At 49.9% G+C, this 114,126-nt stretch overlaps 2 protein-coding genes and 3 long non-coding RNA genes across 15 annotated transcripts; 4 read left to right on the top strand and 1 right to left on the bottom strand.

The window, feature by feature from the left end:
- Positions 1 to 15,550: 15,550 nt before the first annotated feature.
- TMEM37 (transmembrane protein 37) lies at positions 15,551 to 21,933 on the top strand. Of its 2 annotated transcripts, none has more exons than XM_014840046.3 (2): positions 15,551 to 15,974; positions 21,080 to 21,933. In XM_014840046.3, the coding sequence occupies exons 1-2, from the start codon at positions 15,954 to 15,956 to the stop codon at positions 21,650 to 21,652; spliced, it is 594 nt and encodes a 197-aa protein (XP_014695532.1). In that variant the 5' UTR covers positions 15,551 to 15,953; the 3' UTR covers positions 21,653 to 21,933. The 2 variants fall into 2 exon arrangements, with proteins under 2 accessions (XP_014695532.1, XP_070363622.1); XM_070507521.1 differs by lacking the exon at positions 15,551 to 15,974 and adding an exon at positions 16,257 to 16,843.
- A 623-nt stretch (positions 21,934 to 22,556) lies between these two features.
- LOC139045096 (uncharacterized) lies at positions 22,557 to 28,011 on the top strand. The gene is made up of 2 exons (XR_011502768.1): positions 22,557 to 23,761; positions 25,130 to 28,011. It is a non-coding gene; the product is annotated as an uncharacterized lncRNA (long non-coding RNA).
- SCTR (secretin receptor) lies at positions 23,968 to 99,865 on the bottom strand. 10 transcript variants are annotated; one of them, XM_070507517.1, is made up of 13 exons: positions 99,522 to 99,851; positions 84,348 to 84,468; positions 66,026 to 66,136; positions 58,378 to 58,481; positions 52,095 to 52,192; positions 50,421 to 50,553; positions 48,016 to 48,136; positions 37,619 to 37,679; positions 36,301 to 36,370; positions 32,185 to 32,276; positions 30,560 to 30,686; positions 25,525 to 25,566; positions 23,968 to 24,442 (listed from the first exon to the last, which is right to left on the bottom strand). In XM_070507517.1, the coding sequence occupies exons 1-13, from the start codon at positions 99,786 to 99,788 to the stop codon at positions 24,272 to 24,274; spliced, it is 1,518 nt and encodes a 505-aa protein (XP_070363618.1). In that variant the 5' UTR covers positions 99,789 to 99,851; the 3' UTR covers positions 23,968 to 24,271. The 10 variants fall into 10 exon arrangements, with proteins under 10 accessions (XP_070363618.1, XP_070363619.1, XP_044625031.2 ...); XM_070507518.1 differs by having other exon boundaries at positions 66,026 to 66,133; XM_044769096.2 differs by having other exon boundaries at positions 48,016 to 48,169; positions 99,522 to 99,850.
- Positions 61,428 to 64,549, top strand: LOC139045097 (uncharacterized). The gene is made up of 3 exons (XR_011502769.1): positions 61,428 to 61,565; positions 64,156 to 64,247; positions 64,411 to 64,549. It is a non-coding gene; the product is annotated as an uncharacterized lncRNA (long non-coding RNA).
- On the top strand, positions 75,103 to 99,101 carry LOC139045095 (uncharacterized). The gene is made up of 3 exons (XR_011502767.1): positions 75,103 to 75,264; positions 78,205 to 78,335; positions 98,896 to 99,101. It is a non-coding gene; the product is annotated as an uncharacterized lncRNA (long non-coding RNA).
- Positions 99,866 to 114,126: the final 14,261 nt, after the last annotated feature.

Genomic DNA, 114,126 nt, shown 5'->3' with positions numbered 1-114,126 from the left:
ATGGGGAGCTCTGCCCGTAGGGACCTGTGGCTGACCCAGAGAGCAGCCAAGTCAAGAACCATTCCCTGTCCCATGCTCGCTAGCAGTTGCCCAGGCCCTGGGAAAGAAACACAATTGGCCAAAGCCATGATGGGACTCCCATCCCAGCGTCCCTTGAGCTGGAAGAGGCCTTGTGTTCTCCTGGGGTTTATGGGAGCGATTTCACCTTCTCGGATCTTTATAACCCCTCTTTATGCTGCTATGAGTTTCTCTGGTGCCTTCTGCTTTGCCTCACATGTGGACACAGGGTGGCTCCTCCCTTCTCCAAACTCACACTGGGCTTGAGTGGCCAACAACCCTCCTGATCTGAAGGCATTGATAGTGTAGGAAAGGGCAATCTTAACCTTGATGTTAGGGAAAATGCCATGACTTCTGCATCACTCACTGGAACACTCACTCTTGACACCTTCAGCTCCCACATACGTAATCTGACTTGGCAGAGGCTGCCATGCTGTGAGGACGTCCAAGCTCACTTACATGGCCAGACCCCACAAGAGGCCCTGAGACAACATGAAACAAATGGCTGGCTACTACCCACTGTCGGTTCCCTGTTCATCCAGCCATCTTACTACAACCACATGAGCGTCCCCCAGCCAGAAACACCCAAATTCCTCACCAAGGAACAAAACACAATGAATGGTAAACCTCGCAGCTCCTTGCATTGGGCTAGGAGCTCCCCTGCTGGCCAGAGGGACACAGGTTTTGCAGACTTAAACAATTTTGGGGAGCCTCTTTAAAGCAGAAAATGTAAAATTACTCATCCAATATTAGGTTTGAAAGTTAATAGCTATCTAGAAGAGACCCATGCAAGAAAGAGCCTTGAAGCATAAGTTCATGAGCTTCCTTGCAAATACATCTCTGCTGCCAACCATGCACCATCTCGGCTCTGAGCCAGCCATCTTTCAACTGTAGCATTCTAGTCCCTCAAAGGCGGAATGTGAGCAGGAGCGGGGATGGTCAGGGAGTGACTCTTGACAAAGAGAGCTAGGTCACCACCATACAAGCAGCAGCCAGGATGAAGGGTCAGATCTTGGCCTGGAAGGTGACACATGGCCACAGGAATGTGGCAGACTCTGGTTCCTGTGCCACAAGGGCAGACAGGACCAGAAGCCAGGCTGACTTTGATTGATGGACAGGGTGTTCCTTCTATCCCCTGATGAGAGATGGGCATGACCCACAGTGCTAAGATTGGGCTGGTCCTCATGTGGGCCTGGCTTTGAAGATGAGAGGCCTTTGAGGGCCAGAAGGTCAGCTGGCCATTGCAGGTCTCCTTCGCCGCTTCTCTAATCTCTTGCCTTTTCTTTCTTTCTTTTTTTTTTTTTTGAGGAAGATTAGCCCTGAGCTAACATCCGCTGCCAATCCTGCTCTTTTTGCTGTGGAAGACTGGCCCTGAGCTAACATCCATGCCCATCTTTCTCTACTTTATATGTGGGACGCCTGCCACAGCATGGCCTTCTCAGTGGTGCCATGTCCACACCCGGGATCCAAACCGACGAACCCCGGGGCTGCCGAAGCGGAATGTGCGCACGTCACTGCTGTGCCACCAGGCCAGCCCCCTCTCTTGCCCTTTCTTGATGTTTCTCTGATTCTTTTCCTTAATTGCCCCTCTCATATTAGGCAAGGAACGGACACGCTTTCTGTCTGTGCAACAATTGTTTAGAGTTTGGAGCACAAGCCTGTAACCTGGGCTTAAATAGATTTAGGCTCCCCTGGAAGAATACATCAGACCAGCACACGTGTCTCAATCCGACTAGAGGGTACACTGCTATTTTGGGTTCTGCACCCAATTCCGATGTGTGGAAGGGGGTTTTAACACATCCAAAGCTATTCTCCAACACCAGCTGTATTCTACAATTCGACTCAATTCTGGCACCATCTACTGTTAGAGAGAAAACCACAAGCCCAAAATGACGTCACTTGTGCTAAAGCCCATGACACCAAACCTAGATTTCATGCTTAACCTAATTTCAATTCCGACCTTTCCCAGAGGTTTCATCTTAATCAACCAGCCTGGAATTTTTTGGTCGGCATCCGTGAGGTGATCTGTCACGTGGCCCTCTCTGTCTCCTGAGGAAGAAGAGGCCATCAGAATGAGAAAACCCTCGCTGGTTCCTTTCCCCCCCGGAAGAAGATGTGTTGGCCTAAAATAATCCTTTTCTTTTCTTCTGCTAATAGCTTCCTCGCCCCACTCTTCTTCCCATAAAAACCTTCCATTCTGCACAACTCCTCAGAGCATCTCTCTCGTTGCTACAAGGGATGCTGCCCAATAATAAAGCCAATTCGATCTTCAAAGTTACTCGGTCGAATTTTGTTTTTTAATGCTACCCAGAGATAGACAATTTGTTTGGAAGGATTATCAAAAAAAAAAGAAAAAAAAAAGAAAGAAAGGAAAAAGTGATCTTTTCTCTAAAGGGAATTTTGTCCCCTCCCTAGCATGCAGAGATGGCACAGGTCTAAAATTTGCACTCCTCCTTGGTCTTGCTGCATTTGGACCCCCCACGTCTGGGGCAGAGCATACAAACCACTGCCCTTTGTTCCTCCACCAAGGGACACATGAGACATCCTGCCTCTGTAGGTCCCAGCGTCACTGTCACCACAGTCAGCAGCCGTGAGAAGGTGGCAAGGGGAGAGGTGTGCTCCTGCCATAGGGCCTCCAGCCACATCACTGCGTAAACCAACGTCCTTCTGATTTGAAAACAGAGGACCAGAACCACTGGGTACAATTGAAACAACTGTCCCAGCTCAGGACAGAGCGAGAGAGCTTAGCATTCGGGGTGGGGAGTGGACAAAAGGACATACAGTTACCACGGTCAGTTGGTACAGCCCCATCCACAGGGAAGCTTGAAGGCAGTAAACTCTCTAGGGAACCCCCAGCTTCCTCCTTTGGGGCCTTTCTCTCCACTTAAGTTTCAACTCCCACAGCGAACCCTGCGCTCAGGAAAGGAACTGGTCAGCCGGCTGGGACTGGATCTAGGAACTCACGTGATGTTCTGCTGTCCCGCCTGCGGGTCCCCCTGTGCACTGGCCTTGTTCCTTCCAGCTGTGGACTGGCTTCCTTAAGTGGGAGGAGGGCCAAGACCACAGACAGCCCTTGCCCCACCAGGGGAGACCCCAGAGGAAGAGGGACTTCCACAGTGTACATATAAAATGTCCCAGGCCTGTTCTGTTTGGGTTATGTGCCCACCCCTCAGGCCATCACTGCCATAGCCAGGGAGCATGGGACTCTGAGATTGTGGCTCCATTGGGATCAAGTGACATGGGCAGTGGGAGAGAGCCAGTCTCCCCCCAGAGAAGTGGGCAGTGTTAGCAGAAGGTGTGTGCTCCTGGGAGGTCGCGGGTGCCAGGCGGGGAGTGGAACGTTGATCCTTTGACTGCAATCTCCGGCAGAGGCCAGCAGAGGGAGGTGGTGTGATATGCTGGCATTTGGGGGTCCTCCTCGCACAGACAAAACTTGGGAAGCCAACTTTATTCCTAGCTGGGCCAGTTCTGTTGGTGGTGACCCGGGGTGAGTGGCAAGGGAGGGAAGAGTGACAGAACTCTTCCTGCCCCCAGCACCGCCCAGCCCAGCCAGCCAGACTGCGCAGGTGGGGAGCAGGCGGGCTGAGAGCCATGGACCCACCGTTCTCTGGCCCCTTCCAGCCTCACTGACATTGTCCCCGGAGAGACACACTTCCTGGTTCTCTGCTCCCCATGGGCATTCTGGAAAGTGTCTAGAAAATATCTGCAGTAAATTTTTGAGGCTCTTTAAATGAACACAGGCCTTCTCAGAGCACCCAGGATTTGAACAGTGAGCCCAGGGTGTGGATGTCATGCCGAGGTTCAGAGTACTGACCCTGCAGAGAGGCTGGGATTCAAACCCCTGAACTACCATGACTGTGTGTGCTTAGTTCGGTTGCTTAACCTCTCTGTACTTCTCTTTCCTCCCTCTAGAATGTAAATAATAGTAGTACCTCCCTAAAAAGGTTGATATGAGGAATAAATGAAAGGATACATTCTAGCATGCTTGTCACAGATCTGGTACAGAATAAGCACTCGAAAAATAGTACTATATTCTTATGCCCCCTAACACAAACCCACACATTAATACCCTATTTATCTGTCTGCACATGAATCAGCCCTCCGAATATGTGTGGGTGGCCCCTTCAGGCACCAACACGCCTTCAGTAATGGACAGGAACCTAAGTACCAGGCTCCCTGCCTTCTTAAGCAAGTGTGAACTAACTTTTCCTATGACTTGAGGTCCTGGGGGGCATCATTCAGAGCAACAAGTTAATTCAGTAGTGACTTCAGGGACTCGACTGCTAAGGAACTCTTGGAGGGCTTATTTCTTGGTTCTTCCCTGTGTTCGAGACGAGTGAAGTTGCCAAGTCAATGACATGTGGATGAATGAGGATCCCTCTGCCTCTGGTGATGTCCGTGTGAACACAGGCCGTACAGATCCACAAGCACACACGCAGGGGCAGCCCTGGGCTACACCGTCCCCTCTCTGCAGAGCCATCTGCACCCTCTGCTTCTGAGCCCACCTTGCTCTATGAGCAGTTGTAAGCAAACAAAACTCCAAGGTCAAAACATCTGCTGTGAACCCAGAAGAGCGGAAGAGCGTGGGGCGGGAAACCAAGGAGGGCAGAAAGCCTTTAGGACAGAGGTTTTCAACCTCAAGTGCACATTAAAACCACTGGGGGGCTTTAAAAACACCCGCCCACACCCTGCCCCACAGAGAGACTGATGGACTGCTCTGGGGTGGGGCCTGGCCTTGGGCGTGTTTGTTTTTTCAAAGATTTTATTTTTTCCTTTTTCTCGCCAAAGCCCCCCGGTTCATAGTTGTATATTCTTAGTTGTGGCATGTGGGACGCTGCCTCAGCGTGGTTTGATGAGCAGTGCCATGTCTGTGCCCAGGATTCGAACCAACGAAACACTGGGCCGCCTGCAGCGGAGCGCATGAACTTAACCACTCGGCCACGGGGCTGGTCCCTTGGGTGTTTTTTTAAAACCTCCCCAGGTGATTCTAGTGTGTGGTTAGGGTTGGCAGTCCTGGGTTAGGATCTGGCCTCAGCCTGTAGTTTCCTGTGGTCTCACTCTACTTGTCTACACTGCCCGATCGTCTATGAAAGGCAGGTCTGTTTGTAAACCGGGACCTTCATGTTAAAAGTTGACTTCCGTGAGGGAAGTAAATCAGTCATTTACAACTTAATGTTAATGAGCTCCTCACACCCAGCTGAGTTCCAGGTCAACGAATAAAGAGAAGTTAGAGAATGTTGGGGAGGGTATGCCCCAGCCACAACTCTAGAAGCTAAGGCAGTGTAGTCAACTGGTCAGCTCCAACCATTAAGTCCAAAGGTCCATCCATTGAACAGCCAAGATTGGGGACCACTGTCTAGGAGGAGAAAGTCACCAGAAAGCAGACTGGTCAAGAAAGGAGATGGGGGGCCGGCCAGGCGGCATAGTGGTTAAGTTGGCGTGCTCTGTTCTGGGCTTCGTGGGTTTGGATCCTGGGCACGGACCTACACACCGCTCATCAGACGAAGCTGTGGCGGCATCCCATATACAAAATAGAGGAAGGTTGGCACAGAGGTTAACTCAGGGACACTCTTCCTCAAGCAAATAGAGAAAGATTGGCAATAGATGTTAGCTCAGGGCCAATCTTCCTCACAAAAAATAAGTAAATAAATAAAAATAAAAAAACAAAAAGAAAGGAGATGGGAAGATATTGTTGGGGAGGAAGGACTGGTCCTCTACTTTCTTAGGTTAAGTATTTGGGGGCCTGCAAATTAAACTGACAAAAGACTGATTAGCAAGAGAAAAGACAGATTTTGATCATGAACATATGGGAGTTCACAAAAAAATGTGACTCAAGAAAGTGATTGGAATTTGGGGCTTATATACCATCTTAATAGAGGAAGGGGAGGGGGAGGGGACAGCTGTGGAAAAACAAATGACTTTTTGGAAAGATAAAGGGCCCTTAGGAGAACAGCTGGGAGAGATGATAGTCTTATGACAGCGTCTGTTCAGGTTTGACTTCTAGTCTCTGGTGATAAGTTCCCTGGTTGCTCCTGGGGAGGAGATTTATGACAGCTGACTTTGAAGAGTAGTAGAATATGCCAGCCCAAAACATGCCCCTTTGGCATAAGCATTATTTTGAGCTGAAGGCAACTGAGAAGAAGCAGATACAAGAGAAGCTCTCTGCCCTCACTCTGTAGGCCTAAGAGCAGGACACAAATCTGTAAAGGCGTGCCCCCTCCCCTCTCTATCAGGAAGCACAAAACTTAATCACAGCAGACACCCCTAGACCCTTAGGCCCCAGAGGAACCCACATCACAAACCTCACTCACTAGCCCATTCCTTCCAATGGTTTCCCCTGAAGGCTCATCTTCCCACAACTTGCCACCCTAGAAAGTCAGTCTTGTTACTTTGTCATGTCACTTTTCTGAAAATGTATTGTTCCTTTATTAAGACGCTGTATAAAGCCAAGTCTAACCAGGCCTCTTGAGTTACTCTTCTCCGAGAGCTCCTGTGCGTAAGTGCAATGCACACACTAACAAACTTCTCTCCGTTTTTCTCTTGTCAATCTGTCTTTGTCAGTCTTATTTACAGGGCCCCAGCCAATGAACCAAAGATGGATAGAGGAGAAACAGCTTCTCCTCCCCTACCAGTTCTTTTGGGAGGCTCTGTTTTTAAGCAGATAAAGGAGTTCAAGAGAAAAAAAATCTGTTCTCAAATGCCTTCGGCTCGAAATAATTTTTATGTCCCAGTGGCGTGTTTTGGATCCCTTTAATATGAAACCCTTCACTGACTGAGCCCTGAGCCTGTGCTCAGGGAGAATGATGGAAACTTTCTTCTTCCCCCCACATGCCACAGAATCTTCCAGGTTGGCAGCCATGGGGCCGTCATACAGCTGTGATGGGCCAAGCCTGTTGGCCTTGCCACTATGTATAACGACTTCTAGAAGAGGCACACCCAAGTCAAAGCAAGAAACTCCCAAAAGAAAGTTTGAAAAAAATAAATGAAAAAGAAAGCTTGGAACATACTACATCCATGATTAGGAAAGACTTTATACCTACAAATAAATATGCAGATACGTAATATACACCTATATCATACTTTACACTCAGAGTTTGGAAGCTGGAGTTTGGGGGCCCTCTGCATGGTAGGTGTGCTTGGCCCTGCCAGCCCCATGCAGCACACCAGCAGGTCTTCAGACTGAGAAAGATCGAGAACGACAGCTTCTTTGATAATCAGAGTCCATAGTTTAGGCCAGTGGTTCCCAGTTTACGGGAGGCAGAACCGAAGGGGCATTTTGCAGGGAGTCTAGGAATCCACGTGCAAACGTGTGTTTTTCTCAGTCTAGAAACTATCATGTGGGATTTGGAAAATTTTTTGAAGTTATAAAAATGTCCTATTTTGTATCCACCAAAATAGCAAATGTTAGCAAGGAGGATAAAATGAAATGTTGGCAAGGATGTGGGGAGAGGGGAACTCCACTGCCCCTGCTGGTGCTGGTGTACACCGAGGGGCCGTAGGCACATGTAACAAATTCAAGTGTATACATATGCCCCATGGCCCAGCATCTGGGCACAGTATGTGCATTTGCTGTGTTGTTTGAGAACATTCAATTCTGTCAGACAAAAGGAAAGGACGAAACTCAGAAAGTATGTTAAATACAGACACATAAGATATATCAGACAGATCAAGAGAACATACTGTGAGGGGGCCAGCCTGGTGGCTGTGTGGTTAAGTTCACGTGCTCTGCTTTAGTGGCCTGGGGTTCACAGGTTCAGATCCCGGGCATGGACCTACACACTACTCATCAAGTGATGCCATGGTGGCATCCCACATACAAAATAGAGGAAGATTAGGAACAGATGTTAGCTCAGGGCCAATCTTACTCACCACAAAAAAGAGAACATAAGGGCCGCTCAGTGGCGCAGTGGTTAAGTGTGCACGCTCTGCTTCAGCAGCCCAGGGTTCACCAGTTTGAATCCCGGGTGCGGACATGGCACTGCTTGGCAAGCCATGCTGTGGCAGGCATCCCACATATACAGTGGAGGACAATGGGCACGGATGTTAGCTCAGGGCCAGGCTTCCTCAGCAAAAAGAAGAGGATTGGCAGTAGTTAGCTCAGGGCTAATCTTTCTCAAAAAAAAAAAAAAAAACCATACTGTGTGATGATAGATAGAAAGGGACAGAAGGACCAGAAGATGCTAACTATTCCCAATCCATTAAATTTTCATGAGGCACAAACTATAAAACACTAGGTATACACAAGGCATACAAGACACCTAATCTTCACGATCTTAATGCGGCTATCCATTGATGACACCCATTCTGCCCCAGAGGTCCTCTGCCAGATCAAGCCCAGGGCTGTCTATCAGACTAATTGGTGAGTTACAGCTGTGGCCACGCCTACAAGTCCTTCACTCCAATAGAGCAAGGGTGCGTGTTTGCCCTGGGGCAACTTCTCTCTGCTGGACCCCTTGCTCCAACCTCAGCTGCAGCACTTATAACTCCCTTCAATAGAAAAGGCTAATATCAGAGAGAGAGGCAAGGCAGGTGAGGGCCACACGCCCAGGATTCAGTGGTACACACCTCGCAGCCCTCTTGCACTCCAGCCTAGGTGTGAATCTGCTCCATCTCGCCCTGTCTTCCCACCATGTACTTTAAATTGATTTAATAATCCAGGGATTTCAGGCATCTTCATCTGGTCTTTGAGCCTTCCTGTTTTGTGCCCAGTAGATCCATCCGCTTGCTGGTGGACTTGGGGCTTCGGGAGCATACAGGTAACTCCCCGCACGACAGAACATGGGTCAAGTGATCCATCAGGGTGGTTGGTGGTGGGAACTCTGAAGTGACCTATTGTTCACCACTAAGACGAACAAATATAATGCAGAGGATGAACAGGAGAGCAATCTGCAGTGAGAAGCATTGAACCAGACCTTTCAAACATTTCTTACTGGGACCCACAGTAAGAAATACTGTTCACATTGTAACCTGTGTCTGTTTGTCTGCCTATTTTTGAAAAAAAATTCACGAAACCATATTTACCCTAATTACATTTGAGGCACTCCAATATTTTCTATTGTATTCTAGTCATTTCTTCTAAGTGCTGCTTATGCCCCTACCCAACTTGTTTTGCCAGCCACTAGTGGGATCTAACCTATTATTTATAAAACACTGAATTAGATCTATATGTACATCAACAGGGGTGGTCTAAAATCATGCTGTTGGCTGAGAAAAGCAGGAAACAGAACAAGGTTTACAGCACAATGCTGCTTAGGAGAGCAAAAACCACACACGCACACACAGATACACACAGTTAAGGTTATATATCAAACACATTAGAGGGGGTGCCACTCGGGGAATGAAAAAAGGAAAATAAACTCCAGCAGGATCTTGAAAGCAAGGATCATGCCCATGTGCCACGATCTGAGCAGAATGCTTGACTGGGCTCCCAACCAGGGTCTGACGGAAGACAAAGACAGGTTGGCATGGGTCTCTTACTGGAAAAGTTTGAGAATCACGTAAATATCCAGAAAATACACGGGAGCTGGAGAATGCTGCATGTAAAATTCTTGACATGTATTAATAAAGTCAGTTGATAAGGGTCAGAGACAAAATATCCAGGGCAAAGTTGGAAGAGGAGGAAGGGTTTCCCCTCCCCTCATCGACAAGGTGATACCAGGTGAGAAGGAGGCTGCTGGCTTGGAAGCGCCCAAAGAGGAGAGGCTGGTCAGTGCTCCCCCGTGTGCCTCAGGGGAGGGGGCTCTCTGCCCCTGCCTCTCCACCAGCCCTTTCTTGCCCACAGTCTCTGCTGCCCAGGAGGCCTTGTTTTATACCATGTGACCCTGTCCCCGGCCCTTGGTCACAGCTTTTCTGGACCCAGAGAAACCAGCACTCTGGAGTCTGCTTCGCTTCAAACTGAGCAGCCAGTCTGACTGTCCTGGACTAAGGAGATGCTCTCCCAGGAACCTGAACGGGAAGGGAGAGATCACTGCCACAGGGGTGAGGGCTGCAGCAGAAAGGTCGCGAGTCTGGGCAGAAGAGACCAGAGTGGGTCTGGAGCAGGCCAGTGTTGTGGGGAACAAAGACGGGGGCCAGTGGGGGAAGGAGTGGTGGTAGAGTGGAAAGCTGCAGACCCTGACATCTGGCTGTTTCCTTTATGGGCACGTACAGGGCTGGGCTGACAAATTGAAATCCTCCCCAGGCTAGGCAGGTGGCACAGAGCAGGGCACCAGCCAGGGTAAGGGCAGTGGGCCCGCAGAGCACAATCCGTCTAAAGTGGCCATGGTTCCCATGTAGAAAAAGCACCCTCAGGCTTCCAAATTGTCTCATTTTCAAGAAAAGCCAGAAATCCAGAATTTCATCTAAAACCTCCCAATTTTCAAACTGACAACATTTTTTGCTTTTAATTAAAAGCACTTTGTGGACAAAACAAAATGTGTCTACAGACCGAAGATGGTAAGCGGCCAGCACGCAGCAGTCCCCACCCCGCCCCACCCGGAGACCATCCTCCCGCCAGTGAATTCCCTAGAGATCCCAGGCTCCTTTATGGCTCCTCCAAATCCTTTGACCCCGCCTGCTTTCGCTGTAAACATCAAATCTAATAAACTGGGTGACGCGGTATTTCCTGGGCTTCCCCAGAGCTTAGGCAAAGCCTCGTCTAAACCATTTAACTTCTCTTGTCATCCTTCTGTGCTCACCAGCCAATTCCTGGGGCCTAATTCTGCTTCCTGGGCCCTTTGATCCCGGCAGGGTGCCCTGATTAGGAAAGAACACAACCCATTTCTGGAAGGGACGGGTTGGGAGTCTGCTCTATACAACTGCCCAGGAGTTTTGGTTATGGGGGGCCTGTCCCCAAGAGACTGCGTGTCTCAGAGTGTGCTGACAAGTCCAGTGTCCAAGCCTGCAAAGTCGGTGCAAGAAATCTTGCAGGTACAGGGTCCACCTGGAAATCTGTAGGTCCTGGTGCCCTGGGGGGCTCCCATCTCAAAGAAGGACTTGACTTGAGAAAGTGGAGGCCCTACAGAAAGGCCACCCTCAGAAGTCCCATCTACATCCCTCCCCATCACCTTCAAAGACCACAAGGGGGCAGGTCGTTTTGATATAGAGAGCCACTCAGGAAGTTCTTCCTTCATTCATTCATCGCTTCAACCCAGCCAGTTCCCCTCCACTTCTCCCCCACTCCCCCCCCCCCCCCCCCCCCCGTGAGAAACTGGCGCCTTCGGGCTCGCTGAAGCTGGCGCCTGCCCTTTCTTCAGAGGCAGGGTAAACATCACACCTGAGGCCCGCCCAGAGGGAAGGCACCAAGGAGGCAAGCCACAGGACAGGGCGGGGGAGCCCCTTGGCCCCCAGCCACACTAGAATGCAGTAAACAAGGTCTGTGTTGCAATCCAGTGCCTGCGAGGAGGTTGGAATGCAGTGCTGGAGCTCAAGGCAGAGAAGGCAGAGGGCAGGAGGGGGCCTGGTGGGGAGGGCAATGGGACTTGCCTGGAACCAGGACACCAGGGGAGAGGGCTGGGAGGAGAGGAAGACCTGGTGGTGAAGGCAGGGCAGAGGAGAGAAGTAGGGGGAGGTAGAGGCAACAGGGCTGGAGCCACGCTCTCTCCAAGACCACAAGGCAGGCAAGAGTTGGCAGGTCAGAAGTGCAGGCACAGGGCAGGCAGGGTTAGTCATCAGCTTTGAAACTGCCCAGGGAGCCTCAAGTGGCAGCTCCTGGCAGACTCCCCGTTCTTCCCTCTCCCTGTTCTTGCCCTTTAGACCAGGAGTCCTTGCCCCCTACCCCCAACTCCTCAAAGGAGAAATCTCCGGGGCAGGGCTCTCTCTCTTCAGATCAAAGCTTCCTAAAGGCAGAGATGGAGCTGGCACCTCACGCACGCGGCCTCATGTGACACCAAGAGGGATGTGTTTCCCCATGTGACAGAAAACTGAGGCTCACAGAGGGGAAGAAATTGGTCCAGAATGCAGCTGAAGCCTGGGCACGAGTTTAAAAACTGTATTGACCAGTCCCTACTCTTGGCAGAGGAGGCAGAGGGCAGGAGGGGGCCTGGTGGGGAGGGCAACGGGACTGGCCTGGAACCTACTCTTGGGACTGGGCATGAGCAACAAAAGAGACACCGTCCCAGCTCTCAGGGAGTGTACGGTATTTTAGAGAGGGAAACAGAAAACCCTGGAAACTGACAGGTAGGGAAGTTCAGCTCATGATCAAGAAAATATATGGGGCCGGCCCCGTGCTGTAGTGGTTGGGTCCGGCACGTTCTGCTTCAGCAGCCCAGGTTTGGCCTGGGTTTGTGGGTCCGTTTCCCAGATTTGGACCTATACCACTTGTCAAGCCATGCTGTGACAACAACCCACATATAAAATAGAGGCAGATTGGCACAGATGTTAGTTCAGGGCTAATCTTCCTCAAGCAAAAAAAAAAGAGGAAGATTGGTAATGGATGTTAGCTCAGAGCAAATCTTCCTTACCAAAAGGAAAATACAAAGGTAATAGGGGCAGGTGTGTGTTGGGGGGTGCTCCTGTGTCTGGGGGAGTTAAGGGAGGGCCCTGCAGAGGTGGTAGCCTGCTCAGCAGACACCCAGGGGAAGGCCTGCCACACAGAGAGAATAGGGAGCGAAGAAGCTCTGAGATGGCACGGAGCTTCCTGCCCAGGCCCCAGTGGGGAAGTGGAGCTGGAGCCGAGGACGGAGGGATGGGCAGAGGCCAGATAACTCCAGCCTCACGAGCTGTGGGAAAGGGGATGGGAAGCTGCACGAGGGCAGAGGTGACAAAAGCGGAGGCAGGGGTGCCAGGCAGGACGCTGTTCCACAGGCATCCGCTTTAGAGATGATGGGGCCAGGAGTGGGGGAGAGGAGACGGGGGGGACCATGGGGGGGAACAGAGACAGAGGACGTGGGCCTGACTGGGGAGGCCAGTGAGCGAGCGGAAGTGAAGCAGATGCAGATTTTGACCCTAAAACCCAAGTCCTTTCCTACTGACAGAGACTTTGTCTTTTTCTTCTTTGTCCTCATTGGCCAGGACCGTGGTGGGTACACAGGAGATATTCAGTCAGCTCCTTCATGTAGTCAGGGACTATTTATCATGTGCCTGGCTCCCCCGGGACATACCAGCGAACACAGCAAAGTCCTTGTCCTCTTGGAACTTACACTACAGAGGGAGAGGGGACAAGGGTGTGTGTGGTGACAAGGGAGGAAGGGAAAAGAGAATGGGGTGTGTTGTTTTAGGTGTGGTGGTCATAGTAGACGTCTCAGATAAGGTGACATCTGAGCCCAGACCTCAGAGGAGTGAGATGGTGAGTCTTAGACGTGACTAAGTACATTTCAGACAGAGGAAGCAGCAAGCACAAAGGCCCAGAGGTGGGAGAGCGCTTGCTGACTGACTAGTTGATCTGGTACTTATTGATTCTGCAATCAGTACCTGTGTCCCCGCCCTGGAACTCTCTAAGCACAATGCCTGGTCAGATAAAAGTGGTTGGAGGGGTGGAGTGGGGGCCATTGCTCTTTCCCCACTCGGCCAGGCCTAGAAGTAGGGATGGGGGAGGGGCGGGGGTTGACTCTGTCACACTGTCTGGAGAAAAGGCAGAGAAAGTCAAGGAGTAGGGTGGGTTTTGTCCTGTCCCAGAGGTCGCCACTCATCCCCATGCTGTGTCTGGTTTGAACTCCTGGGGGTCCCACCCCCGCCTCTGTCCCAGCCATGGCCCCCACGGCGCTGGGACCCTGCCGCTCCAGTCATCTGGCGAGTCATTTGCCTCGCTCCGTATCTCACCAGGGGTTGGGGGTACCCTAGGGAGTGCTATGGTGCTGCCACACCCCACTCTGCCCCAAGCCCTGGGCAGTGAGGAGGTACCTGGGAGACTTGGGATCCTAGGATGCAGAGGGCCAGCCGTGGTGACCAGCTCAGAGACTTGATGCCTGGTCCTCAGCACAAACTCCACCCAGACTCCCTGTTACGTCCCGGGCCTCTTATGACCATAAAATGATCGGAACCGGACAAGGCATGCTTCCTCCTGATTACTCCTAAGTCATTTCTGCTTCTCTGGCTATCTTGCTGACAAGACATGTTGCTCTAAATTCCACTGATTCAAGTCTTTCAATTCTTACTGAGAAAGCATAACAGGCATCGTCTTCCCAAACACGCCTGACCACACATGAATCTCCAAAGGCATCAGGAGGCACACAGTGGGCAAGGATTTCCCAGCCTCACGGTTCCGATTTGAATTCCAGGCACTCCTCTCCTGCTTACCGAAATGCTGCAGGCCCCAGGAACCCAGGTCCCTCCCACAGAGCATTCTAGGGCTCTGTACAGGGACCCCCAACACAGCCAGGTCTTCCTGCCCTGTGTGAGCCCCTCCTCCAGAGCCCAGGGCTGTGGAGGGAGGAGAACCTGGCTTCTGGGACCCTCGAGTGCGGAGAATGCAGGTGCAGGCCATGGAGGCAAGGCCCCGGCAGAGAGGGGCTGACCTGCCCCGGCCTGGCCAGCTGCCCTTTGTCTTGGCTCAGCGGTTCTCAAAGCAGGGCCCCAGACCAGCAGCAGCAACACCTGGTTGGAAATGCACGTGGTGGGGTCTCACCCTTGACCTACTCAGCCAGAAATGCTAAAGTGGGCCCAGCAATCTGTGTTTTAACAAGCTCTCCAGGTGATTCCGAGGCAGAATGGTGGCAAGAAATCAGACCCAGACTGGGAAGTCCAGTCCTGGCTCTCCGTTGGACTCCAGATGTGGGAGGCTGGGGGTAAGGCCCTCCCTAGCTGAGCCCAGGACTGGGATAAAGCACTTCACAAGGTCTCTCTGGCAGTGATGGAATCAGATGAACATCTAATAGATGCTGGGACAGCTGTGACTGTCCCCTTTCCTCACATGGCTCTCGGGGGAAAGAGGTAAGCGCGGTCGTTTTAAACGTCCTTGGGTTAAGTCAAGGGGAGCTGCCCGCCTGCCTGAAGGAGCCAAAAACTTAGTGTAGTTCCGGAGAAAGGTCTCCCTTTACCTCAAGCAGGAACGCCCCCTCCCTACCCAGCACACACTTCCCTGTAACTGGGGAGGGACGGGGTCCTAGTTGGAATTTGCTGCCCTGGGAACCCCCCCTCCCACTCCCACCCCTTTTTGTGGTGGGGACTCTGCCTGCCTCCTCCAAGAACTCAGGCCTCATCAAAGTCGAGGAAGAACAGTGACTTTTGTTTTGTCCTATTTGCCTATTTGAGGGTCCCTGAGGAGCCCAGGAGGGAAGCAGGTTTGCACATCCCCCTGGGGTGGAGACACAAGCAGGATTGCCCCCGAAAATTCCACTCCGTTCACATTTACCGCGGGCCTCGCAAGACCCCGACCTTTCACAAATATTATCTCATTTAGTAACGGTGGCTCAGAGACATTAAACAAGCAGCCCAAGGTCACACAGAGGGTGGTGAGGCCGCCGAGCCCGGGCGCGTGCCTCCTCCCTCTAGACCCTACGCCGCCTGCAGACGCTCGGAGGACTAGGCAAGCTGGGGCTGGAACCTCCCCCGCGGGCCCGTCTGCCCGCGCCGTCCCGGCCCTCGGGGAATCTGCGCCCCAGGCGAAGTCCTCTGAAGTTTGGGAGCGAGGGCGTGACCCCGGGCCCCGAAGCCAGACCGCTCAGCGCTCCCCTCGTGGCAGATCCTCCTCTCTCGGACCTTGGGGATCGCGCCCCCTTCGGACCGGCTCCTCCTGTCCCCTCCCCGGGGGCTCCTCCAGGCCGCCCCGGTTGACTCAGCGTAAACCTAGCCGCCGAGGGCGGCGGGGCCGGACGCGCCCGGCCGGCGTTAATTGCTCCGTCGTGAACGCCCCCCGCCCCCGTGCCCGCCCCCAGCCGCCCCGCTCCGCCCCCGGGGACAGGTCCGGGTCCCGGGCGGGCGGCTGCAGCCGAGCGGCGGAGGCGGCGAGGCGGGAGCGCGCGGCCGGGCCCCAGCGCAGCATGACTGCCATCGCCGTGCAGGTACCCCAAGCGCCGGGGGGCGCGGAGCGGGCCGGGGTCTGCCCCCCGGGGGGCAGCAGGGGCGGTGCACCGAAAACCTGTGCCCGCCGCGGCCCGGGGTTAGGAGTTCCCCGCCGGGCCCGCCCCCTGTGGCAAGCCTCCAGGTTCAGAGGAGGGTGGGCGGGAAGCAACAGGGGGGCGCCCGCCCCCCAACGCTGCTCCAGCGGCGCCGTCTCCTTTCGGCCTCTGCTCGCGGCCCTGCAACCGCCCAAGGCTCCTAAACTTCTTGGGGGCGATGTTGCTTCTTCTCTTTGGGGTCACCAGTGTCCATCGGCTAGGTTCCCCAGAAGGGGCCCTCCTTTTTAAAAACGAGGCGCATCTAGGGTGGAGGATGGACTGAGTCCACTTGGAGAGTGAGGCTTGCCTTATGTAACATGAAGACGCATCTCTGGGGAAGCCAGAACTTTCTTGGGCGGGGGCTAGAAAGACCATCTCTTCTCCCCAAAACTGTGTTTGGGGGCTCGGGTGGGGGATGGCCTCACTGGGGCGCGCGGACACCTCAGAGAAAAGACTGTCGTGAGGGCAGGGGCCCGCATCCCCGAAGATGGGTTTTCTCCCTAGAGTGGTGGAAGATGTTTGTGTTGGCCGAGGACCTGCCGGTTCCTACCCGCTCCACGCGGTCGTGCTGCCCTGCAAGGGAAGTCGGGCGGAGGCGGGACCGCTACCCTCCGGGCGAGCTTCCCTTACGCGGAAGCATCGCAGGGCTCGCCTCCTCCAGTCTCCGACTGCGCTGGCCGAAGGGTCAGAGGCGCGTTGACTTCGCACGCGAGGGCTCAGATCCCCACTACACTGACTCCCGTCGATACTGCTCCGCCCATTTTGTAGATGAGGTAACTGAGGCTTGGAGGTGAGGTCACCTGTCCAGCATAGCGACATAGCGTGGCGACAGAATCGGCCCGCTTAGCGACAGAATCGAGATTCAAAATCAGGTCTTGTTGGCTCCAAATCCCACTCGCCCTTTCTGCCTTTCCCTAACGGGAGAAACCCAAACCCACGAGAGAAACCCGAACCCACAGGCCACCCCCAAACCCCTTTTAGCCGGGACACAGCTGCTTTGGGGCGGGGGAGGGAGGAACGGGATGCAGCTAGTTCCTCCTCTTTGTTCTGGGGCATAATCTTGAGTCAGGACCAGGCAGCCTCCTGGGACAGGCCCTGGGAAGAAGGGACAGGCAGTGAGGTGGGTGGGACCAGGCGTGGTCTCACCCCTCCAGGAGCTGACGGTCCAGTTGGGGAGAGAGACTTGTAAACAAGGATTTAGAGGAGGTATGAGAAGCGGGGGGCTAAACTAAGAGGTGCAAAAACTGCGGGAGGGATTAACTGGGGAGGGGGCCCTGCATGCTGCGCTCCGAGGGGAGGGGCAAGGGGACTTCAGCAAGGTGTGGGGGCCGAGTCTAGCGGAGGAGGGAGGCGGCGGTGGGAGGCGGCGTGGGGGAGATTCAGTGAAGCCCTGTGAGGTGGGCGCTGTGCCTGCTTAACGATACACCCTCCCCTTTGGGAGCACTTAACCACGTGCCGGGGCCTCTGTTAAGCACTTGGAGTGATAACTCATTTCAGCCCCACAGGAGGTAGGCACTGTTCTGTTTGTAGTTGAGGAAATGGAAAGAGAGGGAGAGGATAAATAACTTGCCAGAGGTCAAGCACAGCTAAAAGCAGGCTGGCTGGCTGGCTCCTGTGTTTGCATGACCCATGTGCCCAGGTCACATTCAGGGTTACAGGCTGTCACATTCAGGGTTATAGATGAAAAAAGGGGGAACACTTGCGTTTTTTTAGCAAGGAAAGTCAAGACTCAGAGATGAAATTGACTTGCCCAAGGTTACACAGCTGGGGACCGGAAAATCAGAGGCAGACTAGACTGCCCCCTCTCCTCTTGTCCATCAACCCTCCACTAACCATGGAGCTGCCTGGCAGCCCTCCAAGGAGATTTCAGGCCCGGGATCACTGAAAGCTAGCTGATGTCGATGCAGGCTGGTTAGGAAAGAAGACTCAAATATGCATTATTATTGTTACTAATATTATTAATAGCTCCCGGGAATTGGGAGCTGCTCATGTGCCAAGCACGTTTATATACGGATCTCATTTAATCCTTGGGAGTTTTCTTGGTGTCAGAGAGTTTAAATGAAGCCCTGGTTTGCGGTGGGAGAGGGAACAAAGAACCCACATCGGCTGTCTTCACTTTCTGCTCCTAGTGTGATGTCTCCGGGCCTGGAGATTAAAGTCCAGTTGTGCCCAGCAGCACGGGTGGGGCCGAGGGAGGGACAGGACGTGCCTGTTCTCCAGACAGCATGATGTCTAGGGTCAAAAGGGTTCTGGGGATTGTGCTCTTGTGACTTGCTCTCTGCACCTGGGGCTTTCCCATCCTAGGACCTCGTCCATCTCTAAGGGCTTTGTGACCTCGCCAGGTGCCTCCATGGCTACTGCTTTCCTGCAGGGACCACCACCTCCATTTTGTAGATCAAAGAGCAAGGGCCAAAGAGGTTCAGGAACCACGCAAAGGCAGACACCTTGACTGGTTTGTAGACACAGCTTTCAAAGTTCCGTTGGTTTGTTCTTAGCTGTCAAGCCTTTTTTCCCCTAACAATCCAGTACAGTCTCATGGATTCCCAGTGTCTCCCCCAGGGAACAGGGACCTGTCGTGGTTGCAGTGAGGAAGGGCCCTGGAGGTGGTTTCCTTACCCCCCAGCTTCAGCACCTGGAGCCACTCTAGGAAGCACCGGGTCACAGTTGGAGAACTGCAGCCCAGACTCCTCTGCAGCACCCCAGGCTGCCTTCCTCTCGGGCTCTGCGTTGGGGACCCTGACCCCTTGGGCATCCCTCTACTCTCTAATCCTTTTCCTCACCAGTAATATTGAGCCCTCACACGAAGGCCTTGCCCTTGGAAGGCCCCGGTCAGTATTTATTGGCCGAATGCATCCCACCCCTGCACGCTGTCCCATTGCTTCGTCAGCTGTAACAGGCTTTGTTTAGCTGAGTCATCTTGGGCAAGTCACCTGACTTCTGCATAACATAGATCCCCTCTTTACATCCCCTGCCCCAAGCTTCCTGCTCTGCCAACCTCTCAGGCTTAGGAGTAAAATAGAACCCTGCTTAGCAGAAGTGCTGAAAGCTAACTGGGTCCTTATTTGTGTTCCCGGGGCTGAAATTAGCAGTGGCTCCTGCTCAGGTGGGCAGGTTAGCTGACAGCCTGATGTTTCTGCTGGGGCTCTGACCGCAGGAGTGTCCCGGGAGCGGGACTTTGCGTCCCTCACTGAGAGATGTGGCCAGACTTGCTCCTGGAAGCTTCCATTTGCATAGGGTACAAGGTGCACCCCATAGTCCCTGTTCGGTTTCCCAGCAGTGACCATCACGCATGAGCTGTCTGTTTTGCTTACCTCCCAAACTGGGATGTGACCTGGGCTGCTCCCATATGCACTGGTAAAGGGGGTGATTTATTTTTATTTTTTTCTTCTGCCTGAAGCCCCCCAGCGTATAGTTGTGTATTCTAGTTGTAGGTCCTTCTGGCTCTGCTATGTGGGATGCCGCCTCAGCGTGGCTTGATGAGCAGTGCTAGGTCCGTGCCCAGGATCCGAACTTGCAAAACCCTGGACCTCTGAAGCAGAGCTTCTGAACTTAATCACTTGGCCACGGGGCCCCATGGGTAATTTAATTTATGATCGAGCAGGAGACTCGGTTTACAGGGAGCTTCAGATAGAAGTGACAGGGGCTGCAAACTTGACCATTTATTTATCCCTCGGCCCTTGAGCACCCACTGAATGCCCCCGTCAACACTCCCGGGTCCTGGGGACACAGCAGCCTCCAAACAGGAGGCCCTGCCCTCCAGGAGAGCAGAGCCTCAGGTGAGAGAGACAAACGGACTGGGCGCCTGACAGAGAATGACAGGAGGGGACCTTGTTTGGGTTGGGTGGGGAGGAAAGACCTCTCTGAGGAGGTGACATTTCAGCTGAGACATGAAGAATGGAGAAAAGGAGGCAGCCTGGAAGGCGAAGGGGGCTGGAGAAGAGCCCTTTGGGTGGCAGGGCCACTAGATGTGAGGGAAGAAAGCTCTTGGCTTGTCCCAGGCATGGAAAGAGGGCTGCTGTGCCTGGGTGAGGTGGCCAGGGAGAGTGCCCCGGGGGTGGGGGTGGGGGTGGGGGTTGGGTTGGAGAGGAAGGGCAGGGCAGGGCATGTGGGCCACGGTGAGGAGTTTTACTCTTTGAAGTATTTCTTTTGCTTTCTGCATCATCAGCAGTTGGGAAGGGCACCTGGGTGGTGTCCCCAGGCTATGAGATAAGGGACACCTCCCTGGACACCTGGCCCAGCTTGCTGGAAGAGAAGGGGGCGGCGCCCTCTTCCACTGCTGAGACCAGCTGTGGCGGGAGACCTCAGTGTCTTCCTCGAGACTGGAGGCTGCTAGAACAGTTTGGTTGGCAAGCTCTGGGTGAGGCAGAGGCTGAGCAAGCCTGGAGGGCAAGGTGCAAACACACTTCCAGTACTGAGGGAAACGAGGCAATAACACGGAGTGCTGTACCAAATGTGAAAGTGGAGAACCCGGTGGGTGGGGACTGGGTTAAAGCTGGCCGGGTGGGGGGGTGGGGGGGAGGGAGAGAGAGGGCAACACACCTTGTATTGATATGCTCAAGTCGGTGCCTTTCACCACCCTCGCTGCCTTCCCTGCTTGTTCTGTTGGCTCAAGGTCACACCAGCCAGGCCAGACAGGTTTTCTGAATTCAGAAGAGACTAGGATTTGCCAGTCAATAGAGTTTGGAGTTTTTACTCATGATAAAGATCATTAAAGAAGGAAAGGTCAGGAAACTGGACAGTCAATGCTTATCGGTCTTGAGAGGAGGATGGGAACGGGTGGAATGGGGGAAGAGTTCCCCAAAGAAGCTGGGTCGGTGCTGGTGCTGAAAGGTAAGGAGGAGCTGGGGGGGGAAGCCATGAGGAAGGGCCGGCATGCAAGGCTTCCCGGGAGACCAGCCCAGAACACGTGGCTGTGGGATGCTGGAAGGCATGGTCAGGGCCTTCCCTGATGAAATTGGAGGGGTGTGGTGGGTTTCCCTGTGACACGCGGCCTCTGTGGTGTCTTCCAGGCCCAGAGGCTGCTGGCCCAAAGGAGGCCCCGCGGGTCCTTCTTTGAATCCTGCATCCGGACCCTCATCATCGTGTGTGCCGCCCTGGCCGTGGTCCTCTCCTCCGTGTCCATCTGTGATGGCCACTGGCTCCTGGCTGAGGACCGGCTCTTCGGGCTGTGGCACTTCTGCACCACCTCCAACCAGACTAGGCCGCGTTGCCTCAGAGACCTGAGTCAGGCCCACGTGCCCGGGCTGGCCGTGGGCATGGTCCTGGCCCGCAGTGTGGGCACCTTGGCTGTGGTGACCGCCATTTTTGGCCTAGAGTTCCTCATGGTGTCCCAGGTGTGTGAGGACCTCCGCTCACGGCGCAAGTGGGCCTTGGGCTCCTTCCTCCTTCTCGTCTCTTTCATCCTCTCCTCCGGGGGGCTCCTGAGTTTCATGATCCTCCTTCGGAACCAGGTCACACTGATCGGCTTCACCCTGATGTTCTGGTGCGAGTTCACTGCCTCCTTCCTCTTCTTCCTGAATGCCATCAGTGGCCTTCACATCAACAGCATCACTCATCCCTGGGGCCAGCCGAGGAAATTTTAGGCCCCCCTCCAAGGACACTGGGTTCTACAAGAAAGTGTGGTCAAGATGGGACTTTTCCAATATGTGACCTCTGGTGGGGCCGGGGTGGGACAGTGACCTTGAAACTGCTGCCTCTTAGCCAATAACCTTTGGATGGTTGGCCAGAAATGGCCCAGAGGCCTTTGCAGCTGGTCTGCAGGGCCAGAAGCCAAGAGGTGCCTCAGTGCCACTAGCTGCACAGGCTTAGCCAAGTTATTAGGATGTTGATTTTAGAAGAAGAAGAAACACATTTTTAAACTCTCTTCTTGAATCCTTCTTCCCGGGACGGAAATAGGTTTGGAAGCAGCTCAGGTGACTGTGCCTGGGCTGGCTGCGCAGCCAAGTGCCATTCACACCTGTTCCGTTGACGCTGCGCTGGGATGTGGGCTGGAGGGTCCCTGGGGCCTTCGGGATTGCTAAGAGTGGGTCACTCTTCCAGCTAAGAGTGTCCAGTCGGGGCCTGAGTCTTCCTCGCACCAGCTCCAAGGGCCTTTGTGCACATTTCCCTGCTCTAGCTTTGGTCATGCCAGAGAGGCAGAGTTCAGGATTCCCTCAGAATTTCTTGCACACAGTAGGATTTCAAACTATTCGACTTGATTTGACCTCTGCCCTTTGGGGGACCCCATAACCCCTGGATAACCCCAGCTTCCAGTAACTGCTGTCCCCTCTGGGGACTCTGCCTGTGGAAATCCTGCCTTAACTCTTCAAGAAGAGTTCTTGAGCAAGCCCTTCCAGGAGGACGTCTGATACACTGTCCTCCCTGAGGGGAGCGTGTGTGTCCATCTTTGGTAAGAGTCAGATGGCCTCAGGTACCATTTTTGATCCTGGGATACGTTTCAAAGAGCACGTATCTGAACCTGCTGGACTCCAGGGGGTAAAGGGGACCGGCCAGACCTTGGGTAATGATTAACAACCATCCTGGGGACGACTGCAGGTGAAGGGGACCAGGAACCAGTGGAGATTTCCAACCTTGCTGGCAGATCTGCATTTTTGTGCATCAAATTGCCCCCTTTCCAGTCCCTTTTCTGCCCAGAAAGTGGGGGTTTTGCCCTCAGGCTGTTTCATCCTCCACTGGCCCCTTCCCCCTCCGCCCCTGATGAATTCTGGCCTTCCCAGCTCATTCTGGCTGCTCCTGATTGCATGGGGTTTTGGTCTCTGCCCTGCCCTTGTCACTGCAGGTCCCCTTCCTGGACTCGGCTGGGCACCTATACCTACCTCTTGTGAGTTTTAAGAAACTTTTATTCTAAGATGCATGCAGTCCGTGGAGATCACTCAAAAAAGTTGAGGTGGACCAATCCGTTCTTTGGAGAGCAGAGCTCATCACACATACAGGCTGGGTTCTCAGCCCTGGAAGATGGCTCCCCGGCCTTTTCCCTGCAGGAGCAAGGGGTGCAAAGGGGTGACTGCCTTGTCTCTGCAGGGGGTTGGTGCAGAGGTGGGCAGCCAGGGCCCAGAGAGGGACAGCACTTGTCCAGGGTCACCCAGAGCCAGACTGGAGCTGGGCCCACCCACCGGCAGGATGCCCTTTCCTCTACGTGGGGGAGGAGTTGTCTCCACTTCTGTCCAGAATGCTTTCCCCTGAGCACTAGTAGGCTTCGTTTTGTGAAAGGGCTCAAACATGTAGTCCCATCATCTGGCAGGGAGGAGCACTGATATTCAAGGGGACTGAGATCCAGAGAGTAAAGGGTGAGACTAAAATCCCCAGTGGGGCGGGGAGACAGACCCCTATCCTTCCGTGTCCCCTGTCCTTCCCTGCCTGGAGTGGGGAAAACAGACACAGCCTTGGAGCATGGGGGTTTGAAACCAAAGGGCCTGGACTGAACTTCTGCCACTTCCTTGCTGAGTAGCTTGAGCAAGTCACAGGAAGGACCTTGGTGAACCTGTTTCTTCTGTCAAATGGGATCCTGCCCCATGGCCTGCTGTCCCTGCACCTGGGGCTGTGGATAACTACCTGTGAAAGAGCTGTGAGAACAGAGGGCTGCCTCCTTCCCCATTAGGGTTACCAACAGGGAGCTGCAGGTCCTCACTGTGACTTGATCAGATTAATTCAGCTGTTGTCTTGAAGACTCTAGCGTGAGAGGTGCTGGACAGGTGAGTTGCCGTGAGGGGTGGGGAGATCCTAGGGCCAAGGGCCTCGATTTCTCATGTTTCCTGGGCTTCTAAGCTTGTCTCTGAAAACTGGAGGGGGGCGGTGATTAGGGAAGCCCCCTCCTCCAGGAGGGGTAGGGGAGCGAGCCAGAGCATCCTCCCTCGCATCATTTCTCAAGGGCAAGAAGACTGACAAATTCAGACCAAATCTCATCCCAGCTACCATTTATTTCCCTGCCCCCTTTTGGGACCCCTGAACTGCTCTTCCCAGAAGAACACGGTAGACCCAGATCCCAGGCCCTCTTCCTGCCCCAGGGAGGCCCAAGTTCCTTCAGTTCTGAGGAATCATCACTACCACCCCCCCACCCCCACCCCAGGCCTGGAGGAAGGGTGTTATTAGTCACAGGAGTAAGCATATGCTGTCTGCTGGGAAGACAGACTGTCCTGCCAGTGTCCAGCCCTCTCGGGACCCATCTTGGCCTCTGGGTCCATGGGTGGCCCTGCTCCAGCCTCTCAGATGACGCTCGCCCTCCAGGTGCTTCGATTTGGCTCCGGGGCGCTGGTCTTGGTGCCATGGGTGAGGCCACTGGTGCCGTTGCTGAAGGAGGAGTTGAGGGCCATGGGGCGCAGTGTGAATTCACGGAGGTGCCACTGCTGCCACTTCTTCTGAACCTCCAGCTGCACCTGCCCCCAGAGACAAGCCATCAGCCAGGGAGGGAAGAATGACCCTGTGCCCTAAGGCCCACTCCCTGGGGACCTCCACATGGGCCCTGCCACCAGCCCAGCAGTCATGCCTTCCCTCTCCTGCAGGCACCCAGACAGACGAATTCCAGCCCGATGTCCTGTAGGTATGGGGGACCCCTCTCCCCTGGGCACTCTGACCCGCGATCTCAGTATATCTGTCCCAGAAAAGGGGCTTGTGGTTGTCTCACAAACTCCAGAACTCCGACGTCCAGACTGTCGTCTGGGACAACAGGACACATCCCCATGAAGCCACCCTAGCTCAGAACTTGACTTGGGGCCAGGGAGTTGCTCTTTGGAATTTTCCTTCCTGATCCCCAGCTGTAGAAGCAAAACCTTTGAGCCTAGGCTTGATGCTTGATTTTTTGAAAACATCAGAGGTTATTCCCATTCAAGTGTGGTGAACCAGATAAATGGTCAACAGTCACAGCAAGGCTGGACTTGTGTGCAATACCGTATCCCAGTAGTGTTGATTGTGCAGATTGCGTGTGCCAGGAGCCTTGCTCCTAACCCAGATGCTCTGGGCCAGGGCAGAGACCCCAAGGTAAGTGTGCAGCCCCCCAGGGAGTCAACACTCATTTGGAGGTCTCAGGATTGATTGACAGGTCATCTGAATCTCCCATTTTACAGATGGGAAGACTGAGGCCCAGAGAAGGGCGGTGACCAAGATCACACATCAAGCAAGCAGCCAGAACATCCAGGAGCTGCTCCATTTCCTGAACTTGCCTAAGGATAAGAATCACCCAGAGTGCTTGTTAAAAAAAATTCTCAGGCTCCAATCCAGACCTACAGAATCCATTTTGGCTGAATTAGAAACTGGGGGTAGGGCCCAGCAAATGTTTCAACACGGCCTCCGGGTGATTCCGTTGCTCCCATGAAGTGAGCTCAGACTCCCAGAGGACAAGCCCAGGCGTCCCCTCACACCACACCCCCCTCCCCATCACCCTTTCCAGGTAGCTCCTTCTGAACTGGAATCCAGTGGCCTGGGAGCTCCTCCAGAAATCCGGGCAACCCAGGACACTCACCTCCCCGTTGAGAAAGCAGTAGAGGACGGCCACCACCAGGCCCTGTGGAGCGAGCAGGGCGTTAGTGCAGTGCTCCGGCCACCAGTCCTTGAATCACCAGCCCCAGGCTTGCTTCCCCTCAGGAACGTCCCCAGAGCCTTCCCACACCTCTCTCACTCCAGGAGCGACTGGGTCTGCCTCTTCTGGGCCCCTCAAGTGTCCCTGGCTGTGTTGGCATCATCCAGCACAGGCAGCTCCTCTGGGGCAAGGATGGAGTCCCTTTCGTCTGTTGTCCCCAGTGTCTAGCGTGGGCCTCCCTGGCACATGTGTGGTGTCAGGAACATTGAAGTAGGCGCTGCTCACGTGGGCCCACAGGGACGCGGCAATCACCTAAATTAGTAAGGTGGGCCACTCAGGAGAAGCCGGGAGTGGCAGCACCTGAAGCACGCCCACCCCACCCCACTGGGAGGGTTTGGGAACGGCCCATGTGAAATCCTGGATCCTGTGTGGGCTCATTTTTCAAGATAAGCTGGAAATCTGGAGATGGTTAAACATGGACAACTATTCAAATTGAAAAACAGATATGTAGTCAGAAGAAACCCTGTGCGCAGGTCCTGGCCAGCCAGCGGTGCAGTGTGACCTCCCAGCTTAATGGACCCATGAGCGCATCTCCTCAGTCAGGGGCCTCAGGGCTGCCTACGCTTCATGTTCCCTGGTATGGTGGGGGTCTGCCTATCAGGACCCTCCCTCCCTGGTATCTGGAGCTTCTGTGTTCCTGATGGTGGCCCCCCCTCCTCCCGGGTCCCGGCATGGAGCTCTGCCAGGGTAGGAACTCCAGTCTGGTATGTGGCATCTGAGTGTAAGCGGCCTGCATGGAACCAGGAGCTGTGAACAGGGTCTGCAGTGTATGTGCCCTGCTCACCCCCTCAGGGACCCACCTCGGGCAGCCTGCCCTTCCTCTCTGCCCTCAGGCTTTCCTGGAGCACCCTCCCCCTCAGAGGCCTGGGTGCCACAGCTCGGAGGTTGGGTGGCCCAACCCCTCCATAGTCCCATCCAGGCCCTCCCTTAGCCACTTACTACATTGGAAAGGACCCCAAAGAGTGAAGGATCAGCTTGTCTATGGTGCTTCAAACGTACGACTGCTCAGGGGTATTGGCATTTTAACAGGACTTAGTGACAAAACTGGAAGGATTTGCTTTAGAATTTCCAGCATCAATGACTGCTGTCTAGAATGGGGGCAATGGGGGGGGGGGGCGCGGAGCAGAATACTTAAGGCAGCGATTTCCAAATTTGCTGCACATTAGAATCACCTGGGAGCTTCTGCCCAGGTTGCACTTTGTACCCCAAATCTGAATGTCAGGGTGGGAGCATCAGCAGCTTTGAAAGATCCCCACATGTGGAAGACTTTGAAATGAAACAGAGCTGGATTTGGAGCACAGCTTGGCCTGCGTAACTGTGGGATTCTGAGTTCCAGGTGCTTCACTTAATCCTTGGCAAAGCCCTGGGAGATAGGTGGGAGGATCCCCCCCCCCCCCCCCCGTACAGGGGAGGGAACAGAGTCACAGGGGTTTGGGTGGGCCTGAAGCTGTGTGTGTTTGGCTGAGAGCTGGCGGTCAGGCTGCTGGCCGAGGCTGCTGCCCAGCTCCTTGGGCCCAGGGTCGCCTAGGCCTCTCCTGTCTGGGCCTCAAGGATCCAGGGACACATTTTCACTGTTCAGGTGAGGATAGGAGTGCTGGGGAGGAAAGTTAAGATGCGCCCCAGGTATATATGGGGCAGGCCTCACACAGCCAGCAAGTTTAAGAAGTTCCACAGTTTTTATACAATCATTACAAATGAAGTCTTTGAGGGGCCGGCCCGGTGGTGCAGCGTTTAAGTTCACACGTTCTGCTTCGGCCGCCCCAGGTTCGCCGGTTCGGATCCTGGGTGTGGACCTACGCACTGCTTGGCAAGCCACGCTAAGGCAGGCGTCCCACATGTAAAGTAGAGGAAGATGGGCATAGATGTTAGCTCAGGGCCAGTCTTCCTCAGCAAAAAGAGGAGGATTGGCAGCAGATGTTAGCCCAGGGCTAATCTTCCTCAAAAAAGAAAAAAAATGAAGCCTTTGAAGAATTTTAATGACATGGAGAAATGTTCACATTGGGCATGATAGAGAATTAAACAAACCGTGCAGGATAGAAAACCACACACAACACAATCTCAATTATGTGTCCATCTGTGGACAACTATAGGTGTGTCTTCCTGGATGGAAAAGAGAATTAGAAGTAAACACACCAATGTTTTAACAGAGGTTATTTCTGGGTTATGAGATAATGGATGAATTTTTCTTTTTCTTTTAACTCTTCCTTATTTTCCAAATTTTCTACAATAAGCAAGTATTATTTCTACAAGCAGAGTTAATAAACTTTAGTTTTTAAAAATATATGACAGTGATAATAGTATTGTCATTCTCTATGTTCTTTAAGCCTTCTTTCAGAAATACATACTAAAATATTTACATTTGAAATAAAATGTCTTGGATTTGCTTAAAATGATGGGGGATGGGGTGGAGGAAGTGGATGGGGATAGAGATGAAACAGGACAGACCAGAAGTGGGCAGTGGCCACATGGGGGTTTGTTATGCTATTCTCTGCGTTTTTTGTATGTGGAAGAAATTTTCCACAATACAAAGTTTTTAAAATATATATTATATATAAGTATATAGCATAAATATGTATAATATATAATAAAATGATACATATGTTTGTATGTGAACAAAGATTCTTTGAAAAAAAAAACCTGTCAAAGAGCCTTTTCCTTCATAATCATTTCTAGGGGAACATTACGAAAGTGCTTTTGGTTTTTGCTTGACAAGTCGTTTCTCCAGAGAAGCTAAATGGCCATCGCTTGGCTAGACCACAGCCTGGCACATAAGCCCCAACTCCAGGGGACAGGAAGTTGCCATCCACACAGCGAGGTGGCCACCCACTTCTGTGAGCTGCATGGACCTGGAATCCGTCCCCTGCTAAATGGGCCACTGTGAGCCCGGCCTCCCCACACGTTACAAGAGCAGTGGCATGAAAGCTTGGCCCAGAGGAAAAGAACCAGGGCTTACACAAGAGGCTGGGTTCTCTGGGGGGAGTCTGGGCAGAAGAGAGGCTCAGCGGAGGCAGAGGAGACAGCCCTGGGGTGGGGTCTGAAGACACGGGTTAGGGCAAGACCTGACTCTGCTTAATGTGTTCCCGGTGACATGTTCTCCTAGAACCTGTGAGTGACAGGAGGACCCACCCCAGCCACGCCCACCCTGAGCAGAACTCTGAGAATGAGAGAGGCTCTGAGCCCCCTCCTGGAGGCCGAGGTCTCCCTAGTGAGGAGGACCCTGCAGGATGATCGAGGTTGTTGGGGACAGGCGGCTTCTTCAGGAAAACCCACTGGGAGAAATTTCTCTCAGGCTCCAAAGTCTATAATTGCTAGGCTTTTCCAGGAAACTAGTTTGTTTTCATCTATGGATACTGTAAATCTTGAAACAGATTGTGTTTCTATCTTTGCTTTGGCTACCGGGAAGCTCCAAACCAAATTTATGACTTGCCTCTTCCACTTTCATAGGACTTTTTTTTTCTTTTCTTTTCTTTTTTCCCCGAGGAAGATTAGCCCTGAGCTAACTACTGCTAATCCTCCTCTTATTACTGAGGAAGACTGGCCCTGAGCTAACATCTTTGCCCATCTTCCTCTACTTTATATGTGGGACGCCTACCACAGCATGGCATGCCAAGTGGTGCCATGTCCGCACCCGGGATCCCAACTGGCGAACCCCGGGCCCTGAGAAGCCGAATGTGCGCACTTAATCACTGCGCCACCAGGCCAGCCCTTCATAGGACTTTTTTTTTTTTTTTTAAAGATTTTATTGTTTCCTTTTTCTCCCCAAAGCCCCCCGGTACATAGTTGTATATTCTTCATTGTGGGTTCTTCCAGTTGTGGCATGTGGGACGCCGCCTCAGCGTGGTCTGATGAGCAGTGCCATGTCTGCGCCCAGGATTCGAACCAACGAAACACTGGGCTGCCTGCAGCAGAGCGCGCGAACTTAACCACTCGGCCACGGGGCCAGCCCCCCTTCATAGGACTTTTATCAAATTTGTTTCTGTTTATGAACAACTCAATTTAGGTTTTTTCTTTTTTCACTGATTCCTCATCTACTTTTTTTTGTCCCCCGTATGTTTTTCCTGAAAGGTACATCATATTATTTTTAGAAGGTGATAGCTGTGAGTAAATACACAAATAATGTTGTGAAGTTTGGGATTCATGTTAAGGGTCCTTCCATCCAAACATGTTTACTACTTTTTATTAACCTTACAACATCTCGTTGCATTAGTAGGTAGGTGATCTCTCCCCTTGCTTTTCTTCTTTCTTTTTTTAAGTTGTTTTTTATTTTTGGTAAGTTGTGTATGCACATGGTTTCAAAGAGTCAAATGATTCTTGTCACAAAAAACAGCAGCCTCCTGACACCCCCGCCCCCATTTCCTGTTCCTCAGAAGCAACTATTTGGAACTTTCTTAACTGATTCTAAATAATATGCTGATATTGCTATTTCTGATCTTTCAGTTTGGGGCATTTTCTATGGACTTCCCAGTATGAAGATGAGGATATTATTCTTTCAAACACCCTCCCGCCCCACCCCCACCCTCCCACAATGCTCCTCTTCTGGCGCCACTTTTTGATGGCTCAGCGATGGCTCTCAGGCTTACGTGATTCTGACTCTTTATGTGCCGTGGAGAGTTGAGCAATATCGTGTGCTCCGGTGGCTTTTCCCTTTCGTTTTCCCCAGAGTCAGTCCCTCTCTCCTTAGTTTATCCCCCACCCTCACTGGAGCAGTGGGGAACTTGGGTCTCACTCAGAGTCACACGGCACAGTGACATCCCACCCTGCTCCTCTTGAGTCTCGGCCAAATGAGGCATCTGCCTCCCCAAAACGCACTGCTGGACTCTTCCGGGATGACCCGGCTTGCTGTGTCTACGACTTGCATTTTCCTCGAAGGGAAGAGAACTCTTCTTTTCCCCTTAAAGTCACGGTCTCTGAAGCTTACCTGGAATGAGCCGAGGGCCAGTTCAAAGAACAGCTGAATCTCCATGGCGTCCTCCGGGGAGAAGGCAAAGACAACATAGTGGATTCCAAAGAGCGGGATCAGCAGGAGGGTGGACTTGGCCAGCCGCCTGGGGACACAGAGACACTGCAGTCTCCCGGGCCTCCCCTCCCCACGGGCACAGACTCCACGGACCCCACCTCGACCCCGGCTGCAGGGGGCTTGGCCACAGTGTCTCCAGACTTTTTCGGTTTTATTTGTTTTTTCAGAAAATTTCCAACTCCCACTTGCCCATCACCCAGAGGCAACACTTATCAAGCCATGGCCAATCCCAAAACTTTCCCATCATGCCTCCCTCCCTGCGGTAAAGAGAATTTGAACACGGATCCACCCAAATAACCTTACTCATGAATTACGTTGCATGTGTGACCACCGCTCTGTCAAACGTATTATTAGCAAAGCCAGCATTCTTATTGGTTTGATAATAAATATCTAGAGGGAGAAGTTCTTTTATTTCCTTCCCAGATTAGGGCTGCAAAATTTAGCACATAAAAATACAGGATGCCCAGTTCAATTTGAATTTCAGATGAACAACGGATACATTTTTTTTTGGTTTAAGTACTAACAAACTCTTCGTTGTTTATCCAAAATTCAAATTGAACTGGGCCTCCTGTATTCTATCTGGCAACTTTATCCTGGATCCCAAGCTCCACCCTACCTTGGAGCCCATGCTGTAGAGTTGTCCTGGGGAAGCTGTCACCAAGTAAGCCAGGCCACTGCCAGATTCTCGATACTCACAATGTGGCAGAGAAAGCCTCTGTCCGAGGCTGGTATGTCTTTAACATCTATTAATGGGCTGAATTGTGCCCCACCCCCCAAATCCACAAATTGAATCCCTAACCCCCAGGACCTCAGCATGTGACTGGATTTGCAGAGAGGGCCTACAAAGAGGTGAGGAAGCAAAAATGACGTCTTTAGGGTGGAGTCTTAGCTCAATCAACTGGTGTCCCTATAAGAAGAGGAGACCTCAAGGAGGCACCCACAGAGAAAAGGCCATGTGGGGACACAGTGAGAAGGCGACCACCTGCAAGCCAGGGAGAGAGGCCTCAGGAGAGACCAAACCTGCCAACACCTTGATCTTGGACCTCCAGCCTCCAGAGCTGTGAGAAACGAGTTTCTGTTGTTGAAGCAATTGGTCTGTGGTATTTTGTTAGGGCGGCCCTAGGAAACTAATACAGCGTCTCTCTTTCACATCTTAAAGGTTTTAAGGTATTTTTGGATCACATGTCTCCTTGAAAATCTGATGAAAGCTATAGTCCTTTTCTCCTGAAAAATACACGTACCTATACAAATTTGTTTGAATCTGGGTCGCTGAAGCCCGTCTGCAGACTCTAGGCTCGCCCCAAGGTAGGGTCTCTGCTTCCTGGGATCCTGCAGCAGATTTCTTCTCTCTCCTCCCCAGCACAGTGTCAAAGGCTTCACAGTGAGACCCATTCACCCATCTCCGCCAATTTGCATTGTAAACCCCTTGGGATAAAACTTAGCACGAGTTGGGTAAACAGCAGGTGCTCAGTGAGTGCTTGCTGACTGACTGACTGAACGTGCCTAGGCCTTAGGTCTCCACTTACTTGTAATGGTTCACTTCATTTCCTCTTGTTTCTTGGGTTCTAAGTTTTCTCATCAGGATTCTTAGGATGTTTATAAAAAGGATGAAATTAATCTGTAAAACACAAGGCAGAGGTGGGGCTAAAGGTGATTTGCTTTCCCGGCCACCTCTCCTGGCCCTGGCCCTGGCCCTGAGGGAGAAGGCAGTGCAGACCACACCCAGGATGGCACATCACTGCTCCCCACTACAGACCCCCCAACAGGCCTGGTGAAAACAAACTGCCCAGAGGCAATGGTGGACACAGCACCCACTCCCAGCCCCGGGCTGCAGAGCTCTAAGGTTTGCTCATTTGCAGCAGATTATCAACACTTGGGATGCACTGCAATCCCCTAGGGCTGTTGTCCAAATGCAGGGCTGCAGGGGGCCTGAGAGTCTGCATTTCTAACAAGCTTCAGGGAATGCCAAAGCTGCTCCTTGGTCTACATTCTGAGTAGCCACACCTTACAGCAGAGCTTCTCCAAGTTTAGGGTGCATATCGCCCAGCTCCCTTCCACCACCCCAGAAATTACAGGTCAGAAAATCTGGGGTGGGGCCTCAGAATTTGCATTTTTAACAAGCTCCCGGGTGATGCTGAAGCTGCTGCTCTGGGGATCACATTTTGAGAACCACTGCTTCAGAGCCTTATAGAGTCACTTTGCAGCCCAATCACCAGCTCCAGGAAGCCATCCTTGATTACCTCCCTTTCCTGATTCATTGTAGTTAGGGCTGATGTGACTGTGTAATAGTACTTGAAATACTTGAAAGAAGCCAAATGTATGCATCTGTCAAACTTGTGTGTATGTCCATTTATCTGCCAATTCGATCAAAGCTTTCTAAAGGACAGGAATGAGTCTCTATTTTTTTTCGGTGTTCCCTCTCCCAACTCCAGTCCTCAGTGCTGGGACATTATGAAGTTGCCCACATGGTGGCATCTCTCCTCCCCTCTCACCCACCAGCCCCGGCACCATTAATAGAAGCAGGGCTCACTGGAATTGCCCGGCAGCCTGGGGCCTGGGGACACTTGCCAAAAGACAGGATTAGTGGCCTGTCTAGGAATCCTAGCCCAGTGCTGCTCCTTTTTTCTTTTTCTTTGAGGAAGACTAGCCCTGAGCTAACATCTGCTGCCAATCCTCCTCTTTTTGCTGAGGAAGACTGGCCCTGAGCTAACATCAGTGCCCATCTTCCTCTAGTTTATATGTGGGACGCCTACTACAGCATGGCGTGCCAAGCGGTGCCATGACCGCACCCAGGATCCCAATCAGCGGAACCTGGGCCGCTGAAGCGGAACATGCGCACTTAACCACTGCACCACCGGGCCAGCTGCCCAGCGCTCCTTCTTTAGGACACTGCTTCTCAGCTCATTATCCGTTCTGCTTGCTCTGAGCTGGCTGTGCATGGTGTAAAATAATAAACGCTATTTTATTTTATTTTATTTTTTGTCTTAAAAGTTGTATTTTAGGGGCTGGCCCAGTGGCACAGGGGTTAAGTGCACATGTTCCGCTTCGGCAGCCCGGGTTCCGCCGATTGGGATCCCGGGTGCGGACATGGCACCGCTTGGCAAGCCATGCTGTGGTAGGCATCCCACATATAAAGTAGAGGAAGATGGGCATGGATGTTAGCTCAGGGCCAGTCTTCCTCAGCAAAAAGAGGAGGATTGGCAGCAGATGTTAGCTCAGGGCTAATCTTCCTCAAAAAAAAAAAAAAAGAAAAAGAGTTGTATTTAATTTAGCAGGAAGCACTCAAAGGCAAAAAGAAAAATCTTTAAGATACCAAGAATGAGTCTTAAATATTGGAACTCTCAGCCCTGTGTCAGGCTGGTGGGGAGAGGTCTCGCATCAGGAGTGCCCACCGAATGTCCCTCAATCACTGGATAGACCCCAGCCCGTGAAACCAGCCTGGACGCTGGGGCTGGGCGTCCCTGAGCCGGGGCTCTCCCAGGCTGAGTGGTCAGAGTTCCAGAACAACAGCGAGATATCTGGCCGAGCTGAACGAGGAACCGTCCTCCTGTGGGAGTATGTGCAGCCATAGCGAATCGGTCGAATGGTTCCCAGTGACATGGGAAAGCTCACATCTATTGCTAAGTGAAAACAAACAAGCAAACTAGGATACAAAACTATATTAAGCATTTTGAAAAAGAAAAGCACGTGAGGGGCTGGCCCCCTGGCCAAATGGTTAAGTCTGCGCGCTCCGCTTCGGCGGCCCAGGGTTTCACCGATTCGGATCCTGGGCGCGGACATGTCACCACTCGCTCATCAGACCACGCTGAGGCGGCGTTCCACGTGCCACAACCAGAGGGACCTACAGCTAGAATATACAACTATGTACTGGGGGGCTTTGTGGAGGAGAAGAAGAAGAAGAAGAAAGAAGATAGATTGGCAACAGATGTTAGCTCAGGTGCCAATCTTAAAAAAAAAATCATGTGAGCTCAAAAACAGGAAGGAAAAGCACGTTGACAATGTGTATCCAGGTGTGAAAGCTATGGATGATTTTATTCCCTTTTACTTTATTTTTTAACTTTTTTTTAAAGATTGGCACCTGAGCTAACGTCTGTTGCCAATCTTCTTTTCTCTTCTTCTTCTCCCCAAAGCTCCCCACTACATAGTTGTATATTCTAGTCGTAGGTCCCTCTGGTTGTGCTACTTGGGACGCCTTCTCAGCATGGCCCTGACAAGCGGTGCCATGTCCCTGCCCAGGATCCCAACCGGCAAAACGCTGGGCCACCAGCGCGAAGAGCGCGAACTTAACCACTCGGCCCGGTCAGGCCCCAATTTTACTCCCTTTAAAAAATTTCATTTTGTATTTACCAATTATTTTTTACATGAATTCCATTATTTGGGGGAAACAAAAAGGACATGGGATAGCCTCCCAACCAGCCCCAAGAAGTCACCCAGTCAGCGGAAGAGGGGGCTGCTGCCCTGTCCCACGGCCTGTCTCTGCTCCAGCAAGCCCTGGAAGGGCACTTTCAGTCACCAGGTCTTGCAGTCCTGGGTCCCTCTGAGCCCTGTGCACAGCTGAGGGCTGATTCTGCCCACGAGATGACCCCAGTGTGTCCCCGATGTGTCTTCCTTCCTCTGTCCCCCCTCTTTTTTTTTTTTTTGGGTGAGGAAGAGTGCCCCTGAGCTAACACCTGTTGCCAATCTTCCTCTTTTTTTTTTCTCCCCAAAGCTCCAGTACATAGTTGCATATCGTAGTTGTAGGTCATTCCAGTTCCTTTATGTGGACGCTGCCTCAGCAGGGCTTGATGAGCCATATGTAGGTCCGCACCCAGGATTCAAACAGGTGAACCCCGGGCTGCTGAAGTGGGGCAGATGAACTTAACCACTCGGCCACAGGCTGGCCCCTGTCCCCCTCATTCTTATCCACACCTACAGGCTCAGCCGCGGGGCTCCCAAGCCTGAGTGCAGAGCAGAAGCACGGGGGAATTTTTGTCTAAGAGGCGTGCCCAGGCCCCTCCCCAGAACTGTGAGAGCCTGAATCTCTGGCTATCGGTATTGTTAGAAAGCCCCCAGCTATTCTAAAGGGCAGCCAGGGCTGAGATCCTCTGAGCAGCCTGTCTAGGAGAGTCACTCCCGCATGTCTTCCCTAGGGTCCAGGGACCAGCCCTCCAGGCCTGCCCGCCTCGCATCACCACAAAGGCCCAAGATCACAGCCTCGCTCAGCTTTCCCCAGCTGCACCACCCCACCGCCCCCATGACCTCCTCCTGTGATCCCAGCTCAGTGATCCTTCGCAGTTTAACAAGAGGACGCCTAGAAAAATGATCAAAACCCAAAGATCTGAACCAATAAAGGCAGAATTTCAGGCCAACACAGAGCCAGCCAGGTCAGGGCCAGGGGTGGGGCTCACCACATTTCAGCTGCCACTCATGGACAAGAGGGAGTTATGTAAGCTCTTGCCTCAGGCCTGCTCCTAGCCTACTCCCATCCTTTGTCCTTCAGGGGGTGGAGCTTCAGGCCCCTCATGCCTGCGCCACCAACCTTAGGAAGCTCTGTGGTTTATCCCTGCCCACACCTGGAGGGAGGAACGCTTGCCCTGTCTCCTGGGCCTCTGTCCCTACAGGCCAGTCACTGTTTCGGTCTCTCCCACTGGAGCCCAGCTCACCAGGATGGAGAGGATCACAGGCCCTCGAATGACCCACCAGATGGACGCATTGGCGTTGATGTCCCAGCACCTATGGAAGGACAGCCAGACATCGTTAGCAGTGGGCAGCTGGGCTGACCACGAGTTGCCCTTCATATGAAGGACACACTCTTGTGGTCCTGAACCTTGTGCTGTGTGCTCAGCACCATTGGAATGGACCCCTTCCTGCTGCCCAGGGGCACTGCTGGGGCTGAGGGAGCAGCCCCTGTCTCCACGTGTGCCCAGGGAGCGTCTTGGGGAACAGCCACGTGTGGAACCTGAGAGCCAGAAGACCCCAGATCCCAGAGCTAACCCAGCAGCAAACTCAACAGCCGACAGCAGCCAGGCAGGCGACATCAGTGAGTGATGTGGCTGGGTGACTGACATGGGACCTCAGGACCCTGAGGATGCCAGGCGTGGGGGGTACTTGGCAAACCAGAGAGCCTGTGCCTGGTCTAAGGCAGCTGCAACTCTGCTCCAGCTGATTTTTGCCACAAAGGAAAATGGGAAATGTTGGTAGAACTTTCCATATTTTCTAGAGAAGCTGAAAATCCAGATTTTAAGAAAAACAGTGAATTCACCCGATTAAAAAATTATTTTGAAACAATGATTTTGTGTTGAACTTGGACTGCAAGACACTTGCAAGCCTCACCCGACCTAGTCCACTTCCCGGGCTGGGCGTGTCATCACGCGGATGAGAAGCTGCCTCCTGCTCAGCCTGCCGTGCTGCCTCCCTCGGCCCTGGCTTCTTTCAAGCTGTCTCTCCCTGTGCCTGCTCCCAGGAGGCCCCCCTGGGCTTACCTCCGTCCGTCCTCAGCGCATCTTTAGAGAACATGACTAGACCTCTCTGTCCCATCAGGAGATGTTGAGAGCGTGGCTACTGCTCCCCTGCGCCCAGCTCTGCGGGCCCCTTAGACACCCAGGGGTGGGGACAGTGGAGGAGGGAGATCTCAGGAGGAAGGAGAAGCTGGCTTGGCCCTTGGAGCTTCCTCACTGAGCAGCACCTGCCTGGAGCCTGGCAAGCTCGTCTGGCACCTGACCTACCCACAGAACTGACAGGGCAGGTGGGGGGAGGGGGGGGGAGGGAGGCCCCGGAGGGCGCAGGCCTCAGCCCTTCTGCAAACTCACACCTGGGGCGAGCTAGGCATTCAGCAGCCTGGCGCTCCAGAGAACTTGCCTGGGGCCCCCCGTCTGAGAAACAGGCCTCTCCTAGATAGCACCAAAGAAATGTCCATCCTGTTTGAGGAAGTGGATAATATAAAATATACTATACGCATTACCTCTCCTTCAAACAGCTTACCCAACATCTTCCAGAAAGTGCCTGGTGACAGCCCACGAAGCAACAAAAACGGCTGGGGAACCTGAGGATTAAAAACAAAGGGAGGGGCAGAGGAGAGAGGACTCAATTTTCCTCCTCCATATGAGGAACAGGACAGTTAGCCCAGCCCAGGGAGTGAGCCGGTACCATGGAAACACCCTTGTGAATCTCGTGTAAATGTGTAGCCTCGTGTCTCAAGGGTGCCAGGGATGTCCTGGGAACTGAGGCAGGATCAGTCGGATCCTGAAGGCCCCTAGGGGTTAGGGATCTCCCCGGAGCCTTGGCCAGACTCCAGAGGACCTTTGCAGATAAGAGAGGGGACGAAGTGATGGTCTACACTTGTGCCATCCAGGACAGTAGCCACTGGCCACCTGTGGCTATTGAGTACTTGGTATGTGGCTGGTCCCAATGGAGATGTGCTGTAAGTGCAAAAGAGATACCAGATTTTGAAGATTTAGTATGAATAAAAGAAGGTAAAATATGTTATTAAACAATTCTATATTAATTATATGTTGAGACAATATTTTGATTATATTGGACTTAAGAAAAAATTGTATTGAAATTAATTTCACCTGTTTCTTTTTTCTGGGTTTACTGTGGCTACTAGAACATTTGAAGTTACATAGGTGGCTCAGATCCTATTTCTAATAGACATGCTTGTCTGTAGGCTGAGTCATGAGAGCCGCGCCCCCAGGCTGCTGGCTTTTCAGATCTGGAGCAGCCAGCTCTCTCCTCTTGCTCCAGCCCTCCACCCCACACCCCAGGCTGCAAATTAAAGGATTCTTCTCGGAGGAACCAAACAGCGCCAGACAAAGGGCCCACAGATAGGGACGCTGGGGACTCCCCCACACAGAGGCCACTTCCAGCCCGTCTCCCTTGAGAGGCACGCCCCACCCCCACACACAGGGCCTCCCGTCGGCTCTGAAGTGACTCATTCTTAAATATGAGCAGTCAAGGTCCACATCTGAGGAAAGCTGATTACATAAAAAACAAAGACCAAAACAATCTGAGAAAAGGAACTCAGAGGAAACAGACCATCCAGGCCGCAGCGGAAACTTGAACAAAACAACTCTAAGGAGTATTATGAGAGAGATAAGAGAAGAGATTATATCTGCCAGACACAAACAGGATGCTGGAAACAGGAGCATTCAGACAACAAGGAAGAGGGCTGAGAAATTGAATATACGATAATCAGATAAAAAAATTCCATAGATGGGCTGGAAGATAAAGACCAGGAAGAGAGAAAGGCCAGACAGCAGAACACAAAGAGTGGAATGAAAAATAGCAGGAAAATAATGAGAAAATTAGAGGTCAATTCCAGGACATGCACCATCTGATTAAAAGTTTCAGAAAGAGAAGATAAAAGCCAGAAGGAAAGAAATGATCAGATAGATAATGTAAGAACACGTCCGGGAAATGAAGGATGTGAGTTTCCAGATGAAAGGGCCACCAGATGCCGGTAAAAAGGATGAAAACAGACTTGCATGGGGGCACATCCCTGTGACGTTTCAAAACACAGGCACAGAGAGATCCTGCAGCTTATATAGAGAGACAAGTAAAAAGGCGGGGGAAACAGAATGACATGGCACATCCCATAACACCAGATACCAAAACAGAAGGCCTTCAAAGTTCTGGGGGAAAATTATTTTTTTCAACCTAATTTCCATGCCCAGCCACACTACAAGTTAGGTGTGAAAGTTGAACAAAGATATTTTCAGACATGCAATGCAAAAAAAGGTACCTTCTGTGCACTCTTTGTTAAACAGATACTGGAGGGTGTGCCCTAGCACAACTAGAGAGTAAACCAAAGAAAGAGAGACAAGAAATAAAGCAACAGCTTTATGTGGAGGAAAACGAAGGAAATTCTCAGCATGAGGGTTACGGGAGTTGAGCAAGTCTGGAGAACAACCAGCCCACATAGAGGAGTGCAGAAGATTCCAGAAAGAACATTAGTGGCTATATTAGGTTGAATACTATCCCCCCAAAATTTATATCAACCCAGAACCTTAGAATGTGACCTTATTGGAAATAGGATCTTTGCAGATATAATTAGTTAAGATGAGGTCATACTTGTGAGGATGCCTGTCATATTGGGACCGTAATCCAATATGATGGACATCCTTTTTTTTTTTTTTTTTGCAGAGGAAAATTTGCTCTAACATCCATTGCCAGTCTTCCTCTTTTTGTATGTGAGCTGCTGCTACAGCATGGCCACTGATAGACGAGTGGTGCAGATCTGTGACCAGGAACCAAACACAGGTCACTGAAGAGTGCCAAACTTAACCACTAGGCCACCTGGGCTGGCCCAGACTGGCATCCTTATAAGAAAGCCATGAGAGACACAGAGAGAGAGAAAGAGAGGAGACACAGAGGGAAGAAGGTCGTGCAAAGAGGGAGGCAGAAATTGGAGTGATGCAGCTACAAGCCAAAGACACCAAGGGTTGCCAGGAACCACCAGGAGCTAAAAGAGAGGCACGGCACAGGTTGTTTCTCAGAGCCCCCAGAAGGAACCAACGCTGCCAAAATCTTGATTTTCACCTCCTGGCCTCCAGAACCGTAAGATAATAAATTTCTGTCGCGTTAAGCCCCCAAGTTTGTGGCAATTTGTTATGGCGGCCCTGGGACACTAATACAGCAGGAAAAACCAAACAACTAGGAACTAACAGATGATTTGGAAAATAGCATTCGGAGATTTTCCAGTTCTGTTGGAGAATTTGGGAGAACTAATGACAGCAATATAAACAACTAAGAAAAGGAGCCGGCTTAGTGGCGGAGCAGTTAAGTTCGCACGTTCCGCTTCAGCGGCCTGGGGTTCGCCGGTTCGGATCCTGGGTGCACACATGGCAGCGCTTGGCAGGCCATGCTGTGGTAGGCGTCCCACATATAAACCAGAGGAAGATGGGCACGGATGTTAGCTCATGGCCAGTCTTCCTCAGCAAAAAGAGGAGGATTGGCAGCAGATGTTAGCTCAGGACTAATCTTCCTCAAAAAAAAATTTAAAAAAAGAAAAAGAAAAAACCCCAGCAAATAAGTAAAAATGACTCCATGAAAAATAAAAAATAAAATATTGGAAATCTAATCATTGTACATCACTTGGCTCAGCAGTAAACAATATTTACATAGACATGATGAGGTATACATTGAATATGATTTCTTTCTTTTTTTTGGTGAGGAAGATTGGCCCTGGGCTAACATCTGTGCCAATCTTCCTCTATTTTGTATGCAGGATGCCACCACAGCACAGCTTGATGAGCCGTGCATAGGTCTGCACCCGGGATCCAAACCTGTGAACCTCAGGCTGCCAAAGTAGAGTGTGCGAACTAAACCACTATACCACTGGGCTGGCCTCTACATTGAATATGATTTAACCCAAAACTCTGAAAAACTCTAATGGAGGAGGGAGGTGGTGGATGAAAAATTGTACACCCTTATCTTCCATCAGAAAGAGTAAACAACGCCTACGAGGGACAGATCAAGAAATAGTAGGCTATTGTTTAGAAACATGAGAGTACAGATTAGGGGGGTCAGCTGAACAGGTGAAGGGCGTTAACTCTGGGGAGCAGAAGCAGGGGCCGCAGACTGGTTGCTTTTCATTATAAGCCTTGTAGTCCTATTTAATTCTTTAAACCAAGTAGTATATGACTTTAACAAAAATAGTAAGTTTTAAAAAAAATCCCTGCCTCAATTTTGGGTGCTTTGGGCAAAGAACAAGGATATTGAGGGCCGCCTGTTCACTGTCTTCTGTCTTTAATGCAGAGTTGGTGTGAAAGTGGGAAAACGGGTAATAGCTTTAGTCAGAGTTGTTGCGTATTGGTTTGATATGATTTCAAACCCACTTGTTCATGACAAGAGCGAAGTTGTTTGGATCTAAGCAGGATGTGGTCATCAACGCCTGTTCTTGTCCGTAAGCATTCAGTAGCTGGCTGCTGCAGGGCGCCGCTGGGGGCTGGTAGGTAAGAATGGGGGAGGAGCAGCTATGGCTAGGGGACAATTAGACTTTAAATACCAGAGTTTGTGAGCACTCACCGAGAGTGTTCAGTGGGCAAGGCTCCCCTCTGCTGATCTAAATGGCTCTCTGAAGACCTTGGGACATTAGCTCCTGCCTGGGCAAGGTGACTCTTTGCCACAGTGGTGAAAACCATGCAGCTGCCCATGAAGGAGACAGTCTTGCCCACCAACACCAGCGCCTTCATTGCCTAGCAACGTGCTCTTGCAAAACGGACTCTTGCTTTACGCGGACGCAGCTCTTGGTTGGCTGAGCCGACTCTTCTGAGAACCAACTTGTAGAAAGGTACACCCCACCTAAATTTAGACTTTATTTCTGCCATCTCCCTTTCGCCTGGAACAATAGTGTGATTGACCCATCATTGGTTTGGAGTATGTCATTTCTTTATTGGTTTATCATCCTGTATACTATTGGCTTGTGGAGGACAGGCACACCTCAGAGAGATTACGGGTTCGGTTCCAGACCACAATAAAGTGAATATCACAATAAAATGAGTCACACAAATTTTTTGGTTTCCATGCATATAAAAGTTATGTTTATACTATACTGTGGTCTGTTAAGTGTGGAATAGTATTACGTCCAAAAAATAGTGTACATACATTCATACCATAATTAAAAAATGCTTTATTGCTAAAAAAATGCTAGCCGTCCTCTGACCTTCAGTGAGTCGTAATCTTTTTGCTGGAGGAGGGTCTTCCCTCAATGTTGATGGCAGCTGACTGGTCAGGGTGGTGGCTGCCGAAGGCTGGGGTGGCTGTGACAATTTCTTAAGACAACAATGAAGTTTGCCACATCGATTGACTCTTCCTTTCATGAATGATTTCTCTGCAGCGCGCAATGCTGTTCGATAGCATTTTACCCACCGTAGAGCTGCTTTCAAAATTGGAGTCAACCCTCTCAAACCGGGCTGCTGCTTTATCAACTGAGTTGATGGCATATTCTAAATCTTTGTTGTCCTTTCAACAGTCTTCACAGCTTCTTCACCAGGAGTAGATTCCATCTCAAGGAACCCCTCTCTTTGCTCATCCTTTAGAAGCAACTCCTCCTCCATTAAAGCTTTTTCATGAAATTGCAGTAATTCGGTCACATCTTCAGGCTCCACTTCTCATTCTAGTTCTCTTGCTATTTCCACCACATCCACAGTCACTTCCTCCACTGAAGTCTTGAACCCTTCAAAGTCGTCCCTGAGGGTTGGCATCAACTTCTTCTAAACTCCGGCTAATGTTCATATCCTGACGTCTTCCCATGAACCACGAATGTTTCTAATGGCATCTAGAATGGTGAATCCTTTCCAGAGGTTTTCAATTTACTTTGCCCAGATCCATCAGAGGAATCAGTATCTATGGCAGCAATAGCCTTACAGAATGGATTTCTTAAATGATAAGACTTAAAGTTGAAATTACTCCTTGATCCCTGGGCTGCAGAACGGATGTTGTGTTAGCGGGCATGAAAACAACATTCATCTCACTGTACATCTCCATCAGAGCTCTGGGGTGACCAGGTGCATTCTCAATGAGCAGTAATATTTTGAAAGGAATCTTTTTTCTGAGCAGTAGGTCTCAACACTGGGCTTAAACCATGTTGTAAACAGATGTGCTGTCATCCAGGCTTTGTTTTTCCCTTTATAGAGCACAGGCAGAGTAGATTTGGCATAATTCTTAAGGGCCCTAGGATTTTCAGAATAGTAAATGAGCACTGGCATCAACTTAAAGTCACCAGCCACATTAGCCCCCAGCAAGAGAGGGAGCCTGTCCTTTGAAGCTTTGAAGCCAGGCACTGACCTGACTTCTCCTCTCTGGCTGTGAAAGTCCCGGATGGCATCTTCTTCCAATATGAGGCTGTTTCATCCACATTAAAGATCTATTGTGTGGTGTAGCCACCTTCATGAATGACCTTAGCCAGATCTCCTGGAGAAGTTGATGCAGTTTCTACATTAGCACTTGCTTGTTCCCCTTGTAGTTTGTTTGTTTGTTTTAAAGATTGGCACCTGAGCTAACAACTGTTGCCAGTCTTCTTTTTTTTTCCTTCTTCTTCTTTTCCCCAAAGCACCCCCAGTACATAGTTGTATATTCTAGTTGTGAGTGTCTCTGGTTGTGCTATGTGGGACGCCGCCTCAGCATGGCCTGATGAGCGGTGCCATGTCCACGCCCAGGATCCAAACCGGTGAAACCCTGGGCCACTGAAGTGGAGCATACGAACTTAACCACTTGACCACGGGGCTGAACCCTCCTTGCACTTTCATGTTATGGAGATGGCTTCTTTCCTTAAATCTCATGAGCCAACATCTGCTGCTTCAGACTTTTCTTCTGCAGCTTCCTCCCCACTCTCAGCCTTCACAGAATCGAAGAGAGTGAGGGCCTTGCTCTGGATTAGGCTTTGGCTTAAGGGAGTGCTGTGGCTGGTTTGATCTTCTATCCAAACCACTAAAACTTTCTCCATATCAGCATTAGGGCTGTTTTGCTTTCTTATCATTCGTGTGTTCACAGGAGTAGCACCTTTAATTTCCTTCAAGAACTTTTCCTTTGCATTCACAACTTGGCTAACTGTTTGGCACAAGAGGCCTAGCCTTTGGCACATCTCAGCTTTGGACACACCTTCCTCACTAAGCTTAATCATTCCTAGCTTTTGATTTAAAGTGAGAGACGTGACTTTTCCTTTCACTTGAACAATTAGAGGCCATGGCAGGGTTATTAATCGACCTAATTTCAATACTGTTGTGTCTCAGGGAATAGGGAAGCCTGGGGAGAGGGAGAGAGATGGAGGAACGGCTGGTTGGTTGGAGCAGTCAGAACACATACAACATTTATAGACTAAGTTCGCTGTTTTATACGGGCACAGTTGGTGGTGCCCCAAAACAATGACAATAGTGACATCACAGATCACTGATCATAGATCACCAATATGCAAAATAATGCAAAAATAAATTAAAAAATAATAATGCAAAAGTTTGAAATATTGTGAAAATTACCAAAATGTGACACAGAGACACGAAGTGAGCAAATGCCGTTGGAAAAATGGCGCCGACATATTTATTTGATGCAGGGTTGCCACAAACCTTCAATTTGTAAAAAACACAGCATCAGCAGAGTGCAATAAAACGAGGTGTGCCTGTATTATTACTACAAATTATAATTCGCACAGTGAAGCTGTGTTAAATAAATTATTGGCAGACAATCTCAGGCTCTGAGGATAATTTGCCATGGACAAAACAAGGGTACCCAGTGTGGTCCCTGGACCAGCGTATCCAGGTCCCTTGGGGCCTTGTTAGAAAGGCAGAGTCACAGGCCCCACTCCTGGCCCAGGGGCTCAGAGACTCAGGGTGGGGCCATCCAGCTGGGGTTGACACGCCCTCATGTGACTCTGAAGCTGGCTCCAGCTGGAGAACCACCAATTGAAGTTCACTCAGTAAGTAGGAGTTTGGTTCATCCCCAGAAAAGCCAGAAGTATCACTCTTTTCTGGGCACAAACTGACACCCCAGTCACCTTGAAAAATTAAAAGCTTGGACAAGTATTAAAAACCTTAAAAGCATTCTCTCCTTCGGACTCAGTGATCCCAACTCTAGGATTCCATATTACACATGGAATAAGCTTTGTCCATAAAATATTCATCACTGTGTTATTTATAATAGTGAAAAATTAGAAACAACCTAAATGTCCAAATAATAGGTGTTTGATTAAATACATCCACAGAGGGGCCGGCCTGGTGGCGTAGTGGTTAAATTCGTACACTCCTCTTTGGCAGCCCAGGGTTTGCCAGTTTGGATCCTGGGTACGGACCTACACACCACTCATCAGGCCATGCTGTGGTGGCATCCCACATAGAAGTGCTTACAACTAGGATATACAGCTATGTACTGGGGCTTTGGGAAGAAAAAAAAAGAGAAAGATTAGCAACAGATGTTAGCTCAGGACCAATCTTCAAAAAAAAAATATACATCCATTGAGTAGTTAAAAATGTTTATGGAAGGTTGAAAGAATACAGAACAAGCTTATGTGTTAATGGGAAGAAGCAAGATTCAAAATTCTACAGACAGAATGACCACACTGTGGGGAAAACTGTGAGCAGGAAAAAAATTCTGGAAGGAAAGCCTAGAAAATGTTCACTAGATGGGACTAGGGTAATTTTTTTCTACTTAAAAAACGTTTTTTTTGTTTTGCAAAGTTTTACAGGTAGCATGTACTCATTTAAGCAACCTATCTCTGGGGAAATGAGTTGAGTACAAATTGAGGAGGGGTCACTGCTTTTGCAAGAGAAAGGCCACTTCAGACCTTCTGAGCCTTCACGGTCTCTTTGGGGCTGTGCAGGCAGAGAGGCCGAGAGGGAAGGAACCGCTGCCGTTCTACGGGCTGCTCTGCCTCCAGGATCTGGAGTATAGTAGCTGCTCAATAAATACTTGAGGACGAAAGGAAGGCTCTCAGTATCTCATTCAAACCTGCCAAACACCTGTGACAGAGATCGTATCACAGTGCAATTTTGTCTCCCCACCAAACTACAAACCCTTTGAGTGATGGAACTGTTTTTGTTTTGTTTTTTTTTTGTTTTTTGTTTTTTTCTCTCTAAGCCCTTCTGAGCACAAAGAACATCGAATTAATGATGATCCTGATATTAGAAATGACGAAACTGTCTGTGTTCAGATGATGAAATCTTGGCAGATCTGGGATTCAAGGCTCAGTGAGTTGGGCTCCAAACCGGGGAATTTTTTTGCAGAGTCAGCTGCAGAAGGCGGGCCCCTGGTCCCCAGGCGCTCTGGGACCACTGGCCTATGCAGAAATCCAGAGATCAGCAGAGCCCTACAGCGCCCGCTGGCCGAGGGTCATGTGTTAATCAGGCTGCCAAAGTTCAGAAGCAGGAGGGTGCAGGGAGCTCTGCCAGCTCAGGTGACTTCCCTGATGAGGAGACAGGGCCCTTGCAAGTAAGGATTTAGACAAGCAGAAAAGACAGCAGACGGCATTCCTGGCAGGGGCACTTCTTAATCAAAGGCACCAAGAAGAAACCAAAGGGAGCAAATGGCAGATACACGTGACTATCCTTTTAAGCTTGTGAGTCACTCACAGGAACCTGGCTCTCTGTCTAGAGCCCAGTGGGTAACTCACATATGTTTATCAAATGAGCAATGGATGAATGGATGGAATGGATGGATGGATGGTTGGATGGATGGATGGATGGATGGATGAGTGGATAGGTGGATGGATGGATGGATGGATGGTTGGATGGATGGATGGATGAGTGGATAGGTGGATGGATGGATGGATGCATGGATGGATGGGTGGGTGGACAGGAGGGTGGATGGATGAATGGATGCATGTATGGATGGATGTTTGTTAATAGAAGAGTAAAAGTTAAGAGGTTTTGGAAATAGACAGGCCTTGGTCTGAATCCTGGGTCTGCTCTTGTCTACAGGAGACCTGAGCATGTTATGTCACATCTCTGAGCCGAGGTTTCTCTGAGAGGCCTCTTGGAGTTATTGTGGTGATTAAAAATAGTCCATGGAAAGTGCTGAGTTCAATGCCTGGCACAAAGTAAGCATCCAAGAAATGAGAGTTGCTGTCATCTGCATCGACCCAGAAAGGAAAGGGGGAGAGAGGTAACGGGGCCTGCAGTTGGCTGTCTTGCTACCATTTCCTCCTTCCTAGAAATTGAATCCTGAATTTCCTTTGGGAAGTCACGTGGTTTGAGTAGCTTAAGTCAGTGTCTTCCATTCCCTCGGGCCCCTGTGATTGGTTCACGGGCATGTATGAGACTCAAGCTGCTCCCATCAGAGTGACCTCAGAATATTTGCTGGGCATGCTGGGACATAGCCTCCTTCTTCCTCTCATTAGATGTAACAAGGAAGTCAGTAGCCCAGAAGCCGCCAGCAGTTACACTGGGAGCACCGGTCTAAAAGGAAAGCTGATGTTACAGAGGCACAGTAGAAAGACAGAAAGAAATGTTCTTGAGCTGCTGGATTCAGCCTCACCTGAAGTTGGTGATCCCTGGACTTTTCAGTTATATGAGCCAATTAATTTCTTTTATGTTTAAAACCTATCTAAGCCAGATTTTCTAATACCTATGGTCAAAAGCACCTGACTGCCACAGAAAGAAAGAAGGAACAAGGACATATGAATGGGATGTCTAAGGAAGATGAGGCAGCAAGTGTTGGGTGGCATCAAATTGTACAAGGCTTTGGATGCTAGGAATTGGGGCTAAATTTTAGCTATTATTTCCCATTTGACAGATAAATAAACTGAGGCCCGAAAGTTAAACATCAAGCAACTTGTCTAAGATTGCACAAGTTAACTAACGAAGTGTGGGGCTGGAACGAGAAGCCGGATCCTCCTGACTCAGCACCCTTTCCCACAGACACACGGCCACTGTCCCCATGCAGAAACATACCCCATCCGAGCGCGATGAAACCCTGGAGGCACTTCCTTTCTGAGAAGAAGGAGACGACGAGGAGCGTGTGGAGGTAGAGGCCTTCCACCAGCAGCCAGGCGTAGTTGGCCAGGATGCAGTACTGGAAGAAGACCATGACCAGCTTGCAGCCCACCTGGACAGGGAGAGGCGGCTGAGGTCCAGGCTGGCGACTGTCGGTTTCCCTCTGGTGCCCAGGCCCAAAGGAAGGGACAGGCTGTGGGACGGGTCAGGGGCCAGGCCACAGAGTCAGCCTCTGGGGCTCATGGCCATCCCCTGCAGCCTTCTGCTCTCAGAGGACCAGGCCCACAGAGCTCCTTAGGGAGTGGAAGTCCGCAGCCAGCAGGCTCTGTCAAGATGGTCAATGGGCATCACACAAGCAGGAACTGCATAAAATTCTGGAACTGGCTGCCAGATGTAAAACTGGGTCAGATATGGCCCAACTCCCAACTTCCTCATTTTTCAGATGAGGGATCTGAGGCCTAGAGAGGAAAAGGGATTTCTGAGCAAAGGGTTAACAAAATGCTTTCCAAGGTCAGTTCCCTGGAAACAGATGAAGAAGGGACACCTAGGTTAGCAGATGATATTGATTGTAGTAAAAATGGCCCCAGGCCGGTACACTGCGTCTGGACTGGAGACTCTGAATACCTGACGGGGATGCCACGGTGTTGGCCTTCCCTGATCGGTGGCTCTTATAACAGCCACGTCCCTTGTAGGGATCCCTGGAAACTAGGCCTGCGGGTTTGTGGGGCACGAAGCTTGTACGGGTCAGGGGCCAGGCCGCAGAGCCAGCCTCTGGGCTCATGGCCATCCCCTGTGACCTTCTGCTCCCAGAGGACCAGGCCCACAGAGTTCCCCAGGGAGTGGAAGTCCGCAGCCAGCAGGCTCAGTCAAAATGGTCAATACGCGTCACAGAAGCCAGTACAGCTCCCATACCAGCGCCATGAGGGCCTCCTTCCCTTCACTGAGCTTTCCCCTGGAGAGAGGACCCCCGGACGGCCCGAGGACTTCTGCGTGGAGAGCCGCAAGGACACTTCCATGCAAGAGGAGTGCCCAGTGCTGCCCTGTGGCCTTCCAGAGGCTCTGATACCATGCACGGCCTGTGGTTGGCTCTGAGTCTGATGTTCGGAGGAAGCCGAGAAGGTTCCTGCCGGGCTCTGCTGGATTTCTCCACGGCTGGTCGGTGATGGGGTGGGGCCTGAATTTTACCTCCTGACTCCCAGTCTCTGGCTCTTATTTCATCCTGGAAATCTCCCTGAGAGACCTGGGCCCTTATTGAGGGACCGCTCAGCTTGAGTCAGAGAACACACACACACACACACACACAGACACAAAAAACTGTAAACAATATAAAGTTAACGCATCTGTAAGGAATTAGAGACGTGAGTGGTGGGAAGTGGCAGGCTGGTTGACTGAATGAATCTCAGTGTCCAGTCCCTTTATCCCTTGCTTGCTCTGCCGTGACGATGATAGTAAAAACTCAATCTCCCAGCTTCTTTTGCAGTTAGGTGTGGTCACATGACACAGTTCTAGCCAGTGAGAGGTAAGATAGGAGTCTCGGGGAGGGGGTTCTTTCCCAAATGAAAAGGCAAAGCCTCCCAAACAGAAAAAACTATTTAACTTTGACTTTACTCCTTCTTGTCTGGAACAGGGAGGTGAGGCCTGGGGTTGCAGCAGCCATATTGCAAACATGTGATATAAAGCGTGGGATCAAGGATGGCAGAGCAGAAAGAGGGAAAATGACTGTGTTCACCATGGCATCGTGGAGCCACTGTGCCACCTCTGGATTGCCCGTGTGTCGACTGCTTATGAGGGAAAAATCCCATCTGTTTAAGCCACTGACATGCAGTTTACCGTTATGTCCAGCAAAAGGGATTTCCAGTTGACACTCGGGGTGATAGCGCAATGAGTTAAGACTCATCTGAGAATCCAGGAGGAGGAAGAGGGTTGGCTTTAACAAAATCTGATTGTTTTACTGCAGACGCACAGGCATACGCTCACCCTTTTCTTTCTGCTACCAACCCCAACCCTCCCTAGACCTGGCCGTCCGACTACAGCTGGGACGCAGCAGGAGTAGGATAAGAGGAGTCTTGCTACACATCTAGTTCCCAGAGCAGCGAATCCGCTCCAGGACGCTGGGAGCTGAATGGCAGCCCCCATGGGCTTTCCGACAAACCACTCTCGCATGTGACCCAGAGTGTGCCTGCGGGGACATGGGACTCTCCCTGAACCTCCTGGCCAGCACCAGCGCTGCCCCTTCACCCTAGGCATTAAGTGCAGCCTTAGTACAGACTCAGGGGAAGGACAATCGGGCTGCCACCTTTCCAAAGTCAGGCTGGGGAAGGCAAGCAGGCCCGGCCACACCCTGGGGCACGCAGGCATGTTACCCTGTGGGCATCGCAGTGGGTGACGTCGTCCGAGGAGAAGAGCACAGCATCCTTGATGAAGTTGGACAAGGCGCGCAGGATGAAGGACACAAACAGGTGCATGTGGATGTAGTTGCGGGTGCAGTGGAGCCTCCTGGGGGAGAGAAGGCAGGGCCATCAGGCCAGGGCCAGGAGAGGCTGGGGCTCCGCCAGGCCCACTCCTCCCGCAGTGCACGGGGGAACCCAGGGCCCGCTCTTTCCAGGTCACTCAGCTCCCTGTAGCTCTGTGAGCAGACCCTGAAGGAGAGCCCAGGCCCCAGATGCCCAGTGTACTCTGCCTCATACTGCAATTAAAAAAAGCTGGGGCTAGGGGCCGGCCCGGTGGCGCAGCGGTTAAGTTCGCACGTTCCGCTTCTCGGCGGCCCGGGGTTCGCTGGTTCAGATCCCGGGTGCAGACATGGCACTGCTTGGAAGCCATGCTGTGGTAGGCGTCCCACGTATAAACTAGAGGAAGATGGGCACGGATGTTAGCTCAGAGCCAGGCTTCCTCGGCAAAAGGAGGAGGACTGGCAGTAGTTAGCTAAGGGCTAATCTTCCTCCAAAAAAAAAAAAAAAAAAAGCTGGGGCTATAGATGCAATGTGTGTTCTGCCCTGACCTTCCCCCATCGCACTCCCAGCATTGTTTAGAAGAGTGAGCAGTGCAGGAGGCAGGCAGCCGGACAGGGCGGGGCGGAGGTGGGAGGGGGAGGGGGGCGGTGAGCGGCATAGAAAGAACACAGGCTGCGGGGAGAAATCAGACCCAAGCTCTGCCATGTATTAGCTTCACACCTTGCGCAAGCCTTTCACCTCCCAGAGCCTGGATTTCCTGCTCTGCTGCAGGGGTCAGAAGTCTGTTACTTGTTCCCCATCTTCTGGTATCAGAACCAGTCTTTCTTATGGGGAACCATTCCAGCTCTGGTGCCATTCCACCCTCCGACCCTCAGACCCAACCAATCAGAGCACCTCATCCCTGGCTGCATGCCTGGCTCAGGGTTGGGCACGTGACCCAAGCTGGGCCTATAAGAAGTCCCCCAGGATTTCCATTGCAACAATGGGGAAGAGGCCCTCTTTGCCCTGGTGTTGCTGAGCTGGTAGAATGTACCTCTGCAGTTGCTGGTGGTTGTGTCTGCCACCCCTGCAGAAAGCCTGCCTGTGGATGAGGCCAGCACAGTGTGGAGAAATGGAGGGAGACAGAACTAGTTCTGCTAATACCTTTGAATGCCTAGATCCAGCCATGCCTGAAGCCAGATGTCCCTGAACTTGTCAATTATGTGGTTCAAGTCACCTTTGTTTTTCTTAAGCCGTTTTAAGGTAGAGTTCTGTTTCTTGAAACCGAGAGTCTGGTTAATACACCCGAAAAAATATGCCCATTAAAAAAATATGATACCTATCTCATAGCATTGTGTGGAAATTAGAAATAATACATGTTAAAGCAATTGGTGCAGTAAGTTCTTAGTAATGCTAAGTAAATGTTGAATGGATAAAAGAATGAATGCGGTCATGGGAACTTCAATGTTTTGCCACAGGTAAGCTTTAGATCAAGAGGTGACAAAGTGGCCCACCCAGACCTTCCTCTCTAGCCTGAGCAATTAAAAGAGACCTAAAGTCTCTTCCTGGGGAAGGTGGGGGGATGGAGAGGCGGCAGCGTGTTCTCACCGGAAAGCACAGAGGATGCTGAGGGCGGCCAGGAGCATCACCAGGGAGGAGCTGTAGCCCACGGTATACATGACCTTCAGTTTCAGCAGGTACTCGTGCTGCAGAGAGAGAGGGGGTGTCAGCCCCATCCACCTGGCTGGCTCTGCCTTTTCTGCCTCAGCCTGGACCTGCTTCAGGCAGCTCGAACCCCTTCGACTCTGACTGCTATTCTGTTCACACCCCAAGGACACCAATTCATAGACTCCTAGAATCTTTTTTCTTTTTAAAGATTTAATTTTTTTCCTTTTTCTCCCAAAGCCCCCCCCCCACCCCCCCCGGTACATAGTTGTGTATTTTTTAGTTGTGGGTCCTTCCAGTTGTGGCATGTGGGGCGCCGCCTCAGCATGGCCTGATGAGCGGTGCCATGTCCGCACCCAGGATCCGAACTGGAGAAACCCTGGGCCACTGAAGCAGAGTGTGCAAACTTAACCACTCAGCCACTGGGCCAGCCCCGACTCCTAGCATCTTGACTTTGGAAAAGATCTTGTGGAGCCTCTGATGCCAATTCAAACTTCTATCCCATGTATAAGGCCCCTTCCCATCACCCTGAATTCAAGCCTTTGCTTGAATTCCTCCAGGGACAAGGTGCTCACTGCCTTTCGAGGAAGTCGTTCAGTATACAACAGTATACAACAGACAACTTTTTCTCATGTGAAGTTAAAATGTATTACTTTTAAATTGCACCTGTTGGTCCTTTTTCTGCTTCTGGAGCCACTTAAAATAAACTGAATTTGTCTTGTACTGAATGAAGGCCCACCAGTATTTTAAAAATAAAGTTTGCAGGAAGCCAGCCCCGTGGCATAATGGTTAAGTTCAGTATGCTCTCCTTCAGTGTCCCAGGTTTGTGGGTTTGGATCCCAGGTGCAGACCCATTCCACTCAGCAGCCTTGCTGTGGTGGTGACCCACATACAAAACAGAGGAAGACTGGCACAGATGTCAGCTCAGGGCAAATCTTCCTCGGCAAAAAACTTAAACAAAAAATCTTTTCATCTTAGAATAGTTTTTCAGACTTATAGAAAAATTATAAAGGTCATACAGAGTGGCATGTCATTTCTTAATACAGCTATTCTGCCTGTCTGTCCCTCACTTATCGTCTCAGCATTAAATATTCCCTGTATCTTTAATCTCTTTCCCCAATCCTTCACCATTTTTCTCAATTAATATACTCTAGTTTGTCAGTGTCCTTAAATAAGATACCCAGAACCAGATAGCTGAAAAGCTCCAGACATACTCTCTGACCAGGAGGAAGCAGAGTGGGACCATCACCTCCCCTAATCTATACACTGCACTCCTAGTAATGCAACCAAGCAGGCATTTACTTATTCAGCAGCCACTTCACACTACTGGTTCATCTTTCATCCAAAAAGATCTCAATGGACTGGAATAATGGGCAAAAAATTAAATTGTGAGAGATAAATGTAAAAACCTACATTTTTTAGGTTCAAAAAAATAAATTGTACAACAGCCTTAAGAAGGATCAAGGAAATGAAAATTAAAACAATAACGCTATACCATTTTTTACCAACCAAACTAACAAATATTTCAAAGTAATAATATTCTACATAGGTGAGGGTATAGTGGGAATGAAGATTGGGTCAATCTCTCTGGAAAGCAGCAGGAATCAAGAACCTTTGAAATATGCATTCCTTTCGATCTCCCTTCTACCTCCAGAAATTAATTCTAAGAAATAGAAGCATAAAAACATATTTATTTATAAAGATGTTTATCACAGAACTATTTGTGAAAACACTCAAATGTCCAACGATAAAAGAAGAGTTAATGAAATTGTTTTAAATCCAAATTACTTTAATGTTATGACAACATTAAAATGCTGTTTACCAGGAGTTTTAAAAGACGTCAGGACGTGCTGAGAATGTAATGTTAGGTTACAAATTTCACGTGTACAGTAAAGAAAGTTTTAGGTTGAATTATATGAAATTGCCCTTTTGTAGATGAAGAATGATCAACTATTGGCCATTTCATGTGATTCAGTCCCAAATATGCAGAGAAATAAGCTTGTAAGATGTGCCAAATGTTCATAGTGGTAAACTTTGGGTGACAAGTTTGTGGATAGAGTTGTAACTTTCATTGGTATTTTTTCTACGCTCTTCATTTTTCTACAGTTGGTAAGTACTATTTTATAACCAGATGAAAAGGGTAATTAATAAAAAAAACAAAAACAAAAACAAGAAAACCAGTCATGAGAATAGTGTTGGGGAAACCTGGCTGACAGCCACTCAGATGAAAGTGACCTTGTGGAGCGAATGGCCCAGGCTCCGAGGCGGTGGTGGACTGGACTGCGGAAAAAGAACCCCGGCTCAGAGCCAAGAGACAGGGTTCCAGACTCAAGACTGTGCAACCTTGGGCAAATTACCTAACTTCTCTGAGCCTCAGATTCCTCATCTGCAAAATGGGGACACTATCTACCTTGCAGGCTTGTTGGAGGAAGAAATAAGGCATCAGGGAAAACATCTAGACAACGCCAGGCACTCAGAAGACACTCAGTTCACCCCTAACCCCTCCAGGCATCAGCTAGAATCTTGCCATTTGCTGGATGGCCCCAGAGCTGGGGGCCAGCCTCCCTCCCAGGGATGCCTGGTTTGGCAGCCCTCAGTTCAGAAGCAGTTTGGGCCACCCTGTGGCAGCTTGAGGAGGCATGGTGACAAGTACTCAGGCTGAATATTCTATACCATCCTGTAGCTGGGGTCATTGTCTGCCGGGTGACCCTCAGGACTCCTGAGTCGGTTTTCACACAGATCCGATCCTGCCTGTGTCTTTAAGGTCTGACCCAGAAAGAGCCCTGCTCCCAGGAGGCCTGATGTGACCTCACTGCCACAGCTCCTGGCATCTGCAACTGTGTACTCCGCCCCAGACAACTTGGAGTCCAGATGCCTCACTGCCACCTGTCCTGGATCAAGTTGCCTGTCTCCCCACTGTGTATCCACCTTCCTCTGTATCCTCTAGCTCAGGGCTCAGCAGACTTTTCCAGTAAAGGGACAGACAGTAAACATCTCAGGCTTTGGGTGCCATTCAGTCTCTTTTGCAGCTACTCAGCTCTGCCTTTGTAGTGCAAATGGCTGTGTTTCAATAAAACTTTATTTGCAAAAGCAAGTCGTGGGCCAGATTTGGCCCAAGGGCCATAATTTGCCAACCTCTGCTGTAGGTAAGCAAACGGCATTTTATTTAACCAAGAGGCAGGATTTCCCAGTCTTTCTGCTAATCTGAGTCCACTTTTGGAGTCTGTCAATAATAGTGTGTGCCAAGTAAGCAGCTGAAAAAAGGCACCCAATGAATGCACACATTCACCATCATTTGATTAAAAGAAAAAAAAGACATTTCAACAATAAGAAATAGGATGATTCGAATTTCAGGATAAAAGACAAAGTTTGTGCCAGTTTATGGACCAGCATTTTGGGACCAGTGAATCATATCTGGAAACCCTTCCAATCTTAGGGATTTTTATTTATTTTATTTTGTGTGTGTGTGAGCTGAAGCCAAGGTAAGTCTCCTTTCCACTATTTTTGGAAATTAATTTTCTGACTTAAGTCCAGAACGTTGCATTTATCTTTGTTAAATTTGTTCAATTTCAGCTCGTTGTTTTGGGATGTTACAGTTTCAACTCTGCCACGGAAGTCATAACTGCAGCCCCAGGGTCCGTTCCTTCCCAGCGGACTAGTCCAAGCCAATAGTTCTCTTGCGTGGTTTTGACAGACATAACTCACAGAAACGAAAGCTCTTGGGAGTCCTCAGTCCTTCATGAGAGTGTAAAAGGGTCCTATGGCCCAAAAGTCTGAGAATCACAGCCCTAAGCCAATCACGTCTCCCATCCCTCAGCCAGGGATGGTCCAGGGCTGGGCGGGCCAAGGAGATGTGAGGACAGGCCTGCTGCAGGTTTGGGTAAGAAGTTTTCTTGCTCCTAGGAAGGGGCCGTAGGAAGCCAGGCTGTCCCCTCTCCTGGAGAGGCAGGCCTGGGAAGTCTGTGGCTGCAGCTGACAATGGCTGTCGTCTTACAATGGGAGGGATGCCAGCCCTGGGAGGAAGCCACCAGGACAGCAGGAGAGAGATGGAAAGAGCCTGGTCCTTGGTGGCTTTGCAGAGCTGCTTCCTGAGTCCTAGCACCTTTCTCTGCATCCCCAGGTGCGTGAGCCACATTTGCTTACTAAGCCAGTTGGAAATGTCTGTTATTTGCAGCCCAAAGCATCCTTTTGAAACTCCATCCTGCCTCCCATCATAAGAATGTAAGAATGTTCCCTCTTAATTTTATGGATTTTACAAATTTGTTACACACAAGCCCCCTGTCTTCACATAAGTCAGTGATAGAAACGGTAATCTGCAGAAGTGAGAGCCCATGGGGACCCCCTGATCAAGCCTTGTTGGATCCCATCATCAAATTACACCACTCTGGCCAGATCTGAAGACCTCATGTGTTTTCTCCAAGTGGATGACAAGCCCTGGGAGGGAAGAAGCTCCATCTTCCATCTTGGTTCCCCAATCAATCTCCTTCACATAGAGAAAGACGGATTGGCTAGAGAGAGAGGAGTCTTAGAAGAAATTCGGAAGTGGCTGTGGTCTGCCTGCCAACTTCACCCTTTCTCCCTTAATTCTTATGCTCCCCACTCCATGCTTCTGGAACATCCCACCTCACCCTCCAAGGGACAAGCAAGCTTGTTCATCGTACTCCCACTGGGGATTGTAGCTCGTGGAACTGCTAAAGTGCGTCTCCCCGGGAACACACACCTTAATGAGGAGGAGCAGAAGACAGAGGAGGGAGCACTGGCTCTTTTTGGAATGAGACTTGGTTTGACTCCTGCCTCCGTGGCTGCCACTACTGTCTAAGCACACTCCTTATAGCCTCTGAGGCTCAGTTTCCCCGTCTGAAAAATGGAGAAAATAATGAACTTACAATGAATCCTTCTGAGAACTTAAAGTAATTGTGGTGTAAGCAGCTGGCACGTGGTAGATGTTCGGTACGACAACAAACATTATTGGGCCCTTTGTAGGAGAATTGTGCCAGCACTGGGGGCCCGGAAGTGAATAAGACCCTTTCTGATTTGTCACTGCTGTATCCCCAGGCCTAGACTCCTGCCCAGCCCAGAGAAGGTGTTCAAGCAATGTTTGTTGAGTGAATGAATGCCTTTGAGGAGCTGATGCTTTAGGAGAGAGATGGGTGCCACGGCCCATGATCATGATTCGATATACTACGGTGGGCGGTAGCTGGAGGCCAACACAGAGCACTAAGAGAGCCCTTCCTGGGGGGAGGAGAAGGGAGGTTTTCTGGAGTTGATGACCTGGAATGGTGTCTTTTTTTTTTTTTTTTTTTGAGGAAGATTAGCCCTGACCTAACTACTGCCAGTCCTCCTCTTTTTGCTGAGGAAGCCTGACCCTGAGCTAACATCCATGCCCATCTCCCTCTACTTTATATGTGGGACGCCTACCACAGCATGGCATGGCAAGTGGTGCCATGTCCTCACCCGGGATCTGAACCGGCGAACCCTGGGCCACTGAGAAGCAGAACGAGCAAATGTAACCACCAAGCCACCGGGCCGGCCCCTGGAGTGGGGTCTTGAAGGATGTGTACCAATCCATCAGGAAAGCGAGGAGGGAAGGGGGCTTTGACACCGAGGGCCTTCAGGGAGGGCCTGGGGAGGCCCATGAAGAAGTTCAACCCACAGCACCCAGCATCCCCTCTCAGACTAGGACCACCCCACGCCGGCTCTCTCCTTCCTGTCCGAGCTCCTGTCTCCTCTGAGAGCGACCATTCATTGAGCACTGACTCCGGCTAGACACCTTCTCAGCACTTCCATGTATTAACTCTTTCGGTTCTCCTGACAGGCCTGTGAGGTCAGAGCTATCATTAGTCCCATTTTCCCGATGAAGAAGCTGAGGCACAGAGAAGTCCTCCCCACCTCCACCCAGGTCACAGGTCTGGGTTCAGACTCGCCAGCCTGGCTCCGAGCATTTAGCCACCACGTTGCTTCTCTTCCGGTTTCATGACTAGATCACTCCAGCCTCATGGTGGCCCATGGCAGATCTCACGGTGCCACGGTCTTCACCGACCATGGTCTCCGGGTTGATAGACCAGGGCAGTGAAGCAGGCCCACTGGACCTCAGGCGACAAGCAGGGGAGGGGAGGGTGAGAGGGCAGGCCCCAGGTCACCTGACCCCTGCCCTGGGCTGGCTCCACTCTGTCCTCTCCCAGGGACTCACCCTGTCCTCCGGGGAGAGAGGGGTTGACAGGCTTACCCGCTTCTCATTGGACGAGTCGTTCACGTTGACCCCGCAGGCCAGGTCAGCCCTGGGGAAGGTCTCCGACCAGCCGCCCTGTGTGCAGTTTCGAAATATGGAACCTGTGGGGGCCAAGCATTCTGTGTGTGAGCGGTGGGGAGCGGGGACAGACATCCAGCTCTCCTGGACACCCTCAGCCACGCCTTCGGGGCAGCCTGGAGCTGCTTTCTGTCGCTCTGTCCCCGGCCACCTTTCGCAGGCCACAGTCAGCTCCCAAGTGGCCCAGCTGGTCCTTGAAGAACATGTAAGAGTCAGTCAGGAAAGTGGTGGGAAAGGTACGTAGGCAGACGGTCCTAGAAGGGGGCGAAGACCCGGATGAGTGTGCCTGTGCGCGTGAGAGAGAGACAGACCTGCTGGTCCTCGAGACCTCCATCTACAAACAGGCCGGGCCTCAGCAGATTCCCCCTTCCACCCTCCAAACACTGCTTGTCTCCTCCTGGGGCCCCCACCGGCTTTGCCCACACCCCCACATCTTACCCTCCCACACTCCACACCCCCACATCCCACACCCCCACATCTCACACCTCCATACCCCACACCCACACCCCCACATCTCACACCCCCACACCCCACACCCCCACATCGCACACCCCCACATCTCACACCCCACACCCCCCATCTCACACCCCACACCCCAACATCCCACACCCCCACACCCCACACCCCCACATCTCACACCCTCACATCCCACACGCCCACATCTCACCCCTACACCCCACACCCCCATACACCACACCCCCACATCTCACACCCTCACATCCCACACGCCCACATCCCACACCTCCACATCCCACACCCCCACATCCCACACCCCCACACCCCACAGCCCCACAGCCCACACCCCCACACCCCACACCCTCACATCCCACACGCCCACATCCCACACCTCCACACCCCACCCCCACCCCCACATCCCACACCCCCACACCTCACACCCCCACACCTCACACCCCCATACCCCACACCCCCACATCTCACACCCCACATCCCACACACCCACATCCCACACCCTCACACCCCACACCCCCACATCCCACACCCTCACATCCCACACGCCCACATCCCACACCCTCACATCCCACACCCCCACATCCCACACCCTCACATCCCACACGCCCACATCCCACACCCCCACACCCCACCCCCACCCCCACATCCCACACCCCCACACCTCACACCCCCACACCTCACACCCCCATACCCCACACCCCCACATCTCACACCCCACATCCCACACACCCACATCTCACACCCCCACACCCCACACCCCCACACCTCACACCCCCACACCTCACACCCCCATACCCCACACCCCCACATCTCACACCCCCATACCCCACACCCCCACATCTCACACCCCACATCCCACACACCCACATCTCACACCCCCACACCTCACACCCCCACACCTCACACCCCCACATCTCACACCCCCATACCCCACACCCCCACATCTCACACCCCCACACCTCACACCCCCACACCTCACACCCCCATACCCCACACCCCCACATCTCACACCCTCACATCCCACACGCCCACACCTCATACCCCCACACCCCACACCCCCACATCTCACACCCTCACATCCCACACACCCACATCTCATACCCCCACATCTCACACCCCACACCCCCACATCTCACACCCCCACACCCCTCACCCCCACATCACACACCCCCACATCTCACACCCCACACCCCCACATCTCACACCCCACACCCCCACACCCCACACCCCCACATCTCACACCCCACATCCCACACACCCACATCTCACCCCCCCATACCCCACACCCCCACACCTCACACCCCCACACCCCCACATCCCACACCCCCACACCCCACACCCCATATCCCACTGTGCCAGCACCAGGGTTCCATAGACAAGGGACGCTAATTGGCATGCATCAGAGCACTCAATACTCCCAACAGCTCTTTTCAACCAGACTCTAGGCACCTGTAGAACCTCCAGGCCCTGCTCGCCGTCCCAGCTCGCTGCCCTCGGGGCCCTGCCCCATGCAGGGGTCTCTTAGACCCCTGTGCCTCGGCAGCCCACTTCACCCTGGGCCTGTCCACCCCTCGCCCTTCCCTCCCCAGGCTTCAGGCTCAGCTCCAATGTCACTCAGCTCCTCAGGAGGAATTTCCGCTACCCACCCTTCACCCCCACTGGCTGAGAGGCCACTTCTGGCTTTGTGAGGGTTTTCCCAAAGTGGGGGGCTGCTCCCCCTGCCACCTGGGTGCTCACTGCAGAATCATAATAAAACCTTCACACTAGTAGGATACTGTTACTTTTTCAAGGGATTATAGTGTCTCATATGATCAAAGAAGCCACATACAGTGCTTACGAACAGCAGTCCCCAGCGACTTTGATTACACACCCCCAACCAAAAAGTGTTGATCTCACACTCTAATGATTGTGTATGTACTCAGTTAGAAGCTTTTATGCTCTCCTGTAATAATACACGGTGATTACCATGTGCCTGGCACGGCGGTAAGCGTGTGACAGGTCTTAACTTCCTTTAATCCTAACAAGAGTGAGGCAGGTACTGCTACTTCTGTAGGAAAATCTACTGTAACCCTGGAAACACTCCAACTATTTTACAACTGAGGAAACTGAGGCACACGCTGTAGTAAATGGAGGAAGTGGGATTTGAATGCCGAGGCTTGGGCCCTTACGCTCAGCCACACGCTATGTACTGATTCCCTCCCTTACTCGTGCCGGTGCTTTTCCTGCTCCTGAGTCCGGCTGCCATTTAATGGGTGGGTCCCCCAGAGAATCTGGCATGGCTCTCAGGGACCTGTCCGTTCCCACATTGAGCTTTCCTCAGGCTCCTGGTACTATTTGTGCACCAAGGAAGTTCTATTTTATATCCAACTTCACGCCCTGCTCCCCGGCATCTGAAAATTATGGGAGGGGCACCGAGCTAAAGCTTCCGGGCAGTCAGCCCTCACGGGAGGGATGGGATGGAGTTACTAGTCCTTCAGGCATGACAACAAGGCCACTCTGCACTAAGAATCACGAGACAATGCGGTCCTCCCCCGTGGAGCTCATTGCCCGCACCTCCGGCACAGGGCTGCGTCCTGCGCCCCTCACGCAGTAGCCACGGCTCCCTCGCCTCCTCTAGCAGACGTCCGGCTCCCGAGGTACCCCCCCCCTCCACCCCCCCCTCCCCCCCGTGCCTGCCCAGAGCCTCGCTCATCAAACGTTTGCTGTTGCTGGCTGGCTAGAAAAGCAACGGAGTGGGGATGGGGAGCCGCTCTGAGCTCTTCTACGCGGGGAGAGGGGAGAGCTTGCCCACGAGGAGCCCTCCGCGCAGGAGCTGGAGGCTGGGACAGGAGCTGCCAGCCAAGAAGGAAGCTTGGAAAGCCACCAGGAGTTGTTTCCCTCCTTGGACTGAGTGGCCCAGCTGCATCCTCTCCTCGGGGCTGCCAAGGAGGGCCGCATTCTGGTCCCGGGCTAGCTCTGCAGGTGTTTCAGTGCCGCAGGCAGCTGACCACAGCCCTCCAGCAGGAGCCCCCAATCCTTTCTCTCTAACCCTTACCCTGTCCAGGGACCCCCTAACCACCCCAGCTGGGCCCAGCATGCTCCTCTCCAACAGGCCCCAGGGTCTGGGCCACTGGCCCACAGGGTTTAGGGTCAAATATGACCGGCATGTCTACAACAGCTGCTATGCTAAGTGCTTTATGTACAGATTCCAATGTAATCCTCACAGTGCCCAGAGAAAGACGTGCTGCTGACCTGTTTTACTTACAAGAAAACCAAGGCCCAGAACTGGCAACAGTGCCCGGCCAGGACGCGCCCCATCACTGTACCACCCTCCTGCCCAGCCCTCTCCCTGTGGTCTGGGGGCGGCTTCCAGCATCCGGAGGCCCGGAGCACAGGTTTAGAGCCAGCCAGAACTGAGTCTGAAACCCAGCACTGCCTCTTGGTCGCCGTGTGACCTTAGGGGCATCACTTCTCTGTGCCAAATGGGGATGATCCCCACCCTGCAGGACCGAGCAGGAAACATGACAGCACATGGACACGGCCCAGGCTGATGCCAGGCACAGAGCCGATGCCAGTGTCACTCCCTCTGCTGTTGGCCTTTCTAAAATAGACCAGGAGTGGTGGGGCTTGGGGCCTTGGAATTTTGGAGGGGGTGGAAGATTTCTGCAAATAAGTCAAGGGAGCTAGGCCGTCCGACAGGAAAGGATGGTGGTCAAATTTAGGCTGGTCGGATGGGAAGCTGAATTAAGAGCATAAACTCCCTGGAACCCAGAACTGGTTCTCAGCATGTGCCTAGAGGCTGGGCCGCCTCTTTAGGGCCCTCTCCTCACTGACCCAGCGGGACGCTGCGTGTGATCCAGGCCAGCTGCCCAGAGCGGCTAACGAGGCAGTGCCCCTTGCCCTTGGCTGACAGGGGCCCTTGGCAGAACTGCAGAGGAGACGGGGGTTGAACTCTCTCTGGAGTCCCTTCACCCCCACCCACTTCCCGTGGGTTTACTTCCTAACAGGTGTGGGGTCTTTACCCAAGTTCAGGTCACTATACGCCTCAAGGGCCCCTGACAGGACAGTCAGTATTTTGGCGCATTTACATACGTGCAGTTTGCGGAAGACCCAGGCCAAAGCTTTCACCCAATACTCAAAAGGTGCCAGACCCCTAACCAGGCTAGGGACCACTACTGCTTTAAGGCTCCACTCCCCACGAGGAGGGGAGGGAAAGGAGGCCAAGCCTGGCCCTGCCCAGGAAGTGCGTTTTTGAACGAGAAACTCTGGAAGACCAGAGACCTTTGAAGAATCAAAGGAATGCATCCTTGAGGGAACATTCTAGGCCCCGGCACACGCAAACAGAAATATCTGGGAGCAGAATCCGGCCTGCGGTTTCTCCAGTCACACAGACGCCCACCCCGTCTGGGTCCTGAAAAAGAATTCATTTATTATTTTCATCTTTCAAAAGGAAGGGTCCAGAACATCAGCTTGTCGTCACTGGGCTGTCCTCCTGGTGGGGGTGGGAGCCCTGGAATCCCGAGGGACACCACGGAGGGGAGCCTCCCTTCCTGAGAGGAGATGAAAGGGTGGGGTCTAATGAGACCCTCAAGGGGATGGATGGAGAGGGAAGGCAGTGGTGGGAGGATGGTTCTTGACTAACTGAGGCTGGACTGGTCCTGAGCCGCGCTTCTGGGCTGGCCGGTGCCCTGGGCCAGGGACTGGGTATGAGCCGAGCGGCCCCCCTGGGTGAGAGGATCCCCCCATTGGAGGGCCTGTGCACAGCACCCAGCAGGCAGAGCCTCAGTGTAGAAGTGAGGAGGGCGGATCCTGCAGCCTCACAGCGACATCATGTGGCAGCAAGTAGAACTGCAGCAGAGATAGGTGTAGGACCCTAGCTTCCTTCCCTGCACCCCTGGGTGACCCCGGGTGGGTCTTGAGCAATTAAAGGGTTGGGGAACATCGAGGAGACAGGGGGCTTTTCATTAAAGAGGCAGGCAGAGGTTCAAGAAATTGCCTGGAGAGGGATGTGGCTATGACCAGGGTTCTGCCCAGGCTCTCTGCAGAAAGGTAGGAGGAATGGTGATGGGGGACAGGGGGGCAGAGGCAGTGTGGCTCTGGGAAGGCTGCGGAGGGAGGGCTGGGAAAGGAGGAGAGCTCCAAGTCCCTCCAACAGGAGAACTCGGCCAGTCAGGGAGGAGCACTGGACGGGGAATAGCAGACCAGGATCTAGTCCTGGCCTTGCACCTGACCAGCATGTTACTCCAGGTCACCCACGTCCGGATTAATCTCCTGTGTCCTGAGCTCATGGACCCCAGAGACAGACATGGAAGGCTCATGACAGGAGGTAAAGGCTATTGGTGAGTTTGCTGGCATGTGTGTGCATGTAGGGGGATGCTGGGGGAGGAAAGGGAGGACAAGAAGGGAGAAGACGGGGAGAGAAGGGACAAAGGGAGAGATCTAAAATGTATTTCCCAGCACAGCCTTGCAGAACCGGTATTATTTATTTTCCCCATTTCACAGGTCAGGAAATCGAGGCTCTGAGACAATGAGTACCTTGGGCCCTGAGGCAGAGACGGGCACCCACTGGACCACACTCCCCGTGTCCCTTGCAGTTAGGAGTCACCATACGACTGAGTGGTGGCAGAGGCAGCCCGGGCAGAAGTGGGATCCGTGTCAGGCTTGTTCCTTCAAACTCTCCCCGTGTGATCCTCGGGGTCTTTTCCTCCACCAGTGGCCTGAAAGCTGTGTGTTGAGCCCACAAGCAGAGAGGGGCTGGGCTACCAGGACCACGGTGTGGAGAAGAGCTTCCTGCGGATCAGAGGCACCTGTTTCGGACTTCAGGTGGGTGGGCCTGGTCAGAAGCTTTGAGTCTCAGCGGGTTCATCTGCATCAGCAGCTGGCGCTACCCCAGCAGTCAGTGGAGGAGTGGGATTCAGACCGGCCTCCCTGGTCCCCTCCAAGGCCTGCGTCATGGGGCTCCAGGTGAGCTCCAGCAGTGTGGTCCCCGAATCTCTGTGTGTGTATGCACACACGTGTATGTGCCACGTGCACTAGAGAATCATGGTGTGAAGGATCTACGCCCCTTGCCCACACTGCTTGGTCTTGGCTTCCGTGCTGGTCACCCTTTCCTTACCTGGCCTCGGAAGGCTGCTGGGGTTAGTGTTAAAGCATCTTCTTTGGTTTGTGCTTGTTAAGGGCCTCATCGGGCAGCCGTTCCTGCCCCTCATGGATGAAGGGAGAGGGGCAGCAGGGCCAGGCCAGGCTTTAGACTTTAAATGAGGGCAGGGGCCAAAGGTCATGAAGCTACCTTGCCTCCACCCAGGGTCGCCCTCACCATGGGGCCGTGGGCCCACCTTGACCATGGCCTCGAGGACAGAGCACCAGTTTGGAAGTCAGAGACATCTGGGTTTGAGTGCCAGTTTCTCCATCTCCTACCTGTGAACCTTAGGCACACTGCTAACCCCTTTTAGTCCCTGTTATTATTACTGGGTCAAGTGGGGAGAAAGGTCTGTGATTTGCAGGGGTTTTGTGAAGACTAATGAGTCCATGTACATAAAGATGCCTGGCACGTAACGGAGCCGCAGCCAGTGTGGTACCCTGTCTGAGATGACCTCCTCCTTCCCTGCCTGAAATTAAGAAAATCCTTATAAACAACTTTCCTCAGGCAGGAGATCCCCCATGGGGCCAGTGCCTTCCAGGGAGGGTGCAGTTTATCAGCAGAGCCTGACAGAATGGGCACAGAGGAAGTAAGTGTTCTGGAAGGCCAGGCTGTGCCAGGGCGGAACCCAGAAACAGGGCTTGGAACAAGGGCCCTGGTTGCTAAGGAGGCAGAAATGTGGAAGAAAGGAGGGGAGCCCCTAAATGGGGGTGTGGGGCAGTGAGAAGCAAGCCCAGCCTCCTTTCTCAGTTCCCCAGGACACTGCTTCCTGCTCCCTTGCTTGGGACCCTGAAAATTGAACCCACCGCACACCCTCCAAGCAAGGCTTCCAATCCCCAACAAGGACCCGTCTCCCCACCATTCCACTCACTACTTGTCCCCGGAGAAGTTTCCCAGGCCTCATGCCTCCAAGCTGAGGCCCCACCCAGGGAGCCACCCTACAGCTTCTCTGCGAGGACCCTTGGGCTGAGTGGTTACCGTTTCGGCTGGTAAGCATCTGGAGAAATCGTGGGCACTCCATTTCCACAGTCTGTCCCAGCGCAGAGGAGGGCCAGCAGCTCATGTTGTCCCACAGCCCCTCGCAGACTGCTAAGAAGGACAGCAGCATCAGACAGGAACGGAGTGTAGACCAGGGGCCGCCCCCACCACCCTGTCACCATCCCCAATGCCCTCGCCTGCCAGGAATTCCCATGAGGTACTGATTCCTTGAGATCAGGAACCAATGGTGTCTAATGTGCCTGTTCATCCTCAGGGCCTTGGCCCCTGCCATCGACATAGTAAGTGCTCAGTGTTGAAGACATAAAGGCAGGCAGGCAGGCGCACACAGCATCTCACATAAGCCTCAAGATGCAGGTGTGGATTTCTCTAGAGCCAAAGACGGCACATCTTGTGGCCTCACCTTGCATTAAATGACTCAGTGGCAGTGGGCTTCTGTCCTGGCTGCACAGTATAACCCTCTGGGGAGCTTTAAAAACATACATAACTGGGCCCTGTACCCAGGGATCCTGATTGAATTGGTCTTGGGTGGGGCATGATATTGTGTTAAAGCTTTCCAGGCAATTCTAACATGATGGCAGGGCTGAGGGCCCTCATCCCATGATTCTCAAACTTCAGCTTGCGTGAGGATCATCCAGAAGGCTTGCTACAACACAGAGACCCACTGCCAGAGTCTCATAGAGTCTGAGAGTGTGCCTCTCAAACAGGGTGAGGCTGGTGCTGTGTGTCTGGGACCACACACAGAGAACCACTGCCCCGGCCAGTGGAAGTGGCTACACCAGCGTCGCCACTGCATCTGTAGTAGGAATATTGTTGAGGATGTTGCTTTCCACATCACAGGGTTCCCTTTATGAGGCCCCTCCCTGCAGGAGAACCGGGTCCCAATGCAACGAGGAGCTGAACACATGGAAAACAACTAGTGCATATCTATCCGTATAGACATTGAATCTTGAAGCTGTTTCAAGATTCTTGACGCTGGATTTGTGGCCTATTTCTGGAAACACTTTGAAATGAATCAAAAAGATTACTGGGTGTCTTCAACGCAAAATGAGGTCCTGCCTAAGCACAGCCTTCTGGTTTGTCTCATTCCATGCGTCTCTGGCCTTTTATCATCTTTGAGCTATTTTGCAGCTCTACACTGTAGATAACTGATAGCGATGCAAATGATTCTTGTCCAAAGGCATGCAAATAGATTTTGTCCAATCGTATTTCATCTGGACAAAATTGTAATCGGCCCTATTTGTAAATTCATTTTAGCATTCTGCCTTGTATGTAAGGTGCTTTGAATTCTCCTATGAACTAGTGATAATATCTCAATGGTTCTCTCAGTAATTAAATAAAATATTTGGCAGGTATTCATTTTGTATTTGTACAATTTGCTTTTAAAAATTATTGCTTGGGGGCTGGCCCCGTGGCCGAGTGGTTAAGTTCCCGCGCTCCGCTGCAGGCGGCCCAGTGTTCTGTTGGTTTGAATCCCGGGCGCGGACATGGCACTGCTCATCAAACCATGCTGAGGCAGTATCCCACATGCCACAACTAGAAGGACCCACAGCAAAGAATATACAACTATGTACTGGGGGGCTTTGGGGAGAAAAAGGAAAAAAATAAACAATCTTAAAAAAAAACAAAATTATTGCTTAACATAATCACCCACCAATTCTCTCGAAGTTGATCCCATGGCAGGAAACCCAGGGAAACTGCTCCCTGTGCCAGGCTTCTGGGGACCCATGCCAACTGGGAGGACATCACGAGGGGCAGGTGTGGAGGGGGCCGGAAGTAGAGCTGAGGTGACACCCATGAGGTGAGCAGTCACCCCCACTGAATCTGGGGAGCCCCGCACAGACCACTCCACCCCAGAGCCCACGGGCCTTCAGAAAGAGCTGGGATTCCCGAGTCCCACTAATCTCAGTTCCAATCCTGCCTCACCACGCACTAGCTGCCCTTGCACATTCCCTCATCTTTTCTGGGGGAAACAGACGCCCTTCTCCTGAGGTTGCCGAGAAGGCGAGGTCAAACCCCAGGTCCAGCTGGCACTCAGAGGTGCTGGGGCAGGGCAGCTCCCTTCCCCACTGCCCCCCAGGCCCTTCTTGTGCTGTCTTGGCCCAGGAGGGTGGGCCAGGCGGCATCCTCTGAATTGCAGGGCAAGTTTTAGCTCCTGGGACTGGGAGACGGGTCTGAAGGGGTCATTGGATTGTCCAGAAGGCAAATTCCCAGCTTTTGTAAAGAGCAAGAGTCTCTTTTCAGGCACGAATACAAGCAGGTTCAAAGCATCAATATCCTCCTTAACACCTGTGTCCCCTTTATAAATGAAGTTCCCTGGTGACCTGTGCCACTTTAGAGGTTCTGGAGTACATCAGAATCACCTGGGAGCACGTGAACCATGCAGATCTCCAGGCCCCAAGAGATTCTAATTCAGTCCTTCTGAGAGCAGGAATCTGCATTGTGATTACTCCCTAGCGGTGCCGCTGTACGCGGTCATTAGGCCTCGCTCTCAGACTCTCCACGCTGCACCTCCCTCCTGCCGGCACTGGAGGGCCCCTATTTCTGGGCTCAGACCTACCCTTGGCTCCCAGGAGAAAACCTGAGATGGTGAGACAGGCAGCCTCTCGAGGCCAGGGAAGGTCACTGCGGCCAGCACCTCTGCCTTGGTGCGTGGGTACAGACAGCTCCCCCACCCAGGGCAGAGAGCCCGCGAGAGCAGGAACCTGTCTGACTGCCCACTGCTGAAGGCCTGTGGCGAGATGGGCTGGGCATGGCGTAGGTACTCAACACACGTGCCAAACGAACAAACGAAGGGAGACAACAGAGCCTCTGGCTCCTGTACATTCCCTGCCACGCATCCCTTGTACACAGGCTTTCACCTCGACACCCACTTGACTTGTAAATTTCACGTTAAGGTCCTGGCCTTCCAGCCCCCACCTGGCGGCTCCAGTTGCATGTGGCGGGAATTGTCCTGTGCTTACACGCACAGCTCACTTAGTCTATAGCAGGGCTCCAGGGCACCTCTTTGACAAATGAAAGAATAAAGCAGTGAGGAGAAGTGAGCTCCTGGAGTCACGCAGCCAGGAAACGGAAGCAGAATGGAGAAGAGAGACCCTGGACACAGAGGACAGGATCTGGATGGGGCTCCCACAAGAGAGTGAAAGCATCTGTGGGACCAAGGACCAGGTGTCCGTGTCCTTCGAGGAACGTGGGAGATGAGAAACACCCAGGGTATTCTGGAACCTTCACCCCACCTCTCACAGTGAGCCCCGGAAGAGGAGGGACTCGAGCTGCTCTCCATCTTGAGCTCCCTGCAGAGCACCGGGCAGGGTTCCACCACCGTCCAGGCGCTCCTCATCCAGATTCCAGCTGTGGACGCTGCCCACCAGGCCTGAGCAGGGTCTCCCGGAGCTCGTAGGCCCCCAGGTGACTCTGGCCTCCCCAGATGCCGTGGGATGATGCCGTGGTCCTGGGAGGGCCCTTACAGACAGCCCACCGTGCCCCTCCACTCAGAGCTGCTCCGGATCTGGGGTCTGGAGGATGAAGCTGGCCCGGTGTCTCTTTCCTCTACAGAAGTCTCGGTGTAGCGGCAGGATGCCTCATTCACGGCACAGCCTCCTCGCCAGCTGGGCCGGCATCCCTTATTTCGGAAGCAGTGGGGGCACTTCCCCACCATGGAAAAACACAGGAGCCTCTTTTCTCACTTTGGGAGAAAGGATTCAGGGCTGTGCTGGCCAGGTCAGCCAGGGCGCTGGCTGATGTCACCAGCTCATGAGGCAGGATGACCCATGTCCAGCTGGCCAGACAGATGGGGAGGATGCCAGGGCGTCTGGCAGTCTTCCTGACCTGGGTCATGTCAGGCTGGGCCAACAGGGACGCTGGCCTGGTGCTGGCAGAAGGCAGGGTGGCAGTCGCTGGTGGTGAGGGGTGAGGGGGAGAGAGGAGCAGGCTCCCCTCACAGTAAGGGGGGGTCCCCCTGCATGGGGTTCACTGCACACCCTTCATATCAGTCATGTAGAGAAAGGCTGGGGAAGGGGCCAGCCAGGCCCCTGCTGGACATGCATCAGACACTGTGTGCCCATAAGGGTCAGGTATGGTCAGTGCCCCACGGCAGGGATGAGGAACCAGGCTCCAAGAGGCAAAGTGACGTTTGCAGGGTGACAAGCTGATCCTGGTGGAGCTGAGATCCCACTAGCCTTCCCATTTCTCAGCCCAAGGAAGGGTCCCACCTGGCTGGCTGACCCCTGGTGGCTGCAGGCCTGGATGCTAACTCCATACGACATTGCTCAAGTCCTAAGCACTTGCGACACGGCCACCCGCTCCCAGCCTCGGCTTCACTGTCTGCACTGTTAGCTGGTCCACAGCACACGGCTCAGCTACAAGCATCCGGTCCCGACCCCAGCCTTCCCGGACCTCTTGCAGGGAGGGACACAGCACAGGACTCGGGTGGCTGTGGGATCCTGGTAGTTTTAGATCCAGAGCAGCAAAGCTCGCTGCCTGAGTTGGGGGTGATGGGACTCCAAGGAACTAAGGGATCAAGGAGCTTTGTAAACAGGGTTACAGTTCCTGAGCCACCAGGGAGGCTCCCCGCCTCTGGAAAGGCGGGGCTGAGAGCAACACAAATTAGTTGCTGTGGGCGCATGCAGGGCCAGGGCACGGCGAGGGGCATGCCTCCTACCCTTCTGCCATCTCTGATCGTCCCCTGCCACCACTGACTGCTTGGCTGGGGAGGATGAGGTGGAAGGCTGGGTAAACAAGAAAAGACAACATTAGATCACAAATACCACCTGGGGGCACAGGGGGTGCCAAGTACCCGTGGTCTAAGAGGACAGCATGGGACACTGGGTTGAGGAGGTGGTGTAGTGGAGATAGACGGAGCCTTGGACCCAGATCTACCTTGGGCATGCCACTTACCTCCATGAGCCTCAGTTTCCTCATCTATAAAATGGGCGTAGTAACATCCCTCAGGATTTTTGTGAGAATTAAACAATTTGTGTGTGCAGTGGAATATTTTCTGATCCATTAACCTTTGTTCTTTTTTTTCTTCTGGTATTTTTTTTCCCTTTCTCTGTCGTTCCTCCTAAGATTACTGGTTCATGGTTTCAGAGGAGGCCAGGAAAACTTATCTTCCAGGTTTGGGTTTCCAAAGGCCCCTGGGGGGATGAAGAATAATTCTGGAGCAAACAAAATGCTTGGGAGAGAACAGAAAGGGAGCAAGACTTCCCATAGACTGGGGAGACAGGAGGGGGAGTGATGAGCAGGATACAGAAGGTTCCAGAAAGAGACACGAGGACCTGCCACCCAGCCAGCCTGGATGGTGGGACAGCCGGGAGGAGAAATGCCTCTAGATGGGCAGAACCACAGACAGCCTTGCAGAGCCCAACGCCTCCTGGTGAAGCACAGAAGGGGCCATGTGGCCCGAGTCAGAGATCTCTCAGCCACCACTCTGTGGAACAAAGCTCAAGACCAGATGGGCTCCCCTGGGACACCGTGGTGCTATGTGAATCTCTGAACCCCTGGGCAAGTTGCAGGGAAGATCCAGAAACTACCAAGGCTTAGGTTTCTGCCATCCTAGGAAAATGGAGTTACAGTTATTGAAAATGGAGAAAGTTCTATTTTTCCCTCTGGAGTTCGTGGACAAATAGTGGTCTCCTTTACACTTGTGAAGCCCCAGAGAGACAGTCTGTAACATCAGCTCCGTCTGCCCTGTCCAGCCACCACATTACACCCCCCCCCCCCACCACTCATGGAGAACTGGCCCCAGAGGCAGATCTGGTGGTGGGGAGGGGGCTGGAATAGGGGAAAGGTGATCTGCGAGGCAGGACAGCGCCTTGGGGATCTCTTAGATCCACGCCCCCAGCCCAGAGCCTGGTGTACAGCCTGCTAACAGCAAGTCTGCCCAGCGTTCACCCAGAGCAGAGCATCCATCCCCCAGTCCTTGATTTATATATAAATGAGCTCAGATGGCCTGACGATAACCTGAGACTATTTCGGGAGCAATGTGTCAGGCTGCAGTGACATGGGTGCAGGATCAAGCCAGGCCCCCCAGGGCCATGCTGGACTGCGCAGTGGGTCCTCCGTCCCTCTACGCCCCCTGCTAATGCGGATTACCAGGGAATCCAAGCGCCTCATGTCTTGCCCTGACCTGTCCTCTTCTAGCCTCTGCTTTGGCCAGTGTTAACTCTTTCCTCCTGCCTGGGCTGCCATATCCATCCCCAGACGCCTCCGTGACCCAGCTCACCTCCACTCACCCTTCCTCCTCTCCAAGTCCCACAGTAGCTCAGGAGGAGTTCCTGCACAGTAGCCGGCTTCCTGGCTTCATCACGCCTCCCTCTGCCTTTCTCAGCTCACCCCGGCCCCATTCCTAGGCCATCCAAGGGGCAGCCTGGAGAGTTTCCTTGGCTTTGCTAATGACCTGACCTATAGCATTTAGGTCAAGGAAGTGATGATAGTGATGGCTGGACCACACACACAGGTGATCAGGCTCGGGTTAGAGGAACTGAAGTCCCAGGGTGGCAAAGTGTTTGAAAACAGCACAGGAGGAACGGCTGAAGAGTCTGGGCATGTTTCTCTTTGAACCAAGAAGCACAACCATTCCATGGGATGACTGTCTTGGGAATAGTGAGTTCCCCATCCCTGAAAGTATTCAAGCAGAGAGGACCACGGATTTAGGAGGCTGGGAAATGCTCCAGGCATTGAATGGAGGCTGCACTAGGTGAGATGAAGGACCCTTTGAACCTGAGGCTGAGCGCCGCTTCCCTGGAGCAGGCTGGCTCATCCCCCTCCAGGAGGCCGCTTGAGGTGAGCGCTGAGCACTGTGCGCCGAGCCCTCTCCTTCCAGGGACTGTGCCCCGCCCTGCAGAATCCTCCTCACCCTCCCCACGAACTCTTCCTCACCCGGCCTAACGCGCTTCCTTTCATGCCCCCTCACAGTAATTAGAGATTAATTGGCATTGACAGTCTCTCTTTTTTCTAATGCAAATCCTTTCTTGAGAGGGTTAGAAATTAGTCAGTCACAGCTCAGTCTGGATTGCAAACTAGAAAATGCTCAGGGTTCAGAGTCAAAAGATTTGGCCTGAGTCCTTTTTCAGCTCTGGGTGATCCTGGGCCTCTCAGAGCCTCAATTTCCTCATCTGTGAACTGGGGATAATAGTGGTACTTACTGCACAGTTTAAGAACTAAGAAAAAAAAAGTCTCAAATGTTATACAAAGATAAGTTCCTTGTTTCTGAAAAATGAGCCCAGATCAGTTGTGCTGAGGAAAGGATGGGAGAAGTGAGCTGTGGGCAGGTTTGGGGGGGGTGGTCCGGGGCGGGGGGTGGGGGGGGAGGTGTTTGGTTACCGAGGACCATCAGGACCCAGAAGGGACCAGAAGGGGAGCTGGGAATGCCTGTTAGAGAAAACTGCGTTCGGCGCCAGCACATACATATATGAAATATTGAGGCATGTGACAACACGGAGGACCCTTGGAAACATTGTGCTCGGTGGAAGAAGGCAGACACGAGAGGTCACATCTTGTATGATTCTACTTACAGGAAAAGTCCAGAGTTGGTAAATCCATAGAAACGGAAGGAAATTAGTGGATCCAGGGCAGGGTCGAGACGGGAGGATAAGAGTGATTACTTGGTGGGTGCGGGGTTTTATTTTGGGGTGATGAAAATGTTCTGGAACTAGATAGAGGTGGTGGTTGCATAGCATGGAGGATGGAGCAAACACCACTGAATTGTTCACTCTAAAATTGTTAATATCATGTGAAATACATCTCAATTTAAAAAAAGCCCCCCCCCCCCAATAAAAGGAAGCCAGCCCGTTCCCTCCTGCCCACCTTCTTCAGGAGTGGGCTACGAGCCAGCAGAGACAAGGAGAAAAAGGGCAAGGCATGTACCCATTTTGAAGGCAAGGACACTAAGGACAAGAGAGGCTCGGCGTCTTGCTCAAGATCACATAGCCCCTAAGTGACAGAGCAGCGCACAGGCCATGTCTGCGTGGCTGCCAAGCCCACACCTTTCCTGCACCACGCCATTCTCTCTGGAACATTCTTCCCTAGGGAGAGCCAGCACCCTTCCACCAGCCAGCTCTGAGGAGGCATCAGCTTCTGTCAACGGAGCAATAAATAGCCTGGGAGAGCAGGCCCCGCAGCTATTAGGGTGACCCTCAAGTGCTCCCACAGACAGCTGGGAAGACCTTGGCCGCCCAACCCGAATAGCTGAAGAGTTAATTTTTCATTTATGAGAAGTGTGCTGGGCTTGGTGACAGCTCTGTGAGTGGCGTTTCCTGTGACTTGTCGGGTGTTCAAACATTAACCACCCCCCCAGGGAGGACTCGGCAGCTTAACCATTAACCCCTCACCCCCAGCGGAGTCCCGCTGGCCCCTCTCCGCCTGGGGTGTCAGGACAGATCCATGTTGGGGACAGAGGGCCTGTGCGCCGGTGGGCCTTGGTGGCCTGGGGAATTCAGGAGTCACGCTCCTCAGGGGAGCTGCGGTGACCAGCAGGGCCTGGGCCTGAGTCCCGGGGCTGGGCCTGCATCCAGGTGGCCTCAGCCTCAGCCTGATTCTGACGGGGACACGACAGGCTGAGCCCACCGGCTACAGCTCTACCCCTCTGCCATTTCTGCTCCCTTTTCAGTCTTTGAGGGAACCGTCCCCCACAGCCACCACATCCATTCGAAACTCTGCCATGAATCTTTTGGCTGGTCTTTCTCAACCTCTCAGAAGAGCGAGCCTGAGGATTTTTCCAGCAGGCGAGGTCCTGGGACATCTTCTGCCTTAGGGGCTTTTAAACCAGATTTTCAAAGCAACGGACCCCCTTTCCTAAATGAAAAATGCAGAAGGCCAATATGCAAAGAGACCCAAGTGGCCTGAGCCATTGGTGGCAGGGGCAGGGCCAGCCTGGCCACCCTTTCACCCACCTGCCTGGTCCTCTTGGGTTCTGCCGCCAGGGCCTTGCCAAACACAAAATATTTGCCAAACATTTGCAAATACTGCAAACCCAGTGCAGCCCTTTTCTCACTGGAAGACAGTGTGGTCCAGAAGAGGGGGGTGTGACCTGGCCTTACCCCGTCTCCCCTCTCTCCCTCAGGGAGCGGGAGGCAGAACCCGGGCAGGAGTCCCTAAAGAGCTTCCCCAGCCCTGGAGGCACAATTAGGACCACATGGGGGCCTCAGGGAAAGAAGATGACCAGACCTGCTCCAGATCAGTCCACCAGGGACCCGGGTACCAGCCTCCTCGACTACTGCAATGTAAGGTCGGCCTGGACAGGGTGACTGGGCAGGGTCCAGGGCGAGGAGCCCCGGGGCCGGGGCTGAGCATGCGGTGGGCAGAGGGCCCAAGGGGCGCCCGCCCAGCCACTGCAGAGGCCAGCCCTGCGGCGCCACGGGGCGGGGGCAGAGGCCCCGGGAGAGGCTCCCCGCCACGCTGAGATCCCCGCCCTCACGGGCTCCCAACAATGTCATGAGGTCGTAAGGTTATCATCCCCATCTTAAAGTGGGCGTGAGCAGCGAATCCCCTCGCCCAGGACCGCAGAGAGGCAGCAGCGGCGCTGAGATGGGCCCCGGCGCCCCTGCCCGGCAGCCCGGCCTCAGCGCGCGCTCAGCCCCGGATCCGCTGGGGAGCGGCCTGGCGGCGCAGCGCCCTCTACTGTCCTCCCGGCAGCAAATCTAGCCCGCACCGCGCGAGCCCCACAGCAAAGTCGGGACCCCAAACGATGAGCGGGAGGCCCTAGCCAACGGGGTCCCCGAAGGCCTGCAATGGCCAGGCTGAGCCGCTCCCTGCTCCTGGAGGACCCAGGAGGGCGAGGGGCTCGCCTCGCGGCTCCCAGGTCAGAGCAGCCCTCCCTGGGGACATGGGCTACACCTCATCTAGTTTGCGACAAGTTGGGCAAGCTGGGAGCCATCCACGTCCTCTGTGGGGACCTCCGCTACCTCAAAGGCTCTGCCTCACCTCCTCTCTCTCCTTGGGGCCAGCTCTCTTGTTTTCTCCTCTCTCCCTGCTCTTGGTCAAGTATCTGCACTCACTCATTCACTTAGGAAGTCATTCAACAAACACATACACTGAATACTCAGTGGGTGCAGACCCTGTGTCACGCACTGAGGAGAAGAGGAAAGTGTCACAGTCCCTGCTTATGCTGAGGCGAGGACAGTCCAGCAAACACGGCTCAACGATGCTGAGCAGAAATGCGAGAAGGAGAGAAATGGAGGGCACTGCAGGGGTCAGGGTGGCCAGCACAACCAGCAGAGCCATGGGCTTTCAGGAAATCATTCCTGGAGGAGTCTAAAAAGGAGACTGGTTGGCAGAGTGAAGAAGAGGGAATAGTGTTGTAGCAGAGGGATCAGCATGTGCAAAGGTTCAGAGCATGAGAGAAACGGACACAGTCAGGAAATTGTAAACAATTTGGTTGAGCCAAGTGGAAATATTTAGGGTAGAGGCGTGGACAATGGCCAAGACAGGTGCTGGAATTCACCCGGAACCAATGGAGAGCAATGGGACATTTTAAACACATCAGATGCTAATATTTAAAATAACTGTCTCTTCCTTCTCGGTGTGAACTGAAGTTCACCTTCATCTCTCCGAGAGGCTGGGCGTTCTAGACCTTGTCTCTCAGGGCTAAATGAAAGCCCCACGCCCTGTCACTGGAATTTTAGGCATTCAGCTTGGGGACAGGCAGGCAGAGGGCAGCTATTAACTCTGCAACACCCGAGGCTGGCCTTGTCGGTGCCTCACTCGCTGCTGTTCCAGACACAGTTTCTGGGGTAGAAGGAGGGCTCAGGAAATCAAGAGGCTCAGGCTCCATGGTGCCTACAGGGAACGCAAGATCACAGTCTGGCTCCCCACAAGCAGGTTTCATAGCCAGTAAAGGGAAAGGAAGGGCTCGAACTATGCGAGACAGTCATCCTGTCCCCGTCCCCCGTGCAGGGGATGGTGAACTGGCAACAGCACATTGCATCATCTAAACTGCTTGGCCTCTGCTGCCGCCGACACCCTGATTTTCCTCCCGCCTCTGGCTGTTCCTGATGAGGAGTGCTGGGCATCTCCAGGCCCACTCCTGGGCATCTCCTCTTCCTCTCCCACCGCATCCCCTAGAGCATCCTGAGCCTCACTGCCACCTGTCCAGAAGTTTATCCCCAGCCCTGGCCCCTCCTCTGCATTCTCAGGTCTACACAGCTAAAACTTGTGATCTTTGCCTCTTCTCCCCCAAATACCTGGTCTTCCTTCACTTCTTCCTCCAGTCACTCAGGTCGAACACTTGGGGGTCATCCTGGACATGCCCTCTCCCACCTGGCCCCTGAGCCAATTCATCCCCTTGTCCTGTGAGTGTTGCCACCTAAATAGCCTTTCCAAGTGTCCACCCCTCCACCTGAGGCCCCTCTGGAGCAGACCCTGCCGTGTCTCCTTGGTTTTCGTCTTTTCTGCACACGCCAACCTCACTCTCAAACATTGGCCCCTGAATGCTTTGTCTGGGCCTTTCTCCAGCCATCGGAGCCCACTGTGCCCCCAAGCACAGCAGGCTGGAAGTGCAAGGGAATCAATGCTCCCTCCCCAGAAGCAGCCCCAGGCTCTGACTGATGGAGACAAATACTCCAGCTCCTTGGCCACTTTGCAGTGCTTGTTCTCTTGGGCTCCTGAAGTTCCCCAGGGGGACAAAGCTCCCATTGCCCCGGATTAGCTTCCCAAATGCATACTAATCTTTCCTGGAATCACCTGCAAATAAACTACTTGCATTTGAATCCTTGTCCCAGGGCCTGCTTCTGGGGAACCCAAATGAGGACATCGTCTCTAGTCCCAATGACCATTACCTCTTGCCCAAACCGCCAGCCTCCCAACAGGCCTCTCTGAACTTACTCTTCTTCTGCAATCCGCCTTCCACACTGTGGCAAAGATGATCTTTTCATAACGCAGACGATCCCATTAGTCCCCTCGTAAGACTCTCCAGGGCTTCGCACACCCCCTCAGGATGAGGAGGAAAATCCTCCGTGTGGCCTCTGAGGTCCTCGGGCCTGTGACCCCGCTGCCTCAAGAGCGCGTCCTGCAGCAGGCTCCCTCTCGACTCGACTCTAGGCTGTGTTCTGGCCACAGTTCCTCAAATGCACCATGGCCCCCTCCTGCCACAGGGGTGCCCCACTGTTCTCTCTGGAAACGCTCTTTCTCCTTCTCTTTGCCTAATAACCATTATGCATCCTCAGATCCCGGCTGAAACATCACTTCTTCAGGAAAGCCTTCCCGGAGTTGCAGACTGGTCAAGAGCCCTCACTGCCTACTTACACAGAGCCACATACTGCACTCTACTTAGCTCATTGCCGTCTTACATCAACTCGTGAGTATTTCATCAACGTCTCTCTCCACGAACAGTTTTAATGGCTGTGGCAGAGACTGTCTATTGCCCGTTCCCCTCTTCTTTCTCATTAACAGAACATGATTTTGTTCAAGGTGGCCACGTGCACAGCTAAAAATCTCCATCTCCAGCCTCAGTTGTAGCCGGGGGGTTGGGAAGGCCATGGAGTCCAGTTCTGGCCAATGAAGTGTGAGCAGAAGTCACCTGGAGAGATTTAGGAAAGTTTGGCTTCCCAATACTTCTCACCCTTCCTTCTTGTGGCTTTCTTCTTCTTCCTGTCAGAAGCACAGGTACTGTCCTCTCCTCCCGGGAGGGGCAGCAGCCTTCTTACCACCATGAGGCAGACACCAGGAAGCAGAAAGAAGGAACATGGAATCTGATGACATCCTGGAACTTTGCGCCAGTTCTGGACTTTTTGTAACGTGCAAACCGACTCCTATCGGACGAAGCTGGAGTACCAAGCTTCTGCCGCATGCAGCAAAGTACATGCCTAAGTGATAAGAGAGGGCTCCACGTTCCTTATCTTCCCACCATCATATCCCTTATTCTCACCATTCTCACCTCGTAACAGTAAGTGCTAAATAGTTTTTGAACGAGTGTTTTTAATATCACACCAGCTCCATAAAATAAATGTGGAAACTGAGGCCCCGAGACATTAAAAACTTGTTCAAGATCTTGTTCAAAATCCCAATGGCATTATTTGCAGAAATAGAAAACTTTCATCCTAAAATTCATGTGGAATCTCAAGGGACCTAGAATAGCCAAAATAATCTAGACACAGTCTGTCTAATTCACAAGCCTGGGCCTCTCCTCTCTTCTCCCTTTTTCTTTCTTTCTTTTTAAAAACTGAGGTAAAATTCACATGAAAGGGGGTGAGGCTGCCTCGCAGTTTCAGCTCACAACGTATTCTGTCACCACTGCCACTACTGGTCAGATGGTTGTCTTCACAGAGCTGCTGAAGCAGGACAGGCAGGAGAGGGCCTCGGCAGAGGCAGGTGAGAGGAAGGAAGAAGCCGGCAGGCATAGCAGCTCTGGCGGAGGCTGAGCTCCTGGGAGTGTCGGCGCAGCCCCATGGGTGGTGTGGGAGAGGAGTCACCGGCCTGGCCATGGTAGACAATGAGAAACTGGACAACCAACAGCTTGAGAATTTCAAGAATAAGAGCCATGCTTTAGAGAGAAAAGAGTATTGCAAAAGGATGTGCATGGCCTGTACACCCGCAAGCTATATAACCTAGGTGAAACGGATAAATTCCTAGAAACACACACCTACCAAGATGGAAATATGAACTAACAGAAAATCTGATCAGACCTCTAACTAGCAAGGAAACTGAATTGGTAATAAAAAAATCTCCCAACAAAGAAAAACCCAGGACCAGATGGCTTCACTGATGAATTCTACCAACATTTACAGAAGAATTAATCCCAGTTCTCCTCAAATTCTTCCAAAAACCTGAAGGAGGGAAGACTTCCAAAATCATTCTATGAGGCCAGCATTACCCTGACAGCAAAGCCAGACAAAGACACTACAAGAAAAGGAAATTATAGACAATATCCTTGATGAATAGTGAAGCAAAAATCCTCAAAAAAATACTAACAAATGGAATTGAACAGCACATTAAAAGGATTATACACCATGACCAAGTGGGATTTACTCCTGCAGTGCAAGGATAGATTAACACACAAAAATTTCAGCATACGAAAATTGATCAAGGTAATACCCCACATTAAAGAATGAAGGACAAAACCCATATGATCATCTCAATTGAAGCATAAAAACATTAGACAAGATTCAATACCCATTCATGATAAAAACATTCAACAAACTAAGAATAGAAGGAAACTATCTCAACATAATAAAGGCCATGTATGAAAAGCCCACAGCAAACATCATACTCAATGGTGAAAGACTGAACAGTTTTCTTGTAAGATCAGGAATAGGACAAGGAAGCCCACATTCATCGCTTGTATTCAGCATGGTATTGGAAGTCCTAGCCATAGCAATCAGGCAAGAAAAGGAAATAAAAGGCATTCAAATTGGAAGGGAAGAAGTAAGTTTCTCTGTTCACAGACAACATGATCTTAAATGTAGAAAACCCTAAAGATTCCACTAACAAATGGACTCAGCAAAGTTGCAGGATAGATACAAAGTCAACACATAAAATTAGTTGCACTCCAATGCACTAATGAGGAACAACCTGAAAAGGAAATTGAGACAAATCCACTTATAATGGCACAGAAAAGAATAAAATACTTAGGTATAAACCTAACCAACAAGGAGAGAGACTTGCGCGCTGAAGACTACAAACTGTTGCTGAAAGTAATCAAAGAAGACACAAATAAATGGAAAGGCATCCTGTGTTCACGGATTGGAGGACGCAATATTGTTATAATGTCAGTACTACCCAGAGCAATCTACAGATTTATTTGCAATCTCTATCAAAATCCCAATGGCATTATTTGCAGAAATAGAAAACTTTCATCCTAAAATTCATGTGGAATCTCAAGGGACCTAGAATAGCCAAAATAATCTCAAAAAAGAATAAAATTGGGGTCTCAAGCTTACTGATTTCAAAACTTATTACAAAGCTACAGTAATCAAAACAGTGTGATACTGGCATAAGGATAGATATATAGACCAATGGAATAGAATAAAGAGCCCAGAAATAAACCCTCACCTATATGGTCAGATGATTTTTGACAAGGGTGCCAAGACTGTTCAATGGGAAAAAGATAGTTTTCCAGCAAATGATGTTGGGAAAATTGGATATTCGCATGCAAAAGAATGAAGTTGGACTCTCACCTTCTACCATATCTAACAATTAACTCAAAAGGGACCAAAGACCTAAACATAAAAGCTAAAACGATGAAATTCTCAAAGGAAAACATAAGGGGAAAGCTTCAGGAGATTGGATTTAGCAATGGTTTCTTGATTCTGACACCAAAAGCACAGACAACAAAAGTAAAAATAGATACACTGGACTACATCAGATTTAAAAACTTCTGTGCATCAGAGGACACCATCAACAGAGTAAAACGGCAATCTACAGAATGGGAGAAATTATTTGCAAATCATATATCTGACAAGGACTTAACATCCAGAACAATAAAGAGCTCCTAAAACTCAACAACAAACAACCCTATTTAAAGAACTCCAACAACTCAAAAACAAACAACTCTATTTAAAAATGGGCAAAGGACTTGAATAGACATTTCTTCAAAGAAGATATACAAATGGCCAACAAACACGTGAAAAAAATGCTCCACATCACCAGTCATTAAGGAAATGCAGATCAAAACCACAAGGAGATATCACCTTACACCCTTTAAGATGGCTACTATCAAAAAACAAAGGAAGAAAGAAACAGAAAATTACAAGTGTTGGTGGAGATGTGGAGAAATCGGAGCCCTTGTGAGAATGTAAAATGGTGCAGCCACTGTGGAAAACAGTATGGTGGTTCCTCAAAAAACTGAAAATACAATTACCATATGATCCAGCAACTCTACTTCTGGGCATACACCCAAAGGAATTGAAAGCAGGGTCTCAAAGAGATATTTGTACACCCATGTTCACAATAGAATACCAATATTCACAGTAGCCAAGAGGTGGAAGCAACCCATCCACGGATGAATAGATAAAGAAAATGTAGTGTACACATGCAATTCAGTGTTATGAAGGGAAATCTTGCCATGTGTTACAACATGGATGAATGGATACACAAAGCGTAGTAGAATATTATTCAGCCTTAAAGAGGAAATTCTGACACGTGCGAAATGGACGAACCTTGAGAATGTTAGGCTAAGCGAAATAAGCCAATCACAGAAAGACAAATACTGTATGGCTCCACTTACATGAGGTACCTAGAATAGTCAAATTCATAAAAACAGAAAGGAGAATGGAGATTTCCACGGGGGAGGGGAGGGGAACAAGGGGGCTGTTGTTAATGGGTACAGAGTTTCAGCTTGGCAAGATGAAAAAAGTTCTGGAGACTGGACGCACAGCAATGTGAACATACTTAACACCATGTACTGTACATTTGGAAATGGTTAAGATGGGAAATTTTATGTGTATTTTACCACAATTAAAAAGAAAACAAAATGAAGCGCTGACAACACCACACGCTGGCGAGGATGTGGAGCCACAGGAGCTCTCGTTCGCGGCTGGGGGGGACCAAAGTGGCGCACCCACTCTGGAAGACAGTGTGGTGGTTTCCTACAAAACTTGACATGCTCTTACCATTCGGGCCGGTAACTGTGCTCTTTGGTATTTATCCAAATTAGTTGAAAACTTATGTCCACATGGAGCAGCTTTATTTACAATTGCCAAAACTTGGAAGCAACCGAGATGTCCTTCAGAAAGTGAATGGATAAATAAACTGCGGTACATCAGACAATGGAGTATCGTTCAGCACATGCAGAAGAAATGAGCTGTTGAGCCATGAAAAGACACGGAGGAAACTGTAAATGTCTATTTCTAGGCTCTTTCCCCTTGTTTTCCTCTGTGCTCCACCTGTTCCTCAGGGCAGAGAAGTACTCTGTGTGATAATATAATGGTGGGTACATGTCATTATACATTGGTCAAAACCCACAGGATGTACACATCAAAAGTGACCCTAAAGTAAACTATGGGCTTTGGGTGATGATGTGTCACTGCAGGTTCATCAGTTGTAACAAATGTCCCACTCTGGAGGGGGATGTTGATCGTGGGGGAGGCTGTGTCTTTGTGGGGGAGCGGGGAGTGTATGGGAACTCTGTACTTTTTACTCAATTTTGCAGTGAGTTTTTCTAAAAAGTAAAGTCTATTTAGAAAATTCATATAACACAAAATTAACCATTAGTCATTTTAAAGTGTGCAATTCAGTGGCATTGGGTACACTCACAGTATTGTGCAGCCATCACCTCTATCTAGTGCTAAGACATTTTCACCACTACCAAGAGGAAACCCCTGTGCAGTCACTCCCCATTCCCCTACCACTCAGCCCCGAGAACTACTAGTCTAATTTCAGTCTGTGTATTTGCTGGACATTTCATATAGATGGAATCATGCAATACATGGCCTTTTGTAACTGGCTTCTTTCACTTAACATGTTTTCAAGATTCATCCATGTTGTAGCATGTATCAGTACTCCATTCCTTTTTAAGACTGAATAATGGTCCATTGTATGTACATAGTACCACATTTTGATTATCCATTCATCCACTGTCAGACACTTGAGTTGTTTCCACCTCTTGGCTATTGTGACTAGAGCAGCTACGAACATGCGTGGACAAGTCTTTGTTCGAAGACCTGTAACAGATTCCTCTCTTAATGCTACACCGCTCCTTACCTTTAGATGAGGGAAAGCAAAGAAAATAAGCTAAGGAAAGGCATAGAAATAAAATTAACATTTAAATATTAATTAATAATTTTAAAATCTCGATTAATGATAATTAATATTTAAATTAATATTTGAGAAACCCCTGTATTTAACATACTTTATCTCATGTATCATTATAATGCTGAAGTAGACATTATCACCTCCATTTCATAGATCAGGAGGCCGAAGGTCAGAAGGTGAAATAATTTTTCCACAGTCACCAGCCTGTAAGGGTCAGCCAGCATCAGACCCCAGGTTTTTCTGACCCCATGCTGCCTTTCCCACTACCTCATTCATCAAACTGGCAGTGGAGGTGAAAGAACGAACGAGAGGTACACGGCCTTCACAAGTAATTCTCCCCTCAGTGAAGTCATCATGTAGTGTGGTGCATCAAGCTAATGGTACAAACATCCTGGCTGTATCCACAAGCCCAGAAAAACAAAGAGTTGTGATGGCTTTTTGGGTGTGTGCAGACCGCTCATCAGGATCACTCTAGACCCTTCCCCCAGCTGATTATCTGAATGAATACAGCTGGTCCAGCCCCCGACATCCCCATCCTGGCCTAGACAACAAGCTTCCCCCTACCCACAGGGACTGGACATGATCCATGTCCAAGAGTGGACTAAGGTGAGCCACGTACCTGGGGTTGGCTGCTCCACGCCCAGGTCTCCTGTCCTGTCTTTGGAGAGTTCCTGCTGGCACTGCTCCCGTTCCTCCCGCAGCACCCGCAACACGTCACACAGTCGGGGGAGGGCTCCGACCTGCAGGTCCAAAACCAAGAATGCCCATCATTGTCACTAACTCGATTCTACCACATGAGGACTTCCTGTGAGCAGGAATGGGGCTGGACCATGGGCATTCAAATGAGGAAGGCAAAGCCGCTGCCTGCAAGGAGCTGCTAATCCGCAGCGAGGTGGACGCAGCCACTCCTGGGAGAGAATTCACAACACAGCTGGGACAGCTGGGACACTTACACAATCTGTGGCTTGTCTACTGCAACTCTTGTTCTTAAGGTTATCGAGGCTCCTGAGTCCAAGGAGCAGTTTGCTTTCTGGGCACCTTACTGTTAGTCTGTAAGACTTCATTTATTCCACTCCAACAGTGCTTATTTCTCAGGTTTCGTGAGCTTAGTTTGGTTCAGACAAGGTCTTTGAAACCTGCCCATAACCATCTCTCTGTCCGACGGAAGAGAGCATCCATCCCACCCAGACGAAGAGCAATGGCTGGGAGGAGCCGGACAGGAGGGTGGAGGGAGTAGATTTCCAGAGCATGGCTCCATTATTTCATCTGTGCCAGAGACTTGATAAATACATGAGTGAATGAATGAATGAGCAACTGCACACATCAATGAATTGGACCCTTTACTTTTTACAGAGTATGGAATTTTAATATTTTACAGAGTCTTTTCATGTACATTAACTTATCCAATTCTCAAAATAACCCTGTAATGAGAGAAAGAAAAGGAAAGTGAGGCCCAGGGTGGTTAGAGGATGTAACCCAGGTCGTAAACCCAGGACTCCAATTTCAGAAACCAGTCTTCTGAGAGGTCAAAAACTCGGTTTTATATTGTTTTTTCAACCTTACATTAATGCTTTGTAAATGGAAATTCGAACATAATGGAGCAGGAGAAGTCCCCAGGGACAAGGCCATACTCCAAAATGGCCCAAGTAAACAAAAGCTCTGGGCCACAGCTAAGGTATTCAAATGATTCCAAAGGCAAACATAAATTGTGTCCTGATGATCTGCTATTGGGGATCGTCCATGTCTTACCACCCTTCGCTAAAGTAGTCAGAAAGGATCTGTTCTTCTCCCATCACTACCTCACACCAACTGGCTGGGTTTGTGGTCCCCACGAGACATACACATCACCTCCCCTGGCCCAGAACGTGTGATCAGCCACAACAGAGCTGCTGCAGAAATGCCTGCACCCATCCAGCTCTAAGATTTTATATATATATAATATAATGTAATATATAATATAAAATAATATAATATAGTATATAGTATATATAATATATAATGACAAGGGCATGTTGACAGTTAAAAGGGTGAGAAAAGATATATTATGCAAACGTTAATTAAAGAAAGCAGGAGTGGCTGTATTAATGTAAGATAAAGAAGACTGTAGAGCAAAAACAATGACCAGAGACAGAGAGAGTCATTACATAATGGTGAAAGGAACAATCCCTCAAAAAGATATCGTAATCCTAAATGTGTATGCACCAAACCCAAAGCTGTGAAACACATGAAGCAAAAACTGATAGAACTGAAAGGAGAAATAGATCTACAATACAGTTGGAGACATCACACCCCTCTCTCAACAATTGATAGAACAGCTAGACACCTGAAAACCAGCAAGGATCTAGAACAACACTATCAACAAACAATCCAATCAACATTTATAGAACACCTCATCCAACAACAGCAGAACATACATTTTTATCAAGTGCCCATGGAACATATACCAAAAAGACCATATTCTAGGCTATACACAAACTACAAATTAAAAAAAAACCTGACATCATACAGAATATGTTCTCTGACTGGAATGGAATAAAACTAAAAGTAAATAACAGAAACATAACAGGAAAATCTCAAAATACTTGGAAACTAAGCAACATACTTCTAAACAATCCATGAGTTCAATTTTTGAAAATCAATCAATGTAATCTACCATATTAACAGGTAAAGAAGAAAAACTACATGATCACATCAATCAACGCAGAAAAAGTATCTGACAAAATTCAACATCCATGACAAAAACTCTCAGAAAAATAGGAACAGAGTAGAACTTCCTCAACTTGATAAAGAGCATCCACAAAAAACCTATAGCTAAATTATACTTAATGTTGAAAGACTGAATGCTTTCTCCCTAACAATGGGAATGAGGCAAGGATGTCGACTCTCACCATTCATATTCAAAATAGTACTGGAAGTCCTGGCTAGTGCAATAAGACAAGAAAAGGAAAACACAGGCATACAGATCAGAAAGGGGGAATATCTATCTGCAGATGACATGATTGTCTATGTAGAAACTCCCAAGAAATCTACAAAAAAGTTTCCTACTACTGAGTTCAGCAAGATCTTAGGATATAAGCTAAACATATACAAATAAATTGTATTTCTATACACTAGCAAGGAACACATGGACACCAAATTAAAGATCACTTACAATCAATTAAAATAAAGGAAAAATAGGTGTAAGTCTAACAAAACATGTATAGGACTCGTATGCTGAAAACTGCAAAATCCTGATGAAAGAAACCAAAGACGTTCTAAATAAATGGAGAAATATATCATATTCACGGACTAGAAGACTCAGCACAGTAAAGATATCAGTTCTGCCAAAACTGATACACAGGTTTGACACAATTCCTATCAAAATCCCAACAAGCTTTTCGGAGATATAGACAAAATTATTTTAAAATTTATATGGAAAAGCAAAAGAAAAAGAGTAGTTGAAACCTTTTTTTAGAAATAAAATATTTATTCATAATTGCTAAAATTTGAAATCAACCTCTTATTCAATTGGCCAGTGGATAAACAAACTGTGGTAAATCCATAATGGGAATACTATTCAATGATAAAAAAATCCATAATTGGAATATTATTCCATGATAAAAAAGCTATTAAGTCATGAAAAGACATAGTAGAACCTTAAATACATACTGCTAAGTGAAAGAAACCAATCTGAGGAGGGTACACACCGTATGATTCCAACCATATGACAACCTGGGAAAGGCTAAACTATGGAGACGCTAAAAGATCGGTGTTGCCAGGGGTTCAGGGGAGGGAGGAGGGCGCGAGGGATGAACAGGGAGAACACAGGGGATTTCTAGGACAGTGAGCCTATTCTGCACGATACTGTAATAAGGGATACATTGTTTGCTATACATTTGTCAAAACCCATAGAATTTACAACACAAAGACTGAACCCTAATTTAAACTATAGACTTTAGTTAGTGTTTCAATACTAGCTCATCAATTGTAACAAACATACCACATTAATGCAAGACATTAACAATAGCAGACATTGGAGCGGAGGGGTTAAGCGGGTAAAGGGGAATTTTTTGTACTTTTTGTTCAATTTTTCTTAAACCTAAATCCACTCAACAAAATAAATTGTATTAACTTAAAAAAATTAAGTGGGAGGAATCAGTTTACCTAATTTTAAGACTCATTATATAGCTACAGTAATCGAAATAGTGTGGTATTGGTAGACGAGTTGCAATGGTGCTGGAGCAACAGGACATCTACATAGAACAAAACAAACCTTGAGCTAAGTCTTACACCTTACACAAAAATTGCCTCAAATTGATTGTGGACTTCAATGCAAAACATTAAATTAAAACTTTTAGAAAAAAGCATAGCAGAAAATCTTCAAGATGTAGAGCAAGGCAAAGGTTTCTTATACTTGACACCAGAAGCATGATCCATGAAAAGAAAAGTTGATAAATTGGATTTCAGAAAAATTAAACATTTTTGCTCCATGAAAAGCCGTGTTAAGAGGATGAAAAGACAAGCCACAGACTGGGAGAAAATATTTGCAATCCACATAACTGAGAGAGGACTAATATCTAGAACATATAAAGAACATTCAAAATTCAATAGTAAACAAAAATCTAATTAGAACATAGGCAAAGGCATGAAGAGACATTTCACAGAAGAAGATATATGGAGGCAAATACGCATGTGAAAAGATGTTCAACTTAATGAGCTATTAGGTAAATGCAAATTGAAACCACAATGTGATATCGCTACATGCCTGTCAGAATAGCTAAAACAAAAAATAACGGTAAGTTTGTGGAGACAAGAGACCACTCACATGCTGCTGGTGGGAATGGGGAAAGGGAAAACCACTCCGGAAGGCAGGTTGGCAGGGCCTTAAGAAAAGCCATACATGCAACTATTCTATGACCCAATAATTGTGCTCCTGGGCTTTTATCTCAGAGAAAGGAAAACTAATATGCATGCAAAAACTGCACACAAACATTTATAGCAGTTTTATCCATAACAGCCCCAAGCTGACACAATCCAGATGTCTTTCAATGGTAAATGGTTAAACAAACTATGGTACACCCATACCATGGAATTCCACTTAGCAGTAAAAAGGAACAAACTGTTGATACATGTACCGACCTGATGAATCTCCAGAGACGTATGCTGAAGGAAAAAAGCCAATCCCCAAAGGTTACAGACTATAGGATTCCATTTATATAACATTCTTGAAATGACAAAATTATAGAAATGGAGAACATGTTAGCGGTTGTCAGGAATTAAGGAAGAGGTGGGAGTGGGAGGGAAGTGGGTAGCATCCGTGGGGTAATAGGAATGTTCAGTACGTTGCCCGTATCACTGTCAATATTGTGGCTGATCAATCAAACCCCAGCTCACTTGCAAACACTGAGAGAAATAAACATTTATTGCTGTATGCCGCTGAGATTTTTGTTACTGTTATGCAGCATAGCTGATTGACAGAGGGTGGGAAATAGATTCCAGAGCTGCATCAATGTGTGTAGACAAGGAGTGAAGTTACCCCAAAGTGAGTGGCAGTTTCCATGGTTGGAGATTGAAGAAAGGTGTACGTCAGCAAAGAGGGCTCTTGAGAGCAGCAGAACAAGATTAGAAATGGGAGAACACCTATAATGGGAATCTCCCTCCAAGAAAATTCAACTTCCTTGGTGATTTCCCCTGGGACTACAGAAAAAATAATAATCAGAGGACAGTTTAACTTTTTCTTCTCGTCCTACATTTCTTTTTTGTTTTTAGAACTAGTAAAATACACATAACATAAAATTTGCCATTTTAACCCTGGTTTAAGTGTACAATTCAGTGACATTAAGTACACTTACAGTGTTGTACGATTATCACCACTATCCATTCCCACAACTTTTTCAACATCCCAACAGAAACTCTGTATCCATTCAACAGGAACTCCCCATTGCCTCTTCCCCCAGCCCCCGATAACTGCTGTTCCACTTTCTGGCTCTATGAATTTGCCTATTCCAGGTACTTCATATAAGTAGAATCATACAATATTTGTTCTTTTGTGTCTGGCTTATTTCACGTCCGTGTTGTAGCATCTGTCAGAATTTTCTTCCTTTTTAAGGCTGAATATATATATACCACATTTGTTCATCCATTCATCTGTTGATGGACACTTGGGTTATTTCTACCTCTTGGCTATTGTGAACAATGCTGCTATGAACATGGGTGTACAAATATCTCTTTGAGTCCCTGCTCTCAATTCTTTTGGGTGTATGCCCAGAAGTGAAAATTGCTGGATCATATGCTAGTACTGTGTTTACTTTTTTAAGGAACCACCAAACTGCTTCCCATAGCAGCTGCGCCATTTTACATTCCCACCAGCAAGGCGCAAGGGTTCCAACTGCTCCACAACCTCATCAACCCTTGTTATTTTTCTGTTGTAATAACAGCCACCCTAATGGGTGTGAAATGGATCATCCCACATTTCTTTTACACTTGATCCTTTCATTAAAATTTAATAAACCAAGATAATACTGTGTGGTGGTGGCATGCCAACGAAAGAAATACGAGGTGTCCACTGATGTCTGTGTGACAGCAACAGTGGTCTGCTGAAAAGACTGAGTCCGTGGCTTCCAGATGGTGACCAGCCATGTGGAAGTGAAGGAGTAGGCCCTCAAGGTTGCTGGGAGCGGCTGGGAGGGCTGCGCGTTCAGTGGAGCGACCACTTGTAGGATGCCTTCGTGAGGGAACGAATGGGAAAGAAGCTCCCTTATTATCTAAATCAACCTAGAGAAGGGGAGCAGAGGTCCATATTTAGTAGCCATATGCGTGTATATTTATACATATATTTCCATATACTTAATTAAATTTAAAAATATTAATATAATTTTACTTAAAATTCACGAGACAAATGAAGATGAAAGAATTGTTAAAATTTATACAGAATTTTCCTCAAAATGAGAGCTATTAGTCCTTAAAAGTTCCCTTTAAACAGTTTTTTTAAAAATTGAGTTTGTATAAGTATTTTTTTAAGAAAAATTTTACTTGTACAGTATTAGTACCAAAGTGTTTATAATGAAAAAGAGCAATTCCCTTCCCTAATCTTATCTGCTCTCTGGAGTCAACTGTTCTCAACTCCTTTTAGCTGTTTATTTTCATTTGTATCTCCAAATTTTAAAATGACATTCTTATACTGCTATTTCTGGTTTATTAATGTGAGACATTATCAAAAACTGTCTGCGATGGAAGATAAAGATTTAGACATTTTTAAACCTCCCTACATATACTTCTCTTCCCCATATAGTGCAGGTCCTTCTCTTGATTTAATTTTTAGTTAATTGAACGGTTGGTATTTATAATGACTTATTTTGACTATGAAATATTGTTCACTGCTGAGTCTAGTCATGTAAAATGATTATGTCTCTTTTGTACATTTTGTTTTTCCTGAGGTCAATGATTACTTTGTTTTTTCATTTGATTAGTTTTCGACATACACTTGGCTAATTTTTCCAAGTGCTCCCACAGCTCTGTTAGCCATCGATCAGAAGTTCTATTTGTTTTACCTCTGGCGACCTCTCTGCCACAGTCCCCCTGCCTCTGCTCCAGTCTGGGCCTGTTGCCTGGCTGGGCTTTTGAGTATCTTCTCCCCAGCCCTCCTGGTTAGGGTCCCATTTCCTAGATCCACATCTTTTTCCTTGCTTTACTTCCTTGTTTTACAGAAGCACATGCTCTAGTAACTCGGTGAGAAAGCATGCACAGGAGGTAACTTTTTTAATCTTTGCAGGAGTGAAAAATCTTTTATCAATTTGATTAATTACCAAATTAACTAATAATTTGGGCAGAGAATTCTAGGTTGAAAATAATTTTCCTTCCAAATTTTGAAGGCATTTTTCTTTCTCTCTTCCTGTGTTAAGAAATCCAATTCTGATTTCAAACCTTCTGTATGTGACTTTTTTTTTCTGTCTAGAAATATTTAGGATTTTTCTTTGTTTTTAGTTATTTTAAAATTCCTTGAGGCAAGGGTTCTTTTTTAATTCATTGGCTAGATACTCAGTGGGTGTTTCCATGTGAAGATTTGTGTTCATTTCCGGGAATTTTTACAATATGATGTTCTTTATTTTAGTATTTCCTCCCTTCACCTCCCCTATTCTGTCTTTCTGGGATCCATGTCAGTTGAATGATGGACACCGTGGATCAGTCCTTTAATCTTTTGACCTTTCTCTAATCTTCCCTACCTCCCTGTCTGCTCTGTGCTTGGGGCCTTCCCATGGTGCTTTGAGCCAACTGGACAGTTTCTTGTCGACGCCCCCTCCACACACTGTAGGCATATAGGTTGTTATTTTTCACGTACTGCTGCCACTACTTCATTCGCTTTCCCTTTCCCAAAGATTTCCTGAAATCTCTGCTTCATTGTTGTCTCTTGTCTTGTTTTCTGACTCTGTGGATTTACACCCTTTTGACTCCTTTACTGTCATTTTAAGGGAGTTCCTGGGGCAGAATAGATAAACACATATGGTTAATCTGCTATTCTAAACTGGATGTCTCAATGTGATATTGTGATATAATAAGAAACATATATTTGGTCTTTGTCCCTGGTTCCTGGCAAAGTCATCCTAAAACTCTTGTAATTTCCTGAGTGATGGGGGTGAGAGGAGCATCTTTTGTTATAATATTTGGTCTTGGTCCCCAGTTCCTGATACAAGAGCTTCTAAGATGCTTGGAATCTCCAAAGTGAGGAGTGACCTCTTATACGTTAATAAGATGACTGGTGGCTGGGGCCCCTAGATAACCTCAGCATGGCTCTGGTCACCACAAAGACCAACCATGTGGTTAGAGGGTTGGAACTTTCAGCCTCACCCTTCCAACCACTGGAGAGGAGAGAGGGGCTGGAGATTGAGTTAATCACCAATGGTCAATGATTTTATCAATAACGACTATGAAATGAAACCTCCATAAGTACTCTAAGCAACAGGGTTCAGGAGCTTCCAGGCTGGTGAATATATCGAGGTGCTGGGAGGGTGGTGCACCCAGAAAGGGAATGGGAGCTCCGTGTGTCCCCTTCTTTGTCCTATGCGTCTCTTCCTTCTGGCTGTCCCTGAGTTACATCCTTTATAATAAACCATTAATAGTAAGTGAAGTGCTCTCTTGAGTTCTGTGAGCCGTTCTAGCACATTATCGAACCCAAGGAGGGGGTCATGGGAACTCCCAATTTATAGCTGGTCAGTCAGAAGTTTGGGTGGCCCGGACTAGGATTGGTGTCTGAAGTAGGAGCAGTCTTGTGGGACTGACCCCTTAACTTGTGGGGTCTGTGCTAACTCCAGGCAGTTAGTGTCACAACTGAAGTGAACTGTAGGACACCCGGACACCCAGCTGGTGTCTGGAGAGTTGGTTGTCAGTGTGAGGAAAAACCCTGTATATTTGGTGTCATAAGTGAAAAGTTTTGAGTAGAAAATAAGTTGATACCAAGAATTGGGTGCTGTTTGGTGGTAAAAATAGCACTCCAGACCTAAGTACACTTAAAAATATGTATTCCCCATAAATTTAATGAGATTGCCAGAAAAATATTTACTAAATAGCACTTTTCTTAATATTTTAATTAACCAAAAGACACATTATGTACACTTTCCTCTTTAGTTTCAGAGTTTGAGTCTAAGCGATCTTTACATCTGGAGTTTTTAAAATACTGCTAAACTCACGCCAAAGTCTGGCTTTTTAATATTTGGACCACAAATTTTTCATATAATTTTTGTCTTTTCCTGAAATTTTTAATTAAATTTCTTTTTTTTTTTTTTTTTTGAGGAAGATCAGCCCTGAGCTAACAACTGCTGCCAATCCTCCTCTTTTTGCTGAGGAAGACTAGCCCTGAGCTAACATCCATGCCCACCTTCCTCCACTTTATATGTGGGATGCCTGCCACAGCATGGCTTGATGAGCAGTGCCATGTCTACATTTGGGATCCGAACCGATGGACCCCAGGCTGCCAAAGCGGAACGTGCGAACTTAACCGCTGTGCCACCGGGCTGGCCCCTAAATTTATTTTTTTGTTGATCACAAAATTCATAGGCCTTCACCTCATCAACTACATATCATATGTGCACTCCAAGGTTCCGACTGGAACAACACTGTATAATATTGCCAACCAACTGCTCTGGGACTTTCTTCAAGGAGCCCTTTGACTTTCTGTGCTAAATCCTTTCTAGTTGCAGAACTGTGGAACTGATACCTGCCCATTGCCATCCTGGGCAAATTCCACTTTTTTTCTCTCATATTTTAGATTTTGTTTTGGGTTTGCTGGGGTAAAACCTAAGGTAATGTTTTAGAAAAGGCAATTAAGTTGTAAACTCTCTAAGTTACATCTCATAGTATCTCTATAGGGAGTGTCCCCTTTGTCTCTCTCAGCACCTAGTCATGGCTGGCTCACTGTAGTGCACAAGCTCACACCTGTTGTTTGGTGACTGTGTGACTAGCTTCCATCATCCCTTTCTTTGGGGATTTTCTCAGAGGATGGACATATTTTGAGGTGTCTTCTCAGCCTATCTATCAGCCAACAACTCCTCTCTGGGAAGGACCCCTTCAGCCTGAGGTAGGTTAGTTTATGTCGTGAGGTCCCATCTTACTGATCAGACCAACAGAGAAAAGCTAACCCAGTTTGGGGCAATCTGCTTTCTTCTCTTGGCTATTTGGTATTGGAAAGGGAAGTAAGGTCAATCTCTCGCATCCTAGACATGTAAGCTTGACAGCCATGGGGCGGCCATATTCTATCCTTTAGAAAGCAACAGAAAAATCCAGCCTGCAGAGAGAGAATAACGAAGCAGATCCTGAAATAAGACATGAAAGATGTCAGGAGAGAGTTCTGTTAGCTATTTTAGAGTTTAATTTTAGATTCTTAAATCTGAAAAGGTAAAATCTGGGAGGAGATATAGCGAAAAGCTACTGAATTATGCAGACGGTGGACAGACTCAACATCACTTTGCATATCTCACTTTATAATTACTTGCCTGCCAACTTGACACTGGAAAGAAATAATTTCAAGGGTAAAAAAAGGAAATACTAGTCTAGTTTATACAATGAGAAATAAGAAGAGAGAACTCATCATCACACAACCAGTTCAAAATGAAAAATTTCATCAAACATTTATTGGGCAACTACTGTATGCCCAGCCATCTACTCATCACCAGGGACACAAAGGTGAATGAGACACAGTTCCCGCTCTTGAAGCTCATGGTCTCCAGCGGGGTACAGAGAGGCAAATGACCCAAGCGCATGGTGAAGGCAGCAACCAGATCACAATGGACCAAAGGTGGCAGCAGGGGACTGTGGGAGGTGGCTCCACCATTTAGACAAGAAGTGAGGATTGTTGAACCCAGAGCGGCAACACCAGCAGCATCCCATAAAGAAGAGGGCCCAGATGTGACAGTGAGTAGGCAGGTTCTGCAAGAGCAGGCAGTGGACTGAATGTGGGGGTGAGGGCAGGGGACAGTGTGACCCCGTGAGTCTGGAGTGGGTGTCTCAATAGTCTCAAGAACAGTGAAAACAAGGAGAAGAGAAGAAGGCTTGGGAGTTGGAGTAGGATAAGTCTGGAAGGTTGGACTTAGGACACGGTGGGACTGCCAAGGAAGGTCACATGGCAAGAGCAAGCAAGGGCCAGAGACAGAGCCTGGGAGTGACCCTCACAGGGCTGCGAAGACGAGGAGGAGGACAACACGTGACGCAGCACAGGAACAGGAGACTGGAAGAAGCAGAGGCCAAGGGAGGAAGGGGAAAAGAGGGAGTGGCCTGTCACCAAGTGCCACGGAAAGGCTGGGGTCTCCTGCCCCACTTTGCCCAGGACGGTGTATGCCTGCTTTCTTGATGTCATTATTCACCACGTCCCGTCTCTCTCCTAAATCATGCGCTCACCCTAGGTAGGACCAGGACTGGAAAGTGTGTAGCGAACGCGGCAAAATGAAGGCCACACATGAGACTGACTTCAGTGTGGGATGAGGTGGGAACCAGGTTGCAGCGGGCTGAGAAATGAGCGGAAGTGGAAGCAATGATGGTGGGCGCTTCTTCCGAGAAGCTGCCCATCACGGGGCAGAGGTGGAACTGTGGCTAGAAGCCTAGAGCGCAGAGGGAGGGCTCTTTACTGCCTGGGCTGGACTGACTTGGGCAAGTGGACCAAGCTGATGGGGAAAAGTGGGTCAAGAGGAAGACTGTGATGTTGGGCATGATGGCTGCATTGTTCATCTCGGAATGGAAGTCCCTGTGAAGGGCGGGGGGAGGGGTAGAGATTGGGAGCATAGGTGTAGTGACTCTCCTGGGCAGGAGGAGAGCCTCTCTTCCACTGGGATGGTGTTATGGACTGAATGCTTGTGCCCCCCCCCCCAAAATTCATATATTGAAGCCCTAACCCCTCAGTGTGGCTGTGTTTGGAGATAGGGCCTATAAGGAAGTAATTAAGGTTAAATAAGGTCATAAGGGTGGGGTCCTGACCTGATAGGATTAGTGTCCTTGTAAGGAGAGACACCAGAAAGCTCACTCTCTGTCTCTCCGTACCCACCCAGAGGAAAGGCCACTTGAGGACAAAGCAGCCTCCTGCAAGCCAGGAAGAGAGCTCTCACCAGAATCCAGCCCTGCTGGCCCTTGATGTGGGACTTCCAGCCTCTAGAACGCTGAGAAAATACGTTTCTGTTATTAATCTACCCAGTCTGTGGTACTTTGTTATGACAGTCAAGCTAAGACAGATGGAAGGAAGGGAACAGAGGGTACAATTTAGACACATCTATAGGGGCAAGATGTTGTCAGAGGACGTTCATTCCTCAAATCTCAGGAAACAGAAGGTAAACTTGTCTGTTGAAAATGAAAGAGGGGGTGGTAAGGTCAGGAATTTGAAAAGACATGTGGACATCAGGGAAAGCCTCTGAGAGCCATGGGTGAGGGAACTGATGTTGGACACGTGGGGATTCTGGAGCAGACTGGAGAACTCAGGAATCCTGGCAGCATGATGCCTGGGGCTGCAGCACATGATCACCCAGGGATGTCCCCTCCCCACATGCCTCTTAACTGTTAGACATGCAGTGCTGGAGCTGGACGGGCCCCAGAATGCTCTCATTTTCTGAAGTCTACAGAAATGCTGAGCAGCCCACCCCTGTTTGGAATGGAAGTAAGTAAACAGGATCTGAGTGTCGTGGGTTTTACCTCAGGCGGCAGGTTGTCCCAGAGCCCAAGAGAAGACCCGTGGTGAGAAACCTCAGCTTGCTAAGGGCAGGGCAGTAGGGACCAATCGGGGGCCACGGGAGGGGTGGCTCTGGTGGTGGAGCTCTAATCCTGGTTATTGGTCTGTGCTTTCACCTCGGGCTGCCAGGAAGAGAGCTATGCTCTCCCTTGGCATGGGAGGAAACGATAAGGTGGGCATCATGGGGATGGGGGACAGAGGGGAGCTCTTTGGGAATGCTGAAGGTGAGGGCAAAGTGAAGTGAAGGACTCCCCTAAACAGTTTGGGAATGTATCTCCTATTGGATTTTGTGACCCCAATCTCATCTCTGGCCCCCTCAATAAAATGCTGTGTGTAATTCAGTATTTGTTCTATGTTTTACACAGGAATTAGATTAAACTGAAATTAATGCTAGTAAACAATCACAGTATCATTGCAGGTACAATCCTCCTGAGATATAGGGGTGGGGGAGGAGGTAGCAAAGGGAGGCGTGGTCAGAGTTTCCAGTGGAGGTCTCAGAAAACTGGCCCCATCAGCCATCATCACTGTTTGCCTTCTACTTGCAAGAGACCCTCCTGACACCTCCCTGTATGGAAAGGCAAGGGGGGGGGGCTAGTAATAAGCAGTTTGGCCCAATGACACCCTATTAGGAAGATGCCTATGCTCTCCTTCAAAGGGGAGCCCCAACTGAACAAAAAGTTGCTTGAATTCCCTTAAAATTTCAAAATGAAATGTCTGACCACACAGAGTTAAACAAACAGAAGGAAAGCAGAGCTGGATAGGCTGGAAAATACTCCAACCCAAGTAGGTCAGTTCCACTCCTGTTTATTAAAGGAGTTCTCTGCCAAGACGTGTGAGACCTCAGGTCTGGATAAGCCATAAAATAACCAGAGGACCGAGACTTATACACAGGAAACCATCTTGTAATAATACGAGGCAGTGCATGAGTGTATGGAAATGGCCTGGAAAGACAAAGGGCTGCCAGGCTGGGAATCAAGAAATCTGGGTTCTAGTCCCAGCTCTACTGCTCCCTTGCTGATTTGAGCAGGTCCCTCCTCTCTGTGGGTCTCAGTTTGCTCCTCTGTAAAATAAGGGAACTGGACCAGAGCACACTGAATCATCCTTTCAAGGCATGCTGAAGACGTGAACCAAGTGAGAGCTCTCATTTCCCCCTCTGCTTATTCCCGAGGTCACCGGGGGATCCCCTTGAGATTAAAATGGAGGTTGAACCTCAGTCCTGAAGCCCAGCCATCTGTTCATTTCTTCTGACAAGCTCAGAGTTACTGTAAATACCTAAGAAGGTGGCTGGGATGGTCATGAGGAGGGAGTTATTGCCTCTCCCATCCCTGGGCATTGAATAACAACACACCTCTAGGCTATATTTGGCTTTGAATTGTCCCCAATGTCCCAGGGGTTATTTCCCAAAATTGGGAGTTGAGACTAATGAGTTGGTACTATTGCTCTAGCACCTTCCAACAGCAGCACTGCCACTGAGAAGAGGCTCCAAGGTTACAAGGGAGCTGGGAACGAGATCCCTAAATTCCACTCTTCCAAACTATTGCTGCTGGAATGTCATGGAGCTGCCAGAAAGATGGGCATCTCCTGCGTGTCGACACTCCCATGAGCTCCAGGAGCAGAGGTTTTTCTTACCATCAAACAGGAGAGGACTACAGGAAGGCAAGGTCATTGGACACCAGGAAGGACTTGCCCAGAACAGAGATTAGAGACCAGAATTGGGTTCCCAAGCTCTTTTCCTGGGGAGTTTCTTGGGACAGAGGACTTGGGGGCCAGTTTGGAATGCTAGTGGGAAGGTGTGGTTCTCGAATCTGCACCCCTATTTCCCACTCCCCACTCTGCCACCCACTCCCCATTCCTTCCATCCAGCCAGTGTGGGTATAGTCACTGTCTCATTCACAAATGCCAGTGGGAGACGCCCGGGCCTCTCAGGAGTTTCTGTACGAAGGAAAAACAAGCCACCCACTCTGCCTCTTTTTCTTTTCTCTTCCAGCTCCTGCCTGGACCTGGTTCACAGAGACCAGCTGCTCCCAGGATCCCCGGACACGCAGACATTAGGGAGCCAACTCCCGCAGGAGAGAGGAGGGAGGGAGCTGCTAGCGGTCCCATCACAGACCCGGAAACTCAAGCCAGAGCTTTTTGAGGTTTTCCCATCTGTAGCCCAGTGTGTGTGAAAATATCAAGGCTTTGCGACAGACCGATGTGGGTTCCAATCGTCTTTTCCTGGGGCAAGATTTTTGGCCTCTCGGAGGCTCGATTTCCTTGTCCGTAAAGTGAGGGGGATAATACCAGCCTCCAAAGGCGATTATGAGGTTTCAGAGAAATAGAGGCAAAGTCCCCAGAGACGGCTCCAGAATTTCCATCTAGGCGCAGCCTGGAGGAAGGGGTGGCTGGGCGGGAGAGGGGATTTACCTCAGAACTGCCTTCGCCAGGTGCACACGCTGTTTTTATTTGGGGCGAGGGGGTCCTCTGGAGACAAGCTGATAGAGATTATTGTTGCAGGGGATGGGGGTAGGAGTTCCCACTCCTTGGCTTAAGATCTGGGGGTCCCCCTCCAACCCATCCCGCGTAGGTCCCGGGGCGGGGGTGCTCCTGCCCGCGGAGGAGGGCGCTACTCACGGCGTGAGCGGCGCAGAGGAGCAGCAGCAGCAGCAGCGACAGCGGCAGGTGGGGGCGCATGGTGCCCGGCGCGCTCCCCCCAGCACCCCGACGGCCGCCGGCCTGAGCGCACCCGCCGCTCCGGGGCTCAGCAGCCCCCGCAGGATCCCGGACCCCTGCCGGCCGCCGCGTCCAGAGGAGCCATAGCTGGGCCACCACCCCGCGGCGGGCTCCGGGACTGCTCCTCCTCTGACCAGGTGGCCGCGCGCACTGAGCGGCACAGCCCATTGATAAGGACGCGGCCCTGGCTGCGTCCTCCACGCAGCCCGGACTGGCGGGGGCCGAGGCGGAGGCTGGCAGGGGAGGAGGCGGAGGGAGGGCGCGGGGCCGGGGCCGGCTTCCGCAGGAGAGGGCACGCTGACTGAGCCTTGATGCTGCGACACCCCGAGTCCGGAAAGAGCGCTCTCTAAGTTCTGGGTCAGCCCCGCCACAACCTTGCTGCGTGCGGATGAGCAACGCATACCACCTTGTTGAGCCCAACAACACATCTAGTAAATCCCACCTTCGGGTTGAAAGAAGGTTGTACTAGTGCCCTGTGACATAGCCGGTGCTCGGTAAATGCCTATTGCGTCCCTTCTGTGGGTCAGCTACCTTACACTTTATTTCCGATTTTCACCTTGGGTTTCTTCATTATTAAAGTCACACACGTTCATTCCAGGAAGTTTCACTCCCATGAGCGCCATCACACGAGGAAGCCTTGATGATCAAGTGAGACCCAGGAGGTTCATCTGGTATACCCCGGCGTTTGGGGCCGTGCTGAAGAGGAGCTTCCTGGAGGCTCCCTGCTTCCTGGCGTCCCAGGAAAGCTCTGTCAGCACCAGGCAGACGTTCCTGGCAGCCTGCTCTACCTGAGTCTCAGGGCTCAGAGGTCCTGGAGGCTGGCTGTTGGCCTCTCAGTACAAGGTACCCTCAAATGGCTCCTGAAGACCCCGTTTGTTTTTTCTCTGCCCTGGTGCCCACTCCCTTTCCCCTTGCCTCTCCTTCTGTCTTGCCCTTTCTCCAAAGCTCTTCAAGTACATCGGCTCGTGGAATTCCTCCAAAGCCCCTTGGTGATATTATGCTGGTTTGTCAGAGGAGGGCAATGAGAGTAGAGGAGGATCAATGACATTGCCAGGTACACAGGACTGAGACGGTGAGATGGGAAAGCTGGGGTCTACACTTGCACGGCCGACCCTGATTCTCTGTGACTGACCTCTGGTCACCTTGCTAAACTGCTGTCAAAGTAATATATCCTAGGCCTTAGTAGCCTTCCCTACCTGAAGAGGCTATGGATAACGGGAGGCTGGTAAATCACAGCAGAAATAAAAGGGGGAGGGGACCGGCCCTGTGGCCGAGTGGCTAAGTTCACGTGCTCCGCTTTGGCGGCTCAGGATTTTGCCAGTTGGGATCCTGGATGCAGACATGGCACCGCTCATCAGGCCATGCTGAGGTGGCATCTCACATAGCACGGCTAGAAGGACCTGCAACTAGACTATACAACTGTGTACCGGGGGGCTTTGGGGAGAAGAAGAAGAAGAAAAAAAAAAAAAAAGATCGGCAACAGATGTTAGCTCAGGAGCCAATCTTTAAAAAAAAAAAGAAACTCAACAACAACAAAAAAAAAAAAAAAAAAAGAAAAGAGAGAAAAGGGGGAAAATGCTTTCAGCTCCCAGGTCCACAATCACTGCTCAGTACATACAACCTAAACTATACATAACCACGAACTCACCTTTAGGAACTTTGGCTACAGAAACACTCACCCAAAGACCCAGTGAAATACCTGCAGGATGTCTGTGGCAGCACCATTACAGTAGCAGCAAACGGGAGATGGTGTGTGAGGAAGGGGAGCACTGAGCCCCACCCTTGCGGTTTCCTTCCTTGTGGAGAGCTGGCATTCCTATAATCCTCCTGGCCTCTCTCTACCCCCTCGTTAACCCCCTCCCCCAACACTCACACAAACACACGCCCGCAGAGGTGAGGTGAGCTCCACATGACGATGCATGTGGGATAAGGACCCGCGTCAGGCTCTGCCCTGGCCCCCAGCCTCTCCCCTTCCTGTGACAGCCCTTCCACCTGCAGAGAGCCTGTGCCTGCATTGCCCTGGGGAGACTGTCACTGGGGGTCAAGGCTCTGACTGCGCTGACCCAGTACTGCCAGTGACAGGGCAATGGTCTATCTAACTCTGGGGTTCCGTGTTAGAAAACCCACTTGCCCACATGTATAAACCACATTCTCCAAGACCAATGTTCTCCCCCAAAAAAGTCATATTTGGCCCCAAACTAAATCTTATTTCTCAGTTGGTTCAAGATTCAAGCTGGAAAGAAAAATGTTACTTCCTGGGCCCCTGGAATCCCAGTGCCCTAAATGTGCACCAGGAAGTGCAGGAGGTGAGGACTCACCATTTTTACCGTATACATTTCCGTGTTGCTTGACTGTTTTCTGTAACCCTTGTATGTATCATCTGTTTGATGGAAAGACATAAAAAGAAACAATAGAAAAATGCAGTCTGTGCTCTATACCAGAATCTCATGATCTCCGGTGAAAACACAAAACAGCATTTGTTCTGGGCGATTCAGTAAGCTTCTGGCCTGTGGCAAACCATTCTTCCTTAAACGGGAGGCTCTGCCTCTCTGAACCTTGAGAACAGCGTCTGACGTGCTCTGCGAGAAGCCCTTTTACAAGGCTTGGATGCAGCTCGTGGCTTGTAAAGCCTGTCTAAGAAAACAGTTTCATCCTAGGGGTGGAAGGGAAGAGGCGGGGAAGGAACAGTCCAGTTGACGCCCGCCATGGGCTAGCAAGTCTTCTAGGAATTGGGATGTGTTATCGTATCCATCCTCTAGGACTCCATGAGGGAGAAGTACTTTCCTTGATGAATAGGGTGGGAACTTGAGGCCTAGGGAAGATAAGCACCTGCCCCTCAGCACAGCTAACAAGGGGCATGGCCAGGATTTGAACCCAGGACTAAGCCTAAACCCCGTGCCCTACGCCCTTCGCACTGTACCAGGATTCCTCTCAAGCATGAAGAAAACTTCCTTATTCTCGGGGCTTCGGAAGCCATCTTGCACCCATTGTCTCATTTGATCCTCAAAACAGCTCTGTGAGGTGGGAAGGATCCACAGTCAGGGCCTGGCAGGAGAGGACGACCCATTGCTCAGATGGTTTCATTGAAGAGGGTTTAATGAAAGGACTGTGTGCAGAGGTGTGGGTGGGGTTGAGGGAACCAACAAGAGACGGTGAGGTGCCAGGGATGATGAAGACTCTCCTGACCAAACTTTACCTAGGCTCCTCTAAGCCCTCTTCTCGACTAGGCCTTGACTTTGGCACCATCTGCCTTTGGCCTGCCTGGCCCGGTCTCAGCGGGAATCTTGCTGTCAGTTTAGTGAGAATCACCCCACTCTCGCTATCTGATGACCCTTGATATCTGATCAAGTTCCTCCTCCCTCACCTTTGACATCTAAGTCCTTTCCTGCCTTCAGCAAGAATCCCGGGATCCTTGATGTCTCCTCTTAGTAATCTTCCATCCACTGACCCCCTCGCCCTGCTCGTTGGCTGTAAATCCGCTTTGTCCTTGTTGTGTTCCAAGTTGAGCTCCATCTCGCTCCCCTATTGCAATGGTCCTGACTAGTCTCCCTGTTGCCACAGTCCTGAATAAAGTCTTCCTTACCATTTTAACAAGTGTCCGAATAATTTTTTCCTTAACAAAGGGCAAGGAGAGAGAGCTGGTAAGAGCTGCCTTTGGGAGAGGAGCCACCCAGAGGAGCTTAACTACAGAGGAACGCAGCCATTGTCAAAACTGTGGCTTGGCAAGGGGGTCAGGTGGTGGGACAAGTACCTTGACCTCTCTCTTCTCCTGTCCACCGGTCTCCTGGCAATGTCTTCCATTGGCTGAACACAACTCAAAGCCAGGAATAAGGCAGACAGATTGGCGGGGGAGGGAGGGTTGGACTGTCCATAGAGCTTTATCTCCTGGCTGGAGAAGGTAGAAAATGGAATTGGGAGGGATAAGGCAAAAGGAAAATAACTCCACCTGAAAATATCATTATAGGCAATTAACAGATAAAGAACTGAGATTTGATGAGGCTATAATTCAAGATCACACAGTTGGGAGGTAGGATTGCTGGTACTGAAACTCTGGTCTTTAGATTCCCAGCCCTGAGCTGTTTCTGTTACACTAATACCCATTACACCCAAATCTAGTGATGGAAAACCACCGTCATTATTGATCATCACTCCGCAGTTCTGGCGGGTGGCTGGGCTCAGCCAGGCGGTTCTCGTTCGGGGTCTCGCACGGCTGCAGTCAGATGGCGGCCAGGACCAAAGTCACCCTAGGAGGTGCTCGCTCAGATATCCGGGGCTGCAGCATCCGGGGCGCCTCACACTCCTCTCCCTCCATGTTCTCTCTCCACGAGTTCTCAGTGTCTGACAGCTTCAGGGCGCCTGGACTTCTTACAGAGTGACTCACGGTCCCAAATGTGCATGTCCAAGAAAGAGAGAGCGAGTAGAAATTGGACTGCGATCTATGACCCACCTTGGGAAGTCACACAGTGCTGCCTCTGCTGCTTCCAGGACAGTCACAAAAGCCTGCCTCGGTTCAAGGGGAGGCAACACAGACTCTCTCTCGATGAGAGAGTGAGAAGATTCTGGAAGAGCATGTGAAACTACAGATACTGTTGTGACGATTATGGGGAAACACCGTACTGTACGCCCTCTAAACTTCATTACAACCCCATGAGTGACACAGAGGGGCCATCTCTTTGCTCTGGATGACTTTCCAGTTCTTGAAAGTCATCCCTTTCTCCTCATCCCTCTGCAGAGGCGGAGTGGGGCACACAAGCCTGAGTGATGACCACCCCGAGCGCCACAAGTTCGTGTTCTCGTAACAGGATTTAAAAGTCCCCCTGAGGATGGCGAGCCTGTGTTTGTCTCTAGGGTGACTTGTTCTCTGAGGGTCTCACACGGATATTCTCACAGCCAGCGAGGCAGAATGTGAAGGTGGACACCGAAGGAACCAGAATGCGTCACTCCAGAATATGCCACTTTGGCGGGAGGATTATTTTGAGCTAAAGGAGACAGAAGCATCGGACACAGGAAAAGCTCCTTACCTCCCCTAACCAACTAGAAATGAAGTAGAAATGTGCCCTTTGGTAAAGGAAATTTCCATTCGTAAAAAAGTCCGTACCAGGAGGAAAGCTACCCCTGGAGGCAGCTCTTATCCCCTGAGAGACTCTCATCTCAAGATAAGACAAGACAAACCTTATGGACAAGACCTTCCTGCCCCTTCCCATAACTTGCCTCCTCACCCAGAAGTCCAAACCCCTTTCCCTTCGTGTAGTCTAAGATGGTGTGCAGGCCTCAAGCGTTTGTCACCTCCTGGAGTCTCATTTCCCTGTGAAACTCCCATGCGTATGAGGTCATTAAAGCTGTTTCATCTCTTGTGAGTCATCCTCTATCAGACTGATTCTCAGGCTTCACCACTGAACCTAAGAGGGTAGAGGGGAAAAGATTTTTCCTTCCCTACAATGAAAATCCCCCCAAAAATTCCATTAAAAAATTTCCCTGGTGCCAAAAGGGAAAAAGATCTTTTCTCCCTCTCCCGTTTCTTTTAGCACTCCTTTAGAAAACTGCTAACTGTGAATCCTTCCTCCTTCTCTTTGAGGTGCGTGGAAACCTGTCACAAAAGCGAAATAAGCCTCTTGCCACTTTTGCATCCCAGGAGTGTCCTTCCTGAAGGCCTCGCAGCCATCTTACTGGAATGTGAGCATCGGGGAAGACGGTCCCGTCTCTCTGTCACTGTGGGAGTTTAGCCCGGGTGCTTGCCTCCAAGTTGTAATCTCCTGCTTTGGAAAAGATATGAGAAGTTTTATTTCTTCTTTGGATACAGACAATCAGCGTGTGTGTGGCGGATTGTGTCTGCCTGGCTGTGTCAAAGGGTAAAGTTTCTGTTTGTCTTTGCAATCTCTTTTGTGGATGGCCGATCATGAGCATCACAGTCTGGTTTAAGGCTCACTTGATAATAAAATTGATTCATTCTCTTCTTCATTTGGTGGAGAGGATTCACCTGGTTGGCAGGAGATTTTATTTTATTTTATTTATTTATTATTTTTTTTATTGAGTTATTGATAGGTTACAATCTTGTGAAATTTCAATTGTACATTAATGTTTGTCAGTCATGTTGTAGGTACACCACTTCACCCTTTGTGCCCACCCCCCACCCCACCTTTCCCCTGGTATCCACTAAACTGTTCTTGGTCCATAGTTTTAAATTCCTCATATGAGTGGAGTCATACACAGATTATCTTTCTCTCGCTGGCTTATTTCACTTAACATAATTCTTTCAAGGTCCATCCATGTTATTGCAAATGGAATGATTTTGTTCTGTTTTGCAGCTGAGTAGTATTCCATTGTATATATGTACCACATCTTCTTTATCCATTCGTCTGTTGATGGGCACTTAGGTTGCTTCCATGTCTTGGCTATGGTAAACAGTGCTGCAATAAACATTGGGGTACACAGGACTTTTGGGATTGCTGACTTCAGGCTCTTTGGATAAATACCCAGTAGTGGGATGGCTGGATCGTATGGTAGTTCTATTTTTAGTTTTTTGAGGAATCTCCATACTGTTTTCCATAGTGGCTGCACCAGGAGATTTTATTTTTAATGACTTCTCCAACAGGGAATCATGTTATATATTTTTTCCCCCATTTTTCCAACAGCAGTAAACCCTTGTTGGAGAACTAATTAAGCACATTCATTCAATAATATCTATTGAGCACCTACTCTATTCCAGGTGCTGTGCCAGAATGATAGAAGCCTGGGGAAATTGCCCTTGGCCTCCTCAGCCTGGTGGACAAAGCCTGTGGGACTATGACTGCACCCCGTCCAAGGAGGCCCAGAAGGATGACTGAGGCTGGTGGTCAAGACATCAGAGGCTTGCACAACCACGCATCTGACAAACCCATTGGTTGGGTGGAGTAAGCAACTGCAGAATGTATGGTGGGTGATATTGCAAACTGATAAATTCTATGTGAGCACATACTAAGGGACCAGACCAAGCCTGGTGGGTTAATGTATCAGACTGAGTCATAGCAGTTGCCATTTTTGTAGGTAAAATACACTGGAATATCAAAAATTTTATAAGGTTCAACCGAATACACATCTGTGGGTTTTGTCTGTCCGATTTCCCTTCCTTCTTTTGGTACCTCCCTTCTCCTCCCCAACTCTCAGACCATGTAGCTGGGGTGGGGCTTCCACCAATAGCAACTCAAGGGTGAGCACGTGGCCTAGACCTGGATAAGGAGAGTCACCCCTCCCACTAACTAACCACAGTGATTGGTTCAGGGGTGGGCGCATGACTCAAGCTGGGCCAATAGGAGTCGCACCAACAAAACCTACATGTTGGCACTATGCTCAAGCTAGTAGCAAGATGGCAGCCCTTTGCACAGGATGGAGAGATCCTGGCTGAGAATGAAGCCAATACAGAGTAGAGAGAACCAAGAGACAAAGAGAGACAAAATTCTAACATCATCATCTGGCACCTAGATGCAGCTATAACTGAGGCCTCCCTTGATAGATGCATTAGATAGATAGATAGATAGATAGATAGATAGATAGATAGATAGATAGATAGACAGATAATTTTTTAAACTTTTGCATCTGATGCAGATGAAGGCTGCCCCAGGGAGAGAAGGGCAAGGTGTCCTGCCCTACATACCAACCTATAACATCCTCCAGGAAGTATAGGACGTCCTGACCTGATCCGACCTGATTCATACCAAAGTTATAAGACCACCCCATAACCAGATCCCACCTGCACTGATACCATTTTAATGACTTTTCTTTACATAATCTTTTCTTTGTCTTATGAAGAAATAACTCATATACCTATGCCTTATAAGTTTAGCTCTAACCCTCAACCCATCACAGCTCTTCACTGCCCAGGGGTCCTGTCCCCATGCTGCAGCTCTTCACTGCCCATAGTTCCTGTCCCCATGCTGCAGCTCTTCACTCCCCATGAGTCTTGTCCCCACGCTGCAGCTCTTCACTGCCCACGGGTCCTGTCCCCATGCTGCAGCTCTTCACTGCCCACGGGTCCTGTCCCTATGCTGCAGCTCTTCACTGCCCATAGTTCCTGTCCCCATGCTGCAGCTCTTCACTCCCCATGAGTCTTGTCCCCACGCTGCAGCTCTTCACTGCCCATGGGTCCTGTCTCTATGCTGCAGCTCTTCACTGCCCATGGGTCCTGTCCCCATGCTGTTCTCTGAATAAAGGAGCACTACTACCAGACCTTGAGAGTCCAAGAAGCCTTTCTTTTGACTCCTCAGCTCACCAAGCCCACATCAAATCCATTTCTGTTACTTATAATGTGGGGGACTGGAATTGGCTACCCCAAAATATGTCTCTTTGGCATGAGGATTATTTTGGGCTGGTTACTTTTAAAAACTGCAGACATGAGAGAAACTCTGAAAAGCAGAAGTTGCCCTTTGTAAGAGACACTTACATTTGTAAGGGAAATCTCCATCTGTAAAGGTGGCTCCCTCTCTGTACTAGGAAGAAGGGGGGATGAGCTTATCTCCAGAAACTCTTATCAATATGGAAGGCAAGGACTTAAACCTTCATATTAGCCTTACTCTTGTTTACTGTGCTTTTCTGGTAATCTCCCATAACTGACTACCCTCACCCCAGCCCTCCTTTGTAGCTGAAGATGGTATTTAAGATGAGAACCTCCGCCAATTTGTCGAGTTGCTCAGTTTTTCTGGGTCTCTCCCATGTAGACATGTCATAAAGCTTTGTTTAATTTTCTCCTGTTATTCTGTGTCATGTGAATTTAATTCGTAGCCTGGCCAGAAGGACCTCGAGTGGGTAGAGGAAATATCTTCCTCCCCTACGTAACAAAAAGGGTCCTGATATACACTTAGGAAGGCTTCTCAAGAACGTGGCATTTGAGCTGAGGGGCTGGTTTGGCAGTGGGGGGTGAGGAGAACGTTGGAGAAGGAGTGAGGGGTGGCCTGTCCCTGGGTATTGGGTCTAAGGCCCTCACCAAATGACTGAATCAATGACATGGACTTGCTCCGCCCCTTCAGGTGCTCAATAAACCAAAGAGGTCTGTCTTCTCCTGAGCATGAGCTTTACCGGAAACAGAGTTAATGTATTATTGATGAGCCATAAATAATGGGGTAAGCATGATTTCCCAGTTAGTGTTGAAGTACAAAAGTATAACACTGACATTTTAATGAGGTTTTTATGGTCCAGGCTACTGTTTACACTCTGGAAATGTGGGCTGGCTTTCTCAGGAAAGCAGTTTTTCCTTTACTTTTCTTATTTTCCTCCTCCATTTGTCAGCATCCTTTTGACTATGTCTATGAAATATTATAGTTAAAACAGGTCAGATAAAAGAGATCAAATACAACCGTATTTGAAAGACAATGTTGCTAGTGCTCCCAAGGCCTTGTCTTCACTGGATGCAGCAAATAAAGGTCAGGGGCACCCCAACCTCCCAGAGGCTGCCTGACAGGGCCGTTTGGCTCGGCATACAGAAAAGGGTGTTGTCAACAGATAAACCAGGGTTCAAATCCTGACTTAGTCTCCAATTAGCCATGTGACCTTGGACACGTTACTTTATCCCTCTAAGCCTCAATTTCTTCATCTGTATAATGGAAAATAACATCCATCTTTCAGCAACGCTATGAAGTTGAAAATAATTCAATGTAATTAAATTGTCTGGATATTCAAATTAAGATGCATTTGGCTGCAGATAATAGACAAACCAACTCAAACTGGCTGAAACAATAATAATGATGAGAATTGGCTCACATGACAGGGAGTCCAGAGAGAAAGCATGTATCAGGGTGGCCTAATGCATGGCGCAGGGTCTGTTTGCCCGGGTTCTCTTGGCTCTGCCCTCCTCTGAGTTGGATAACCTCAGGCTGGCAGCAAGATGGCTACAGCAGTTCTGTAGCCTCATTTCCACAATCAGTGCCAGAGGAACAGAGAACGTGGTACTCTCTTAAGATGTTGACTCTTCTGCATCAAAAGGTGGAGTCAATGTTCCTTCTTCTTATACTGGGCGGACCTTTATGACGGCCTCAACTGATAGAATGAAGTGGAAGTGATGCTGTACAACTTTCAAGGCTGGGTCATAAAAGGAAACACAGCTTTAAGCCTGGCTCTCTCCTGGGACACTTGCCCTTGGAACCCAGTGACCACACTGTTGGGAGGTCCAGGTCATGGGTAGGTATTTTGGCCAAGAGTCTCCTCTAGGCTCCCAGCTGACAGCTTAGCATCAACCACCAGATGATACCTTCAGACGATTCCACCTCCCGGTTTTCAGGTCTTCCAACTGAAGGCCCAGACATTATGGAGCAGAAGCAAGCCATCTCTGCTGTGCCCTGTCTGAATTCCTGTCCCACAGAAACCGTGAGAGGTCGTAAAGGATTATAGTTGTTTTAAGCCTGAGTGTTGGGGTAATTTGGTATGGAGAAATACTTAATGGATACAACATAAAATTAAAAATAATTCTGCAAAGCAAAAACCATCAACTGCAAAGTCAAACGACAAACTGGGGGAAAATTTTTTCAACAGCGATCATAGAACAAAAGACTAATGTCCCTAAAAATATAAAGAGCCCCAACAACTCAATAAGAAAAAGATCAAGAACCCAATGGACAAATGGGTAAAGGACATGGATTTACAGAAAAGGAAACACAAATGTCTCCTAAACATATGAAAACACGCTCACCTTCACTTATCATTAGAGAAATACAACGTAAAACCATAGCAAAGTACTATTTTCTACACATGAGATCAGCAAAAATATAAAAGTTTTATAATATATTCTGTTAGTGAGGATGTAAGGAAACAAGCACTCTCATGCATTACAAGTAGGAGTAAAGATTAATGCAAAGCCCATGGGAGACAACTTGTCAATAGTTAGCAGTAGTACAAACGCACAGACCCTGTGACCCAGCACTTCTAATTTGGGAACTTTTCCTACAAATATACTTGCATGTAAATGAATGGATGGATGTACAAGTTTGTACAAATTACCTGTGCATTTGTATAAATCATTACATCACAGTTTACAGTAGCAAAAGATCAGGAACAATCTACGTATCCAACAATAGGAAACTGGTTACATAAATTACGGAATATTTGCAGCCATAAAAAGAATGAGGAGGAGCTGGCCTGGTGGCACAGTGGTTAATTTCACATGCTCCATTTCAGTGGCCTGGGGTTTGTGGGTTCAGATCCTAAGTGTGGACCTACATACCACTTGTGAAGCCACGCTGTGGTGGCGTCCCACATACAAAGTAGAGGAAGATTGGCAAGATTGGCACAGATGTTAGCTTACCAAAAAAAAAAAAAACATGAGGAGGTACTTCACGTACAGATACTGAAAGATCATCTAGATATATTTTTAAGTGAAAAAAGAAGAGTCAGAAGAGTAAGCTATTTGGGCTTTTAAACAGGGGATGAACTTCTTACAGATACAAGCATACATATAATTGCTTATATATGTATAACATATTCCTGGAAAGATAAATAAGAATCTGATAATGTGAGTTACCTCTGGGAAAGGGAAGCTGGTAGCTAAAGGACAGAGGGAGGATGAAGATTTTTTACTTCTTGAATTTTGAACCCTATGAATATATTTTTCATAATATGTATTATATATAAACTATGAATATAAATATATAATCTATAACGTTCGTATAGATATGTATAAATTTAGAACTCGGCATAACTCATGGATGACAATTGTACAAACACTTTGGAGGTCCCCCATGTGCCAGGCAGGGTGCCAGGTGGTGAGGACACAGTGGCGACCAAGTCAGCCTTCACTGAATTCACAGTCTAGCGAGACGGGCATCACAGAGGTAAACCCACCAGCCAGAATCACGCACGGAGCGGAGAGAACCCTGTGCTGGGAGAGAGGACAGTGGGGTGGGGCCCGATTTAGAAGGGGAAGCAGGGGAAGCCCCTCGGAGGAAGGGATCCTCAGGCCGAGGAGGAATTAGCCCAGTTTCTGCTTACTTAGTGCCACAGCTATATCTATCCCCAAACCCGCCGGCTTGAAACGACCACCATGTTATTATATCTCACGAATTCTGGGGTCACAAATTCGGGCAGGACTGGATGGGGCAGTTAAAGCAGTCACAGACCCGCCCAGATTCCAGGGGCGGGCACAAGGCCCCACTCTCCGCACGAGGAGTGTCAGAGGGTTTTCGGCCAGCTTTCACCCCACGCCAAGCAGAGGGGGTGCGGGAGCACAGGGGAGCGGGGTGAGGAGAGAGCGGAGAGAGGGGCCGGCAGTCAGGTCCTGCAGAGCCTTGAGAGGTGTGTTAAGGGTTTTGAATTTTAGTTTCTGCACAACGTGGAGCCACCAAGGAGTCTGGAGCAAGGAAATTAGCCGCTCCCCTGTGCTGCTGCCCCGCCGCTGTCACGCTCATCTCACCGCGTTAGTCCGGCGGAGGCTGGGACACCTTCGTATTCCGCTCATTGTAAGTGCTAAGTGAAATAAATGTGAAATACATAAATGAACTGATTAATAAGTGATTATCTAAAACCGCTGTAATTGTAGGGCATCAGTGCAGTGATTTCCAAACTTTAATGTGTCTATGAATCTCCAGGGGGATTTCATTAGAAGTAAAAAACGCAGATTCTGATTCAGCAGGTCTGAGGTGACCTGAAATTATGCCTTTCTAACAAGTTCCTGTGTGACAGTTCACACTTGAATAGTGAGTGTTTAGAGATCATTGTATGTCAGAATGTTTTCAGCTGAAAGAAAGAGATAACGGGATGCGGTACCAAACAGTCAGAGGTGGAATGATGTCATCCTGGGCCAGCTTCTGCTTCTTTCTCTGCTGTCCTCGTCACCAGCTTCACCCTCATGCTAGGGCCCGTCGTGGCCTCTGCTGGCCACTGCAGTTCCAAGGAATCACTCTGGACACTACAATGTTCAGAAAGAGAAACACACTCTATCTCCGGACATCTCTTTCTTAGGAGAGAGGAAGCCTTTTCCAGGGGACCTCAGAAGCCTTCCCCTAATGTCTCTGTGGCCAGAATAGGGTTATGTATTCAACCGTAACCAATCGTGAGCAAGAGCATCGGGAACTCCATGACTGGCCAAGACTCATCAGGATCTCCTGCTGGAACTGGGAATCTGGGGGACTGGGGGTTGAGGAGAAAACTGAGCAAAGCTGGGGTTCTGTTTGTAAGAAAGTGGAAGCAGGCAACCAGCAGCGTCCGCTACACTGTAATATGCAGTCTGGTTACTTGATTGTACAGAGACCTACATATTGTATCTATATCCATGTCTATACCTATCTTTATGTATAAAATAGGGAATTTGTCATTTTTTCTAAGAAAAAATTTAAGTACAAATTAAAAAGTGTTACCCAACATCCATTAAAAAGTGTATGGAAACAAGCATTTGATGATTTGAGCTGGGGTGGAAAGGCCTGGGACTACGGGGAACAGGGCACCTGTTCTGAACCCTACCACCTTGTGGGGCAACAAGACAGAAGGAGCTAAAGCAACCGACTATATAAACAAAGGAAACTTTTTACTCGTGTGGCCAGAGTTCCTGGGCAATCACTATGAGCGGAGAACTGTGTCAAGGGCTGTGGGAGATCCGAAGATAAGGCACAGTCCCCTCCCCCTAAGAACTCCGCAGTTTAAGACACATATACAAATAATGATGAGTAAAACACATAAAAAGATAAGTGCCCAGAGAGATGGTGGAACAAAGTGTATGGAAACCCAGAAAAGGACACAGTCCTTCCAGCTTGAAGGATCATGAGGAGGACAGGGGATGTACCATTTCTAGTGTTAGCCTTGAAAGATGGGGAGATCTTTAATCAGTGGTGATGGTACAGGAGCGAGAAGGATTGGAGAATGGAAAGATGGAAAAAATGAACATTCCCAGTGGAGGGGGAAAAAAACCACATTCAGCACAAGTGATGTGGGTATGAGAAAGGCAAGCACCCTCATTGGATTCCTACTGCAATCTCTTATCACTAGGAAACCATAAATAACATCAAGTAAGTGTCAAGTCATACAAGGAGGGAGGGAGACAAGGACGGCTCCTGGGAAGAGAGAGGCCTGAGCCCTCTGTGTAAGGATAATGTCCATGGAGGAGCAGCGTGTAGCCAGGGCAGGGGGTCAGGGGAGCAGGCCCAGTTTCACAGTTTATAATCCTAAATATAAGCATCGAGGACAGAAACGGTTTCTTCAATGAATAAATTGCAAAAACAACAAAAAGATATCAAGGAAGAATCTATTGATTAAAAGTGACCTAAAAGACATATCAATCTATCACAATATGTGGTTTGAGTCAAACTGGCCAACTCTAAGAAAAATATTTTATGACATTTATGAAATAATTGAGTACTGGGTATTCGAAGATGTTAAGAAATTATTGTGATTTTTTTAGGTACTGGTATTGTGGTGATGTTTTTTAAAAGAAGCCTTATCTTTTGGAGGTGTATTCTGAAATACGGATGAAATGATGTCTGGGATTTTCTTTAAAATAACACAGGAAGTAGGAGAAAGGTATAGATGAAAGAAATGGGCCATGATTTGGTAATTG

The sequence above is a fragment of the Equus asinus genome, chromosome 4, assembly GCF_041296235.1.
Source record: "Equus asinus isolate D_3611 breed Donkey chromosome 4, EquAss-T2T_v2, whole genome shotgun sequence".
Taxonomy (NCBI): Eukaryota; Metazoa; Chordata; class Mammalia; order Perissodactyla; family Equidae; genus Equus; species Equus asinus.
Note: the sequence above shows the minus strand (reverse complement) of the source record. Positions and strands in the feature narration are given on the sequence as shown.

Excerpts from the sequence above, each read along its gene's own strand:
- TMEM37 (XM_070507521.1), top strand. The coding sequence starts at position 16,388 with ATGAAGACGCATCTCTGGGGAAGCCAGAACTTTCTTGGGCGGGGGCTA. Across the intron at positions 16,844-21,079 it reads CCGCCCATTTTGTAGATGAG|GCCCAGAGGCTGCTGGCCCA; the intron begins GTAACTGAGGCT and ends GGTGTCTTCCAG.
- SCTR (XM_044769095.2), bottom strand. The coding sequence starts at position 99,788 with ATGGGCTGTGCCGCTCAGTGCGCGCGGCCACCTGGTCAGAGGAGGAGC. Across the intron at positions 58,482-66,025 it reads GATGCTTACCAGCCGAAACG|GTTCCATATTTCGAAACTGC; the intron begins GTAACCACTCAG and ends TGGCCCCCACAG. Across the intron at positions 32,277-36,300 it reads CTGTGATCCTCTCCATCCTG|ATTAATTTCATCCTTTTTAT; the intron begins GTGAGCTGGGCT and ends TGTGTTTTACAG.